Genomic DNA, 144179 nt, shown 5'->3' on the forward strand with positions numbered 1-144179 from the left:
GACAGAGTGGTTTCCTATTGCTTACGCATCACGCACAAATGACAGCAGCAGAAAAAGAGACGTTAGGCGTAGTTTTCGGCTGCGAGAAGTTTCATGAGTATGTGTATGGCAGGGAAGTGATGGTGGAGACTGACCACAAACCTCTGATCGCAATATCAACCAAGGCCCTGGGTGATGCACCACCACGCATCCAACGTCTTCTGTTGCGTTTGCAGAAGTACCATTTGACGTTTGAGTTTACTCCAGGTAAACTTTTGATAGTGGCTGATGCTCTTAGCAGAGCCAGCCTGCAACACACCGGTAAAAGTAGCATGGAAAATGATGTACAAATTCATGTGGATTGTGTTGTGGGCCAGATACCTGTGTCCAAACAGAAGTGGGTGGAGTTTGCAGACGCAACAGCAAGCGAAAGCGTATTGCAAGAAGTGATTTGTAAAATCAACTCACCGGAAGACAAGACGCTACCAAGCCCGTATCAGCATTTCAGGGATAAGCTTTCTATCATTGATGGAGTCCTTCTGAAAGGAAGTAGGATAGTAGTCCCTAGTACGATGAGACAACAAATGACAGAACTTGTACACGAAGGTCATATGGGCATCGAAAAATGCAAACGACGTGCCCGAGACGTAATGTATTGGCCCTATATGAATAGAGATGTAGAAACACGTGTACAACGCTGTGAGATTTGTCAGCAACACCGATACAAACAGCAAAAAGAGCCGCTGTTACCTCACTTTAAACCATGCAAGCCTTGGAGGAAAGTGGGAGCTGATTTGTTCCAACTGAATGGGAGAGATTATATAGTTGTCATGGATTACTACTCCAACTATCCAGAGTTTGCGTTGATGACAGACACCTCCGCAAAGCATGTGATCTCGCATTTGAAAACAATTTTTGCGAGACATGGAATCCCGGTCACTTTAGTCAGTGACAACGGACCTCAATTCAGTGGACTGACATTCAAAGAGTTCGCAAAGCAGTATGGATTTGAGCACATAACATCAAGTCCATATTACCCACAGTCAAATGGGTTAGCCGAAAAGGCGGTGCAGATTGTGAAACGTCTGCTGAAGAAAGCAGCTGGAGCTGGGGAGGATCCTCACCTTGCTCTCCTGAACTACAGGTCAACACCTTTAGAAGATGGGAAATCTCCAGCAGAACTACTGATGGGTAGGAAGCTGAGGACAAAGTTACCCTCAGCTGAACATTTGCTACAAAGCAAATACCAATCTGTGCCAAGGAAATGCAGCTCTGAGGTCACCTACAACAAAAGTGCAAAACCTTTGCGCCCACTGGAATGTAAAGATTTGGTGCGAGTGAGATGTGACGGTAAATGGGGACCAAAAGCAAAAGTTCTGAAAGAGATCACGCCTAGATCTTACGAAGTGTTCACAGAGTATGGTAATACTCTTCGCAGAAATAGGAGGGATTTGCTGAAAATTCCAAAAACAGAATTCAATGTGGATGATGGGAGCAATTCTTTGGCTTCAAAAGAAAATTGCAATGAGAGAGATGTTGGACAGAAGAGTTCCCCGAAGAAAAGCTTTGCAGATAGTATGCTATCGTCATCTCTGAATGCAGAAAAACCAGAGAGGCCAAGGAGAATAATTGTTAAGCCCAAAAGACTTATTGAAGAGTGTTGAGCATTGATATGTGACATTGTTAAATAGTTAAAATGTTGTGATAAAAAAAAAAAAAACACAACAGGAAGTTTTCTGAAATAAGTTTTGTTTATTTTATTATTTGACTGTTACATTGGAATATCTAAAAAAAAAAAAAGGAAGATGTACTGATGAGTGCCACTAGGGGGCACTAATGCGATGAGTAGTGCAAGTACACTGGTTCGGGAAAAGAGAATAAAAAGAACGCACATGTGCTCTTTTAGACACGCACTTGCGAACTTCCCTAAGCACTTCCCCTCGGGGGAATCCCTGCCGCCATTTTGAAGTGCGTTCCACTTGTGAAGTGGACGAGGGAAGTTTATATAGACAGTCCCTTGTTCCCTCGATTTTGACCGAGGGAGCGAGTCTACTTCAAAAGTACACTTCAGGCACCTATATGTCCCACAATGCAGTATGATTGTGACGTCCCCACAGATCTCATCTAATCATCACCACAACAAACAACTCTATGATATATTAATTATATATTTTTTTTAATTTAAAACAACCCAAACACACCTATAAACATTTGTATGCTGCATTACACAAATTCTTAAAGGAAAAAAAAATGCAAATAATAAATCAACTCCATAGCTGATTCCAAGTGATCAAGGGCTTAGGACGTTCCACTTCAGCCCACCGCAGTTTCCGCCAGTAGTGGGCACTCGTGCAACGTAAGCAATGATGTACATCCGAGTGAACGAGACGGAGGGAAGTTAGCGAGTGAAGGGCATGACAATTTTGGACTGGAACGCAGCCCTGGGGCCTCATTTATAAAACTGTGCGTAGGAACCTTACTAAAAGTGTACGTGCGCCCGAAAGCCAAAAATGGCGTACGCAAAAAAATATTCAGACTTATAAAACCGTGCGTACGCCAGAACCTGCGCAGAATTCACTTTATAAATCCCAGTCAGCGGAAGATTGTGCGTACATGCGTCTCCACCCGAAATAACCATATATGGAGCTTACAACGCCTAGTTTTACTATGCAGATCCTCATCTACATATCATTTGCATATGATTATTCATCCACGTGATAACTTAAACGTTATCACGTGGATGAATAATCATATGCAAATGATATAAATGGTACAAGAAACATTACATTAATACAAATCAAGTAGTTGTCTATCCTTGCCTTGTTTTTGAATAGCCTACATAAATCAAATAGTGTAAAATACATTTCAGAGAAAGTTTTTCTCAATCTTTTCCACTTGCCGAATTGTATTTTTAATTGATTTATATTTTTAATGGAAACAGATAGGCCTTGGGCATTATTTGCTCGAAACTATTTTCTCAGACAATCTGGTATTATCATGATAAGCAATTATCTCTGTGGTTAAAACATTAAAGCACGCCACAGGAAAAGTGTTCAAAAACAATCGCATCCACAACAAATATTTCTAATGATTGAATTTAAATTTTTTTTGTAACTTCAGTAATGATTTCATGTTTAAGTGTTTAACTCCATTAATTTGAATGGCATATTTAATATAAATGTTTATATCAGAAGTATTTTATTTATTTAAACTGTTATTTGCGTCAGTTTCACTAAACGGCTCAACACGCTCGCTGCCGCGGACATTTAAGAAGGAATGGATATTTGCTTCAAGTGACAGGCTTGGTGATTGAAATTGTATTTGTATAATCTTTCTGTATATGTTTAATTTTCTTTAGATTTTCTGTATAAAAGTGACCAAAAATACATTTAACTCCAGCTCACCATCGGTGTCGCCAAAGTGCTCCATCTCCAAAACGTTCGTACGCATGGGTCAGAGTTTGCGTGCAGGTGTGCAAATTTTCCCGTCAAGTTTTTCTTTATAAATCCCACCTTTTGCGCAGGAACTGGCGTACGCATGTTTTCAGCCCCGTTTTGTGCGTACGCAAGCTTTATAAATGAGGCCCCAGGTCACAAAAGACAAGTCAAATGGAAACTCTAGGGCTTAGATCAGTTCTAAGAAGTGAAATATGATTATATCGTGAGCGTCCTCGCTGTGCTGCTGGCGTTCAGCTGTCCATTCGTCATGTCTGAAGTTCTAAAAACTTTTGATAAATGTAGCGAGTTTTTCTTTAGAGGACAGCCTCCGGTGATTCCTGGCATCCTGAATCCACGCTCTGAGAATGATCGTTACAAAAAAATCTATCAAAAATATACTTCCAAAGAAAAAGAAAATGTAGGTTCAAGATATATGTTTGCAACTCTCTATGATACAACAAATATAATTTTCAACCATGAATGTATTTTTCAATTGAATTTTTAACCTGTCCTTTAAGACATCTGTTTTACAACTTATGACAGTATGTGAAATGTTTTTCATAAGATTTTCTGATATCTAAAATGAATAGGCCTATGTCACACTGGATTGGTCTCAATGATCTGGACACTGAAGGACACTGGGTTTGGGTGAACAACCGAACTCTCACTGAAACTGGAGTACAGTAAGAAATCTGCATGTGTAATCATGTCTAGGAATGTTAATCAATGTACCAATATACAGCTGTTTTCTAAAAATATTATTGCAAGTGCATTATTGCTTGTTTGTCTCTTAAAGGTTCTGGTTCAGCAGGAATCCAAAACAACCTACAGTAATAATTGGAGACAATATGATCCGTCTGGAGAGAATTGCGCTGCTCTGGGAAATGTGAAAGGCAACTTAGACTCTTGGTTCGATGCTTCTTTTAAAACACAGAAAATGTTTATCTGTGAAAAGGAATATTAATTTACCTCCATCAGTGGTACTGGATATTATTAAATAGGTCTATCATGTATATTCACAGAAAAATTATTGTCAGCAAATTTCAGACATTTCAGTGTGATTTTGTCCAAAAAGATTGTTCATGAAACTGCAGGTGGAAGCCTTGCAGTTCTGAAATGTTTTTCTTGTGTGTGCTATCTGTAAATAACCTACAAATAAGAGTAGATATGGGCAAGATCTCTTGTGTATGTATCTAAAATAAAATAAAAAAAAGAACAAAAACATTTGGTGAAGTTTAAAGGGTTAGTTCACTTGCAGCGAATTGTTCATTTGCAGCACGTTTGAGCTTCAGCAAGAACCAATGAGGTTCATTCTCGTGTGTTAACCCAGGGAACAAGACTAAATAACCTTATGTCATTTTTCTTATGTAGATAAGTAAATGCATCTTGATTTAAGAATATATTTAGATAATTTGACTGGAATATATTTAGATAATTTGCAGGTTCATTCATTCATTGCGCATAGCCTATTTTCATCATGCAGACACCATCAAAGTGACAAAATGGCATGTCCTTGTGCAGGATACTGTAGATGAGGAAGCTGCTTTCATTCTTAGGGAGTTACATTTACGTCAGGAGAGGTTTTTTTGTTGTTGTTTGTTGCCATATCCACATGCATATTTATTTGAGCTGTACCATTTTTAAATGGTAGTTTTCTATATAACTTCAGGGATGCAGAGCACATTAGTAAGGCCGCTGTATGCAGAGAGGCAACCACCACCACAGCGGTCAAATAAACACAAATTATTCACAATTTATTTGGCCATCTTTATTTCCTACAGATACAAAACCAACAGTTAATATTTTCCCTGTTAGAATTCAATATTGTTCCAATACTTGATACTGTGGAGATCTCCTCTCCATCCCCCCATTTTGCGAGCCTCTGCCTTCTTGCTGTTGGCTGAGAAGTCAAATGTTAATTTCATTACCCTAATTAAGAAATGTAACCGGTTGCATTAGAGAACATTTAATTATGTGAAAAGATCATTTGACTATGTGGAAAAAGCTGCTGCACATTGAAATAGACATTGAATTATATTTATTTAATATGTCAAATGTTTGTAAAGTCATGTAGCTTACAGCCATGAACATTATGGGCCATTCATACACACGGCACAATGCGGCGCCAGGCTTTAAAGGGCCCCTATTATGGATTTTTGAAAATGACCTTTCATGTAGTGTGTAACATAGCTCTAAGTGAATGGGCATATCTAAGTGAATCGTATATAAAGTTATTGTCTTTCAAAAGTAGGAGTCGACTCTGAGTCAATGCAATTAATTGTTTTTCAAACGAGTCATAAGCCGTTTCGTTGTGACTTCAAGACGAAACATTAGCATACTGCCTGCCCACTTATTGCACGCGCAGACACCAGGGAAAACTTAAACCTCAAACCTGCAGCTGATTCCTGTGAACACTGGATAGCATCTAGTGATGGGAAGTTCGGATCTTGTTCGATCTCGTTCATCAAAATGAACAAATCTTTTTTCGAGTCATTTCGTTCTAAGTTTGTGCTTAGGGTGTCTGACAACCTTTGGACGACATATGTACACGTCACTGCCCCGAAGCGTGAAAATCAGCCTTTTAAAACAAACCCTTTCATTTTTAATTTGCATGCATCAAGTTTAAAATGTAGTGCTTCTCCATTGGAATGCACTGAAAGAGAGCTCTAATGCTGAGCACATTTAGAGGCACTAGACAGGTGTCTCTTTCTATACGTTTTCCTCACTTCTCAACTTTTCAACTGTTTTAATAAAACTGTGTTTTGCACATCCATACTTGCGTTTATTCAGTTTTAATGCCCTGGATTTTATGAATTCCCCTGTTGTTTTACAATGGCGATATGACAAAATAACAATAAAATAAACATGGTCTTAGTGCATCCGGAAAGTATTCACAGTGCTTCACTTTTTCCAATTTTGTTATGTTACAGCCTTATACAAAAATGGATTAAATTAATTATTTTCCTTAAAATTCTACAAACCATACCCCATAATGACAACGTGAAAGAAGTTTGTTTAAAATCTTTGCAAATTTATAAAAAAAAAATCAAAAAAAAAAAAAAATCACATGCACATGAGTATTCACAGCCTTCCTTTTGAGTATATGATGCTACAAGCTTGGCAGACCTATTTTTGGGCAGTTTCTCCCATTCTTCTTTGCAGAACCTCTCAAGCTCCATCAGGTTGGATAGGGAGCATCGGTGCAAAGTCATTTTCAGATCTCTCCAGAGATGCACAATTGGGTTCAATTCTAGGCTCTGGCTGGTCCACTCAATGCTGCATTCATCTGTCCCTCGATCCTGACTAGTCTCCCAGTTCCATCCGCTGAAAAACATCCCCACAGCATGATCCTGCCACCACCATGCTTCACTGTAGGGATGGTATTGGCCAGGTGGTGAGCGGTGCCTTGTTTCCTCCAGACATGATGCATGATGTATGGCAAATTCAGGCCAAAGAGTTCAATCTTTGTTTCATCAGTCCAGAGAATTGTGTTACTCATGGACTGAGAGTCCTTCAGGTGCCTTTTGGCAAACTCCAGATGGCCTGTCATGTGCCTTTTACTGAGGAGTGGCTTCCGTCTGGCCACTCTACCACACAGGCCTGATTGGTGGAGTGCTGCAGAGATGGCTGTTCTTCTGGAAGGTTCTCCTCTCTCCACAGAGAAACACTGGAGCTCTGTCAGAGTGATCATTGGGTTCTTAGTGCAATTGTATAACATGATAGTATGTCCCAAAGCTTGTGTACTCTTTTGCTACACACTCAAAAGTATCTACTTTTTCTTCACAAAAAGAGTACATACTTTTAGGGCATATAAATAGATGAATTGAGATGCAGCAATGGCTGACATGCACTTCTTCTTCTTCTTCTTTGGATTTTTACGGCAGCTGGCATCCTTTGAGTTGCATTACTACCACCTTTCAGTTTTATTTATCCTTTGTTTTCATTCATACTAAATCCGCCTATCTAATCCAGTCATCCTCAAAAAAACAAATATCCATTTCCTACCCTCCGCACTCTCTCCATATTCCAATAAACTTTTTACTGTATTATCTACCCATCCTATTTTTTTTAACTGTGTTATCATTTCTTGTCTTTCCTGAGTAAATTTCCTGCATGTTGTAAGAATATGTTCTACAGTTTCAGCTTCCTGACATGTTGCTGACATGCACTGTTAACTGTGGGACCTTATATATACAGGTGTGTGGCTTTCCAAATCATGTCCAATCAACTGAATTTACCACAGGTGGACTCCAATTAAGTTGTAGAAACATCTCAAGTATGATCAGTGGAAACAGGAGGCACCTGAGCTCAATTTTGTGTGTCATGGCAAAGGCTGTGAATACTTATGTACATGTGATTTTTTTCCCCCCGTTTTTTTTTTTTTAATAAATTTGCAGAGATTTCAAACAAACTTCTTTCACATTGTCATTATGGGGTATTGTTTGTAGAATTCTGAGGAAAATAATGAATTTAATCCATTTTGGAATAAGGTTTTAAGCCACATCAGAAACACCATGTATTTGCATGATTCATGTCGAAGTAATTAATATCAAACAACACAATTAGCCTTTTGCAATGCCATATTTAGATTAATAACTTTTTACAGTCATTACTTCCTGTTTATTATAACTTAGGTTGATGCCAACTTGGTTCTTCCTTCCTGAAAATAACACACAGGGCTCAGAGTTTGCTGTCGTGTTGGGTTAGTAAAATGGAAATGATTTATGATGATGTAAATTCTGCAAACAACAAAAGTTCTCGTTGCATGGGTAAGAATGCATTTATGATTTTTCTGAGCATCAGCTATTTTTTTCATTCTGTTCGTTCCTAACTGTTGAATAATTCGAATAATATGATTCCTTCAGGCCTGTTAAATCGATGCCACAAATATTGTAATTAATGGAAAAAAAAAAAAAAGAAAAAAAAAGAAGAAATATATATATATACAGTATATATATATATATATATATATATATATATATATATATATATATATATATATTTGCTGACGTGTATCAATTTTAAAGTTCCGTGTTCTTTCTCCACTATGATATACCAAAAGAGAGAAGCATGTAATGCTGAGAACACATTAAAAGAGACATGAGATGGGTGTCTTTTTCTAAACGTTTGCATGTATAATTTTGTATAATCAACAGCTGTTGTTTTCATTCAGTTCACTTTTAAATAATTTATAATTAGAATGATATAGTTCCTGAGTACGGGGTTGTTCAACGGATGCCACATTGTAAAATAATGTATTTTGATTTAATGTAACTAAATATAGATGTTAAGAAGTGTCCCCAGCAAGTTGAACATTCAAAAGGCATTGCAGTTTTTTTTTTTTTTTTTTTTTTTTTTTAAATTGCTTGCACACAATTTCTGAAACTATGGCTCCATTTCTTGAAATTCTACACACAAAACCACAAAACATGCACACAACATGAAAAACATCAGACATCTCTTGCAAAAGCAAACACATAATTCAAAACTATTTTAACTCTTTCAAAAATTGTGTTTACAAATGATTAGCCACATACACACCAGACTACACACAGATGTGAAAACTGTAAAATACTACTATCTTGTGTCTTTTGCTTGCTGCACAGTGTGCAGTGGAGTCACCAGAGTTTCTCCCACGTACATGAATGTGCACAAATACACTGTATATACAGAACTGATTAATTTTACACAGTTATGAACTGAACTGAATCAAAACTGAACTGCCTTGAGCTGAATAATGACACTTTTGGCTTGTGAGAACTGCTTTACAGCAGAATTTGTTTTGAATGTGTTACTATTGTGAAGCTGCTGTAAAGCAATATATCTTTATTTCTCAAAACACTAAGGTTTGATTTCTAAGTGAACAATTTCTATAATTTATTTATATAATTAATTTATACAATTTATATAGTAAATGAGTGTGACATGTGTTTCCCAAATGAAACAAAAGAGCTGTTAGTTTTGAATGATGTGTATAATGTAGAGAACTGTGTTTAAAGTTTTGCAAAAAGTTTGTTTTTCAATTACAAACTGAGTTTAAAGCGTATAATGTGCTTGTAGTTTTGCAGACTTGGACTGAAGATTTGGTACATGAGTGAATGTTTTCACTGAGTGAACCTCAAGTTTCACTTTTACTGTCTAAGTAATTTGGGGAAAAAAACTGTGATTGAGATCACTGAGTCTGAGGTTTTTATACTGTAACTTCCTGCAAATTTCTATTTGTGTTTGGTTCCTATATCACACACTGCTTTCTCATTCTCAGTATAAAACACCTGTGTTTTTAGTTGCAGATATTTGTTTTACATATTCATGCTCTATTGGCATAATGCAGTTCAACAAGGTTGTTTACACGACGCTCTCTCATCTAGTATTATGTCGTTTTGGTGTTTAAATCTTTGTAATTACTTCAAAAATTCATACAGAGCTCCACATGATCCTGTCAGTGCTGATCAGAATGATTTGCCCCCTTGGTAAATATGATCAAAGATGGCTGTAAAAAATAAATCTGCATTGTTAATCTTTTTGATATTAAAAAAATTATATCTAGTTTTGCAGACTTGGACTGAAGATTCGGTACATGAGTGAATGGTTTCACTGAGTGAGCCTCAAGTTCCACTTTTAGTGTCTAAGCAATTTGGAAAAAAAAAAACTGTATATGTTAAAATGATCTGTGAATGTTTTCAAGCCAAACTATTCTGCCAATTAAATACAATAATCAACGTTGTACAATTGAATCACACTGGAATTCAGTCATCACATTTGATTTCTAATCACAGGGAATCAAGTTACTTCCTCAAAGCGGACTAAAGTTCTTCTGATCGTCCTCGGTGTCTCTCTTGTTTTGGCTCTTGGAGGTCTGTGTGTTCTGGGGTTCATGTGTGAGTATAATTCTTGCTCTATTTGAGCTTTTGCTCTGATGAAAACAGCCACATTTAAGGCAGTTATACACTTATACAAGAGTTATGGTATTGATTTCCTGTGGGTTGCAATTGTTAACACTTGACAGATATAAAGCTGCTAAAAAATCACCCAGAGGCACCAGTGTGTTCTGCCTCAAACTCTTGAGAGAGAGCTCTTAGACAAGTACCAGAAAGTTAAAAACTGCCTCTCTTCTTGCACTGGTGAGTGGGTTAACCTACTTTCAAGCTGTTTCTATGGCAAGCCGTTTTAACATTTAATCATTTAAACCGACTAGTCACTATTTTCTTGCTACTAGTACTTATTTTTTAGATACTAGTACTTATTCGGTACTAGGTACTAGTGCCTATTCTTTAGATACTAGTGCTTATCCTTTAGTTACTAGTACCTTTTTAAAAATACTAGTACTTATTCATTAGATTCTAGTTCTTATTTATTAGATACTAGTACTTATTCCAATAGTGACTAATAACTATTCTTTTGTTACTAGTAACAATATATATATATATTTTTTGCCATTGACTTCTATGGGGATCTGTCATTCAGATATCAACTATTTAGTTCTGACTAGTATGTATTCCAATTGTGACTAGTACATATATATTAGATACTAGTAGTTATTAATTAGGTACTAGAACTTATTTTTTAGATACTAGTACCTATTACTAGATACTAGTATGTATTCAATAAATACTAGTACTAAGTCATTAGATACTAGTACCTATTAAATATATACTAGTACTTATTCTTTAGATACTAGTACTTATTCATCCCAACCAACACAAAGTTGTACATACAGTGGTCTACGTACAAAACAACAGAAGAATTTACTGTATACAGTTACAGTAAAAACGTCTCAGGTTACGACTGTAACCTATGTTCCCTGAGAACAGGGAACGAGACACTACGTCAGAATGACGCTATGGGGGACGCCTCAGGCGTGACAGGTGTCTGAAATAAATATCAACTCACGTCAATCATGTTGACCGGCGACAGCCCGTGAATCATCAGCTTGATTGATTAACGCGCGACCTGGATGTATAAAAGGGGAGCCTTGCACACATGACAACATCCTATCGTCTGAAGGGACTGTTGCAGGCAGGCCCCGAGGCATGGCAGGAAGACGTAGTGTCTCGTTCCCTGTTCTCAGGGAACATAGGTTACAGTCGTAACCTGAGACGTTCCCTTTCGAAAGGGAACTCTACACTACGTCAGAATGACGCTATGGGGAACGATATACCAACGCCACCATGCTGAGGGGAGTGCATGCCCAAAGGCAGTGACAACTGTCCGAACCAGTAATTCAGAAACACTGGAACCACTCACCCTTAGGTCACATCGGGCTGTCAGTGACAGCACTCCCTACCGGTCATAGCCCAAGCTAATGAACCAAGAAACCGCCAGAACATAGTTAATGGGGGGTATATCTGGGCCAGCTCAAAGGCTTAGGACATCAGCTTCCAATAGAAGGGGTCCCTTCTAGGGAGTGTGGCTAGGGGACCCAAGGGACTCCCAGCCAGTCACTATTCAGGGGAGCGTGCCACCTGAAATGCCACCAGGCAGGCCTGACCTGGTGTCACTACATAAGACACTACAGTCTGGCCACTTCCCGTCTGTCCGAAGACAGAGCCTCTGGACACTTGCCTTAGGAAGGCATCCAACCCGAGGGACTGCGAAGCAGGCAGTGAACCACTCAGCCCGGATCTCAGAGACGGGACATCCTGGAGAGTATAACTCAGCATAGTGCTTTACAACCCTTGCCAGCGAGGGGAGTTTCTCTACTCGATCCATGGATCTACCCAGTGTTTGTGTTTCAAAACACTGAGGAGGCCTGTGAGGGCCTAAAGGGAGCTTACCTCCAGGAAGGCCTGGTAGGACCTCTAACCTGGCGACCACAACGTGGGGAAGCTTGTATTCAACCACAATATGTGGGAGCTCAAATCAGGAAGGCCGGTGAGGCCTCTAACCTGGCGACCACACCATGGGGGACCTTACAAAATATGGAAGCTCAAAATACAGGAAGGCCTAGTGAGGCCTGTGACCTGCCAACCACAGCATGTGGGAGCTCAAATACAACCACAGCATGTGGGAGCTCAAATACAACCACAGTATGTGGGAACCCATATTCAGGAAGGCCTGGTGAGGCCTCTGACCTGCTAACAACACTATGTGGGAGCTCAATTATAACCAAGCATGTGGGAACTCCTATCAGGAAGGCCGGTGAGGCCTCTAACCTGGCGACCACAGCATGTGGGAGCTCAAATCAGGAAGGCCGGAGAGACCTATAACCTGGGGACCACAACATGTGGGAACTCCTAACAGGAAGGCCGGAGAGGCCTATTCACAACCTGTGGGAGCTCACATTCAGAAAGGGAAAAAAGCGCACACCCTTACCATAAAAAATGAAATAGAAAGTACATGAAAGAAAGTGCATGTACTTAGCCATTCTGAACCCAAGAAGGCCTGATAAGGCCTCTAACCTGACAACCACAGCATGTGGGAGCTCATACTCGGGAAGGCCGGTGAGGCCTGTAACACGGTGACCACAATGTGTGGGAGCTCATCAGAATGTGAAAGTTAGCTAGAGAAAGGCGTCCGTCGTAATAAAGTGACGACAGGACGCATCTAGAGTGGGACCCGAGGTGAAAACCAGGGTCTGAGCCACATAGGAAGGGACAGAAGCGATACGCGCATGACCCTTACCATAAAAAATGGAATTTAGAAAGATCAAGACGTAAGTCGTGCGACTTACCATAAGCATGAGTTAAAGAAGGTACAGAGCGTATGTACCGAAAAGGAATGAAGTAAAGGTTTGTACGTACTTCATCACTCCAATATACAGTAATAGTGGGAGCCCACATTCAGGAAGGCCGGTGAGGCCTGTAACCTGACATGTGAAGGCTCACCTGTGACCAAGGAACCACCGTGAGTGGGAACCCAAAAACAGGAAGGCCAGCTAAGGCCTGCAACCTGATAGTCACAATACGTGGGAGTTCTCATTCAGGAAGGCCTGGTTTTAAAGCCTGCCACCTGACATGTAAAGAACTCATAACCAGGAAGGCCGAGGAGGCCTAAAGCCTGGTGACCACTAATTGTGGAAGGTTAAAACTCAGGAAGGCCGGTGAGGCCTGTGACCTGACGACCACAGCACGTGGGAGCTCATAGGACGGCCTGGAGAGGCCTCAAACCTAATAACCACAGTATGTGGGAGCTCATATTCAAGAAGGCCTGGTGAGGCCTATAACTTGATAACCACAGGATGTGGGAGCTCATATTCAACCACAGTATGTGAGAGCTATACTCAGGAAGGCCTAGTGAGGCCTATGACCTGACAACCACAGTATGTGGGAGCTCATATTCAAGAAGGCCTGGTGAGGCCTATAACTTGATAACCACAGAATATGGGAACTCATATTCAACCACAGTATGTGAAAGCAATACTCAGGAAGGCCTAGAGAGGCCTATGACCTGATAACCACAGCATGTGGGAGCTCATATTCAAGAAGGCCTGGTGAGGCCTATAACTTGATAACCACAGCATGTGGGAGCTCACATACAACCACAGTATGTGAGAGCTATACTCAGGAAGGCCTAGTGAGGCCTATGACCTGATAACCACAGTATGTGGGAGCTCATATTCAAGAAGGCCTGGTGAGGCCTATAACTTGATAACCACAGTATGTGGGAGCTCATCCAACCACAGTATGTGGGAGCTCATAACCAGGAAGGCCGGATGAGGCCTGTAACCTGATGACCACAGTATGTGGGAGCTCACATTCAGGAAGGCCGGTGAGGCCTGTAACCTGACATGTGGAAGCTCATAACCAGGAAGGCCTGGTGAGGCCTATAACCTGGCGACTACAGTATGTGGGAGCTCATATTCAACCACAGTATGTGGGAGCTCATACTCAGGAAGGCCTAGTGAGGCCTATGACCTGATAACCACAGTATGTGGGAGCTCATATTCAAGAAGGCCTGGTGAGGCCTATAACTTGATAACCACAGAATGTGGGAGCTCAAATTCAACCACAGTATGTGAGAGCTATACTCAGGAAGGCCTAGTGAGGCCTATGACCTGATAACCACAGTATGTGGGAGCTCATATTCAAGAAGGCCTGGTGAGGCCTATAACTTGATAACCACAGAATGTGGGAGCTCAAATTCAACCACAGTATGTGAGAGCTATACTCAGGAAGGCCTAGTGAGGCCTATGACCTGATAACCACAGTATGTGGGAGCTCATATTCAAGAAGGCCTGGTGAAGCCTATAACTTGATAACCACAGTATGTGGGAGCTCACATACAACCACAGTATGTGAGAGCTATACTCAGGAAGGCCTAGTGAGGCCTATGACCCGATAACCACAGTATGTGGGAGCTCATATTCAAGAAGGCCTGGTGAGGCCTATAACTTGATACCCACAGTAAGTGGGAGCTCATATTCAACCAAAATATGTGGAAGCTCTCATTCAGGAAGGCCTGGTGAGGCCTCTGACCTGATAACCACAGAATGTGGCAGCTCATATACAGGAAGGCCTGGTGAGGCCTCTGACCTGATAACCACAGAATGTGGGAGCTCATATTCAACCACAATATGTGGGAGCTCATAACCAGGAAGGCCGGATGAGGCCTGTAACCTGATGACCACAGTATGTGGGAGCTCACATTCAGGAAGGCCGGTGAGGCCTGTAACCTGACATGTGGAAGCTCATAACCAGGAAGGCCTGGTGAGGCCTCTGACCTGCAAACCACAGTATGTGGGAGCTAATATTCAACCACAGTATGTGGGAGCTCATATTCAAGAAGGCCTAGTGCGGCCTATAACTTGATCACCACAGAATGTGGGAACACATATTAAACCACAGTGTGTGGGAGCTCATATTCAGGAAGGCCTAGTGAGGCCTCTGACCTGCTAACCACAATATATGGGAGTTCAACCACAATATATGGAAGCTAAAATACAGGATTTTCTCAAATACAATCCCCTTTTTTTTTTTTTTTTTAGAAGAGGACTGTCTGGTCAAGGAGGCCTGCAAAGGCCTACTACCTGCCATACAGCACCTCCAAAAAACCTAGATTTTTTACCTTTTTTACCAAAAACATGCCCCCAAACTCTATACAGGATACTGGGTCTGTAAGAGAAACAGAAATATGTTATTTGCGCACAAAAAACATTATACAAAGAAGACCAGACAGTACACCTGCGGCGTGTAAAGACACGTCAGGAACTCTCTCTTTTCCAAAAGAGTACCTGGGTTAACCACTTACATGCCTGAAAGAGGCGCTCCTACTAACTAAGCTGAAGGGGGGCCATCAGACATGATATTCATCATAGACCCAGCCCCAGGCCTGATGTAAGAGACGCCTGGGGAACATCAGAAGAAGGCATCCGGGGAGATCATCCCTAGCGCCGCTGAGTGCGCTTTTGCTGGATGACCTCCCTCAGATCCTTCTTCCTGCGGGAACTGCGTCTCCTCTGTGACCTACTCCGGACAGGAGGAGGCGCACGAGAAGAGACGCTGGCCCTCTGGGCCTGTCTATGGCCCTCAGACCCAGACTGGCCAGGCCTGCCCGCCTGTTTGGGCGCGGACTCGGATCTCAGCGGTATGCAGCTCTTAAATGCAGCTGAGCGCGCCCTCGCCTCCCTGAACCTTTCGACCACCGTCTGAACGGAGGGGCCAAAAAGTTCAGCGGACGAAACCGGCGAATCGAGAAGAAAGGTCTTCTCTTCCTCCCCGATGTCGGCCAGGTTAAGCCACAGATGTCTCTCCGTGGCCACCATAGCCGCCATTGACCGGCCAATGGCGGCAGCAGATTGTTTAGTAGCCCGGAGAGCCAGATCCGTGGTACGGCGCAGCTCAATAACCGCCTCAGGGGACAGTCCTGCCCCCTGGTCGAGATCCCGCAGCAGGTCGGCCTGGTACGCCTGTAACACAGTGAGTGTGTGCAGAGCAGCACCGGCCTGACCCGCTGCAGTGTATGCTCTGCCATTCAAGCGCGAAGTTGTTTTAAGTGGCTTGGATGGCAGGGTAGGAGCTCTTAGTGTCGATGCCTGCCCAGAGACGAGATAGTTAGCCAACGTCTCGTCAACGGGCGGCATCGACACATACCCATGCTCTGCCGCTCCATCCACAGCAAGGCAAGGCAAGGCAAGTTTATTTATATAGCACATTTCATACACAATGGTAATTCAAAGTGCTTTACATACTATTAAAAATAATCAGAAGAAATAAGAATATACAAAACAGTTTAAAATAAAGAAACGAGAAAGAACTAAAAATAATTAAAACAGTTTAGAATAAAGAACAGTTTAAAATAAAGAAACAAGAAAGAACTAAAAATAATTAAAACAGTTTAGAATAAAAACTAAAATAAGACACAGGATAAACAGTCGGACAAACAGTGACACAGTGCTCATTCATTAAATGCAAAGTTAAACAGATGTGTTTTGAGTCTGGATTTGAATGTGACTATTGTAGGAGCACATCTGATCTCCTCTGGAAGCTGGTTCCAGCTGCGGCTGGCATAATAGCTAAAAGCGGACTCGCCATGCTTAGAGTGAACTCTTGGAACTTCTAGCTGATGTGATCGTAATGATCTGAGTAATCTGTTGGGTTTGTATTCCGTGAGCATATCTGCAATGTATTGAGGTCCTAGGCCATTAAATGATTTATATACTAGTAATAATACTTTAAAATCAATCCTATAAGTAACTGGCAGCCAGTGTAATGACCTGAGTACTGGTGTGATATGATCATATTTTCTGGTTCTGCTAAGAATCCTGGCGACAGCGTTCTGTATGAGCTGCAAATGTCTTATGGTCTTTTTGGGAAGGCCAGTGAGGAGTCCATTACAATAATCCACCCTGCTGGTGATGAAAGCATGCACTAGTTTTTCTAAGTCTTGACTGGAAACAAAGCATCTAATTCTTGCAATATTTTTCAGATGATAGTATGCTGATTTAGTTATTGCTTTGACATGACTATTGAAACTAAGGTCTGACTCCAAAGACACACCAAGATTCTTGACCTGATTTTTAGTTGTTTGACCCCTAGAGTGAAGGTATGCGTTCACCTTGAGAACTTCATCTTTGTTTCCAAACACAATGATTTCAGTTTTGTCTTTGTTTAACTGTAGAAAGTTTTGGCACATCCAGCTGTTGACTTCATCAATGCATTGAAGCAGGGAGTCAATGGGGCTGTAATCGTTAGGCGATAGGGCTAAGTAGATCTGTGTGTCGTCTGCATAGCTGTGGTAAGAGATTTGGTTCTTTCTCATTATTTGGCTCATTGGGAGCATGTACAGGTGACACACACGATCTGTGCGCTGTACAGCAGCGAAACTACCCCGCTGATATGGATGGATACGAGCAGAGTACGGGTTCTTCCATGCCTTCTTGATCTCAGCATGGAGATCTGGAAGGAATGGAAGGCTCACCTGAGCTGGTGGCCTATGGCTGGAAAGAAACCGATCGTCGAGACGACCACGAGCGGTTTCTTCCCTGACGCGCCTCCACAGCAGCTGCAAACTGTCGGTGGCGCGCCCCATAACATCCACCAACTCCGCATACACAGGGCAGGATGGTTGAGATGGCTCAGTATCTGCCAGACTGACCACATCAATCATTTCCTGCCCGTCCGGAAGAGCAGCAGCTGCAGACGCATTTGGTGATAGTAATAACACGTCATCATCTACCTGCAGCTCATTCTCGTCGGTGGACGAGCTGTCTGAGAGGTGAACCTCCCTCTCAAGACGCTCGGCCAGCTCCTTCTGAGACCCCCATGATGAGAGTCGCCGCTGAGCCTCAGCCCGAGCGGGACCCGCACCACGCGGCTCAGAAGCTGAACCCTCTTCCCTCGAGAAAAGGGTCAGACGAGAGCGGAGAGTCTTCAAAGAAAAACTCTCACAGTTCGCACAAGAAGCTCTCTCGAGAGCCTCTCGTGCATGCTCTTCACCCAAACAAACAACGCACAGATCGTGTGTGTCACCCGGCGTCAAGAACCTTGGGCACGGGTCTGCACACTTACGGAAGCTCTGCTTCTTCTCTGCGCGTTTCATCATAATACTCTGTAAGCGATAATCTTACCAGACAAAAACAGTCCCTGAAGACGAAAAAGATGTTGTCATGTGTGCAAGGCTCCCCTTTTATACATCCAGGTCGCGCGTTAATCAATCAAGCTGATGATTCACGGGCTGTCGCCGGTCAACATGATTGACGTGAGTTGATATTTACTTCAGACACCTGTCACGCCTGAGGCGTCCCCCATAGCGTCATTCTGACGTAGTGTAAAGTTCCCTTTCGAAAGGGAACAAAAAATCCAGTGTTGGCATCCATTGCTCCATTGAAGAGCTCACCTGTTGCCCTTTTATGCTAAAGCTCTGATTGCTAATTGTAAAACTGCGTGACTGGTGTTTGCCCTTGTGATGAGTCAGTGTGCACATTTGAATGGCAGTGTGTTCCTGTGAGGAAATAACAGGAGGAAGCAAGATGCAAGTAAAACTCAGTTTATTAATAAAGGTCAGATGTAAAGACACAGGTCGGGGACAAACACTCAGGTGGCAAATGAAGCAGGGACGAGATGGCGATCTGGTGGTGGTGCGGTGGTGGCGTGCTCAAGTGAAACCCAGGAACTGTGGAACATCCAGACAACACAAAGAACTGACGAAATCCAGACGACACGAAGAACTTAGCAGATGAGGCACGAGAACAGGACACACACACCGAGGAACAACCACAACGATCTGACAACATGAGAGGGAAATTACTGGCCATATAAAGGGAACTGGAATTAATGACAGCTGGTGACACTAATCAACACAACGAGTAAACACACCCACACAATTACACTCACGCAGACACGTCAGCATGAGACAGCCGATTCATGAACCGTGACAGTTCCTTGTGAAAACAAGATATTTTCTGCATGAAAATTGTGCCAAAAGCAGATAATTGTTTGTAGTGTTTTGAAAAAAGTGTGTTTTAGAAGTGCAATTTGAGTGTAAAGCAGGAATTGTGCTTGTAGTTTAGCAGAATTGGTTCAGGGGGTTGGTGAATGAGTTACATATTGTGGTCATTGTGTCTCAAGTAGAAAATGTGTGTAAACAATCGAGAAAAACTGTAAAAAGTATAGTAATCACAACTTACAGTAAGGTAAATAAATTATATACTGTATGCACTGCAAGTATAGTATACTGAATATTGTATATAGGCCTGTTGAATGTCTTTATATTCAGCACTTGCATACAGTGAAAATACAGTGACACAATTGCAAAAGCCAAAAAGGTTAAAACACTCTAAATGAGTGCATGTTACAGTAAAGTACACTCAGAAGAGTTGTGCAACTGCAAAATCAAGGTCAATGAGAGATTCATTCTGCTTCAGCATCATGTCTTCATGTTGGGTCCGGCCTGAGGACTTTGTCACATCACAAGCAATGTCATCTCTGCAGGAAAAGAGAAAAACCCTAAAGCAGATCCAGGCTTCCAACCCATTCCAAGTTACAGTATTTCACAATTGCTAAAACACTAAACCCCATTCTCTGAACCCAATGGTCAGTGTCCTAAACCCATTTGTCGAATCAGTCACTCTGTAGGCAAAACTTTAAACAAGTTCAGGTAGTTAAGACACTGTTTGCAAATCTCATCCACTCTTTTTGCAAAACTCTAAACAGATTCTCACTCACTAAAACACATTTTGCACTGTGTTGCAAAATGGTAAATACATGTGGCAAAAGTTAAACACAACTACAACACTGCTGTCATCGTTTACACACAACAACTCAAAATTGTTCACACTTGTTTCTAATGATGTGATCAAATCAGTTATCTAGAAAATAAGTCAGTTCAGAGTACACAGGGGGCCCAGGTACGTTGAATGTTGATTCCAACAATGGATGGAAACAATGTGAGAGGCAGAGGAGGAAGAGTTTGTGTAAGAGGTGGTGGACGAGGAGGAAGAGTACAAGGACAACGAAGAGCAAGACCAAGTATAGTAATTTCAGATCAAATTCGGGCAACTGTGATAGACCATGTTCTTGTTCATGGAATGACAATGAGGGAAGCATGACAAATAGTACAACCCAATTTGAGCAGATTCTCTGTCGCCACCATAATCAGGACATTCAGAGAAGAGAAAAGGGTAAATGTATTGTTTTTCTAATTTGTGCGACTGAAAGTTTACTGTATACATTTGATACAGTACATCAGTTTGTCAGGGGACTGGGGAAAAAAGAAAAAAAGATTTACAATACATTTTACATGTGATGTCCATTACTATTGTTACTGTATGTATACATTTGTAAGAGCATTTTCCCTTTTGTAGAATTGCAAGACTACCAAATGAGGGTGGAAGGACTCCTTTGTTCTCATTAGCAAGAGGCTCTCATTGACTTTGATTTTGCAATTGCACAATATTTTGTGTAATACACTTTTCATTTAGAGTTGTCTTTGTTCATTGGGCTTACTTTATTTCTATACTACAAATACAGACATTCAATACTGTATTACTTGCAGTACTTACAGTATGCAATATATTTGCTGTACTGAGTTGTGAATTATTTACTTTTATTTATGGCAAAATTATTTTTTATATGCAATGAATATTTTTTTTCTCTGTAACTACATGCCCTGGATGCTGTGTTCTCAATTTTTTGATGTAGTGTCTAATGAATGCTGATGAGTGTTTATATATTGACTGGTTGTGTTTATGTTTTGAAAGCATTGCTTGATTTTGAGAACAGATCAAATGGTTTTGAGGCACGTGTTTGATTTTGCCAGAAGAGTCAGGGGTTTTGTGAATGTACAGTATAAAGACTGGGTTTTGTGTTTAAAGTTTTGAAGGTTTCAAGAAATGTGTCTTAGCAATTGTGAAATACTGTAAGCTCTTGTCTTGAAATGACAAAAAAAAAAAAAAAAAAAAAAAAAAAATGCCACATTATTATTTTTATTTTTTTACATTCGCGAAGACAAGTTTCTTATAGGTCACTTTTTCAACTCTTCACACAGTGCACACGACATCAGTCTATGTGAGCTAAACTAAAGATTGTTTATCGTTATTTACTGTATACATCTTTCAAATTAGCCTTCACACACACACACACACACACACACACACACACATATATATATATGTGTGTGTGTGTGTGCGTGTGTGTGTGTGTGTGTGTGTGTATAATTTTTTATTTTTTACAGTTTTTCTGAATTGCTAAAACACTAAATCCCATTCTCTGAACCAAATTCTCAAAAGTCTAAACCAATTTGTCGAATAAATCACTCATTCTGTAAAACATTAAACAAGTTCAGGTAGTTAAGACACCATTTGGAAATCTCATCCCATTTCTTTTTTAAAGACTGCATGTTAAAATTCAGGAATAGTTGCTGACAGAAATTCTGTGTTGATTCAAGGGTTCAGATTTCAGAAATAATGTCTCATAAAAAATTATCATCAAAACCCCAGGAAGCAAGAAAGAGAGAGGGAAGTATACAGTGCCATGTGACCTCATGATGGCGAATGACCGCCGAGAACAGAGAGGTTAAAAGTCAGGCAAGTGAACCAGCAACTGAGGAGAGGTTATGATACAAACATTATGTGATAAATGCAGAGGAGTCAAACAACTCATTAAGCAGATGAAAAATATGGCGTGTCAGTGTATAAGATTAGAAGAAATTGACAGGCAAGTGTGTCAGTATGTAGTCAGAGCAGTCATCCAGCTAAAGGCACTGGATATCACCAAAGAGCTGAACATACCAGCAGTGAAGCCCATCATTTCTTATTTTGGCTAGGTACTGACAAACTTGCCTGTCAATATCCTTGCTTAAGTATGATGTGGTGTAATGGATTAGCATTATGCTGCAGAAAAGTCTTGCCCAGCACCTGCCCTCTGTCTTCAGGGAGAAACTGCTGTTTTTTTAGGGAAAAAAATTCATACCCTCTGGATTAAATAGGTAATGCGGATCACCAATTGTTTTGTCATGCCAACATCTGTCACTGTACACACACACACACACACAAAAGGTGAGGAATCAGTTATTGTGAGATTTACTGGAAATGAGAACTACAGGTTATTTTTATGGTATGCCATAAATACCATCGTCTTATTCGGAACAATATTATAATAATCATCCAATCATAGACTTAAGCATTTGCCAATTTAAATCCAAACAGTGTGTGTGTGTGTGTGTGTGTGTGTGTGTGTGTGTGTGTGTGTGTAGCATCACTGCTACTGCTTTTAATCTTCAAGTTAAGTCATGTGCATTTTTGTGCATGTCTTTAATCAGATATCAGTGTTTCAGTGAAACTGTCTGCCCAACAAACGAATGGCACAAGTGAGTAAAATACAACAGTACAGCAACATTAACTGTGCACAAAGATACATGAATATGAGAGTGACTTTGTCTGTTTTCTTTTCTCCACCATTCTCTTCATAACGGTTTCTGTACCAGCCATGGCGAGAGAGCTTGAGGAACTTACAGCCAACTACACCAGTAAGTTAAGTTACGTTCAGATTCATACATATCAAAATATATCACAGTTCTTTTTGTTCTGTAAATAGAAGTCAGTCATTTGAACATTTCTCCAACCATTTGTTTTCTTCCTTTTTCATATTTTCACTGTCTCTGTACCAGTCATCATGGCTCACAAACAACTACACCAGACTGCATTTCTCTTTCACACCCATGACACAGGCTTAGACAAAGTGTTCTGCACACTGAACCAAACTTTTAACTTCAAGAGTATTGTGTTCTGAAGAATGGCTCATTTTCATCCTGATTGTGTTTGTTTTTGGCCTTTTCATGCAGATTACAGAGAAAAGTTTGATGCGCTCCACAACCAGCATGAGGAAACACTTAGAAAGCTGAACAGATTAAATCGTATGTCTTCAGATTTGAGCCTTGTGCAAAGTTAAAAGACATTCATTACACACATACTGTACTATAAATAAGCACAATTACTAAAAATGAGTGAAATACTGAATAACTGAATTGTCTCTCTTTCTCAAAAGCCAGCACAGGTTGTGCACTTTGTGCTGTAAACTGGATTTATTCTGGGGGAAAGTGCTACTACTTCTCTACGGTCAAGATGAACTGGACACAGAGTCGAGATCACTGTGTGAGTCGAGGAGGACATCTAGTGATCATAAACAGCCAAGCAGAGCAGGTGTGTTCTGCACTTCAACACTTCATTTACAGTATATTAATCCCTTTTTCTTCTGTAACATGATGTATTTCTGAGTTAAACAAAAAAGGTAGGCAATTTTTCCAGTTACTTGGAAATTAGAAACATCCCATAACAATTTGTCAGTGTGACTACATTTGCTGTACACAATGCCAAGTACAGTATAATATAGATTTGGCTACTACAGAATAGTAGAGAAAGAAAAAATAATATTTTTTTCCTCAAGTTGATGATCATGGTTAAATTTAGTCTCTGATGGTCTAAGAAGCTTGGGTGAAAGTGAGCATCTTGTTCAAAAGACTTGTTCTTAGCTTGTTCACCGAGCAAACATTTCAAAAGCCTTAAATTTGATGCATGATATCTAAAAAAGGAAAGTAGTTTCAGTAGTGGAGCATGTTATTCATGTTATTTTTAAAGATTACAAAAAAAAAAATCTTTATTAATTTAGAATAACATGGCCCAATTAATCATTCTCAACAAACCCAATGAATAGTCAATTTTGTTTTCCCACTGACATTAAATATTAGGCTACACATATCTCTGCTCTAAACCTTATGTGCATTATAATATATCACAAGACAAAAACGTGTTTTTCTCCATCAGGATTTTCTTTCCTCTAAAGTTAAAGTGACGCACTGGATTGGTCTTAATGATTTGGACACTGAGGGACACTGGGTCTGGGTGAACAACCAGCCACTAAATGATTCAGCAGAGTAAGAGCTTCATTAATCTTGACAATACAACCTCTGCATTACAACTACCAATACATCAAGATAATTCGCAGGTTGCTGCCAAACAGAAACAATTTGTTTTTTTTCGTCCTGCAGATTCTGGATGAAACGAGAGGATGGAGTCAGTGAGCCTGATAACTGGACTGAAGGCCATCCTGCCGGTGAAGACTGTGCTAGTCTGGGACATCCAGGGGGAGATACGGAAATCTGGATGGATGCTTTCTGTTTCCAAGAGAAAAGATTTGTGTGTGAAGCTGCTGCAGCGGTTTAATTCATCCCTCCTGAATAGTTCACCCAAAAGTTATCATTCTGTCATTTACTCAAACCAACTGTTGTGAATACATGTATGTAATGGCAGCCCTGCCTGGATACAAAGTACACACACTGCGTACCCTGACATCACCAGCATTTCAATATGTATTGTGTAACATCGTTTCTAAATCATGTGTGTCAGTAATCATTTATGCCAATTAAAAACAGGGGCTGACTTTTCTTTTGCCATGGATGTTTGTTATGACAGTATGTCATTTACAGTAGTCATTTGATAGCAGTGCGCTGGAAGAGGTAGATTTGGCGTTTATTGGTCAGCCGTTCAAATAGAACTAAAGCTGAATGAACAGTTCACAGTTCACACATTACTTTTTTTTCTTTTAAAAACTCGAGATAGTAAAATATAGTGGAAGGAAAAACGTACAGGGTATGGAGACGCATTTATAAAAGTTGAACTTTTTTGATACGCCATTTAAAAAAATGTGCGTCTGAAAAACATGGTGGTAATGGTCAAAGACAAGAGTCAAGCACAGGGTGTCAAACTCGAGTTTAGTTTCAACACTTCTACAAAACACATAACTGTAGTTCTGTCAGGACCACTATCATCAAATTTGATTGACAATTAGCATACAGTTTGGATTTGTGGTATGGTTCTGTTCTGGGCGAGAACTCCCTGTGCATCCATACAGCCTAGCATGGATAAGAGCAGGGAGAGCAGCAATAACCCCCCTAAGGGTAAACAGAACAGAACCAACATGAATGTATTGCAGATGTCACTAATTCAAGATTTTAAAGTACAACATCATTTGAGAATTCATTCTGATTCAAGGGGAATCAGAATGCCAAATCCTGACTGACGAGAGGTGGAGCTGGGGATGGAAGAGGGTAATCAGCTCCTGAGAAACGCGATAGCTGCTGATAATACTGAAGGAGCTTATATATGTATACGGTGATAGGCGTTGTATTAAAATGTAGATCAGCTGAGAGTCAGCTCATGCAAGCTCGACTAACGTGACCTGCCAGAACTAACATTTACTCTATATTATACCAACTTGTTCCCAACCAGGATTTTTTTTTTTTTTTTTAGGTTAGAATTATGGCCAGTGACAAACTTGACCCAAATATTCATGCTACCTCTGTGGTTTTCCAAACAGTGAGGTAAAATAAAATTATCTATTTAAATGGCAGTGATATTTAAAATGAGGAATGAGGATTCTGCACATAAAAGTTTAGGAGATTTCCCTTTCCATATGTAAAGTGCTTGAATACAAAAGGGCTATATAAATGTAACACATTTGTATTATTGTTATTATATTAGTCTAGTCAAAATTATTTGCTTATTTGAAAATCAAGTGTAGCATCAGTTCCCTTTTGTGGTCACTACGAGTTACGTCGTGATGACGAATGGGTTTTCACTTAGAAAGCCTCTCACCTTCGAGTAGTACAAAACGAGCCAATGGCCCTGAACGGTGGTTTAAAGTCAACATTTACCCCTTTTCCACCAAAAAAGAACTGGTCCGGAACTGGTGCTGGTTCAAAGTTGGTTCAACTTGCAAAACTTCTCAGAACCCGTTTGTTTTTCCACTGACTAGAGAGCCCAGCGAACGACGTCGTTACGTCACTGTGTACGTTGCCATAGGCTACGTCTTAGCTTACCTAGAAACGCTTGCGCCAACTTCAAGCATAACAATTACAATGGCGGACTACATCGTCTTTCTGCAAATGTTTCTCCTGGCATTGCGATCCTATATTGGGGTCAGAAGAAGACGTTTAGGCCACGTTTGTGCTGCTGGTCTGGATTACTATAGACGGAGGTTACGTTCAAGAAGTAGTTCGACAATAACCCCGCCCCCAGCCCCCGCCGTAAGCATGACGTGGTAAAAGAACGGTTCTAGTCCAGCAAAGAGTTGGTGCCGCTTTGGAACCAATTTTCCTGGCCGAGAACCGGTTCTTTGGCTGTCGAAACACAAAGAACTGGTTCGCAAGTAGGCACCGGCTCCGAACCGGCACCGGCACTGCCTTGGTGGAAAAGGGGTATTTGTGACAACACTGTAACAACCTTCACCACACAACGTAGTTATAGCAACCTTTTGGTCATGTTGTTAAAACGCTGTTGGAAGGTTGAGTACGTTGTGCAAACGTTCTGTGTTTGCTGGGAGAACGCTTCTCCAGAGAGGAAATGGATCTGCTCGTGCGTGAGGTTAAAGTGCCCCTATTGTGCTATTTTAAAGTTTCCTAATGTTGTTTTGGAGTCTCCTACAACAGGTTTACATGCATCAAAGGTCAAAAAACTTTTTAATTTCCTCATAATATACATTTGCACATCGCCACATTTTCAACGATTCTCAATCGACTCGTCAGATGAATCAATCTCTCTAAATCCCGCCTTTACGCGAGCTACTCTGCTCTGATTGGCTGGACAGCTTAGTCTGTTGTGATTGGTTTACCGCGTACAGCGCGCGCGTCGAAAACAAGACCGCCCATTGCCATACGTCAGCTGTCCTGAGGCTTCTTACACCGTAAACTAAAGACAGTAGGTGTGTTCGACATCGGCTGCGGCTGGATAACCGATCGGCGAGAGTAGCCGCGTGCAGGCGGGGAGGAGCTGCAAACGGAGACGTGAAGTCGGACACTATCTGGTTCCCGTAGTGACCGCTCACGTGGTGTTTGCATACTTTACCACAGCTGAAGTGAAACAAATGCAATATTTGCCAAATAATACACAGATGTTTCAGAGACATTTTCATTCAATACTTTATGTACTGCTTCATACAGCGTCTGTTTGAACAAGAATAAAGTTCAACATAAGCTACTATCAATGAAGTGGAGTCTACGTTTTTAATCAGTTTTAATTTGATAAGCATGACACAATATACCATCGCAACTACATGAAAAGAGTGTTTACTGTTATAAAAACTGATTTGTGAGCTTTAGAGGAACTAAAGGTGTTCGAATAAACACGAAACACATGTGATCGTTGTCATGCGGTGAATCCGGCCAATCGTGGAACAGCTGTGTCGTCATCAGCCCTCGTGCAGCCGCTCTTGAGAAGCTGCGCTGGCTGAGTTCTCCGGCTACTCTCGAATTGCTCTTGCGGTACTTTGATGGCATACGTCACAGTCACGTGGCGTCGGTGCTGTATCAAGTCGGACAAAATTTCTAACCGGCATGCACTGCTTTAAGTCAGCCGCCGATCGGTCTGCGCAGAGCTGCATGAAGTCGAACAAGCCTAGTAATGAACAATGACGTCGATTTTATCATATCAATCCGAGCGCGAGTCCGATGATGAAACACTGGAAGAACTAGTTATTCAACCCAAACCTCCATCGCAAGGACGACTCGAGCAGGACGTTTCTCAGTGATACACTACTCAGTTTGATGTACATTATGAGATGTTGCAACTGTCATTCCTCACCATCAGCATTAACAAGTGCATGTCCATCAACAAACCAATTATTTTACTTGTACTAATTTATTTGTAGAGTATTTTTGTTATATATTGTGGTGAACACGTGGAAACTGTATCAGTAACAGTGCATGTATGCAATGTATACATTAGCCGAGCTCTAGCGTGAATGACTGATGTAACATAAACGTTGGTAAAACAAATCTTGCTCCATGCTTAATCTTTCCTCAAAGTAGTGAGAACGACAGACGATCTGCATTAATAGACACAGTTATAGGTAATAGTGGCCCACAAACTGATTAGCAGAAGTATTTCAGTAAGACAGTGATAACGTGAGTTAGCCAGTAAGCAGGAGACCTACACAATATAAAACTCAAAACTAAGTATTTTGAACACCATCTTTAAAGAGCAAGCGGTTTGCTAATCCTACATTGAACTCTGAGATTTGAGAAGCAGTCGTCAGTGAAATAAAGGGAACACAGCAAAAGTTTAGGATTATACTGCTGTGATATCATGGTAAAGATGAATTTTAACCACTGATTCTTCACATGCTCGTCCTTGGGCAGTGAACAAAACAAAAACTGGCTTTACCTTCACATTGTAGAGCACAGTGTCTTCTCGACATGATGCTATTAGTGATGAGTCGTTCATGAACGGTCCATTGCGTTTGTCATGTGACAAATGAACGAAAGACTCGGAAGGTAAGGTAATTATTTATGTTCCCTGTAAATTATTTTTTGACTACATTATAATGATTTCTTAATTCAGAAAATGATCAAGATTGCGTAGGTGGGTGTGTTCGGGGAATTTGCCAGTTAAAAGTATAACATTTAAAGCCCCTTGTGACTCAAAAAAAGACTCAAAAAACAAAATGACTCAAAAAAAGATTTGTTCATTTTGATGAACGAGATCGAACAAGAGAGACAGTAAAATTATCCGAACTTCCCATCATACTATTCAGTATCCACAGGAATCAGCTGCAGGTTTGAGGTTAAAGTTTTCCCTGGTGTCTGCGCGCGCAATAAGTGGACGGGCAATATGCTAATGTTTTATCTTGACGTCACAACGAAACGGCTTATGACTCGTTTGAAAAACAATTAATTTCATTGACTCAGAGTCGACTCCTACTTTTGAAAGACAATAACTTTATATACGATTTACTTAGATATAACCATTCACTTAGAGCTATGTTACACACTACATGAAAGGTCATTTTCAAAAATCCATAATAGGGGCCCTTTAAAGCCTGGCGCCGCATTGTGCCGTGTGTATGAATGGCCCATAATGTTCATGGCTGTAAGCTACATGACTTTACAAACATTTGACATATTAAATAAATATAATTCAATGTCTATTTCAATGTGCAGCAGCTTTTTCCACATAGTCAAATGATCTTTTCACATAATTAAATGTTCTCTAATGCAACCGGTTACATTTCTTAATTAGGGTAATGAAATTAACATTTGACTTCTCGCAAAATGGGGGGATGGAGAGGAGATCTCCACAATATCAAGTATTGGAAGAATATTAAAATCTAACAGGAAAAAGATTAACTGTTGGTTTTGTATCTGTAGGAAATAAAGATGACCAAATAAATTGTGAATAATTTGTGTTTATTTGACAGCTGTGGTGGTGGTTACTTACAGCATAGGCTATATCTCTACCCTTCCATCTGATGGCATCCTTCCATTCCATACAGTAATCTGTTTCATTTTCGGCAGTTAATTGTGATGATGGGAATGTGCATGTCATCAATGCATCCACCAAATTGGAAATTCTAAAGGAAATTCTAAATATTAGGTTACTTTCAGAGGTCACAGCAAGATGTTATTAACCTTATCAGATTAGCTTCATTTTAACTGATTTCTAACCACTGACCTGCAATCGTGTGAAAACCCCTCTTTGATGACTCTCACGGTTTGTACCCAGGAAACAACACAAAACTTCTCAGAAAGAGCGAGAGAGCGAGGCACACTTAACTTGCCTCTCTGCATACAGCGGCCTTACTAATGTGCTCTGCATCCCTGATGTTATATAGAAAACTACCATTTAAAAATGGTACAGCTCAAATAAATATGCATGTGGATATGGCAACAAACAACAACAAAAAAACCTCTCAAGACGTAAATGTAACTCCCTAAGAATGAAAGCAGCTTCCTCATCTACAGTATCCTGTACTGTATAAAAGGACATGCCATTTTGTCACTTTGACGGTATCTGCATGATGAAAACAGGCTATGCGCAATGAATGAATGAACCTGCACAGCAAAAAAAGCATTTTTGTCTTGTTTCCAGTCAAATTATCTGAAATATATTCTTAAATCAAGATGCATTTACTTATCTACATAAGAAAAATGACATAAGGTTATTTAGTCTTGTTCCCTGGGTTAACACACGAGAATGAACCTCACTGGTTCTTGCTGAAGCTCAAACGTGCTGCAAATGAACAATTCGCTGCAAGTAAACTAACACTTTAAACTTCATCAAATGTTTTTGTTCTGTTTTTAGTAAAATGGAAATGATTTATGATGATGTAAATTCTGCAAACAACAAAAGTTCTCCTTACATGGGTAAGAATGCATTTACAGTATGATTTTTCTGAGCATCAGCTATTGTTTTCATTCTGTTCGTACCTAACTGATGAATAATTAGAATTATATGATTCCTTCAGGCCTGTTAAATCGATGACTCAAATATTGTAATTAATGTAAATAAATACATACAAATACTTTAATCTATATATAATTTGCTGACGTGTATCAATTTTAAAGTTCTGTGTTCTTTCTCCACTATAATATACCAAAAGAGAGAAGCATGTAATGCTGAGAACACATTAAAAGAGACATGAGATGGGTGTCTTTTTCTAAACGTTTGCATGTATAATTTTGTATAATCAACAGCTATTGTTTTCAGTTCACTTTGGAATAATTTATAATTAATAGTTCCTGAGTACGGGGTTGTTCAACGGATGCCACATTGTAAAATAATGTATTTTGATTTAACGTAACTAAATATAGATGTTACAGTTTTTTTCTGATGGCTTAAGCACATTTTTCATAACTATTGGCTATTTTTGCAAAACTCTACACACAAATAAGAAAACCTTTCAACAAATCAGCAAAACATTGTAGTTCTCTTGCAAAAGCTAATAAACCTTGCTTAACTCTTCAAACCTTCGTAAAAATGGTATTTTCGTATCAAACAGTTAACACAAGCCATCACATTAATAAGCACACAATGCGCCAACTACACACTGATGGTATGAATAAAAAACACATCTGGCTTTTGCTTTCTCTGTGCACAAGGTAGGCTATGTCAGTTTGAGGTCATACTTTTGTCATAGTTCTGTAAACATACAGGGATCCAAACTTCAAGTATTGGTGTTTATTTACACACATCAAAACAAACACAAGTGTTTTTTTCCAAGTCAAAACACAAAATAGTAATTCACTGAAAAAAATAAAATAAATAAAATAAAAAAATCAGTCTACATCGTGTCGTCTCTCTGGGTCTGGCCACAAAAATTTCGTCTACATCACATGCAATGTTTTCTAGTCCAAGGCACAGGGGAAAATATCTTCTGGAATGCCGTATCCAGGCCTGACATGATGCCTGGTCAATATTCCCACATGCCTCCTCCATTGCCTGTAAAAGGGCTATGCGTTGATGGGGATGACGGTCATAGACCTTCCAGCTCCAGGCAGAGAATAACTCTTCAATTGGATTCAAGAATGGAGAGTATGGGGGAGGTTGAGTACAGTGAAGAGTAGATGATCTGTAAACCAGTTGCGGACCAAAGCAGCCCTATGGAAACTAACATTGTCCCATATGATGACGTATCTGGTCTGCTCTGGTCTCTGAACATTAGTGAGCATGTCATGTAAGGTGTCCAGGAATGTAATAATGTGTGCAGTGTTATATGGGCCTAGGGTTGCATGATGGTGAACAACACCATTTTGACTTATAGCTGCACACATAGTTATGTTACAGTTTTTTACAATCGCTATGACAGTTTTTTCAATACATTTAACAAGTTTCCTAAACTCTTAACGCACCAACACACCTAAAACACACAATTGGCAAAACGGTTAATTTCATGCTCAAAATCACACATTGTAAATTAAACTCCAAAACTAATTTTCAAAATACAATACAGTTTTTTACAATCGCTATGACAGATTTTTCAATACATTTAACAAGTTTCCTAAACTCTTAACACACCAACACACCTAAAACACACAATTGGCAAAACGGTTAATTTCATGCTCAAAATCACACATTATAAACTAAACTGCAAAACTAATTTTCAATATACAATAATACACTAACACAATACACCATGTCTACCAAAACATTAACACATGTTCTCTTCCACCAGGAACATTTAGTCAATCATAGCACAATGTCATAAAAAACACTAACATCAGATGGAATTACAGAAACTGCATTATTTTATATGTGTCAGGTCTGCCCTTATACAACAGACATATTATTCTATAGATATATTATATTATATCTATTACAGTATATCTACAGATATTGTATTGATCATAGATTTATGTTTTGCACTGCAGTTTCTTTTGAAGTCTCTCTACATTTTTGTTTTGTTTGTAATGTAAATGCATTTTGTTGTTGTTTTTTTGCAGCAGAAATTCAATACAACAAAATAAATTACCCTTCTTAGCTTTATAGAATGTATGGTTTATGAAAAAAAGATGACAGAGACAGAATTGCTGCAGTAACGGCTTTATTTGCAACAGGACATTTCTGCAAGATAACAAAAATATGCAATATAGCTTTTACAGTATTACTGTATGTGAAAATACAAAATATACAAACAGAAAAGGCCATCTTCTAATCTGCCCAGTCTTCTGCATTTGTCCACATGTTCTCATCCACATCACACCTGATATCTTCCCTGGCAAGGCATCTTGGGAAGAATCTTTTACAGTAACATGCCTTATCCACCCCTGGCAATGTTCAGCTGTGATGTCTTGGTATGCAGCATCTTTTGCATACAGGAGGGACATTTGGTCCTGTGGACTATGGTCAAAAACCTTTCATCTCCAGGCTGAGAAGACTCCTCAATGGGGTTGAGGAAAGGGAAGTAAGGGGCAAGGGAAATGGACATCATCCTCTGATGGGCGTCAAACCAGGCTGTGACTATAGACAGGAATGGTGGAATGCCACATTGTCCCATATTTGCATAACTTCAATCAGCTGTTTCTCACTAGCAATGGAATAATGTGAAAATACAAAATATACGAACAGAAAAAGCACCAGAAGAATGAAAAAAAGAGTCATCTTCTAATTATTTGCATAATTCAATCAGCTGTTTCTCAGTAAGAATATAATAAAATACAGGGGATATATTTGTGTTTCAGTTCACAATATAAGCAGCTGTTCACCTTGACTTTAGCCTGTAAGGTTAGGTTTAGAACATGGTGTTATCTGTTCTGACATACAGTGTTAAAGCATTGGTAAATTTGGCAGTAAAAATCCATTGTTTTGGTCTTGTTTGAGCTTGTGTGTAAAAGAAGTTCAAGCATTTTAAATTTGTGTTAATTGTATGCATTTTGTGTTAAAGCAACAAGAAATGTGTTAATAGTATAGCTTACACAGGCGGATGTAGTGCTAACTGTGTTAAGAGTTTTGGAAAATTGTTAAAAGTATTGAAAAATCTGTCATAGCAATCGTAAAAAACTGTAATACACTAACACAATACACTATGTCTACCAAAACACTGCAAACATGTCTCAAAATCAAATAATTATTCAAAACACTAACACATGTTCTCTTCCAACAGGAACATTTAGTCAATCATAACACAATGACAAAAAAAACACTAACATCAGATGGAATTACAAAAACTGCATTATTTTATATGTGTCAGGTCTGCCCTTATACAGACAGTATATTGTATTGATCATAGACTGCAGTTTCTTTTTTTTTTTTTTTTTTTTGAAGTCTCTCTACATTTTTGTTTTGTTTGTAATGTAAATGCATGCATTTTGTTGTTGTTGGTTTTTTTGCAGCAGAAATTCAATACAACAAAATAAATGCCCCTTCTTAGAGTAGCTTTATAGAATGTATGGTTTATGAAAAAAGAAGACAGAGACAGAATTGCTGCAGTAACGGCGCTATTTGCAACAGGAGATTTCTGCAAGATAACAAAAATATGCAATATAGCTGCCATTTACAGTATTACTGTATGTGAAAATACAAAATATACAAACAGAAAAGGCCATCTTCTAATCTGCCCGGTCTTCTGCATTTGTCCATGTTCTCATCCACATCACACATGATATCTTCCCTGGCAAGGCATCTTGGGAAGAATCTTTTGGCTTGCCTTATCCTGGCAGTGTTCAGCTGTGATGTCTTGGTATAGGCTACAGCATCTTTTGCATACAGGAGGGACATTTGGTCCTGTGGACTATGGTCAAAAACCTTCCATCTCCAGGCTGAGAAAACTCCTCAATGGGGTTGAGGAAAGGGAAGTAAGGGGCAAGGAAAATGGACATCATCCTCTGATGTGCGTCAAACCAGGCTGTGACTGCACGGGAATGGTGGAATGCCACATTGTCCCATATTTGCATAACTTCAATCAGCTGTTTCTCACTAGCAATGGAATAATGTGAAAATACAAAATATACGAACAGAAAAAGCACCAGAAGAATGAAAAAAAGAGTCATCTTCTAATTATTTGCATAATTCAATGAGCTGTTTCTCAGTAAGAATATAATAAAATACAGGGGATATATTTGTGTTTCAGTTCACAATATGAACAGCTGTTTACCTTGACTTCAGCCTGTAAGGTTAGGTTTAGAACATAGTGTTATGTGTTCTGACATACAGTGTTAAAGCATTGGTAAATTTGGCAGTAAAAATCCATTGTTTTGGTCTTGTTTGAGCTTGTGTGTAAAAGAAGTTCAAGCATTTTAAATTTGTGTTAACTGTATGCATTTTGTGTTAAAGCAACAAGAAATGTGTTAATAGTATAGCTTACACAGATGGATGTAGTGCTAACTGTGTTAAGAGTTTGGGAAAATTGTTAAATGTATTGAAAAATCTGTCATAGCAATCGTAAAAAACTGTAAAGCATTGGTAAATCTGGCAGTAAAAATCCATTGGTTTGGTCTTGTTTGAGCTTGTGTGTAAAAGAAGTTCAAGCATTTTAAATTTGTGTTAATTGTATGCATTTTGTGTTAAAGCAACAAGAAATGTGTTAATAGTATAGCTTACACAGACGGATGTAGAGCTAACTGTGTTAAGAGTTTTGGGAAATTGTTAAATGTATTGAAAAATCTGTCATAGCAATCGTAAAAAACTGTAAAACTGCCATTTCCCTACACATCTCTGTCCATTACGTTTCATCCTTTTTAAATTCTGTATAAAATGGGTAACTTATGTTTAGGTTTGGGAGTAGGGTTAAGGGATCTTACATTTATCTATAAAATAGTAAAAGGGAAATTATACAGATATTTTTGTGATATGAAAGATTCTTAAATAGTTAAAGTTTTGTATCTGTAAAATCGTAATAATGTTACGTTTATGTCAGGCTCCTCTGTTATTTGACCAATTGCACTGTTCAACGTCAACACCGATCACGTGCCAAGGAGGAAAAGCAGGTGCACTTAGCAGGTATTAACCTTCGTATTTACAATGAGACCAGGCTGCTTGTTCAGTGTGGAGTCACAGGAGTTTCTCCCACGTACATGAATGTGCACAAATACACTGTATATACAGTACTGATTAATTTTACACAGTTATGAACTGAACTGAATCAATACTGAACTGCCTTGAGCTGAATAATGACACTTTTGGCTTGTGACACTGCTTTACAGCAGAATTTGTTTTGAATGTGTTACTATTGTGAAGCTGCTGTGAAACAACATTTCGTTCTTTCTCAAAACACTAAGTTTTGATTTCTCAGTGATCAATTTATATAATTTATTTATATAATTAATTTATACAATTTATATAGTAAATGAGTGTGACATGGCAGTGTTTCCCAAATGAAACAAAAGAGCTGTTAGTTTTGAGAACTGTGTTTAGAGTTTAGTTTGTTTTACAATTGCAAACTGAGTTTAAAGCGTATAATGTGCTTGTAGTTTTGCAGACTTGGACTGAAGATTCGGTACATGAGTGAATGTTTTCACTGAGTGAGCCTCAAGTTCCACTTTTACTGTCTAAGCAATTTGGGGAAAAAACTGTGATTGAGATCACTGAGTCTGAGGTTTTTATAACTTCCTGCAAATTTCTATTTGTGTTTGGTTCCTATCACACACTGCTTTCTCATTCTCAGTATAAAACACCTGTTCAGAGATCAGAGACCATTCCTCCATACAGAATCTCTCCAGATCCTGCAGATTCCCATCTGACCATAGAACCCGTACCGTTTGAAGTTCCAGCAGTGTCAGTTACTTTTCAGACGTTCTACGGTCAGATGAAACGAAACAAAACAAAAAAGAGCTTTTTGGCAGCAAACACTTAAAATGGGTTTGGTTCATACAGGGATAAAAAAGTGCCCATGTGTAAAATTAAATACTCTGCTGTATCTTTAATGCTGTGGGCCTCATTTTCTGCCGAGGTCATGGACATCTTTTTCAGATACATGGCATCATGGATTCAATCAAATCAATTGCAAACTGAGTTTAAAGCGTATAATGTGCTTGTAGTTTTGCAGACTTGGACTGAAGATTCAGTACACGAGTGAATGGTTTCACTGAGTGAGCCTCAAGTTCCACTTTTAGTGTCTAAGCAATTTGAAAAAAAAAAAAAAAAAACCTGTATATGTTAAAATGATCTGTGAATGTTTTCAAGCCAAACTATTCTGCCAATTAAATTAAAGGGGGGGTGAAATGCTATTTCATGCATACTGAGTTTTTTACACTGGTAAAGAGTTGGATTCCCATGCTAAACATGGACAAAGTTTCAAAAACTAAGTTGTACGTTTGAAGCCTTCCGGTTTGTCACAAGTTTCGGAAAGTTTTTTTCGAGTATGGCTCTGTCTTACGTAAGATAGGGCGGAATTTCCTTATATGGGTTCTAAGGGCACTTCTCCGGTAAGATCGCGGCCGCGCGCGCACTCGTAGACCAGAGCAAGAGAGTGAAAGCAGTTCGCCATCAAAGCGTCCTGCCCGGCTTTTGGGAAGTCAATGTCACCAAAGAAGTGTGTTTTTGGTTGCCAGGGCAAGACAACCCTGCACAGATTCACAAAGAACCCAGCGTTAAGGAACCCGTGGATGGAGTTTGTTTTTTCAGAGCATAAACGGAGTTGTGTAAGACTGTTGTTCCCTGCATTTCGACGATGATTGTTTTCAAAGCCCAGATCGACGGATTTGCAGATCGTCTAATGCTTAAGGATCGAGCAGTCACAATGATAAAGGTTCACGGTCGTGCGTTGGAACCGGACGGTGAGTAAAACTGTTTGTTGAACAAATGTCTCTGTGTGTTGTCACTAGCTTGGCGCGTTAGCACAGCTAAGCTTCGCCCACACGGCCCGCCCCCAGCCGCTCGGTTTTTTCCGGAAAGACTCGGTACAGCCTATCTTTCTGTTAAAAATTTAATAAAACAAAAGACTTTTTGGAGATATGAAGGATGCAATATTACTCTATAGGTACTCAAGATTAACAGGAGATTGAGTGAAAATTAGCATTTCACCCCCCCTTTAAATAATCAACGTTGTACTATTGAATCATGCTGGAATTCAGTCATGACATTTGATTTCTAATCACAGGGAATCAAGTTACTTCCTCAAAGCGGACTAAAGTTCTTCTGATCGTCCTCGGTGTCTCTCTTGTTTTGGCTCTTGGAGGTCTGAGTGTTCTGGGGTTCATGTGTGAGTATAATTCTTGCTCTATTTGATCTTTGCTCTGATGATAACAGCCACATTTAAGGCAGTTATACACTTATACAAGAGTTATGGTTCAGATTATGGATTGATTTCCTGTGGGTTGCAATTGTTAACACTTGATAGATATAAAACTGCTAAAAAATTACCCAGAGGCACCAGCGGGCTTTTATAGACTAAAACAACCTCTGATTTGTTTATTAGTGTCTTCTGCATCATCAGACTCTGAGAGAGAGCTCTTAGACAAGTACCAGAGAGTTAAAAACTGCCTCTCTTCTTGCACTGGTGAGTGGGTTAACCTACTTTCAAGCTGCTTCACTCTTTCTCTACATGGGGTTGCTGCTTTCTTTGGTCAGTGGTCTGGGTTCTGTATTTATTTACTGTACTGTTAAAGGCAGAGATTGCTTCATTTAAACATGATTTTCAGAATTCACTGCTTCAGAATTCCTAACTCCATCTTGTAAGCCCTGCGAGGAGGGTTGGACACTAGAGATGCGCGGATGGGCTATTATTTCATCCACAACCGCATCACAAAACTCATCATCCGTCCGCCATCTATTCGCACCAACGTTTTTAACCAATTTTCAAAACCGCACCCGTCCGCCATCCGCTGATTGGTGTATACATATAGCCTATTTTTCATTTGATTGGTTCAACCGCCCGCCACCGGCCCGAATTTAATTAAAATATACATTTTCGTCACGTCATCCGCCCGATCCGCGGTTTATCCGCGGAGTCCGCGGCTGTGACCGCCAACCGCGCGTCTCAATTGGACACCACGTCGTGGAAAGTGTTATTTCTTCTCCTCTGTAAAGCAGACGTGGTTTGAGAGTCGTGATTCATGTGTAGCATCAGAAGCTCATCTGGTCACCATAAACAACACAGAAGTTCAGGTGAGTTAGAAATAATACATATAATAGAAGATTAAACAACCTTGATCCTGTTTGAACAACTGCAATAAGACAAAAGCAAATGTTCTCCACTAGGATTTTCTGGTGTCTAAAATTAACGAGACGCACTGGATTGGTCTTAATGATCTGGAGGTTGAGGGACACTGGGTTTGGATGAACAACCAAACGCTCAGGGAAACACAGTTGAAGTAAGCACTTTCTTTGACTTCAATCGACTGTTCAGTGATGTACAGTGAGATCCAGAAGTCTAGATCACACTGCAATTTTAGTTTTCATTTTTCCAATTAATCCTCAAAATAAAATACAAAAATTACATAACTTATAACATAAAAATGAAGAAATATGTCAGATTTTTAGGTCACTATTCAACTCCTTTGTTCAGACAGTCAGATGAAGCTCTTTGGAACATCTGAAATCCTGCTGGAGAACTTGATCATCTGGTTTAGTTAATGTACAGTAGCTCCAGTTCTGCTGTTATTAAAGCTAAAGAGACACGAACCAAAATACTTTCTCACATTCATGTTAGTATTTCACTCAAATTGCTAAGCTCATAATATCATTTGTAATTAAAATTTTGTATCAAATTAGAAAAATAAAAGCATTTTCACTAGTGGTGTCAGAATTTTGGACCCCACTTTGTTGCATTAGCTTGTGTTTCAATGTGATTCGTTTAACTTATACTTAAAGCTGCAGTCCGTAACTTTTTTGTGTTAAAAATTATCCAAAATAATAATAAAAAAAAAACATAACCAGCCAGTGTTCAAAACTATCTGCTTGCCTTAGCTTGATTCAAATCGGTTAGCTTTTAATGTTTTTAATTCCAGTGGTACTGGTGGATTTCCGCGGGAAATTCGAGCATGTCTTTGCGTCATTACGTCACATCTCTACACATAAAGAAGGAAAGAAGGAGTCCCGGCTAGTAGGCTATATTGCGTGTGAGGATGTTCGAGGTATAGATTTATAGCCTTTTCTCACAGCACTTGAAATAATTAAACTTATAGCGGATCCAGAATGTTTCAAACGACAATCACCAGTGACAACTGGAGATTCACCAGTTGTAAAACCCAAAAGACTTCGGACTTCGGAGTGGCTAGAGAAACAAGTAATAAAAACTCAGTGAGTGTTTTAGCGCAATTTTCTGACGTCATGGGATCACAACACTAAGAGATAGTAAATCTTTTTATGTTTTTTTTTTTTTTTTTTTTTGTGTGCGTTCCCGAGATTAGACCTTCCTTAACATAATGCCGAAAACCCGAAGTCTCTAGGTGGTCTGGTTGAGGAGGAGATAGAAGTGCAAGATTGGTGCGCACAGACAGAACAGAAATCATGAGTTAACAATCGAAATTTTGTCCGTAGGAAAATTGCGCTAAAAAAGAGACTGCAACCGGGCCCTTGCGAAAACCAGGATAAACATCGGCAGGGCTTTTGAAAGATGGCGTGAACTCCGTGTTTTAAAGGGGTTCAAAACGGACGCAGAGACGGCTTTTTTTTTTGCTAGACAGGTAAGAAATTTCAATAGTTTAATTACGTAACAGTAGCGCACTTGTTTGCTTAATTTACACAGTTACGGAGTTTCCTTTGTTGTGCCTTTCTCGTTTTGCTATTATGGTAAATATGAATTATTTTGTGCTAGCTATGAGGGAGCAATTCACCTCTACTCCAAGAAAATCAAACCCACCTCCTCCGTTGTCAAGTATTGGATCTGAATCAGATTGGTAGTGAAAATTTTCCTGAAGTAAGATGTTTATATTATGTTATATTATAACACGTTTATGCATAACAAGGATTCCGTTCATACACCGTTTATTTCATAGCACTATGATTGTTATTTGTTTGTACAAAATAACTGCTCTTCTATGATTTGCATGGTTTGACATGATATAAGCGATCGTTAGATTTAATTTTACTGCAATGCTTTTTTTCCCCTTAGTTGATCAGAACAAAAGTGGATGTTACTTACTTGTTCAGACGTCATTTTCCGTTGAAAATTCTAATATTGGTCATACTTCCAAAAAGTATATTCTGTGATTCTGAATGCCCGTATCCACACCAGCGTGGTGATTGACAGCCGCACACTCACCTCAAAACATTGGATTCATCCGCGCTGTTTCATGCCGATGTACAACCCAAGTAAAGTTGATAATTCCGCAAATAACTGCAATTGCAGATTTCGAACAGAGATGGCGACAAAGAGGAAAAACTACGGACTGCAGCTTTAATATCTGTGAAAAAAGAACTTTGAAAACTGAGAAAACTGAATATGTACATCTGATTGAAAATATACTACTTCCGTTTCCTGCTTCTGAAGGTTCTGGTTCAAAAAGGAATCTGGGGAATATGAACCTGATAACTGGAGTGGAGATGATGCTTCTGGAGAAGACTGTGCTTGTCTGGGATATGAGAATATGTACATGTATTTAAACTACTGGTTTGATGCTTCTTGTGAATACAAGAAAAAGAGAAGACATTTTCATCCACCTTCACTGATGACAACTAAAAGATGCATATCATTACAGCTTTTCTCAATAGCTCAGACACATTTCTCAAAACTATTAACACAATCTCAGTGGTCTAAGCCACAAACTCTTATGACAAAATCAAGCTCTCTAGTCAAAATGATTAAATCCTCAAAGCCACAAAGAACACAGATGAGCTGAAAATGGACCATCTTCACTGCCTTCCTCTCTCGCCTCCACCTTTTTGTACTTCTCTTCCTCTAATTTGAGCACTTTCTGTTTGGATCCAAATCCAAAAAACTCATCTGTGTTTTTTATTTTTAAAATGTCTGGGCTCAGGTTTGTAGTGGTTTGCAGGAATAGTGTTTATAGTTTTGTGAAACTCTTTATTTTGAAAAATTGTATCATGGTTTACGATCTTTGGCTAATAAAACATATTTTAGTGTCCAAGCAATTGCGGAAAACTATTGCTATAATAATAACTAATGCTATTTTCATAGTTTAACAGCACCAGACTATAGAGTCTATTAAATGTTTAGACTCATTGTATTCAATGTTATATTCCAATAAATGACTTATTAACTAACAAGAACATTTAAGATCATGATACATAAACTCATTAGGTCCGTTGTCACATGGTCATTCTTCCTGTTCTCCACAAGAGGGCACTATTACAACACCAATACAACTTACAAACTGCAGGAAACTTTTGTGAATCAAGAATACCAGAAATTTGATTTATGTATGTCAGAGTAATTATATACGGTTATTCTAATGGCCATGAGTTTAATGCATTACTAAGCCTGTCTGACCTTAGCAGCCAGAAATGGATATTATTAATAAATATATAATTTATATAATAAATATATAATAATAATAGAGATGATCATGGATGGGTTTAATCGTTTAAAAAATAATCGTTTATACCAGCCCTAATGTACAGGAATTGAGGCAGTAGCCAATGACAGCACTAGGAGTAAAAGCTGCAGGATTATGTACGAGTATACAAATATGTAAGAGTATTGTACGAATTTGACAACTTGTTAAATCTTGTGATTTATTAAGACTCTGAGACTGATCGTACTGATTGGGCTATGGGTTTTGTAAGAAAAGGTTTTAAGAAACAACAAATGCTTGATAAAATGTTTGATTAAGGGTTAAAACCAACACATACCATTGCGAATATTTGCCTTTGCAGTTTTCCGTCTCCTCCGTTTACTTCTCCTCAAACAATAATGAGCTGACTGAGTCCGAAAGGCCTTTTTGGTCTTTTCAGCTGAAAAAAGAGAAAAGAAAATATCATTATGTATAATATATAGGGTTATTTAAAGGAAAAAGTACTGATTTACCTTATAAATATTGGATTTTACATTATTAGGCATTAAAAGTATGGTCAGTGTTGTGGTTAATATGCATTTACAACAAATATCACTTTAAAACAACCAATACTGAGGTAAAAGCATGTGGCAAACAAGAGAATCTGTCCCACAACATGGGTTACTTTCACTTTCATTTTAGCTTGTTTATGGGTGGAGTGTGTAAATTAACGACGGAAGGGAGTTGTATTTAAAGGGAGCGTGTCGTACCTGAATCAGAAGCGTCATCCGTTTGTTTGCACATGAGGGTTGCCCGTATGAGTGAGGATTTATGGTGGAAAGACGGCTGCGTGTCAATCAGCTGTTTCATGTGTATGATGTCTGGTGCGTGACTGAAGCATTGCACTTCCAGACCAACTGTCATGAGCTGTCCTGAAGACAAAGCAAAAAACGCTTATCCACCTATCTTGGTGTCTGGTGACCCGCGATACTCATTGGTGCTTTCAATACCTGCAAACGTGGTCAGTACCTCTGCGCCGCCATTACACACACTGCAACACACGCACGCACCCACTCGCATAGCTTTCATATTCGCACATTCTGTGTGCTTAGTATTTTGTTTATAATTGTTGTTGCCGTTAAAATTATTGTTACTGTTGATTTAATGTTGGTGATTTACCACAAGATTTATGAGATGTTTATCCAATGTTTTCTTTGTTCTCTCTTTTCTTTTTTTATGGACATTTTTTGTGAATGAATGTGGACACGAATCTGCGAACGTGGATTAGCGTGACGCGGTCGGTTCCTGGCACGGGGCTCGGATCTCAAAGGCCAGAGACCGCTGAGAACTTCATTTCTTATTTTGTTTTATTTATTTTTTTGTCCATTTCGTTTTCTGTGTGATTATGATTTTGAACATATGGAAGAATAAATATTCCTTGTGAAATGACCTTTTTCCTGGGGTTATTATTATAAGTTGTTGTGTAACAGGTGGTTATTTTCCTGCTATCCTGGGTTAAGTTAATTTTTGACAGGTTTAATCCTGTCTGGCGCCCGAAGGTTTTTTTCTTTAAAATATTTATTTAAGTTAGGGCGGCCACCACCGTTACAGAGTGGCGCCCGAACAGGGACGGGCTTGAAACCTGGTTGAACACTTGAGAAAGAAAGAAAAAAAAAAAAAAAAAACTGAAACATTGTGATTTGTAAACTTTATTTTTTGATGGAAAGTTAGTGAAACAGTGAAATTATCTGAATTAATCTTGTAAATAGTTTATGCTTGTGAATTTTTTCTTTTGTATAAACTGTGAACGCTAATTGAACAATTAGAGCGTTATCTTTAAGGTGTCACAGTAATTGATAATTGTTTGAATAATTGAAATAAGTGAAGGTGACTTACTTTGAATACTTATTGTTTTTGATTTACTTAGTGTTTTGAGATAATACTGATTGAACAGTTGTTAAACGTTGTATTTTGTTGTTTAGTAGAAATATTTCAGGGACAAACAAACTGACACACATCTCATTTACTGATATTTATTGTTTTTCACACTCAACATTCTTACACTCAATCACAGCAATCATGGCGCATACCCCTCCTTCCCAAACTACTTTTGTGGAAATTGAGCCTCCACCAGACATCTCAACTCCAGTATGGCCGCCTGCACTGCGACCATGGATGCCTCTGGTACCACCTCCATGTGCTCCTGTGTTCTACCATACCCCCACTCCACTCAGCCCTGTTCATCCTGGAACCCGTGTGCACATGTCCACTCCTGCTCTGGCTGGGAGCACTCCAGTGCAAACTCTCACCTGGGCACCACAAGTGGATAACATGCAACTTTGCACCTCTTCTGAAGGTGGAACTCCTTCGTCAGTGGCACAACATGACCTGCCCAACATTCTACCAACTCCTGGAAGGGAAATACAAGAAGTCACTGCCCGGGTACAAGGGAACTGGGATACCTTGTTTGACTTAATGGCAAGACAAGAAAGAAGAGTGGATGAACTTACCCAGGAAGTGAAAGATACCTCTTCTCATCACCAGAGCCAGATTGCTGATCTTGCTGCAAAAGTGGAGGATAACAAAAATCAAGTATTAACCCTGTTTACTACCACTAAGCAACAAGAGGAAACTGAAGCAGATAACCTGACTAAAGCGATGAAGTTAATGATCACGGAAGAACTCCAGAAGGTGGAATCTACCTTGGTGTCCGAACTACGATTCATGGTTGATCAAGCAGAGGTTCAGCAGGACATCAAAGCTGTTCAAAACACTTTCCAAACAAGCCATAATAAGATAACTTCACAACTCCAACAATGTGTTACCCAAACTGACCAATGTCTCACCGGTTTCAAAGAGTTGAAAAGTGAAGTGGAGAAAGGATTTCAAAGTGTCAAAAAAAGTGCAGATCAACAAAAGTTAAGTGTATTGACACCATCAGATCCCAGCACTAGCAGTACTTCATCCCAGCCATCTCCTTCTGTTCCAGTGACTCCTTCAACTTCTTCAACCCCTCCTTTAACATCTGTGATTAAAAGTGACCATATAAAATTAAATTTCCCCACATTTGGAAGGCCTTCAGATGATACAGACCCCCTATTGTACTTAACCAAATGTCAGGATTTTTTGGCTATACATCCCCTGACAGATGCAGACATCCTGGCTACCTTCCGTACTGTCTTGTACGGAACAGCACGTGACTGGTGGGAAGTCAGACGGTCCACCATAACCACTTGGAATGAGTTTGAGACTGCATTTCTATCTGCTTTCCTTTCTGAGGATTATGAGGACGAACTGGCTGAACGTGTCCGTACTAGGATCCAAAGAGAAACAGAATCTATAAGAGACTTTGCGTTTTCTTACAGAGCTCTCTGTAAAAGATGGAAGGCAGATCTTACAGAGGGTGATATTGTGAAGATGATACTTAAGAATATTAAGCCGTACCTTGCCAGCCAATTGCGTAGCCGAGTAAATACTGTGGAAGAGCTGGTAAAATTAGGACATCAACTGGAAAAAGATTATGAGCAACAGCTTCGTTATGATTGTGGTCGAATGGGCCCTAAGCATCAAGCCACATCACAAAGACCCTCCTCAAACCAACCTACTGAGAAAATCCCAGTTCAGTGTTGGAGATGTAGAGGCCAGCATCCACCAGGAAAATGTCCACACTATACCTCTCCCCAGTCACCTCAGACATCTGGTCCACAGTATTCCACCAGCGGCAAACAACCTTATCACCCCAAGTCAGGTGGTCACCCATCCAACAACTCTGTTGCTGCAACAAGAATTCATAAGTCACAATCAGCAACCAAGAAAACCTCCTCCTCATCTACAAGCTCTAATGAACGTGTAGCGATACCTCAACAACTAGTTGTTCCCCTATGTATCGATGCCTGGTCAGGTAAGGCCATTGTGGACACTGGTGCAAGCTACACACTCATCAATGAAAATCTCATGAGGCAGCTTACATCCCCGGACCAGCTGCAACCGTGGTGCCGTGGTCCTCTTTATCTGGCGAATGGAAAAGCAGAGATTCCATTAGGATGGCTGAATACCACCATTAATTTACATGACCAAGCATTTACCTTACCTACTGCTGTACTTTCATCCCAAGCTCTAGCCTATGCTGTAGTCTTGGGGTTGGACTTTATTTTCTTCAGTGGGCTGCAACTCAATGTCATTGATCAAAAATACTCCTTCAAGCTGGATCCTTCAAAAGAGTACCCCTTTCAACCAGGAAATCCAAGTGTGCCAAATGTAAGTCCCCAAAAAGAGAGGTGTCAATTTAAGGAAGCCACACAAAACCTTTCCTTATTAACTTCTGTGCCCCCTCCATCATCACCATTGCAAATTCAACACCCGGACGGTATTGATGAAAAGACATTGATAAAAAATGCTGTGGACGCTGCTCATTTACCCTTTGATGAAAAGCTACAGTTACTCCAAATCCTGAACGAAAGCCCTCAGGTGTGTACTCTCCGTACTGGACGTACTGAGGTTCTCCAACACAGCATCTATGCCACCAGCCAAGTCCCCATTAAACAACGGCCATACCGTTTGTCTCCCCTCAAGCAACTTGCCCTGGAGGAGCAACTTGATGAGATGTTGAGGCAAGGAATAGTTGAACCATCCCACTCTGGTTGGGCATCACCGGTGGTCTTAGTACCCAAAAAAGACGGCAAATTTAGATTCTGTGTGGATTATAGAAAAGTAAATTCTGTAACAGAAAGTGACGCTTACCCTCTTCCCAATATAACAGAAATTCTGGAATCACTCTCTGGGGCAGCCATTTTTTCTACGATTGATTTAAACAGTGGATATTGGCAGGTGACCATGGACCCCAACAGCAAAACCAAGACAGCCTTCATCACTCCTGCAGGTCTCTATCAATTTAATGTTATGCCGTTTGGTCTCAAAAATGCTCCCGCAACTTTTCAGAGGCTCATGGAGACAGTTCTGGGAGAACTAAGGAGAAAAATATGCTTTGTGTACATCGATGACATCATTGTGTACTCGTCTTCAATAACTCAGCATTTCCACGACCTCCAGACTGTCCTCCATAGACTAGAAACTGCTGGTCTCACCATAAACTTGAGGAAAAGTAAATTCTGTCTTCAAGAACTCACCTTCCTAGGACATGTTGTAAGCGTCAAGGGCATTTCAGCAGACCCATGTAAGACTGAAGCCATTCATGCCTATCCTGTGCCTACGAACTTGAAGGAAGTTCAGCGGTTCCTCGGGTTAGCAGGGTGGTATCACCGTTTCGTCCCGAATTTTTCCAAGATTACTGAACCCCTCAACGCACTGAAAAAGAAGGGACATAGTTTTCAATGGTCAATTCAGTGTCAGCAAGCTTTTGACCAGCTTAAGTCTCACCTCACCTCACCTCCCATTCTGGGCCATCCCGATCTTCAGCGGCCATTCATCGTTTACACCGATGCCAGTGACATCGGCCTGGGTGCCATATTAGCACAACGTAGGGACGTAGGCAGAGAGGAGGTTATAGCCTATGCAAGCCGAACCTTAACTGGGGCCGAACTCAATTATACTGCAACGGAGAAAGAATGTCTTGCAGTGATCTGGGCCCTGGAAAAGTGGCAACATTACTTGGAGCACAAGCTTTTTACAGTTGTTACCGACCATGCTGCGCTGCAATGGGTCATGAACTCCACGAAAACCACCAGCCGCCTCATTCGTTGGGTTCTGCGATTGCAGAAATTCGATTTTGTTATTGAGTACCGAAAAGGGAAGCTAAATGTAGCTCCGGATGCTCTATCCAGATCTTCGGTTACCCCAGGATGCAACTTGTACACCAGCGGAAAAGATCCAGCACTGCCTGTATCAGATGTTGTCCTGTGGGAAGAACAGCACAAAGACCCCGAAGTTACAAAATTATTGCAAGCAGTTGCAGATAATTGTGCCAGTCTGATTGACCAGTACGAAATAATTGAGGACAAATTGTATCACAAAACATACCTGACAAATAACCAACTGCATTACAGAATCTACATTCCCAGCAGTCTCAGATCCACCCTTCTCCAGTACTATCACTCCACTCCCATCTGTGGCCATGGAGGAATCTACAAGACCTATAAGCGACTTCAGGAAGTAGCATTTTGGCCAGGAATGTGGTCAGCGGTGAAACAGCATGTGAGGATCTGTGTAAAATGTCAAACTCTGAAAAGTGATAACCGGAAGCCTGCTGGAAAACTACAGCAAATCACAACAAGCCGCCCAAACCAAATGCTGGGAGTCGACCTCATGGGTCCGTTGCCACGTAGCCCAAATCAAAATGAATACCTGCTGGTCTTTGTTGATTATTATTCTCGATGGGTTGAGTTGTTCCCCATTCGGAGTGCCACAGCAAAGAATGTTGCCTCCATCTTCAGAAAAGACATTCTGACACGGTGGGGCGTACCAGACTTCATTCTCTCAGACAGAGGGGCTCAGTTTGTTTCATCTGTTTTCAGAGAGTTGTGTGAGACCTGGAATGTTACTCCCAAATTAACTACAGCCTATCACCCACAAACCAACATGACAGAAAGAGTTAATCGAAATCTCAAGAGCATGATGGCGGCCTATGTGGACGACAACCATCAGAGGTGGGACCAGTTCTTACCAGAATTCAGATTCGCCCTTAATTCAGCCGTTCAAGAGACCACTGGATTAACCCCAGCAGAACTCCAGCTGGGTAGAAAACTCCAAAGTCCAATGGACAAAATACTCTCTGGGCCTAATCTAACCCCAGACGCCGCCTCGTATGATGTAGTGCATCATCTTCATCATCTGCAAACTCAAGCCAAAGAAAACAGCAAGAAAGCCAAAATGAGACAACTGAGGAACTATAACAAGAATAGGAGAGATGTAACATTCAAAAGCAAGGATCGAGTATGGTTGCGTAACTTTCCACAGTCTAATGCACAGCGTAAATTTAGCGCAAAACTAGCACAAAAATGGAAAGGTCCTTACCGCATTATTAAGCAGCTGGGTCCGTTGAACTATCAAATAGCCCTTGAAGACACTGGAGAAGACGTACGTACAGCTCACGTTTGTAACATAAAAATGTGTTATCCAACGGCTGAGGAATTGGAGATACAAGAAAAGAAAAAACTCCTGGATATATTTCAAGAATCCTCTGATGACGAAGATTTTCTAGGTTTTTAATCTGCGTTTTCTCTCTTCTAAACAACCACAGGTTGTTTTTTTTTTAAGGAGGGGAGAGTGTGGCAAACAAGAGAATCTGTCCCACAACATGGGTTACTTTCACTTTCATTTTAGCTTGTTTATGGGTGGAGTGTGTAAATTAACGACGGAAGGGAGTTGTATTTAAAGGGAGCGTGTCGTACCTGAATCAGAAGCGTCATCCGTTTGTTTGCACATGAGGGTTGCCCGTATGAGTGAGGATTTATGGTGGAAAGACGGCTGCGTGTCAATCAGCTGTTTCATGTGTATGATGTCTGGTGCGTGACTGAAGCATTGCACTTCCAGACCAACTGTCATGAGCTGTCCTGAAGACAAAGCAAAAAACGCTTATCCACCTATCTTGGTGTCTGGTGACCCGCGATACTCATTGGTGCTTTCAATACCTGCAAACGTGGTCAGTACCTCTGCGCCGCCATTACACACACTGCAACACACGCACGCACCCACTCGCATAGCTTTCATATTCGCACATTCTGTGTGCTTAGTATTTTGTTTATAATTGTTGTTGCCGTTAAAATTATTGTTACTGTTGATTTAATGTTGGTGATTTACCACAAGATTTATGAGATGTTTATCCAATGTTTTCTTTGTTCTCTCTTTTCTTTTTTTATGGACATTTTTTGTGAATGAATGTGGACACGAATCTGCGAACGTGGATTAGCGTGACGCGGTCGGTTCCTGGCACGGGGCTCGGATCTCAAAGGCCAGAGACCGCTGAGAACTTCATTTCTTATTTTGTTTTATTTATTTTTTTGTCCATTTCGTTTTCTGTGTGATTATGATTTTGAACATATGGAAGAATAAATATTCCTTGTGAAATGACCTTTTTCCTGGGGTTATTATTATAAGTTGTTGTGTAACAGGTGGTTATTTTCCTGCTATCCTGGGTTAAGTTAATTTTTGACAGGTTTAATCCTGTCTGGCGCCCGAAGGTTTTTTTCTTTAAAATATTTATTTAAGTTAGGGCGGCCACCACCGTTACAAGCATGCTAAGTTTTGTGGTTACTATCCTTTTACTACACATATCACAGTAAAACTAAGGTTACTGTGGTAAAATCATGGTATGTGTTGTGGTTACTGTGCATTTACAACAAATATCACATTAAAATTACCAATAATTTGGTAAAAACATGGTAAGTTTTGTGATTACTGTCCTTTACTACACCCATCTCAGCAAAACTATGGTTACTAAGGTTTAAAGCATGTTAAGTTTTGTGGTTACTGTCCTTTTACCACACCTCGTACAGTAAAACTATGGTTACTTTGGAAAAAGCATGGTAGCCTAAGTGTTGTGGTTACTGTGCATTTATAATAAGTATCACATTAAAACTAAAGGTGTGGTAAAAGCATGGTAAGTGTTGTTTTTACTGTGCTTCTACTACCACTTTGGAACTAATTTTACTACTTTAAACCTGATATGAATATGATTAATTGATTTGAAGGTCTAGGCCTATATAGCACGTCACGTGACAGACAATCACCCTGTTTTGATTTAGAAAGTAATGGAACGCAAATCCTCCGTGGAGATGACAGATATAATGCAGTGACTGAACATGAGCTAATCTGATTAATATCGACAAACAGAACATACATTATATCAAACATTATTACTAGGACAGCGTATTTACCATAGACTGTAAAAAAAAATTACACTACTTACGCGAACTGATGCCAAATATCGCGATGTGCTCGGAATGAGACTTCTTCAGCGCGATTTCCTACTGATAAAATTCACGTCTGTTTTTGACGCCACAAGTTTCCTATTGAAAGCAACGGAGTTCCAAATTAAGCATAGAGTGACGCCGATGGGCGCCTTTGGCGTCGGCACTGTGACGCCGGGGGCGCTTGACCATGCTTCAGTTTTTGACGCCTTGGGAGTGAGAATGGGTTGCAACCAGGTTGTCATTACACACATAATGTAGGCCTACTATAAATAAGCACAATTACTAAAAATGAGTGAAATAATGAATAACTGATTAGCTATACAGCACATATACTGTATACTGTAAGCCTATGTAGCTCTCTTTCTCAAAAGCCAGCACAGGTTGTGCACTTTGTGCTGAAAACTGGATTTATTCTGGGGGAAAGTGCTACTACTTCTCTACGGTCAAGATGAACTGGACACAGAGTCGAGATCACTGTGTGAGTCGAGGAGGACATCTAGTGATCATAAACAGCCAAGCAGAGCAGGTGTGTTCTGCACTTCAACACTTCATTTACAGTATATTAATCCCTTTTTCTTCTGTAACATGATGTATTTCTGACTTAAACAAAAAAGGTAGGCAACTTTTCCAGTTACTTGGAAATTAGAAACATCCCATAACAATTTGTCAGTGTGACTACATTTGCTGTACACAATGCCAAGTACAGTATAAAATAGATAGGCTACTACAGAATAGTAAAGAAAGAAAGAACAACATTTTTTCTCATGGTTTAATATTAAATCTCTGATGGTCTCAGAAGATTGGGCGAAAGTTAGCATCTTGTTCAAAAGACTGGTGAAGAAACGTAATCGGTTACTAAACGTAACCTCTGTTCTCTCTAGAAGAGGGAACGAGTATTGCGTAAGTAGCTTACGCTGCGGGAAAGTCTTCTTTCTCGAGATACTGAAGCCAAAAATTATCCTTAATTTTTAATAATCTTGTCAACGCAGTGCGGCAGCATGCAGACCTAGGGCAGGCTGACTAGCGTGCCCATTGGCTGCCCTGCGGCAACTGCAGCAGCCTATCGCTGAGCCCTTGGCGTGACGTCATGTCCAATGAGCGCGCTTGGTGCGCTTCATGCGTCACAGCCCGCCAAAAGGGGTGTGGCTTATCGTATATAAGCGAGGCTCAGAGGCTGCTTCACTGGTTTCTGTCGCCGAAGCGAGTGAGCTCGTGGCGCGAGCACGGCGGGTTACTCAATACTCGTTCCCTCTTCTAGAGAGAACAGAGGTTACGTTTAGTAACCGATTACGTTCTCTCACGAGAGGTTCTCTCGTATTGCGTAAGTAGCTTACGTTGCGGGAACACCCTTGTCAACGCGGTGCGCGCCCAGCATCCACTGAATGAGTCCCAGGGAGAGCCCGGGGAACGTGATAGCAGGAAGCCGGGCGGCCAATAGAAGGCTAGCGCAGTACACAAGCACATACTAGGGAGCACAGAGCGGCACAGCCGGTCCGAACTGACAATTCCCTGCATAGTGCAGCTCAACCAGTAGAGCTAAATCAACCAACGTAGCCCGCGCACTGATAGTGGGCCGGTCTACGCGAGACTTAGGCTGATAAAACTTTCGCCTGCAAGACGGGAACTTCCAGGTTGTAAAATCTAACAAATGTAGAGGGGGAGGCCCAGCCTGCCGCTGTACAAATGTCATGAATGGAAATCCCGCTGGACCACGCCCACGACGAGGCCATGCCTCTGGTGGAGTGAGCTCGAATGCCCAGTGGGCACTGCAGGTCTTTAGACGCATAAGCAGCTGCGATAGCGTCCACTATCCATCTGGACAGGCTGTGTTTCGAGGAGGCGAGACCCTAGGTGCGCCCTCCAAACGAAACAAAAAGCTGCTCCGAGCGTCTGAAAGTGTGTTATGTAGTTTCTCAGCGCCCTGACCGGGCAGAGGAGATTACTATCGGCCTCGCTGCCGGAAGTTGGCAGGGCTGAGAGAAATGACCTGCGCTCTGAAGGGAGTGCCCAATATTTTGGGAACGTAACCATGCCTCGGTTTGAGAATAACTTTAGAGTCGTTAGGTCCGAACTCGAGGCACGCAGCGTTAATAGATAACGCGTGAAGGTCTCCCACACGTTTAACTGAAGACAGAGCTATCAGAAAAACAGTTTTGAGCGTGAGGTATTTCATATCTACAGTTTCCAAGGGTTCAAAGGGATGCGTTTTCAGGGCCTCCAAGACCAGTGAAAGATCCCACATAGGAACCGAGGGGGGTCGCGGGGGGTTCATCCTCCTGACTCCTGCGAGTGACGAACACGTTCCTTCCTAATGCGCGGCCCAGCTCTGAGTCAATGAAAGCTGAGATGGCCGCAACATAAACTTTGAGCGTGGAGGGGGACCTGCCCGCGTCCAGCAGCTCTTGAAGGAAACACAATACGTGCGATACCCCACATGCCTGTGGATTGAGCCCCTTGGCAGTGCACCATTTGCTAAACACAGACCATTTAGACGTGTAGAGCCGCCTCGTAGAGAGTGCTGAGCCCACACGAGGAGGCGTTCCGCCAGGGTGCAGAGCGTCTTTGATCTGACACCGCCCTGGCGATTCGCATAGGCCACTACCGATGTATTGTCTGTGTATTGATATACTCAACCGTCGAAGGCGAATCTCAGAATGGCCTGTGACGGGGAGTTATCTGGATTTGAAAGTACGCATCCTTCAGATCGAGAGAGATAAACCAGTCTCCTGGGCGAATCTGCGCGAGGATTTGTCTGGTTGTGATCATTTGGAACGGCCGTCTCATGAGGGCTTTGTTCAAATGTCTCAGATCTAAAATAGGTCTTAGCGCTTCGTCCTTCTTGGGTACGAGGAAGTAACGGCTGTAAAAGCCCGACTCGCTCAGAGAAGGATGAACCTGTTCTATAGCCCCTTTGCGCAGCAGCTTCGCTATTTCTGCTTGAAGCAGGCGCGCTGCTTCTAAACTCACTTTCGTCTCCGTCTGCGCTAGAAAGCGTGGGGGGCGACGAGCAAATTGAAGCGAATAGCCATGTTTTATGGTATTCAGCACCCATTCTGACGCGCCCTGAATAGCTTCCCATGCTTTTGCACGTATAGCTAGGGGTCGAATGGTCTCTGGGTTCAGATCGCCGCGCTGCGCGGGATGGGGAACCTGTATCAGAGAGGATGGAGCGGCACACGTGCCGCCGGTGCTCGAATACGGGGGCTGGTAAACAGTGCTGACTGGCTGTACAGCATATGATGGCTCGATCCCTATGGATGGAGCGCGTTTTGCTGCTGAACACCCCTGGCGCGAGAGCGGTGTGGAGGTTATCGTGTCTGAAAGTGAGTGCGCATGCTCGTGAGCGGGCGCAGAGTTTACACTTATAACACGGCCAGTGTTTGGGAGCTTTTGAAGGTCTGTAACCCGAGGTAACTGAGTGGCAGAGCGAGCAGCGGGTAGGTGTGAGCACAGAGTTGTGGGCACATTTACTACACTTAGTACTCGAGCGGCGTGTGTCCGCTTTATGAGAGTGCGCCCTGAGCGCGTTACCATGGGGACCGTGTTTGTGTGTAGTGGTGAGCACATGGGAGTGGGCACATTTTCTACACTTATGACACCTTCGGCCAGAGCCAGAATGTTTGTGAGCTTTAGAGGATCTGCAACCCGGGGTAACTGTGTGACAGAGCGGGCAGTGGGTAGGTGTGGGCACAGAATTGTGGGCACATTCTCTACGCTTAGCACTCGAGCGGCGCATGCCCGCTTTATGAGAGTGCGCTCTGTGAGCGTTACCGGGGAGACCGTGTTTGTGTGTAGCAGTGAGCACGTGGGAGTGGGCACATTTTCTACACTTATAACACCATCGGCGTTATAGGAAACTGATAGAGCGAAATGCTTTGGTGGCTCATATGTTTAGACGCTCATAAATACTCAAGCACCATCCTGTGAGCGGGAGGGTGCGAGATGCGGGTTCGCTTTCTGTATGTAAGAAAGCTGGCCGCGAGCCCGGAGAAGCCAGCAGAAAAAATTATTTATCTGCCGCCAGAGCCGGATTTGAACACGGGTCTCTGGCGCAGAAGCCTAATGTTCTGCTACTGAGCCACAGGGGCACACATAAGCTTCCAGTTAGCGCGAGCATATGACAGAGCGTCGTGTTTCGTTTCGCCGTTTGTTTGCAGGCGCGCGTGTATAAAAACAGGCTCGTTTACTGCAGTATTAGTATTTCCAGCCGCCTGAACTTAGAGGGGACTGAGAAATATGCGAGGATTGGAGGTAGTCCGGCCTAGGCGGGACGAAAACACTCACTCTTCCTCTTTTCGCCGGTGCTCGTAACGTCCGCTCTGATATCCCTTGAGAACGGCGCAGTTGCGCGGCTCGAACAAAGGGAGAGAGAGCGGGAAGATGTCATCATGTGCTGTGACATCGTTTGTTTGCAGGCGTGCATGTATTAAAACAGATCACATGGCGGTCCCTGTCGCTGAGCGGGGCTCTGGACGAGCCACAGGAATTGTGAGGCATTTTGCAACAAACGCCTCGCGCTCTTTTAGATGCAGTGTGTCGCGGTAGGCGAACACACAAACACACACACAACACAGAGCAGAAAAGGATATAATTCGCCGGATAGCGGAGCAGGCAGGGAAGGCTGAAGGCGGCGAAGACGGCCGGCTTCCTCAGGCTGATATCCTCGGCGTGCTGGTCGCTTGTTTCAACGGCGGCGGCTTCCTCAGAGTCCAGCGATGCGGAGAGCGTCGCTGAAGAGACAGAAATCAGTGAAGCAGCCTCTGAGCCTCGTTTATATACGCTAAGCCACACCCCTTTTGGTGGGTTGTGACGCATGAAGCGCGCCAAGCGCGCTCATTGGACGTGACGTCACGCCAAGGGCTCAGCGATAGGCTGCTGCAGTTGCCGCAGGGCAGCCAATGGGCACGCTAGTCAGTCAAAAAAAACATTATTCCATTAAAAAACAACATTATTCATTTAGAGTAACATGCCCCGAGTTTTAATTTCACACTGACATTGAATATTAGGCTACACATTTCTCTGCTCCAAACCTTATGTGCATTATAATATATCACAAGACAAAAACATTTTTCATCAGGATTTTCTTACCTCTAAAGTTAAAGTGACGCACTGGATTAGTCTTAATGATTTGGACACTGAGGGATACTGGGTTTGGGTGAACAACTAGCCACTAAATGATTCAGCAGAGTAAAGCACTACATTAATCTTGACAATACAACCTCTGCATTAAAACTAACAATAATTATTCAATAATTAGCAAGTTGCTGCCAAACAGAAGCAATTTGTTTTTTTCGTCCTGCAGATTTTGGCGAGAGAATAAATGAATGAATGAATAAATGAATGAATGAGGAATTTATATAGCGCTTTTCATATGTACTACTGGACACCCAAAGCGCTTTACAATCATGTCGGGGTCCTGTCAAGGTTCATGAATTCACTGACACTTTCTTTCCCTTTGTTGTTGTGTGTGTGCATATGGGCATGGTCAGAGTGATCAGCGGCGCCAGCTGCATCTTATCAGAGGCGCCTATTTATACTCACAGTTTTCGTCTTGTGTTTGTCAGTTGTGGATGTTTCTCGGTGTTGTCTTGTCTCCAGCCTGTCTCCGAGTTCCCCGTGTTTGCACCCTGGATTATGTGGACCAGTTCTGGTCTTTCTGCCTTCTTCCAATGAGGATTATCTTCTAGTTCCTGAGTCGGTTTCGGAGATCATGTTGGACATTCTTCATTCTTAGCATAGCTCGGATGGATCAACAGGAGGAGAACCTGGCCGTTACTGGACGAGCAGTGCAAGCCTTGGTAGCGCAGGTGTCCAAGCTCACCCAAACAGCTTCAACAAAGCGGGTCCCACTGTGCCACCCCCACCACCTGTTTCCCCACTCTTCCAGCATCCAGCCATCAACCGGAGCCACGCCTACCCACTCCTGAATCTTATTCTGGTGAGCCAGGTTTTTGCAGTGCATTTTTGACCAAATGCTCAATGTTTTTTTTCTCTCCAGCCACAAACATTCAGTACTGAGCAGTAAAGGTGGCTTTTGTGCTGACATTGTTGTCGGGGCGTGTGGCTCTGTGGGGAACAGCGGTGTGGGAGAACCAGCATCTGTGCTGTTCCTCGTTCCAGGCACTATCTGAGGAGATGAAGAGTTTTTGATCGGGCGGTCGCGGGACGAGAGGCGGCTCGGCAACTTGCGGATCTCCGCCAAAGTAACTGATCTCTCTCCGATTACTCAATTGAATTTCGCACTCTAACTGCTGAGTGCCACTGGAACGAGGAAGCACAGTGGGACATGTTCCTGCATGGGTTGGCTGACTGCAGGGTTGGGGAGTAACGGAATACATGTAACGGCGTTATGTAATCAGGATACAAAAATCCAGTAACTGTAATCCGTTACAGTTACGTCAAAAAAACGTAGTAATCAGATTATAGTTACATTTTGAAAAAAGGGGGAATACTTTCAGGATTACAATGGTTTAATTTAAAACTAAATAAATAAGTATTTTGGCATAATAACACTATATTAAGCGCTGCTTGATTATACAGTAGTTCCTGGTTCTGTTGCCAGTAATGACTCACGTGTGCCACGCGCTGGTGCATGTGCAAATAACAGCTTTCTACAATCTCCTCAGACGCAGATTGAATCACTGCTGCTAGTAGAAACGATGCTGGCTGCGGGTAAAATCGCTTTTAATTCATGGAAATTCCGCTGCTATTTTGTAGAAATTAGGAGAGTAGCTTTTTTAGTACCCAAAATGTCCTTTCTTAATCTTTTCTCACGTAACGGGATGTTCGCTGTCTAGGTAACGTAGGGGAACTCCCACTGCCAACGCAAGTTCAGTCAGGCAAATTAAGAAAGATCACGGCTTTAGTCAACATGTAGGCCTATTTTAAAATAAACTAATATGTAGATTGTGTAAAAATTTTAAATGTTGTGTTTTTATTTTTTTGTTAAAAATAAGTTAAAAATAAAACAAAATAATCTGTAATACCATACATTAGCCACTAGATGTCTGTATAGCCCTTTACATAAATATATATTCAGGCCTGTGTGTATATTTTGCAAATATTGTACACTGGACCAAATTCTTAATAAATAAACGTTTTTTTTTTTTTTTTTTTTTTTTTATTTAATAATATTTCTTCTTGCTTGACTTTATTTATATACGTGACCTGAAGTAATCCAAAAGTAATCAGTTACATTACTTTCATATTAAAGTACTTGGATTACGTTACTGAATACTTTTTTTATGAAGTAATTTGTAACTGTAATGGAATACATTTTTAAAGTAACCCTCCCAAGCCTGGCTGACTGTATCCAGAGGGAAATATACACCCTGGATCTTCCCAGAAGCCTTGATGGACTGATTGAGATGGCTCTTCGGGTAGATTCTCATCTACGTCGTCTGGAGCAGCGGACTCGTACGACCTTGCTCCCCGGGAGTTTCGAATGTCCTCAAGCGAGTGGCAGTGATACGGTTAGCCCCGTCTTAGATCACAAACCCATGCAGGTGGGTAGAGCTCGGCTTTCCCGGGAGGAGAGAGAGAGACGGAGATCTAAGGGACTGTGCCTCTACTGTGGGGGAGCTGGCCACTTCCTTAACACCTGTCTCGTAAAAGACCGGGCCCGGCAGTAAGGATGGGGCTACTGTCGGGCGGGATCTCCACAGATAAGACCTCATCTTCTACTCTCCTGAATTCACAGAGTTTACAGAAATCTTGTTCCTGAGTATTGTGATGGGTATATATATCCGGGGTAAGACTGCTATGGGCAACCCTGTCCCACCATTGCCAAGCCTTACTGGACTCGGGGGCTGAAGGTAATTTTATGGACTTAACCTTGGCTCGCAAACTACAGATACCCATCACAATACTCAGGAACAAGATTTCTGTGAATGCACTAAATGGTCAAGAACTCCCCACTATAACCTTCACTACCGGCCTTTTGACACTCATCACATCAGGCAATCAAACTGAGCAGCTCTCGTTTCTTCTTCTGGACTCTTCTCTGGTTCCCATAGTCCTCGGTCATCCCTGGCTCGTGCAGCACAGTCCTAGGGTTGACTGGAGCCACAATTCTGTGTCGTCTTGGAGCACTCAATGTTATGCGTCTTGTTTAGTGTCTGCTTGTTCGTCTGTGTCTGGTTCTGTTTTGCAGGAGGAGTCGGTGAATTTGTCAAATGTGCCCGCAGAGTACCTCGACCTGAAGGAAGTGTTCAGTAAGTCACAGGCTGCTTCTCTTTCTCCACATCGTCCCTATGACTGCTATATATTTATTGCCAGGTACGTCTCCACCTAAGGGCAAATTATATTCTCTTTCTGCTCCTGAGAGGGAGGCCATGGAGAAGTATATTTCTGATTCTTTAGCAACCGGGCTCATCCATTCCTCTTCTCCAACGGGGGCGGGGTTCTTTTTTGTGGGGAAGAAGGATGGCTCTCTGCAACTGTGTATTGACTACCGAAGGCTAAACAACATCACGGTAAAGAATACTTATCCTTTGCCGTTGATGTCTTCAGCCTTCGACCGGTTGCAGGGAGCATCAGTCTTCACAAAATTGGATTTACGTAACGCTTATCATTTGGTCCGTATAAGGGAGGGGGATGAGTGTAAAACCACTTTCAATACCCCCAGGGGCCATTTTGAATACTCGGTCATGCCTTTCAGACTGTCCAAATCCCCTGCGTTTTTTCAGGCACTCGTCAATGACGTGCTGAGAGATATGGTTGACCAGTTCTCATATGTCTACCTGGATGAGATATTGATATTTTATTTTTTGGTGTTTTATTCACAATTTCAGACACCTAGCCACTCCTCTGACCGACTTGACCTCCTCCAGAACAACGTTCAGGTGGTCTGGTACAGCCAAAGCTGCATTTTCCAAATTCAAAAGCTGCTTTGTTTTGGCTCCCATTTTGATATCCCCTGATCCATCACGTCAGTTTGTGGTGGAGGTCGACGCGTCAGAGGTGGGGGTAGGTGCGATTCTTTCCCAGTGCTCTTTCACGGACTACAAGATGCATCCTTACGCGTTTTTGTCCCATCATCTATCAGCCGCCGAATGTAACTATGACATTGGTAACAGAGAGTTGTTGGTGGTCAAGTTAGTGTTGGAGGAGTGGCGTCATTGGTTAGAAAGGGTCGGGGGTACCCTTTGTCGTTTGGACCGATCACAAGTATATCAGGTCCGCCAAAAGACAAAAGCTCGCCCTGGTTCCCCCACCGCCGCGACTCATAGACAGGGAACCAACGTATTCGGTCAATCGTATTCTGGACTCAAGACGGAGGGGACGCGGATTTCAGTACCTGGTGGACTGGGAAGGTTACGGTCCAGAGGAGAGAAGTCGGGTTCCTGTTAGGGACATTCTGGATCATTCCCTTATTGATGATTACAATCAACGGGTAAGTTCCTCTAGGAGCTCCAGGAGGCGCTCCTAGGGGGAGGAGTACTGTCACAGTTCATGAATTCACTGACTCTTTCTCGCCCTGTGTTGTTGTGTGTGTGCGTATGGGCATGGTCGGGCGCCAGCTGCATCTTATCAGCGGCGCCTATTTATACTCACATTTTTTTTCCCGGTTTTTCTTGTCTCCAGCCTGTCTCTGAGTTCCCCGTGTTTGCACCCTGGATTATGTGTACCAGTTCCGGTCGTTCTGCCTTCTTCCATGGAGGATTATCTTCTAGTTCCTGTGTTGGTTTCGGAGATCATGTTGGACATTCTTCATTCTTTCTACCACACGGAGGACCGGGTTGTTCTTCGGTGTCCTTGCGCTGCCAAAAGTGATTGTTCCCGCGCACTTGCACCACCTGACCACTCATGACTATTCTGCCGACTTGTTTATCAATAAACATCCTTTTTACTTGCTATTGAAATCGCTGTTTTACTGAATGAGAGTCAGAGAGACTGATAACTGGACTAAAGGCCATTTTCTCATGGCCCTCGCCACAACTATATTTATATAATGATTGCAAAAAAATGTTTTTGGAATTCAAAACTACCTCTGCAAGGTAGTCAAATTAGTATTTTAGGGTTCATGGTCTGCTGCAGCACAATCTGCTGAAAATTTGAGATTTTATGCTTAAAATAAGGGCTAGTAAAGCAATAGAAGTTTATGATGTTTTAAGACAGAGTCTGTACAGTATATTTAGATTGTGATACTTCTGCCACCATCCTCATTCTTCTTTCTTGAGAACTCAAATACATATTATATTCCTGATTTTACCTTATTTTAGAGACTATGTCATATTCAAACATGAGATATTAGTTGCATCTGTTATTAAGAGTCATAACATCGGTATTTCCTGTCTGTATGAATGTGAATTACATTTTATCTAACTTCCTTATCCTCAACAAACTCAAGCAGCACTCAAGTCTCAGCGGATACGTCTTCTGTCAGGCTCATGAAATGGATTCAGTCTTTGAAAATACTGATTTCCTACTTTCAACAGTTTCTTCAGATGAAAACTGCTCTCAACACAAAGGTAAGGCCGGGATGTTATCAGAATGCATTCATTTCTATTTTAAAGATTTAGCACTGTAGGAATGGTGTATAAGGTTGTCATTTGTAAACTCTTAAAAATAAATGTTATTTATATTGATGTTCCATTAAGAACCTTTAACATTCATGGAATCATTCCATTCCACAAAAAGGTTCTTTATATTGGAAAATAATTTTTCTGATTATTAAAATGTTCATCACACTAAGAGAAAAATAATGTTCTTTTAAAATCTGTACACAAAGGTTCTTTGGGGAACCAAAAATGGTTCTATAAGTAGACTATAAGTGTTTATCTTTTCTTAAGATGCTGTGCAGTAATAGAACAGTAATATATATTTTTTTCTCATCTATCATGATGGCAAGGGGTCACCGGTGTTGTTGTCACAAGATCTTAGTTAAGGTTTAAATCAAATATCCAGTTGCTCTTGTTTTCTCTAGCAGCGGTTTTATGTTTTATTTCAAACATCCAGTTTGAAACTCTTAAGATCTTATGATGTGAATTCTATTCTTCAAGCTAAATTTTCAGTACATATATTTTATATATTTTGAGTAACAATGATCACAATTAAAACACACTGGCAAACATTCAGACGAGAGCCAACTGCAACTTTACAACCGAGCTCTCAGGACAACAGGACAAAATTCATAAAATGTCTGGTTCGGGCAACTTGTCACACATGTTGAAAATGCATTTTGCATAATATATATTGCAGAAATGTTATAAATGTAAGTTCAGGAATAGTTACTGGCAGAAATGTTGTGCTGATTCAAGGGTTCAGATTTGAGAAATAACATCTCATCAAACTTTTGACCCCAGGTAACTCCACTGAAGAGCAAGAACGAGAGAGGGAAGTTCATCTCCCTAAGTGGACTAAAGTTCTTCTGATTGTCTTTATTGTTTTTGCTCTTGGAAGTCTCTGTATTCTAGGGATTCTGTGTGAGTAGTGCCATTTAATTAATAGCACATTTTCCTGTAATTAATTGTGATTAATTACCATTAAAGTTTTTAATATATTTTTATATTATAATATTTTTACATTGAATGTCCAAAATAATGTAGAAAAAAACATAAAGATGGTATATTTTATATAACGTCACATCATTTATTTCCATCAAGAGATGAATCCAGAGTCCAGCACTCTGTAAAGTCTCCTCCAGCACATCCCAAAGACATTCAATGAATTTAAGGTCTGGACTCAGAGGAGCCGATTCTTGTGAAAATGATTCTTCATACTCCTCAAAACCATTCTTTCACAATTTGAGCCTGATGAATCTTGACATTGTCATGCTGGGAAATGGCCATGATTTGTCTTCCATGGTTGTTTAAGAAATGAAATGCTACACACTCCATCAATTAGGGTTAGAAGAACTATTTCCAAACATATAATATGCTAGAAACATACCCGTATTGTTCCGAATATAAGAGTGTTTTTGCTTGGAAATAGGTTACATCTGAAAAAATGGGGTCTTATATTCAGGGTCTAGATTCTTACGTCAATAATACACCTGCAACAATAAGCCAAATACGTATAAAACAAGTGTTTCTCCCAGGACTGAAGCGACCCGCTCTGGACTGCATGTTAAAATTCACGAATAGTTACTGACAGAAATTCTGTGCTGAGTCAAGGGTTCAGATTTCAGAAATAATGTCTCATCAAATTTCTGACCCCAAGAAACTCCACTGAAGAGCAAGAAACAGAGAGGGAAGTTTACAGTGCCATGTGACCTCATGATGGTGAATGACCGCCCAGAACAGAGAGGTTAAAAGTCAGGCAAGTGAACCAGCAACTGAGGAGAGGTTATGATACAAACATTAAGCTCATGGTGATAAATGCAGAGGAGTCAAACAACTCATTAAGCAGATGAAAAATACGGCGTGTCAGAGTATAAGATTAGAAGATGGCGAGCCCCAAAAATGCTAACAGTCAAAGAAAAGCTTACCGCGGTCCTAAAAGCATCATCTTTGAATAAATAGACAGGAAAGTGTGTCAGTACGTAGCCAGAGCAGTCATCCAGCTAAAGGCACTGGATATCCATATATGGATATATGGAGAAACTGCTGTTTTTTTAAGGGAAAAAATTCATACCCCCTGGATTAGATAGGTAATGCGGATCACCAATTGTTTTGTCATGCCAACATCTGTCACTGTACACACACACACACACACACACACACACACAAAGGTGAGGAATCAGTTATTATGAGATCTACTGGAAATGAGAACTACAGGTTATTTGGTAACACTTTATAATAACTGCACGCTATTAATCATTAGTTATGCATTAGTAAACAGTTAATTTGTCATTTATAAAGCATTAATAGACATTAATAAGCAGTTTATAAATACAGCTATAAATGCTTTGTTCTTGATTTATAAGCATATCTATATTGTGTTTAATAATTGTATTTTCATACTTTATTAAAGATCAATTTATCATTTCTAAATGAAGTATTACATTATTTACAAACCGGTCATTTAGGAGTTGTCAGTGGTTCATAAGTTCACTTAGAAAGTATAAGTAAATGATTAATAAACTGTTTAAATACATATTATTATTCAGACATATAGTACTAGTTACTTAGTGTGTTAATAAATGCTTTATTAACATGTATTTCTACTGTAATTCATGGTTAATTCAGGTAGTTATAAAGCATTTAGTAGTGGTCAGTTCAATATTTTTTGTGAGCTCTTCTAAAGTGGGGACTATTTATGCATTGTAAAGCATTTACAAAGGAGATTTAAAGGCTGTTCAATATTTCTATGTTCTGTATCGCTGTGTTGTGTTTGTTTCCTTTTTCTGTTTAGAAGATCAGTGAGTCTTTAAATCTCCTTTGTAAATGCTTTACAAAGCATAAATAGTCCTCACTTTAGATGAGCTCACAAAATAGTTAATTGGCCACTACTAAACGCTTTAAAACTCCCTGAATCTACTACATTTACTTACACTTTCTAAGTGATCTTATTAATCAATGACAACACCTAGTTTGTAAATAATGGTAAATAATGGAACTGGTTTGTAAATAATGCTATACTTCATTTAGAAATGATAAATTGATCATTAATAAAGTATGAAAATGCAATTATTAAACACAATATAGATATGCTTATAAATCAAGAATAAAGCATTCATAGCTGTATTTATAAACTGCTTATTAATGTCTATTAATGCTTTATAAATGATGAATTAACTGTTTAGTAATGCTTAACTAATGATTAATAGCATGCAGTTATTATAAAGTGTTATGGTATGCCATAAATACCATCGTCTTATATTCAGAACAATATAGTAATAATCACTGGAATAATGATCCAGTCATAGACTTAAGCATTTGCCTATTTAAATCCAAACGGTGTGTGTGTGTGTGTGTGTGTGTGTGTGTGTGTGTGTGTGTGTGTGTGTTGTGTGGTATCACTGCTACTGCTTTTAATCTTCAAGTCAAATCATGTGCATTTTTGTGCATGTCTTCAATCAGATATCAGTGATTCAATGAAACTGTCTGCCCAACAAACGAATGGCACAAGTGAGTAAAATATATTTAATCCAGTACAGCAACATTAACTGTGCACAAAGATACATGAATATGAGAGTGACTTTGTCTGTTTTCTTTTCTCCACCATTCTCTTCATAACGGTTTCTGTACCAGCCATGGGAAGAGAGCTTGAGGAACTTACAGCCAACTACACCAGTAAGTTAAGTTCAGATACATATCAAAATGTATCATAGTTCTTTTTGTTCTATATGTAACCGGATGATCAGGAAAAAGAAACGCACACGGCAACAGATTAATTAGTTTGTATAGGGGTTTTATCTGACTGCTGTTTATTTCCTCAAAAGAAGTTACAGCGGTCGGCGGAAACACAGCTGAGCAAAAATAAATGAATAAAAGTCATTAAAATAGGAAGTCAGAGAACTCATTTTTACTCAAGAACTCATTATTACTCAAAGAGTTACACAGTGTAATGACACTGTAGACTTACAGAAATAATAATAATAATAATAATAATAGTAATGTGATGTTTCACCGGTTCCAATGTAACAAAAAAAAAAAAAAAAAAAAACATGAACACTGGTTGAACACCAGTACGAGACAAACACTCCCAAATAATTTACTTTGGAGTGAACACGACCAAAAATATCGCCTACTTGATCAGGCTGTATAGACAAAGTCCAAAAGAACACTTAAAGGGGGGGTGAAATGCTATTTCATGCATACTGAGTTTTTTACACTGTTAAAGAGTTGGATTCCCATGCTAAACATGGACAAAGTTTAAAAAATTAAATTGTACGTTTGAAGGAGTATTTCTGTTCCAAAAATGCTCCTTCCGGTTTGTCACAAGTTTCGGAAAGTTTTTTTCGAGTATGGGCATGTGTGACGTCAGATGTAGCGGAATTTCCTTATACGGGTCCTAAGGGCACTTCTCCCGGAAGGACGCGGGCGCGCGCGCAACCGTAGACCAGAGCAAGAGAGCGAAAGCAGTACCTCATCCAAGCGCTCTGCTCGGCTTTAGGGGAAGTCAGTGTCACCAAAGAAGTGGGTTTTTGGTTGCCAGGGCAAGACAACCCTGCACAGATTCCTAAAGAACCCGGCGTTAAGGAACCAGTGGATGGAGTTTGTTTTTCCAGAGCATCAACGGAGGTTGTGCAAGACTGTTTGTTCCCTGCATTTCGACGATGATTGTTTTATAAACAATGCCCAGATCGACGGATTTGCAGATCGTCTAATGCTTAAGGATCGAGCAGTCACAATGATAAAGGTTCGCGGTCGTGCGTTGGAACCGGGCGGTGAGTAAAACTGTTGAACAAATGTCTCTGTGTGTTGTTAGCTCGGCGCGTTAGCACAGCTTTAGCTCCGCCCACACGGCCCGCCTTCAGCCGCTCGTTTTTTTCCGGAAAGACTCGGAACAGCCTATCTTTCTTTTATAAATATAATAAAACTAAAGACTTTTTGGAGATATGAAGGATGCAATACTACTATATAGGTACTCAAGATTAACAGGAGATTGAGTGAAAATGAGCATTTCACCCCCCCTTTAAATAAATCTTTTTCACTTCACCAAAATCCTGAATCCTTATACAAAAATGAAATGAGGTAATGACACAGTAAAGAATACGGTAGTGACTGGAAATTTCCACTATCACCTGACGCGAGGTTCACGTGGATCACACACGATCCGATCTCATCCAGAAAGACAGCATCACTTCATAATAAATCTTCCTGATGCCAACGACATTGCACTCGGCTGCTACATCAGATTATCACGAAATGGCTGCTCTGTTCACGCACATGCAAACAGGAAATCTCGCGAGCAGAGATCGGTGATCTCTTAAAGGGGCCATACCCTGTTTTAACATGCATTAAAAACATGCTGTATTTATACCTCTGGCCACATATAAATACAAGTCAGTCATTTGAACATTTCTCCAACCATTTGTTTTCTTCCTTTTTCATAACTGTTTCTGTACCAGCCATGGGAAGAGAGCTTGAGGAACTTACAGCCAACTACACCAGTAAGTTAAGTAACGTTCAGATTCATACATATCAAAATATATCACAGTTCTTTTTGTTCTATAAATACAAGTCAGTCATTTGAACATTTCTCCAACCATTTGTTTTCTTCCTTTTTCATATTTTCACTGTTTCTGTACCAGTCATGGCTAACAGACAACACCAGACTGCATTTCTCTTTCACACCCATGACACAGGCTTAAACAAAGTGTTCTGCACATTGAACCAAACTTTGATTAACTTCAAGAGTATTGTGTTCTGAAGAATGGATCGTTTTCATCCTGATTGTGTTTGTTTTTGGCCTTGTCATGCAGATTACAGAGAACAGTTTGATGCGCTCCACAACCAGCATGAGGAGACACTTAGAAAGCTGAACAGATTAAATTGTATGTCTTAGGATTTGAGCCTTGTGCAAAGTTAAAAGACATTCATTACACACATACTGTACTATAAATAAACACAATTACTAAAAATGAGTGAAATAATGAATAACTGAATTGTCTCTCTTTCTCAAAAGCCAGCACAGGTTGTGCACTTTGTGCCGTAAACTGGATTTATTCTGGGGGAAAGTGCTACTACTTCTCAACGGTCAAGATGAACTGGACACAGAGTCGAGATCACTGTGTGAGTCGAGGAGGACATCTAGTGATCATAAACAGCCAAGCAGAGCAGGTGTGTTCTTGTCAGGAATCAATCAGGCTCATTCACATCCACAACACAAAGATCACACTCACCCGAATACTAATCACCTGCACCTGTCATCAATCCCAGCAATCACTGAACACTACAAAGGAACACACCTCACCTCCAGTCCCTGTCGAACCTTGAACAAGGAAAGACCCACTAACCTGCTCTCTGTGCATTCCAGACTTATGTTCCTGAACAGTTCCAGTCTGTTTCCACAGCGATACTTACCTACTTCCTCGTCTTGAAATCCCGCGTTCTCCTTGGTGTGTTCCTCGGATTGTGTTTCGTGCCATAGTCAAGCCTGCCGCTATCTGCAAGAGAAAAGACGATCATTCATGTTATTCTCACAGTACCTGTTAATGCATCTACATTTATCTGCTGTCCAACGAGAGCTTCAATAAATGTTATACTGAATCCTTCTTGGTATCCGAGTATACATCCTGACAGAAGGTTCGACCACAACCGCTATGGATTCAGCACAACCTGATCCAGGGATCAATCCAGCGGGAATTTCTCCACTCGAGTCTGCCGAGCGCGGAGCGGCAGCGATCCCCACTTCCGCATCTGTCGCTTTTTCCCCGCTGTGCATTTCCAGTCCGATGGTGAAACCAGCGCCCTTCTCTGGTCGGGAAGAAGATTGCAATGGATTTCTTCTTCAATGCTCACTTGCTCTAGAGGTACAACCTTACCATTTTTCTACTGAACGTTCAAAGATCTCCTTCATCATTTCACTTCTATCTGGCCAAGCACTTCAATGGGCAGAAACCATGTGGAATCAGACAGGACCGGTTACTGATTCTCTTCAGAATTTCATAGCACACTTCAAAGAAGTTTTTGGTTGTCCAATAGGTGATTCATCAATTTGTGAACAGTTATATCACCTTCAACAAGGCCGAATGTCTATTACAGAATATGCGTTGAAGTTTAGAACCCTTGCCGCTGCGAGTGGGTGGAACGAGAGAGCACTCATCACTACTTACCGTCAAGGTTTGAACCCAGCCCTCAGATTACAACTCGCAATTTATGATGACGTCATGGGCCTTGAAAAGTTTATTCAACAATCTATCCGAGTCTACTGTCGAGTTCAAAATTGTTCTGCTGATCATCACCAATCATCATATGCTTTCTCATCCAGACCTACTGAGAACCCAGATCCCCGTGGATTTGAGCCTGGGGTTGAGCCTATGCAAATTGACCATACCCATCTCTCTTCATCAGAAAGAACCAGACGCATGACCAATAATCTCTGTCTGTATTGTGGAGACAACACCCATTACATCGGTGTCTGTCCTGTTCGTCCACCTCGTCTCTTGGTGAGTTCGATGGCAATCAGTCCCCTCAGTGTTGCTCCACTATCCACCACAGTATCATTGATTTCTGCTGATGTTATCATTTCCGTTACAGCCCTCATCGACTCAGGATCAGCGGGCAATTTCATTTCGGGTGACCTCTGCCGGAAACTTCAACTCCCGAAGACTCTCTCCCCAACCCCGTTCACAGCCAAGACAGTGTTGAATCCTGGGTATGTGAAACACAGAATCAAACCAATCACGTTAAGAGTAGGCTGTTTGCACGAAGAATCGTTCACTCCTTTGGTGTTAGAAAATTCCACTTCTGCGATCATTCTTGGCAGACCTTGGCTCATCCAGCATAATCCCGAGGTTTCATGGATTAACGGAGATATTCTGGGCTGGGGTTCTACCTGTTTCTCTACTTGCTTCCCAAAACTTCCAAGACCTGTCCCTCCTTCGCCAAAGACCATCTCCATTGCAGTGACCTCTATCGAGAGCCCTCGAGAAAAACAGTCCACAGAAATTCCCCCCTGTTATGCTTCCTTTGCAGACGTGTTCAATCCTGAGAAAGCCTCTCATCTTCCTCCACACAGACCTTGGGATTGCGCGATTGACTTGGAACCTGGAAAATCGGTGCCCCGCGGTCACATCTATTCGCTCTCCATTCCAGAACAACAAGCCATGGAAGAATATATACAAGAAGCTTTAAATCAGGGGTACATCCGTCCATTAACTTCTCCAGCAGCATCTAGTTTCTTCTTCGTGGCAAAGAAAGACGGGGGTCTAAGACCTTGCATTGATTACCGAGCTCTTAACAAGATCACCACAAAGTTTCGGTACCCACTTCCTCTGGTACCCACATCACTCGGACAACTACGAGGTGCTAGTATCTTCACCAAACTAGACCTCAGGAGTGCGTATAATCTCATTCGGATACGAGAGGGGGATGAGTGGAAAATGGCATTCATCACCCCCTCAGGTCACTATGAGTACCTCGTTATGCCTTATGGACTGGTCAACGCCCCTTCTGTGTTTCAAGATTTCATGAACGAGGTACTCCGTGATTTCCTCAACAAATTTGTGATTGTGTATATAGATGACATTCTAATATTCTCCCAAGACGAATCTGCACATCGACGACATGTCTCCAGAGTTCTCCAACGATTACGAGATCATTCTCTCTTCCTGAAAGCAGAGAAGTGCATTTTCCATCAAGAATCAGTTACCTTCCTCGGGTATATCATGAGTAAGCAAGGTGTACAGATGGACGATGGAAAGGTTGCCGCAGTCACTTCATGGCCCACTCCACAAACAGTAAAAGAACTCCAACGATTCCTTGGCTTCGCAAATTTCTATCGCAGATTTATTAACAACTACACACCTCCCATACCTACCATCGAAGAAGATCCCATCTATTCCGTCCATGAAATCCTGGACTCCTGACGTCGGGGTGGTTGGTTAGAATACCTTGTCGATTGGGAAGGTTATGGGCCAGAAGAAAGATCTTGGGTTCCTCGAGACGATATCCTAGACCCGGCTCTTCTCACTGAATTCCACCAACAGCATCCACATCGACCAGCTCCACGACCTCGAGGCAGACCACCACGACGTCGGGGTCCTCGGTCCGCTGGCGCGGACCCTGGAGAGGGGGGTAATGTCAGGAATCAATCAGGCTCATTCACATCCACAACACAAAGATCACAATCACCCAAATACTAATCACCTGCACCTGTCATCAATCCCAGCAATCACTGAACACTACAAAGGAACACACCTCACCTCCAGTCCCTGTCGAACCTTGAACAAGGAAAGACCCACTAACCTGCTCTCTGTGCATTCCAGACTTATGTTCCTGAACAGTTCCAGTCTGTTTCCACAGTGATACTTACCTACTTCCTCGTCTTGAAATCCCGCGTTCTCCTCGGTGTGTTCCTCGGATTGTGTTTCGTGCCATAGTCAAGCCTGCCGCTATCTGCAAGAGAAAAGACGATCATTCATGTTATTCTCACAGTACCTGTTAATGCATCTACATTTATCTGCTGTCCAACGAGAGCTTCAATAAATGTTATACTGAATCCTTCTTGGTATCCGAGTATACATCCTGACAGTTCTGCACTCCAACACTTCATTTACAGTATATTAATCCCTTTTTCTTCTGTAACATGATGTATTTCTGAGTTAAACAAAAAAGGTAGGCAATTTTTCCCCTTTTTTACTTGGAAATTAAAAACATCACATAACAATTTGTCAGTGTGACTACATTTGCTTTACACAATGCCAAGTACAGTATAATATAGATTTGGCTACTACAGAATAGTAGAGAAAGAAATAACAATATTTTTTTCCTCAAGCTGATGATCATGGTTAAATTTAGTCTCTGATGGTCTAAGAAGATTGGATGAAAGTTAGCATCTTGTTTAAAAGACTAGTTCTTGGCTTGTTCACCGAGCAAACATTTCAAATTTGATGCATGATATCTAAAAAAAGAAAGTAGTGTTATTTTTAAAGATTACAAAAAAAAAAACAAAAAAAAAAACACTTGATTTAGAATAACATGCCCCGATTGATCATTCTCAACAAACCCAATGAACAGTCAATTTTGTTTTCCCACTGACATTAAATATTAGGCTACACATTTCTCTGCTCCAACGTTATGTGCATTATAATATATCACAAGACAAAAACATGTTTTTCTCCATCAGGATTTTCTGACCTCTAAAGTTAAAGTGACGCACTGGATTGGTCTTAATGATTTGGACACTGAGGGACACTGGGTCTGGGTGAACAACCAGCCACTAAAGGATTCAGCAGAGTAAGAGCTTCATTAATCTTGACAATACAACCTCTGCATTAAAACTAACAATACTTCAATAATTAGCAGGTTGATGCTAAACAGAAGCAATTAGTTTTTTTCGTCCCACAGATTCTGGATGAAACGAGAGGATGGAGTCAGTGAGCCTGATAACTGGACTGAAGGCCATCCTGCCGGTGAAGACTGTGCTAGTCTGGGACATAAAATGGGAGAGACGGATTTCTGGACGGATGCTTTCTGTTTCCAAGAGAAAAGATTTGTGTGTGAAGCTGCTGCCGCGGTTTAATAAATCCCTCCCGAATAGTTCACCCAAAAGTTATTATTCTGTCATTTAATCAAACAACTGTTGTGAATCAAAAGACATTACACACATGCGGGGTCAAACATGATGAACGTGATTTCACCAAGTACCACATGTTCCTGGATCAACATCTTTGTTTATTCTGGATCAACTTTCCAATCAACCAATCAGATTTGAGGAACAAGTTTACAGTTTATGTCAAGTTTGGGCTTAAAACCAGGGTGAGGTGCTTCAACATCAGTGTCATTCACCTATCATTTCCCTCTGATTTTAGGGAAAAGTTTTGGTAGGGTTAGGTTTAGGGGTAGGGATAGGGTTAGGATAGGACTAAATTTTGGGGCAGGAATGTTATTCAGACCTGCAAACTCCTCAGAGTAAAAAAGGTGACAGTGTCGCCGGGGGGGGGGGGGGGGACTCATTTCTGAGCGCTTTATTAAACAGAAATTTGCTGTTGGTGTATTAGCCTAAAACAACACACTCGCCAGATTGTTTATCTAAATAGCCCTATGTTGTTAGAAATTACTGTTTACCAGGTATGCGGCGCATCCCATGCAACAAGAGATTAATATGGTTGCCAAATTGCTTTATGTTACACTTACTCTCGCATCAGCTGTTGTGTAAACAGTAGGGGTGTACGATACACTTGTGTCACGGTTCGGTTTGGTACATTTTTGATACAGCAAAAAGAAAGAAATACCAGAGAAATTTCCTTGATTTAATGGGGGCATTTTTTTTATTAAAACTGACATAATAAAGTATGATTTTTTTTTACTTTGAGCAATTCTGGAGCTACACTGCAAAAAATGCTTTTCTTACTTAGTATTTTTGTTTTGTTTCCAGTCCAAATATCAAAAAATTCTTAAATCAAGAAGCATTTACTAGAGAAGTAAAATGACATAAGAAATTCTGTTTTGTTTTAAGATAAAAAGAAAGTAATTTAAGTAATTTTTGCTTAAAACAAGCAAAATTATCTGCCAATGGGGTAAGCAAAAATTACTTAAATTACTTTCTTTTTATCTTAAAACAAAACAGAATTTCTTATGTCATTTTACTTCTCTAGTAAATGCGTCTTGATTTAAGAATTTTTTGATATTTGGACTGGAAACAAAACAAAGATATTAAGTAAGAAAAGCATTTTTTGCAGTGTAGGCTATAATTGACTCTTCTAGGAGCATATAAAACAAAACAGCTCCTTGGAAAAAATATTGTAGTAGTTATAAACAGGTTTATTCATGGCACAATGTTTCTTCCTGGTTTCCCCGTCAGCGCTGTTTGATCCATTAATAACGGAGAAATGTGAATGTTTCTCACTAGATCTTTCTCATTTATCGCAGCGATGTTATTACTTCTGTGGCGAATTCAAATGCTTTCTTTACTGGATCTCTTATTAGCGCTGTGTACTGGTTACGCTGCACTGGTTCAAACTGATAAACGGTCCGTCAACCACACAATAAAGAGCAGTTTCGTTCCGCTTGCTTTACGTTTGCCATTTGATGTTGGGCAATGTTGTGGTTGCGCCGGCGTCTCTACATTATGAGCGCGCTTGCCACGCGCAACCCGCCTACATTTGAAATTTCAAAATACCCCCCTCCCCCCCCCCCCAAAACAAAAACTCTCCGGTTCTACGCGATTCACGTAAATGACCCAATTGACCAAGAAAACGGCGATTGTCGCCGAAAAGCGACAAGTTTGCAGGTATGGTTATTCCAGGATCAACAAAATATGTTGATCCAGGAACATGTCTTACTTGGCAAAATCACGGTGACCGGTCAAACATCTACTATAATATGATACATTTTTGCTATTAATATAACATTTGCAAAATAAAATAAAAAGTCAGAATGCACAACTATAAATGCTGTCAAATGAGAATATTGTTCTGATAATAGTGCAGTTCCAGCATCTACCACAAAAATAAACAAACATTCTAATGTAAACACTTACGTATGTTTGCCTATTTATATGTATTCACTCATCAGGATTTTCATCAGGAGTTTTACAAATATGAACCATTTATTCTACTTTATTTTAAGCTCATCCTTTCAAAATGAGCACAATACACTATCTATTGTCTTTCAAAGTTTATTTATTACATTGGACACATTTCTCTGGGTTTACACTCACATTTTGCGAGTGTTTGGCGCCCTCGAGTGTTTATTCATGGAACAGCATTACCAGGTTAAGGTGTTTCTAAAGTGTAGCCTGCTTTTGAAAGGATGTCAATGAAGAAAGACACATTTAGCCTTTTACCAGCAGAAGCTAACTGACCTCATGCTAACCAAACACTTTTGATGTTGAATTAATTTATTCCTGTGATCAAAGCTGAATTTTCAGCATCATTACTCCAGTCTTCAGTGTCACATGATCCTTCAGAAATCATTCTTTGCTGTTTTGCTGCTCAACTATTATAAATTATTGGTGCTCAGTTATTAATAATGATTCTTATTATTATCTTTATACTTTCAGGCTTCTTTGACGAACATAAGGTTTAATAAACTGCGTTTATTTGAAATAGAAATCTTTAACATTATAAATGTCTTTACTGTCATTTTTGATCAATTTAATGTATCCTTGCTGAATGAGATTATTAATTTATTTTTCTTACTTTCTTTTTTTTATCTTTTGAATGGTAATGTTTCAACGGTTTCCACAAAAATAAAAAGCAACACTGATAATAAAAATACATTTTTTCTTGACACTGAAGTAATGAGTAATGATGCTGAAAATTCAGCTTTGCATCACAGAAATAAATAAAATTTTCCAACATATTTAAACAGTTATTTTATAATTGTAATAACATTTCACAATATTATTGTTTTTACTGTATGTTTGATAAAATAAATGCACCATGGTGAGCAGAAGAGACTTCTTTCGAAAACACTAAATCATTTACATAACTTAATTATTCCAAACTTTTGACTGGTAGTATGTATTGTATAAGTTGTATATTGTCAAATTTATTATGCTATTGTAGAGACCACCCATTGGCCCAAAGACGGAATCCAACAGCCTGGCGCGAAGGGATAATGCGTGTATGTCTTTTCAGTGCTCCAGTGAAGTTCACTTAATTTATTGGAATTTAGTTTCAATATTTCTTTAGCTCTACACTTAATCTGACTCCATTTTCAAATTATAATCAAATTTAGATTGTGATTCTTATTAGAAAATAGTCAAAAATATTGATTATGAATTAATTTAGATCTTTGATTATTTTGAGCATCCCATACTTTAAATTATTAATTCATTAAAGGACCCGATGCCGCACAGAGTCACACGCCCCGTGGATTTCATGGACACAGCCTCGCCAGACTGATCTTGGTCAGTGGATGCAGGGTTTGCTAATAGCTCTTAAGTCGGTTGCCTACTGCTCACTCATACAAAAAAAGTGTAGTTTATTTTAGCCACTTCCGTACAACTTGCAAAATCAGTGATAGACAGAAATCAAAAGGTCTTCAGATGACGTGTCTACTGCTCCGTTCATATATGCGCCTTTAGTTTGACCTATCCTGGACACAGATCTGCGGTAGCTCACGATATCTACTAAAATAATGATTTCAGAAAACTTCAGAATAAATCAAGATGTAACATTTATTTGTCAGGTAAAAATGTATCATGTCAATTAAAGTAAAGTAAATGGTTAAAAGCCAATTCAGAAATAATAAATACATGACATCAATTACTCAAAGATGACTCTAAAAGTAAGCAATGCATTCCTGACAGAGACATGCAGTGTTGTGTGAGTGTTTTCCAATGGGAAAACACTGAAACAGCACTGTGTGGGGGTTGTTCCTGGTTACAGGTTCCCACCGACTGCTCTGTCACCTACCCTTAAAGGGATACTTCAGGGTTTAGCATTAAGCTTTGTATCAGTAGAAAACCCGTAGTGTTTTTGAATTACCGTGCTTTCTACCCTCATATCCCCCTGAGACGAGAGATTTATGTAATTTTTGTCTGGAAAAAATCCTCCGATGATGCAAAAATCGTCATTTTGCGTCATCGGAGGATTTTTTGGCCAGAGGCGAGAGACTACAGCCAGTAGTAGGGGCTGTTCTGCATGTTTTCAACCCGCCCATAGAGGGTGGGATCTCACTCACAGAATGTACACATAGTGTCAGCAATCTTTCTTTGGAAGCTAAGCTAGCAGGCTCTCGTTCTGTGGACAAAGCTGAGTAGTAGGGGTTACCATCCTCTTTTTCCCGGACATGTCCGGCCGTTGAGATCGTCCAAAATGTCCGGGATTCAGCTTTTGCTTTCTGCAGTCAGCATTCATTGTTTACATGCACACCTTTTGTTTCAATCTAACTGAATTCATTCCGATTGGTGAATCTGAATGTAGTGTTTACATCAACGCTAAACAAGTGATCGGTTGATGTGCGTTTTAACATTGCTAAGAAAATTCCCGCTCCTCTGTCGCTCATCAGTAATCACGTCACCGGCCTCGCGCCGTTCTCCCTCGCCCCTCAGTCTCGTCCTGCTCTCCACAGTAAACATAATGAATGGCGAGTGTAGAACGCAAAAGCCGGATCCCGGACATTTTGGGCGATCTCGAAATCCCGGGCAGTCTCGTCACGGAGTCTCACTAGTAGCCTAGTCTTGTTGTTTAACTGTAGGCATGGCTTGGGAGTCCTGCTGAGTGGCCTGATGAGCATTTCTGCCCGTGAAAGGTCATTCTCCAATGGTGATGCTCGGTTGAATGGCCTTTCACCGGCAGAAATGCTCATGAATAGGAAACTGCGGACAAAGCTTCCATCAGTGAAGCATCACAAGGTACAGAGTACACTGAATTCTGCGCATGAGAGGCAGGTGAGGCATTACAACAGAACAGCCAAACCGCTGAGTCCACTAGCTCAGGAAGAAGTAGTGCGGGTGAGATGTGATGGACAGTGGGGACCGCTGGCCAAAGTGGTAAAAGAGACTACACCCAGGTCATACGAAGTGTTGACAGAACATGGAAAGATAATGAGGCGGAACAGAAGACACCTGCTGAAAGTGCCTCAGAGAGACATAAGAATCAAGGAAAGTGACTCACATGACCTGGAAATCTCAAAGCAATGTGAACAATCAAAATTGTAAGGCAAGTTATCAGAGACTGATAAAGAGAAAGATGTTGAAACTTAGACAGAACGTCCAAAAAGACAAATTAAAAGACCACAAAGACTGAATGTGAAGATGTGTTCAGATAACAGTTAATTTTTTTTTGTAAAACCAGGGTAAGCAGAAGAAGAATTTTGTTGAAGTTTCACATTTAAGTGGAGACAACTAAATATTGTAAATGGTGGAATGTAAAGAGTTATTTGTATTATTTTGAAGGTGGATCAAATATTGTTTGTGTATAAAGTAAAAAAAAAGAAAGAAAAAAAAGAAGGGAAGATGTATTGATATGTGTTCCATGCTAACTGGGCCACTAGATGGCAGTATAAAGCAGCAGTTAGCCAAGTCCAACACTGTGTTATTGAACAGAATAAAAGCATTCTGATAACAGTACTCGGTGAGTGAGCCTCGTCAATACATGCCCGTTAAAATAAAATGCTGCGTGGAGTCAACCAATCAAAATGCAGCGTGAACTCAACCAATCAACATGTTTCAGCGCACAAGTCCCATCCCTGAAAGTTCCTGAACTTTGAAAAAGTACTACTTCGCCAGCAGGGACTTTCGGAGGGGAATTATTTACCCGCAACTTCATTTAGACCCTGGTTCCTGCGGTGTAAACACACCGAGTACCACCCCAAAGTTCCTACTTCCTGGGGAAAGTTCCTGCAGTGGAAACGTGGCTTTAGTTGTCAAAGTGTTTCTTTTGATTTGGCCCTGCAGTCACAGCTGTACTGGCACATGCATTGTATGTACAGCAATGGTGAAAGCCAATGAGGAAATCTGTTGGTGTTAACACCCAATGAACTGCAAGCACATGATCAAATCTCTGCTCGTTCTCATGTCAATACATTTGAATATGAAAAATGTTTTTTGGCTCAGAGCTGATGAAATGCACATTCGCTGTTTCTCTTTTTTCTTTGTTAGATTTCAAATGCCTTTTCATTTCATTTAGTCTCTTTAAAGACTATATGAAGGCAGAGTGGCCATTTTAGCTCATTTACATGATGTGATGGATTTCATTTTGTTACTATTTGGCTAAGCTCCCATGGAACAGGGAGAAAAAGTTTGTGTTTATTGAGTGGGTTTACCCATGGGCTTGGCGACCCTACAACTCTGAAGGTCCTACCTGAGAGGCAAGACTTGAACCACTGGATTGAGGTTCCTGAGATGCCGTTCGTCTTGAGGGTTGACAGGAGGATCTGGAGATTAACTGCAGCAGACAGATCCAGCTAGATGAGTAGGTCTACTGATGATTTGTAAGCTGCTCTTGCCAGTCTCAGAGCTTCAATAGCTGTCAGCAGGGTAGTCTCACCTGAGTGATATATTCATAACGGCAATCATTTTACAATAAGATCTCATGTGCAGTCCATAAAGTTTGTTCATTTCCATAAAGCTAACAGAACAGAACTGCCCTCCAGTCATTTATATTTTTCATAAGCTAATATGAGGGAGTAAATTTGTATTGGACTGGTCATGTGCACACAGACCTCAATGACTGAAGTTAAATGAACGATTTACATGTTTGTATAAATTAAACACTTTCCCTTGAACATAATGGATTCCTCTGTGACCTTAGGCAAAGACTATAGATATAGAAAGACGGTTCACTCCTATTACTTATGAATGGGAGAAACTGCAACGTGCAGTTTGGCAGAATAGTCCCGTCTTCTAAAGTCATTGTCACTTCAGCTGTTGTTACAAGCTCCGGTTCCCATAGAAACCTGACTGCACATTGGCTGGTCTAGCCTGAAAAGATACACTTTTTTATGCTGATTTGATATATATTATTTAATTGTGAGTTCGGCAAGCAGTTTTTGAGATTCCAGGATCCCCCCATTCAAAAGACAGGACTTGGTCTTGTATGGCCGAAATAGCTGCCTGGAGGCATTGCAAATATGGCATCCGAGTGAACAGACATTCCTTGAAAGGGACTTTGCCATATGTAACCCACAGTTCAGGTCAGTGTAACCGATAACTAATTTAAGTAGCTATGAATTAAAGCTGGCTATTATCAGAAGGTCTAGGTACGACTACGGAGCCTGAAATAGTAAAAGAGTTAGCAGAGAACAGACAACACAAATCAGGTAAATTTGAGAAATGTATTACACAAAATTGAAGACAGTTATTTACATTCCCTGCCTATCTAAGCCGGCTTCCTGAGTGCACAGTGCACAATAAAATCCCAAAATAAACAACTCAAACAAAATGGAAGAGTCCATGGAAGTCCTTGGTGTGTGTGTGTGTTTCTTGGAGTGTGTATGCTCTTTTCACTACCCGGGTAGGTTTACGTGTGTTCTTATCTGAGTTTCAAATGAAGGCACAGGATGATGATGGTTCCAAAGATGCCACGGCTGGCCACACCAGGCTCTTGGTTTGTTCACTTCTGTGGTTGGCTCGCCACTGACCACCAGGGTCAGATTCAGATGGTTTATTCCTTTCTAAAAAACCAATCTATACATACAGTACAGAATGCATTAGTTACTATGCCTCATTTCGGTTCAAATCTAATCAACTTTTCTCCATTCAAATGTCAAATCAAATATAACCAATTGTAAAGGATATAAATACTCTAATCATTATGTAAATGAATAGGTACACATCACACCACATAACATAAGTCAGTTCCAATGAACAACAATCAATCATGTACTTCCATCTCACAGTATAGATATAAAATCATGGGATTTCTGAAACCGGATATTTATGTTTTTTAACCTTTTAAATCTATTTAAGCATCTTAATAACATTGTAAACATCACATTTTAATATATTTATTCTTTTTAACAGTTAAGATGAACTTCTGCTCCTCATATACATATCAAATATGTATATTGGCAATTAAATTAACTAAATCGCCCTTATATGACATATGACAAACAAGAGGATAAACACTCCTCAATTAAATGACTTGTAAGTCAACAAAACAGGGTATAAAGTCACCTTTAGCCATGTGAATACCTTAAAAGATCTGCTACAGTGGTGACAAGTCTAGCTGAGCTAGCAGCAGAGCTAAAATCAAAACACATTCACATTTGAATTGCACGCGATTAGCACGCGGCTAGCGCGATTAACGATCTTTTACGAGCATCTCAAACAACATAAAAAAATCCGAATCTGTGTCTATATGGTATCAAACAGCAAGAATCAGGGTCACAACTCCGATTGGTTTTAGAAGAACAGTATTTTGCACCATAATAGAGCTAGCACAGTCAGCATAACACTTAGTATTATCATCCTTACCGGAGATTTCTCGAGGAGCTCGCAAAGACATGCGGCTTAATTCTCGCTCAACTTTCAACCTAATGGACACACAATATCTCAATATTTAATACTATTTGGAGATTTTTCTTTGAATTTGTTTCCTTCCGAGGATATTTTTCATACCAGTCCTTGTTGCTTTCTAGCAGCGTCTTCACCGGAGGAAAGGTGTATTGATTATTATTAAAAGATTCACTGGGGGTGTACGCGCCACCCTCTGGCGGAATAGAGGGTTGCACTCCAGTAACCTTGTGCGGGTTACACATAGGTCAGCCTCTGGACACATAATGAGCAAGAATTATGGTGGTTCTTAATCAAATAATTTCCAGCATCATTTTGGACCTGGTTATGCAGCTAAATGATCCTTAAAGTCATTAACAGTTGAGCTTGTCTAAATGTGAAGGTAGTATGAGAGAATAACAGAAACAGATTTCTGTTATCATCTCTGCCCCTGTTATTTCTTTGACCACTGTGTAACACAAAACAAAACAAATGCTTTTCAATCCTGCAAAATGATAGCCTATAGCCCTGGCAGCGTTATCTGACTGTTGAACATGACACGTTAATCACCTTCTGGTCAATGCTTTTGACATAACATCTCAATATTACATGTCACAGACTACAGACAAAGATAGAACATAAAAGCAAAGTGCATAAGAACAGCATCCCAAAACACCTCTCAGGTTATTCGCCACTGAATGTCCCATAAAATATGTCAGAGAAGATTCTTATGTTTCTCTAACATACCGACTGGATAGTGCATTATTCAGGATTTATTTATCTCATAAATCAATAACTACTGTACAACTTAATCCTTGGTGCTCATTTCAGCATGTTGACACTCATTTCCATGAAAATGTTTTCTTTCTTCTTTTTTTAACCTTTTTAATTAAAATGCTAAAATGACATGGGGGTGGGGTTTGAGGAGTGATGGGGGATGGTATACAAAACATAAATTTCAGTCATTTTGATCAACAAAATAAATGCACTGCCCATGTATAAAAGTGAAAATGCCAACTGCACAACAGTACAGATACAGAATGACAATGAAAGAGAAGTCAAAGTTGAATAAAAAGAACGCAAAATTAAGTCATCAGTAAATTTAATGACACATAAACTTTAATGGTGGCAGCTGGAAAAACATGGAGCAAACAGTTGGAGGGATCATGAATTCTCACTGTAGTGATGAAAAAAAACCTGGGAATATCTTGGCCTATGTGTTGACAGGAGCTGTGCCGAACACTAAAACACCACCAGATATATTGAATAACATAGTAAACATTCCCTCACACATGTGGACAGTGTTCTGCTGCTATAACAGTAAGAGCAACACATGGGTGTCTCAAGCTCACTGGGCTGAAAACATAGATGAGAGCAAAGAGGAAGACAAAAAGATCAGTGCAAAGACGCTGAAGGAATTACAGGACTTTCTGAAGAGCAAATCTAATAAAGAAAGCTCACTGTTTAATGGTGACTGTTTGGATCTTTTAAAAGCAGATGTAAGTCCACCTAGAGACACAGATGGTGATGATGAGCCAGACATCGAGGAACAATCATAGTGGTCCACCATTAGAAATTTACCAGCAGCATTTAGGGCCTGGTTACATGGCTATTATTGAGCTTTTCTAAATGTAGAGTTGTCATGAGATAACAAGTATAACAGATTTCTGTTATTAATTCTGACACTATGTTCTTTGACTACTACAAAACCATACAAATAAATGCTTTCAAATCATGCAAAATAAAACTTGTCTCTATGGGTTATTTATGTGTTGAACATGTCACTCAACCTTCTCAGTGATTTTGGCATAACTCAAGAAGTGAACCAAAGATACTAGAATGCTATATGAATACTGCCAATATTAGTTGTAAAACACACAGACCAGGTCACAAAAGACAAGTCAAATGGAAACTCTAGGGCTTAGGTCAGTTCTACCAGAAAGACTCGGGAGAATTATTTCAACAAATCGTACATTTATTGACAGCTCAGCAAGCTGATAATATACAAGTCATTTGGCGTAGGCCCCGTCCGTAGTGCATAATCCGAGGGTATCGGATCTGCAATTCCTGCCTGAAGACGAAGGCAGGGGCGCAGCCGACCCCCCCGGGAGGTATGGACAGGACCATCCTGGTGGTGGTGGGGAGGATGGGGGTAATCGTCGCTTCAGTATCTGTGAACTCAACATGTGTAAGTTCCGAGCTTTAATACAGTGAGCATAAGAATATGATTGGATAGAAGTGAAGGCAATAGGTGACATAGTAATTGAGTCTTCCCGGCAGAACTTATGCTAAAGCTTTCATTTCTAAGAAGTGAAATATGGTTATGTTGCAGGGCTTGTAGTGGAGCATAATGTGTGAGACACACACTCACACTTCAGTCTGTGGATTCACAGGTTTAGATGTGTGAACAAAAAAAAAATGATTAGTTGAATTTAATCTTTTTTTTTATGGTAAGTGGTTGCACACAATTGATTTTAGCTACATTTAAACAAATGCATTAAGTTGACAAGTTCAACATACTGCATTTGTTTAAATGTAGCTGAAATCAATTGTGTGCGACCACTTACCATACATTTTTTTATTAAATTCAATGAATCATTTTTTTCAGTGTATTAAAGATCATAATTTTTGCTCACCCACTGGATTTCTTAAAGGACTTTCTGGACGATATTCAAAAGAAAATTCGGACAAATAGTTCTAACGAGGGTATGTTTATTGAATATTATTGAATGTGAGTCAGATGTAAAATTTGGATTTATTTTTGATCATTTCAGTGTGACATAAGTTTCAGTTGGGTTGAATTGTGGTTATATGACACTGTACCTTGTTTAGGGGAATATTCAGTTTGTCTAAACAGTATAGGAAGTTCTAATATAATACTAAAAGCAAAATAGAATAATAACCCTAAACTCTAAATTAAAAAGACAGTGAACCGCAAAATCAAATAAAAGTCGTCTTTTAATCTATATGTAAACGGAGATAAAGTAGATAATATAGATTAAATTGTTTCAAGGATAAAAGGGAAATAAAATCTTAAGAGAATAAGACAAGGAAACCAAAGACAACACAGAGTACTCGTGTTTTTTTGTATACATTTTATTGTTTTTTTTATTATTTTATTTCCAAATCTGGTTAATGTTATTTATGTGACTGTTTAAGTCCAATACAATCTTTTTTTTTTTTTTTTTTTTAGTATTTTCCTTACCTGATTGTGTGATTTATTTACTGGCAGTATTAATTGTATTCTCCACTAATCTAGAAACTGGTTCATTGCTCCAACCTACTTTGAGGGCACTTGTTACACAATCACAGTTCGCTTTGTTCCACGTCAGGGGTTTAGGGGTGTGAAAAATGTAAAGTCAATGTCCCTAGATAACAGACCAGTGTGCATCTAATAAATTATTCATTTAAAAACGTTGTGCAAGTTTACTTTGCGTTGTGCAAGGGCGGCAGTGGCTCAGTGGTTCATGTAGGTTGTCTACAAACCGGAAGGTTGGTGGTTTAATCCCCGGTTGACCAAGTGTCGAGGTGTCCATGAGCAAGACACCTAACGCCAGCTGCTCCTGACGAGCTGGATGGCGGCTTGCATGGCTGACACTGCTGTCGGTGTATGAATGTGTGAGTGAATGGGTGAATGTGAGGCTATATGTAAAGCGCTTTGGTGGCCATAGGTCTGTGAAAGCGCTATATAAATGCAGTCCATTTACTGCAACAAAATGAGCCAAGAACTTCACATACTTTTGAAAATCCAGCGTTTAGTTGATCCTGGTAAGCGCACATTGTCAAAATTGTAAACACGAAGTTTACACGATGGTTTGTTTCCTGGCAGAGAAGAACTCAACACACACGTCTCACGGAAATCCTGTAGAATACAACCAATCAGAGGACGACTTCGAAAATCCTGAAGTGTTTCCAGTTAAGTGTGCAATATCAGACCTTCAGCCAATGGTCCGTGGGTGTGACGTCTGAGGCTGAGACTATTTGAAAGGCTGTCATTGAAAAAACAGGCGTTTAATCCCTTTAATGGTGTAGTTACGACATCTACCTATAGGGATTGACAGCTAACCAGCCAAGCCACACACATTTGCTTCATTGAAAAGATCTAAAATATTTTTGCTTGTCTTTAAGCTCTTGAAACTCTCTGGTCTCCACCAGTGTCAGAACATGTTTTCAATTGGCAAACGCTTGGTAAAGCAACTTACAAGAGATGATCATACTGCATAGTGATGGGGACGAGACCGCCTATGCCGAGTCCGAGTCAAGACCGAGTCTTTGAAGGGTCGAGTCCGAGTCGAGACCGAGTCCGTTGGTTAACATGGGAGGATTTGAACTTGAAACACGGAGTGTACTGACGCCTTTCCGTGGTTAAAACAACATTGCTTCTTATGTTTGTTCATGTTTATTTGAGGCTATAAATTAACTAGAAGGAAGAGATGATCGGTTCACGAGCAGCTTTAACTGATGCTCTACAGCGATCTGTCACTACACATTTAAGAGCCACAAAACGGTATTTATTGTTTAAATTTCTTTTAAAAAATGACCAAATTTGAAAGGCGAGACTTTGTTTAATATGTTTAATATCAAAAGTAACCGAAAAGTAACCTGGTCTGTCCTGTCTGTCAGCGTGTTGTCAGTCTCCTCTCTGCTCCGCGATGTATTTTTCACTGCGTGAGAACATGGTGTGGCGTGAGAACGGTGTAGCTTGTCGGACATAGCGACAGTAACTAAGGGGGGCGGGTCTTTGCGAACAGTCAATTAAAATTTTCTAATGGTATGTATTCTAGTGGACTATTGATGGGACGAGACCGCCTATGCCGAGTCCGAGTCAAGACCGAGTCTTTGAAGGGTCGAGTCCGAGTCAAGACCGAGTCTTTGTAAGAACAAGTCCGAGTCAAGTCCGAGAAAGCAGAAATCGGTCTCGAGACCGGACTCGAGTCCGAGACCGGACTCGAGTACTACATCACTAATACTGCATAACGTAATAGATAATTATTACAATTTATCTGAATTGCTAAAACACATTTCTTGAAACCATCACCCACTTTCTCAAAACCTTAAACAAAACAAATCTGAACATTCAGAACATCTGAACATTCAGAACATCTGAATCTTCTGGCAAAATCAAACAATTGCCTTAAAACTACTTTATCTGTGCTGGAGAACACAGAATCCAAAGCATGCAGTTACAAAAAAAGTATATTGTAACGAAGTAAACTGATTTTGCAATTACGTTAAAAAGTATAGTAATCACAACTTACAGTAGTAAGGTAAATAAATTGTATACTGTATGCACTGCAAGTATAGTGTTGTACTGAATATTGTATAGTAGGCCGGTGAATGTCTGTATATTCAGCACTTGCATACTGTGAAAATACAGTGACACAATTGCAAAAGCGAAAAAGGTTAAAAAAAAAACTCTAAATGAGTGCATGTTACAGTAAAGTACACAGTTGTGCAACTGCAAAATCAAGGTCAGTGAGAGACTCATTCTGCTTCAGCATCATGTCTTCATGTTGGGTCCGGCCTGAGGACTTTGTCACATCACAAGCAATGTCATCTCTGCAGACAAAGGGAAAAATCCTAATGCAGGCCTTGACAACATTCTCCACACCAGCTCTTCCTCGTCCTCTTCCTCTTTGTTCACTCTTATACACATACTCTTCCTCCTCTTCTTCTTATATTGTTTCCATCCATTGTTGGTATCAACATTCAGTGCAACATTTTGAGTCAGTTTTGGCACTCTGAACTGACTTGTATGTCCAGTTGGTTTGGTCACATCGTTAGAAATAAGTGTGAACAATTTTGAATTGTTGTGTGTAAATGATGACAAGAGTGTTGTAGTTGTGTTTAACTTTTGCCTGCCTGTGTTTAGTGTTTTGAAACACAAGTGCATCACAGTGTGAAAAGTAGTGAGTGAGAATGTGTTTAGAGTTTTAGCAAAGGAGTTCATGAGATCTGCAAAAGGTGTCTTAACTACCTGAACTTGATTAATGTTTTACTGAAAGAGTGATTTATTCGACAAATTGGTTCAGAGAATGGAGTTGTTTTAGCAATTCAGAAAACAATTAAAACTGCATGGCAAGAAGATTCCAGCATGCTGTAAAGACGCCTCGAGTGCTGAGAAGAGCACCCTAGTACAAGATACAATTGTGGATATTTATTGTCGTTTCGCATGTCAGAGCGTGTGAAAGAAACTTAACGCTGATATTATGTGTGATACCATGACTCTGTTACACGAGACTTGAGGTCACAGAATCAGACAGGGTTCCCACAGGTCCTTGAAATCCTTTTCTGAAAATCCTTTTCACTCATTTGTGAATCTGAAAAATAAAATTCAAGGCCCTGGAAAGTTTTGGAAAATAAACATACATAGATACAGGTCCTTGAAAGTGCTTTAATTTATTTTGTGCAAGACGTTTTCTGGAAAAAAAAATCATATTATTCCCTCCAGTAACATTCCCTAATGTTATTTCGCCAACACGTGGTGGCCTATGCATACTAGCTTGCTTGATTTACGTTAGTTACGTGCATTTACTTATTACGTTAAGTGTTTCCCGTGTGAGGTACTTAGTGTTGTACATTGCCATGACATTCACACGCACACGAAACTACTACGATGGTACCTCAACGTTTCACTGACACCTTGAAACATTGCAAAAATAGGCTGAAACCACTGAAACGTGATGCCTGGAAAATGCAAGGTTCGAGATATTTGGCTCACCAAAGAAGATTACAAAGAATGGATTGCCAGTAGGGTTGCCACCCATCCTGTAAAATAAGGAATCGTTTTTAAATTTAAAGGTACATTTAAATTTAAAGGTAGCCTACGTATTATTCAATATGGGACGCGAATTGTCCCGTATTTTACATAGTTTACACACATAGTTGAATAAACAAATAAGGATTTTGCAGTGTCGATAATAGTAATTATAATGATATAAATTTCACAAGAAGTAGTAGAGAAGTTTTGTGATGTCACTTTGCATTTGCAGGTGATTGCATGTTAGCGTCTTTGTTTCCATACCAATGGAGTCTAGAGAACATGCGATCTATTTCGACCTCACTCAGACCGTCACCACGGTCTTACCTTGAATGACGCCATTCTGCTAGCTCTCCTCGATGATCCTGAAAATTCACCTTTGCATCACAGAAATAAATGATAATTTAAAGTATAATAAATTGAAAACCAATTATTTTAAATTGTAATAATATATCACAATATTACATTTTTTTCTGTATTTTTGATCAAATAAATGCAGGCTTGATGAGCAGAAGAAACTTCTTTCAAAAACATTAAAAATAGTAATGTGTCCAAACTTATGGCCTGTACTGTATAGAATTTTGATTGTGTATACACACATTTACATTTCCTTTGACAAACTCCTGTGCGAAGAAGTAGAGTATTCATATTTTTGTGTGTTATCCGAGCTACAACTGTACGCAGCTGTCTTACAATCATGAGTCAACCTCTGTGCCATTATTGTCATGCTACCATGCATCCACAGGATGGACATCGGGAGTGTCCATCATGTCTGGGTATGGCCCATTTACTGGAGGACATTGAAAAACCATGCCCGGCCGCAGCTGAGTTCTCCCTACAAGAGAGGGTGCAAAGAGCTAGCCTTTTTGAACGGGCAGCTCATGATAGAGGTGCATCAGGATCAGTGGTTGATGCATGCTCCCTTAAATGGAGAAGGAAACTGTTGAAGTCCATGATGGACCTAGCTGTTCTGATGGAAGAAGGTCAAGGGCTTCAGACCCTCAAGCTGACACCCAGATGAAAATTCTGGCAACTTTACGGGATTTGGCTGGGAAAATGGATAATTTTAGGCCTCACGATAGGGGGTTAAGTGGACAACAACTTGCAGTTCCATCTGTTGTTTCTGAGGACTATATCCCTCCAAATCAGGGGGGAAGAGGTAACATTCCTGACACTATTTCTCTCCATGCTCATGACTCTCTTTTTGGTAGTAATGATCAGGATGTGAGTGAGAAAGATCAAGGAGATGAGTCCAGGTCTTCTGCTATTGATAGAGACAGTACACAACCTGACATTCTTAACAGAATTCTTAGCGCTGCAAGAATTTTAGGTCTGGAAACCCAGGCTGAGGCATCAACGGCACCAGTGGTGCAAGGAGTGTGGGCTGGGGTCTCCCAGTCTCAACCATCTGTTTCGATTCCTGTTACTGAGGACTATTCACAAATGCTAAGCAAAGCTTGGAATCACCCCAAAGCTGCACCCCAGTTCAATGCTGGTTGCAGACCAGTGTTGTTTTTGGCAGCCCTTTTAGTTTTAGTCTTAGTCTTTTGGACGAAAATGCCTTTTAGTTTTAGTCACATTTTAGTCACTTATAAACTTGATAGTTTTAGTCAAGTTTTAGTCGACGAAAACACAAAAAGGTTTTAGTCAAGTTTTAGTCGACGAAAACGCAAAAAGGTTTTAGTCAATTTTAGTAAAAAGAAAAAAAGGTAGTCTTTAACAAATTAATTTAGGTTAAAAAGTATTGGAAATGGGCTTAGGTTTGACAGGTTGCAGCAAGTGTTGCAATTCATAAAACAACAGTTAACCTTAAAACATTTGCATAATAAACTAGACTTTCTCATTGACGGAGATGCAGTGCTGCCAAGCTGTACTTCATTGTCGCATTGGGCAGAAACCTTTTATCCCCATATTTCAAGTTATATTTTTTCCATGAATTGATGCTCTTCTAAAATTTCAGCACACAGGCTATTTTCACCAGGAATCACAGTAATAAAGGAATGGTTTACAGTTTAAACAGCAAAAAACTTTGAGCTACTACAACATTACACACAGATAAAGTGGTAACAGTGGAATCACTGTTTTACTCCAAAAAAGCCAGGAATAAAAACATTCTTACTTTGGCAATTGTGGCTTTATTATATAATTAGTTAAATAATAATTTATGTTATAATTTATGTTATAATCTGAGTTATATAATAATTATATATTACTTTGTACCAATTAGCCTACTAAACTAATGCTCGGACACACTCTGTCTCTCTCGCGCGCAGACACACTCGGTCTCTCTCGCGTACACTCGGTCTCTCTCGTGCGCAGACACACTCGGTCTCTCTCGCGCACTGTCGCTCGCTCGCGCAGTTCGTTTCGCTTTTGTCCAGTCCAGCGCCTCATATCGAAGATGTGTGGCGAGTGACTAGCCGCAGGTGTGTTGTTGTTGTGTGGAACCTGGTGCGCGGCATGGTGGCAGCCGGGTGGTGGGCGTACCCAAAACAAGGACAGCATTGCTGATACTTTTTTAGCTCAAAACAGATTTCACGCAAAATAGGCAGAAATCACATAAATTGTGAATGTCAGACTTATAATAATTTTCGTTCCTTCTCGTCTCATCAACGAAAACTCGAAAACGTCTCGTCATGTTTTAGTCACCTTAGAGCCATTTTTAGCTAGTCATCGTCGCGTTATCGTCATAAAAAAAAGGTGCGTCAATGAAATAATTTAGTTATCGTCATCGTTGACGAAAACAACATTGTTGCAGACGTTTTGCTAATATACAATATGCTGCAGAAACAGGCATGGGAGGTATGCCAGCGGTGCAGCGTGAAATGGCATTTTTAACATCCTTGGGTCCAGACCGGGTGACTGATGACCCACACTGTCCCCGGAAAGAGTGTTAGAAGACCGATAACCTAGTGTGTCGAACCTACAACTCAGCCACACGTGCAGCCCGATCTGGTAATGCCTTAGCCATAATTCTGGCTTCTTTATGGAAACTTATAAATCCGGAGGATCGGGACATTATGGGTTCGATGCAGCCCTGATTACGCACGCCTAGCTTACTAGAGACATTGGGGCTTCTATGTCATCTGCAATCCTTTCTCGTAGACAGATTTGGTTGGCACAGACCTCCCTTCCTGATGCTATCAGGAAGGAACTGACCTACATGCCCGTCACACCAGGCCGTGTGTTTCATCCAGACTCTCAGACGACACTTGATAAAGCGGAGCAAGCGCGGCGTAGAAAAGAATCAGTGCAACGCACGTTTGGTCCCGCTAAGGCAACTAGCCCTCATCATCCCCATTTTAGTCGGCCAGGACCATGGGAGTTCAACAGAAGACAAAATACCCATTCTCAGAGATTTAATAGCAGCCAAAGTGCCAGACAAACACCACGGCATTCACAAATGGCTCGGTCTCGTACATCAGTTAGAGATGCACCACAAAAGAAGCGAAACCCAAGGGGCTCAGGCCACTATGGGGGAACTGCGTAGCAATCCTGGAAGAGCTACCGGAATCTGCTCCCAGCTATGCCTGGACAGCTGGGAGAGGAAAATCTCAGATCGTTGGGTACTCGTTACGATAAAAAGCGGATACAGAATCCAGTTCCGGCAACGACCTCCTTCGTTTTCAGGGATTCACTTAACTGTGGTCAAAGACTCAGTCCAGGCAAATACAACCCTACGAACAGCACACTGGGTTTTATTCGAACTATTTCCTTGTGCCCAAAAAAGATGGTGGTCTCAGACCCATCTTAGACCTAAGACATCTGAATGCATACATAAAAGTGTTGCCATTCAAGATGCTGACCACCGCCCAAATATTGGAGGTTATAGAGCCAAACGAGTGGTTTACAACACTAGACCTCAAAGATGCATACTTTCATGTGCCCATTCATCCAGATCACAGGAAATTCCTTCGCTTTGCTTTTCAAGGCCAAGCATATCAATTTGAGGTCCTTCCCTTTGGCCTTTCCCTCTCTCCCCGTGTATTTACCAGGGTGGTGTCAGCCGCTCTTTACCCTCTTCAGGCTGTGGGTATAAAGATCTCCCATACTTGGACGACTGGTTGATCTGTGCACCAAGCCGTCACCAGGTTTTAAGAGATACAGAGGCTGTTATCAACCATATACAAGAGCTTGGGTTCCGCATGAATCACGAAAAAAGCAATGTCGAACCATGGCAAGAAACCGTATTTGTTGGGTTAGTTTTGAACACCTTAACAATGACAGCATCTCTATCCCCACAGAGGGTAGCAAGGTTATCTGCCCTGGCACAATCTTTCCGCTTAGGCAAGCGGATGGAGTTGGCACAGTTCCAAAGATTACTGGGGATGATATCGGCAGCAATAAAGGTAGTGCCTCTGGGACTGCTCAAAGCACGACCACTGCAATGGTGGATCAACAAATTTCTACTCCACCCCAAATTACACATGCGAGTGAAGTTGAAGGTCACGCAGAAATGTGTTCAGGCTTTGTGTCCATGGATAAGAAGCAGCAGGTTGGATCAAGGTGTTCCTTTGGGGAATATACCAGCGAGGAGAATGGTGGTGACAACCGATGTTTCTCTGACAAGTTGGGGGGCTGTCTGGCAAGGAAGATCAGTCAGAGGCTCATGGATGTTCTCCTGGACCATGGAACACATCAATGTGCTGGAGCTGAGAGCAATCTATCTGTCTTTGAGACACTTGATTCTGTTCCTACAGGGCAAGCATGTCCTTGTAAGAACCGACAATATGTCGGCAGTTTATTACATCAATCACCAAGGAGGCACCAGGTCATTGCGCTGCCTCCAGGAAACCAGGTGACTTCTGTTTTGGGCCCACCCGAGACTTGCCTCTTTCAGGGCAGTCTACATACCTGGAGAAGTGAACCGGGCAGACGATCTCCTCTCCCGAACTGGACCTCTCCCGGGGGAATGACGATTACACCCGGAGGTGGTGCATCTGATTTGGACCTGGTTTGGAAGAGCCCACACCGACCTGTTTGCATCAGCCGAGACAACCCATTGCAAGATGTGGTTCTCTCTGAGCGGCCAAGGTGGGCCTTTGAGACTGGATGCACTGTCTCACGAGTGGCCGGGAGGTTTATTATACGCTTTTCCTCCCCTACCATTGATTCCTCATGTGCTCAAACGGGTGGATCTGGGACATTGCAGGATCTTACTGATCGGCCAAAGAGAAATTGGCTCCCGCTTCTCCTACGTCTGGTACAGGGCCATCCGTGGCCACTACCAATCAGAGCAGACCTTCTCTCTCAAGTGGAGGGACAGATCTGGCACCCGAACCCAGCCACTTTACAACTCTGGGTTTGGCCCCTACTGAGCCACTCTCTTGTCAGCTAGAGGAGGCAGTAAGGAAAACCATAAACAATGCTAAAGAGCCTTCCACTTGGGATAACTACTCAAACAAGTGGCATGTGTTCTCTAACTGGTGTCAGGACAAAAACTTATACCCCATGAATTGTGGTCTTGATTCTATTTTATGCTTTCTTCAATCACGTTTAGGCTCAGGAGGAAAAGTCAACACAATAAGAGTTTATGTGGCGGCTATTTCTCATTTCCACAGTATTGTGGAAGGTTTATCAGTTGGTAAACACATGTTGGTTACTCAATTTCTCAAAGGTGCACGTCGCCTCTATCCAGAAAAAAGGCTGAGATCACCATCCTGGGATCTTCCCATGGTTCTACAGTCATTGACTAGAGCCCCATTTGAACCATTGGCCCAAGCGGATCTTAAATCACTGACATGGAAAACAGTTTTCCTTCTTGCTATCTGTTCAGCAAAGAGAGTGGGTGAGTTACATTCTTTAACAGTAAGTGAAGACTGTCTGAGATGGAAAGCAAACTATTCAGGGGTCTCTCTTTGGCCGAACCCGGCTTTCCTGCCTAAAGTTCTTAATACTTGCACGATCAATCAAGTAATCGAACTTGCAGCGTTTCAACCTGATCCTGATCTCTCTTGTACAGAACTTGATCTTGCTACCTTATGTCCAGTTCGAGCACTTCGCACATACATTGAGCGGACACAGTCGTTACGACATTTACACACTCAGTTGTTTTTGTGTTTTGATAAGAAAAGTATCGGAAAACCAGCCTCGAAACAGCGCCTATCACATTGGATAGTAGACACTATTGCACACACATACTCCAGTCAGGCCTTACCAGTCCCAGGGAACCTGGTAGCTCATTCTACCAGGAGTCTGGCCACATCCTGGGCAGCACTGAAGGGGGTGGCACTAACGGACATATGTGCAGCGGAATCATGGAGCTCAGCTTGTACCTTTGCCCGGTATTACAGGGTCAATGTGGCGGACCCAGTTACACTTGGGTCCACAATTCTGCTCTCGGCCGCTAAGCAGGGATGTGAAGAAGGAGAGGCTTACATTCCCTTGTGACCTTGATGGCACTAGTCATCCAAGGTAAGACCGTGGTGACGGTTTGAGTGAGGTCGAAATAGATCGTAAGTTATGACTATAACTATTAAAGGGGGGGTGAATTGCTGTTTCATGCATACTGAGTTTTTTACACTGTTAAAGAGTTGGATTCCCATGCTAAACATGGACAAAGTTTCAAAAGTTAAGTTGTACGTTTGAAGGAGTATTTTTGTTCCAAAAATACTCCTTCCGGTTTGTCACAAGTTTCGGAAAGTTTTTTTCGAGTATGGCTCTGTCTTACGTAAGATAGAGCGGAATTTCCTTATATGGGTCCTAAGGGCACTTCTCCGCGGCCGCGCGCGCACTCGCAGACCAGAGAGAGAAGAGAGCGAAAGCAGTACGTTACCTCAAAGCGCTCTGCTCGGCTTTAGGGAAGTCAATGTCACCAAAGAAGTGGGTTTTTGGTTGGCAGGGCAAGACAACCCTGCACAGATTCCCAAAGAACCCAGCGTTAAGGGAATAGTGGATGGAGTTTGTTTTTTCGAAGCATCAACGGAGGTTGTGCACGACTCTTTGTTCCCTGCATTTCGACGATGATTGTTTTATAAACAAAGCCCAGATCGACTTATTTGCAGATCGTCTAATGCTTAAGGATCGAGCAGTCACGGTGAGTAAACTACTTCAAATGTCTCTCTGTGTTGTTGTTAGATCAGTTAGCACAGCTATAGCACACCGCCCACACGGCCCGCCCCCAGCCGCTCGTTTTTTTCCGGAAAGACTCGGTACAGCCAATCTTTAACTTATAAATATAATAAAACTAAAGACGTTTTGGAGATATGAAGGATGCAATACTACTCTATAGGTACTCAAGATTAACAGGAGATTGAGTGAAAATGAGCATTTCACCCCACCTTTAAGCAAATCAAAATAATAAAATTAACATTACGTGGCAATTATTGAACTGGCAAAAAAAAAAAAAAAAATAATTAAGCATGCCATAATTTAAAAAAAATATAAAAATGTACATTCGCAAAGACACATTTCCTATAGGTCACTTTTTCAATTCTTCACACAGTGCACACGAGCTATGTGAGCTAAACTAAAGATTATTTATCATTATTTATACTTATTTATCTTTCAAATTAGCCTTCATATATGTATATATATATATATATATATATATATATATATATATATATATATATATATATATATATATATATGTATGTATGTATGTATGTATGTATGTGTGTGTGTGTGTGTGTGTGGTATCACTGCTACTGCTTTTAATCTTCAATTCAAGTCATGTGCAATTTTGTCCATGTCTTCAATCAGATATCAGTGTTTCAATGAAACCGTCTGCTCAACAAACGAATGGTACAAGTGAGTAAAATATATTTAATGCACCAGTACAGCAACATTAACTGTGCATTAATATGGTGATTTTTTTTTTTTTTTTAAGGTGGCAAATCTACTGCAGCAAAATTTAAATGCCAACAATATGAGATGTTATGCTTAATGTTGTGGATGTACTTGTAAAGCAATAGTAGACAGCCTCATTCTTCTCTTTTGGAGAATACATACATATAATTTTACATCTTTTTATAGAGGCTGACATATTTAAACACTTAAACATGAGGCAGTCGTGGCCTAATGGTTAGAGTATCAGACTGGTAACCCGAAGGCTGCAGGTTTGAGTATCAATGCCGACAGGAAATGACCTTGAACAAGACACCTAACACTCAATCACTCCCTGAGCGCCACAGCAATGTGTGTGTGTGCTACTCACTTCCCCTGATGTGTGTGCACTATCTTAGATGGTGTTAAATGCGGAGGACAAATTCTGAGTATGGGTTGTCATGCTTGACCTTTAGGTGTTTTTTTTTTTTTTTTTATTCGAACCTATAAATTCATTATTTCCTGCCTGTATGTCTGTATAAGAGTAACATTTTATGTGACTTTCTTATTCTCAACAAACTCAAGCAGCACAAAAGACACAGTGGACAGGTCTTCTGTCAGGCTCATGAAATGGATTCAATCTATGAAAATACTAGTTTCATACTTTTATCAGTTGCTTCAGGTGAAACCTGCTCTCAATACAAAGGTAAGGCAGAGGATGTGTTATCAATATGTATTAAAATTTATATTTCTAGCACTGCAGTAACTTATGTTTTTCTTATGTTTTCTTACTTTTTTGTGTGTTCTTTCAACAATTACACAGCCATTTGACAGCCGCTTTTGCCCAGTGTGACATAGGCTACATTGCATTCAGACGCGTCATGCCTATTCAACCCAAGGAGGCATGTGCGCCTTCAGATTTTTGAGCCAAATGCAGCTTCCAAAAGACAAAAGATTATATATTTTACATTTGATAATTAATGATTTAAAGTGTACAATCACACAGGTGTGATTAGAACTCTCAGTGCGTCACATTATCAACTACTACGATAGTCTACATATTGTGTAACTATAAAGTTTACTCTAATCTAGGCTATTCTAAAATAGGTAGCCTACAAAATGAATAGTGCACTAATAGTGAATAGTCTTTGGTGAATTTATTAGTTTTTATGCTAAAATGTCACACATCTGTCTAGGCGGCTCGAGCAGAGCCATAGATTTTTCGTGTGTGGACTGCGGGTGGTTGGGGAATCCAGTCACATTTAGTTATGAATTACATGAATCAAACGTATGATAGCATATTTTAAATTCAAAACGGTGAAATATCATAAGTTGAGTAGCTTGTATCTCTGGATATTACTGTTGGTCATTCAACATTCCTCTCATAAAACAGAAGTCAAATATTAAATGTTTAGCTTCTTGTTAAATATATGTTTTATGTGTGTGTATATATATATACAGTGGTGGTCAGAATTAATGGCACCCCTGGTAAATATGATCAAAAATGGTTGTAAAAAAATAAACCTGCATTGTTTATCCTTTTGATCTTTCATTTAAAAAATTTGCAAAAATCTAATCATTCATTGAAGTAAAAGAATTGAAATTGGGGGGTAAATCACATTATGAAATAATCCACACAAGCTGAAGCTACATTTTCTGAAGCACGAGCTCAACTCGGGCGCCGCATGATTAACATAGCGCAACATAAAGGCCCTTTCACACCGGATGCGTAACGAAAAAGCGAAACGGAAAAGCGAATAGTTCGTGTGCGAATAGTTCGCTTCAAAAGCGAATTTGCGGCGTCTGTGACGTTCAGAGAGCTTCAACATTCCAAAACTTTCGCGCCGACAGCTGAGAAAACATGGACACTTCATCATCATCATCCAGTGAAGACGAGCTTTTCATTTTCTTTAAAAGACAGAAAAGATGGTTTTTGGGTGCACCCAATCTTAAAGAACAGAGAGTCTGAAGGGGAGTATGCTAAATGTGCACAGTTTTTTTTTTGCGTCTTCAACTAAACACTGTTCAACTAGATGTTTTATATATTTATTTCTACATTTGCCGTAGTATTGTCGATGGGTTCAATAACACATCCTGCAAAAGAGGGCCAGAACCTAGTGGTATTTGGGGGGCCTTGTCAAGGAAAAGTTTGGGAACCCTGATTTAGAGGACATGTTTTTGTTTTGTTTTTTTGCAATGTTGTTTGGAGCAGGTCTTAATTATTTTGCTATTGTGGTTTGAGCTGAGTTGAGTTTTAAATTAACTTACAGTTAGTCCTGCAAATGTGCCCAAGTCTAAATTGTGCATACCCAGGCAAACACATGTGCATATGCATACATACACATACAGATGAATACACACACACTCTCGACACCTGGTTTTGTTATTATGTGGATCACGTTTTTTGTTTGTTTGTTTTTGTTGCCAAATTGGTTTGGAACAGTTGTTGAATAAACAATTGAACTGAACAATTATGCTTGCCTATCTGTTTGACTTACAGTTTTATTGATCACTGAGATAGCATTGATTTGGAGTGAAGTTGGTTCAATATAAAAATGTAATTTTAAAAAATAGCTTAGATGTAGTGAACTACTTTTGCCATGTTCCTGTAGCTTAGCTTGCTACATTTTCCAGGGTGGTAGCTTCAGTGTAGTGAAGCTTAATTTAATGCAGAGTAACTGCTAGCTTAGCTCACTACATTTTCCAAGCTTTGGCACCCCTAGATTTTTTTGAGTAAAATATCTCTGAAGTATATTCTCATTAATATTTACCTTTATTTAGCACACCAGGGTGACTAGGAACATGACATTGTCCAGCATGACTTGTTTCACAGGAGTTTAAATATGAGGAAACACAAAGGCCAAATTCCCTTAATTATCCATCGCAATGAGTAAAACGTCTCAGGTTACGACTGTAACCTATGTTCCCTGAGAACAGGGAACGAGACACTACGTCAGAATGACGCTATGGGGAACGCCTCAGGCGTGACAGGTGTCTGAAATCAAATATCATCTCACAGCAATCATGCTGACCGGCGACAGCCCGTGAATCATTAGCGTGAATGATTAACGTGCAACCTGCAAGTATAAAAGGGCGCCTTGCAAACATGACAAACATCCTATCGTCTGAAGGGACTGTTGCAGGCAGGCCCCGAGGCATGGCAGGAAGACGTAGTGTCTCGTTCCCTGTTCTCAGGGAACATAGGTTACAGTCGTAACCTGAGACGTTCCCTTTCGAAAGGGAACTCTACACTACGTCAGAATGACGCTATGGGGAACGATATACCAACGCCACCATGCTAAGGGGAGTGCATGCCAAAAGGCAGTGACAACTGTCAGAACCGGTAATTCAAATGAACGCTAGTACCACTCACCCCCAGGTCACACTGAGCTGTCAGTGACAGCACTCCCTACGGTCATAGCCCAAGCTAAATGACACCACAGAAAACCTCCATAAACATAGTTTAGTGAAAGGTCTACCTGGGCCTGCTCAAGGGCCTAGGACCACAACTTCAACTTCTTAGAAGGGGTCCCTTCTAGGGAATGTGGCTAGGGAACCTGAGGGAACCCCAGCCAGTCACTATTCAGGGGAACGTGCCACCTGAAATGCCACCAGGCAGGCCTGACCTGGTGTCACCATATAAGACACTACAGTTTGGCCACTTCCTGTCTGTCCGAAGACAGAGCCTCTGGACACTTGCCTTTAGGAAGGCATCCAACCCGAGGGACTGCGAAGCAGGCAGTGAACCACTCGGACCGGATCTCTGAGACGGGATATCCTGGAGAGTATGACTCAGCATAGTGCTTTACAACCCTTGCCAGCGAGGGGAGTTTCTCTACTCGATCCACGGATCAACCCAGTGTTTGTGTTTCAAAACACTAAGGAGGCCTGTGAGGGCCTAAGGACTGATCTAACTGGGAGGCCCCATGAGAGGCCTACGACCGACTGACCAGACTCAGGAGAACACATACTCATACTGACCCTCAGTGAGGGGAGCATAGATCTACCTGGTAGGCAACCAGGCTGTAGCAGGATAAAGAGGTTCCAGAAGGGAACCCGTAGCAGAGAATAAAAACTTGAGTCGAGCCAGGGCGCAAGCTCACCTTCGGTAGCTGCCTGATAAGGTCTGCTAAACTGAAAGTAAGCGGCCACTAGCTTACAAAACCCAGCACCACTGTGAAACTACTCTCAGGGAGACCTGGAGAGGCCTTACTACCTGACAACCACAGTATGTGGGAGCTCACTTTCAGAGAGGCCTGGGGAGGCCTACTACCTGACAACCACAGTACGTGGGAGCTCACTTTCAGAGAGGCCTGGTGAAGCCTACTATCTGATAACCACAAAACGTGAGAGCTCACTTTCAGGGAGGCCTGAAGAGGCCTACTACCTTAAAGACCATGCTAAGTGGAAACGCACAGTAAGTGGGAGCTAACCCTCCAGGGAGGCCTGGTAAGGCCTACTACATGACAACCACAGTATGTGGGAGCTCGACTTCAGGGAGGCCTAGTGAGGCCTACTACCTGATAACCACAGTGCATGGGAGTTCACTTACAAAGAGGCCTAGAGAGGCCTGCTACATGACAACCACAAAACGTGGAGCTCAATTTAAGGGAGGCCTAGTGAGGCCTACTACCTGATAACCACAGTGCATGGGAGTTCACTTACAGAGAGGCCTGGAGAGGCCTACTACCTGACAACCACAGTATGTGGGAGCTCTCCTTCAGAGAGGCCTGGTGAAGCCTACTATCTGATAACCACAGAACGTGGAAGCTCACTTTCAGAGAGGCCTGGAGAGGCCTACTACCTGACAACCACAGTATGTGGGAGCTCACCTTCAGAGAGGCCTGATGGAGCCTACTATCTGATAACCACAGAACGTGGAAGCTCACTTTCAGAGAGGCCTGGAGAGGCCTACTACCTGACAACCACAGTATGTGGGAGCTCTCCTTCAGAGAGGCCTGGTGAAGCCTACTATCTGATAACCACAGAACTCAAGAAAAACCACATTAAGTGGAAACTCAAAGTATGATGGAACTCAACTCCAGGGAAGCCTGGTGAGGCCTACTACCAGAGAACCATGACATGAAGGAGCTTACTTTCAGGGAGGCCTGGAGAGGCCTACTACCTGAAAACCACAGCTGACAGTGGGCCAGACTGGCAGTCCAGTTGACTGTCTATGGGGCTTTGCCTTCAGGGAGGCCTTATGAGGCCTACTACCTGATAGTTCAACCTCAGGGCCACTTAGTACCACAGTATGAGGGATTCAGCCCTCAGGGAGGCCTAGTAAAGCCTACTACCTGATCCCCACAAAAAATGTGGGAGCCTGCAAGAGTTTGAGTGGCCAAAGACTCTCCAATAATCACAGATGGAGAATTGCAGAGATTAGTTGAGTCTTGGAGTCAGAAAGCCAAAAAAATAATATTTATCAAACAACCCCTACATCACCACATGTTGTTTGGGAGGGTTTCAAGAAAAATCCTCCTCGCTCCTCCAAAAATAAACTCCAGCATATTCAGTTGTCAGACACGACTGGATCTTCAAAAGGGACCGGATTCTGTGGTCAGATGAAAAAAAGATTTTTGTCAGCAAACCCACCAGATGTGTTTGGTGCAAACAGGGATGAAGAATCCCCCATGCCTACGGTTAAATATACTGCTGGATCATATGTTGTGGGCCTATTTTTTTGCTGGAGGTCCTGGACATCTTGTTCAGATACATGGTATTATGGATTCTAGCAAATACCAACAGATAAAAAATCAAAAACCTGTCTGCCTCTGTTAGAAATCTTATAATGGGCCGTGGTTGGATCTTCCATCAGGACAACAGTCCAAAACAAACATCAAAATCAACACAAAAATGGGTAACTGAGCACAAAATGAAGCTTCTGCCATGGCCGTCCCAGTCCCCTAAACTGAACCCCATAGAAGATGAGTGGGCTGAACTGAAGAGATGAAGCACCAACATGAACTTGTGAATCTGAAGGATCTGGAGAGATTCTGTATGGAGGAATGGTCTCTGATCTCAGGTCAGGTGTTCTCCAAACTCATCAGGCATTATAGGAGAAAACTCAGAGCTGTTATCTTGGCAAAAGGAGGTTGCAAAAAGTATTTAATAACAGGGTGCCAACAATTATGGCCAGCATGTTTTGGAGAAAAACATTTATTTTATAATGTGATTTACCCCCACTTTCAATTCTTTTACTTCAATGAAAGGTTTGATTTTTGCAAATTTTTTGAATGAAAGATCAAAAGGATAAACAATGCAGATTTATTTTTTTACAGCCATTTTTTATCATATTTACCAGGGGTGCCATTAATTCTGACCACCACTGTATATATATATGGTGACGGCGTCCCGTCGATGAAGCTACTACCTCAATCACACTTAAATGTTCTTTTGTTTTCTTTTGAGCGTAGAATCTTTAGTAGGCCTACTTCTATTCCTACCTCAATCACACTTTGATATTCTTTTGTTTTCTTTTGAGCGTATAATCTGTTTCTCAGCTGCGCAGCAAATACCTGACACGACTCCCAAGTTGCTCTTTGTAGAAATTAAGTTTTATTCACGGCCGGGAGATCACTGGTCACAACAACCAAGTGAATCTCCTGAATAGAAAGACACATGTTCATTTATATCATACAGTTGAGTAAAAATCAATGTCACTCAAGTCTTCTTCACTGTGATTTGTTCTGGTGATTGGTTTGTAATGATCTGAGCTAGTCATATGACTGTTAGTTCTACTGCGTTAAGCACTTTTTGGTGTAATATATGGCCTTTGACCTGAGCATCCTTAGTCTGCGTTTCTCTGTACATTTAATGTTGAAAATACCCATTACATAAAATGTTTCTATCACAATATATATATAAAACATAGAATATATGTTATATATAGGGATGTAATCACCATAGATATTGAGAGGGACAAGTCATGCATGGCCAAATTGTCCCTCATGGAAAGATGTAGGCCTACCTAATGCAGAAGCCGCCTCATTTTCCAATGACAGATTTAGATTTAGCATAAGCGGAAACTAAAGCTGAAAAGAGCAGAGAGTCCACTCACGTATACAGGATACTTGATTCAAGAGTCTTCTGACGAGATTATTTTAAAAATAATTTAGCCTTAACTTACTCATTCTACCCTCTAAAAAAATAGTATAAGACAAATAAAATGAGAAAATATGAATGCTATTTTTGGTTTAGCAATAATTTCCTTCATCTCATCAAATTTCCAATCACAGATAACTCCACTGAAGAGCAAGACAGTGAGAGGGAAGTTTGTCCTCCTAAATGGACTAAAATTCTTCTGATTGTTTTTGCTGTTTCTCTGGTTTTTGCCCTTGGAGGTCTCTGTATTCTGGGTATACTGTGTGAGTATAACTATATGATTTTCATAACTAATATGATACTATGCATTGATTTAAATGTGAAATTTTGAAGTAAAGACTGAAATAATATTTTCTTTTAAAATGTACTCCAATAATCTTTGCTTTATATACAACTTATAATAATAATAATAATAATAATAATAATAATATATATATATATATATATATATATATATACAGTATAATATTTTTTACAGTATAGATACACAGATACAAATATATTGTTCAGTGAACTCAAAAGTAAGTTGATTAAAAAATTAACTAATTAAACAATAATTAAAAAAATAAACAAACTTAATAACTTAACTGAATAAATTTAAAGTGATAGTTCACCCCAAACCCACCCCTCCCCTCCCCTCCCCCTCCCCCTCCCTCTCCCTTTTTTCTTAGCACTTAGAGGAAGATTTACTAACAGCTTGACCAGCACAAACTCTATTTTGCCATTAAAAAACTGTCAGGATTTACTAGACATGAAGTAAAAAAAAGTATTTGTTATAAAAATCTGTGGATTTTTGCAGCTGACCTTATTGCACATATATTTGTAACAACTGAAACATTTTTACTGAAAAACTCTTAATATAACACCTAATTGTTACATTTACTCTCCTGGTGTAGTTCCAATTATTCATGCAGTCCCTAAATAAATTATGTTAACTAAGCTATATTTTACAAATTTAAGTGGATTGCACATAATTGTGACAAAATGCCTTTTTTTCTTTTCTTTTCTTTTTTTTTTTTTTTTTTTATACAAATTATATCACTGCTACTGCTTATGTTTTATCTTTATTCAGTTTCCAGTCTGTCAGTGAAACTTTCTGCCCAGGAGACCAAGAGCACATGTGAGTAAAATGGTGGGTTGTTTGTTTGTTTGTTTGTTTGTTTAATTTTTTCATTTACTTAATTTATTAACTGTTTCTGTACCAGTCATGGCAAGAGAATTTCAGGAACTTACAGTTAACTACACCAGAGTTAGAGAACGTCTCAGCGCTAAAGACAGTAAGTTGTGTTAGTTTCAGCTTGAACCAGTTTAGATTAAATCCCTCAACTCATTTCAACACACTTTGAACTCATTTCTCCAACCACTTGTTTTCTCCTTTCTTCATAACCATCTTTGTACCAGACATGGTGAGAGAGCTTACAGACAACTACACCAGAGTTAGAGAACGTCTCAGCGCTAAAGACAGTAAGTTGTGTTAGTTTCAGTTGTATACCGTACACAGACCAAGAGGTGCTATTTCTAATTCTGAACCCGTTTTAATTTAACTTGTTTAATTACAGTTTTGTTTGTAGAGGAAATACAAGTTAGTCTCAACCAATTGTTCTGTTTCTGTACCAGCCATGGGAAGAGAGCTTGAGGAACTTACAGCTAACTACACCAGTAAGTTAAGTTCAGATTCATACATATCAAAATATATCACAGTTCTTTTTGTTCTGTAAATAGAAGTCAGTCATTTGAACACATTTCTCCAACCATTTGTTTTCTTCCTTTTTCATAACTGTCTCTGTACCAGTCATGGCTCACAGACAACTACGCCAGACTGCAATTCTCTTTCACACCCATGACACAGGCTTAGACAAAGTGTTCTGCACACTGAACCAAACTTTGATTAACTTCAAGAGTATTGTGTTCTGAAGAATGGCTCATTTCCATCCTGATTGTGTTTGTTTTTGGCCTTGTCATGCAGATTACAGAGAACAGTTTGATGTGCTCCACAACCAGCATGAGGAAACACTTAGAAAGCTGAACAGATTAAATCGTATGTCTTCAGATTTGAGCCTTGTGCAAAGTTAAAAGACATTCATTACACACATACTGTACTATAAATAAGCACAATTACTAAAAATGAGTGAAATAATTAATAACTGAATTGTCTCTCTTTCTCAAAAGCCAGCACAGGTTGTGCACTTTGTGCCGTAAACTGGATTTATTCTGGGGGAAAGTGCTACTACTTCTCTACGGTCAAGATGAACTGGACACAGAGTCGAGATCACTGTGTGAGTCGAGGAGGACATCTAGTGATCATAAACAGCCAAGCAGAGCAGGTGTGTTCTGCACTTCAACACTTCATTTACAGTATATTAATCCCTTTTTCTTCTGTAACATGATGTATTTCTGACTTAAACAAAAAAGGTAGGCAATTTTTCCAGTTACTTGGAAATTAGAAACATCACATAACAATTTGTCAGTGTGACTACATTTGCTTTACACAATGCCAAGTACAGTATAATATAGATTTGGCTACTACAGAAAAGTAGAGAAAGAAAGAACAATATTTTTTTCCTCAAGTTGATGATCATGGTTAAATTTAGTCTCTGATGGTCTAAGAAGATTGGGTGAAAGTTAGGATCTTGTTCAAAAGACTTGTTCTTGGCTTGTTCACCGAGCAAACATTTCAAAAGCCTTAAATTTGATGCATGATATCTAAAAAAAGAAAGTAGTTTCAGTAGTGGAGCATGTTATTCATGTTATTTTTAAAGATTAAAAAAAAACAACAACATGATTTAGAATAACATGCCCCGATTAATCATTCTCAATAAATCCAATGAATAGTCAATTGTGTTTTCCCACTGACATTAAATATTAGGCTACACGTTTCTCTGCTCCAAACCTTATGTGTATTATAATATATCACAAGACAAAAACATGTTTTTCTCCATCAGGATTTTCTGACCTCTAAAGTTAAAGTGACGCACTGGATTGGTCTTAATGATTTGGACACTGAGGGACACTGGGTCTGGGTGAACAACCAGCCACTAAATGATTCAGCAGAGTAAGAGCTTCATTAATCTTGACAATACAACCTCTGCATTAAAACTAACAATACTTCAATAATTAGCAGGTTGCTGCCAAACAGAAGCAATTAGTTTTTTTTTTGTCCTGCAGATTCTGGATGAAACGAGAGGATGGAGTCAGTGAGCCTGATAACTGGACTGAAGGCCATCCTGCCGGTGAAGACTGTGCTAGTCTGGGACATAAAATGGGAGAGACGGATTTCTGGACGGATGCTTTCTGTTTCCAAGAGAAAAGATTTGTGTGTGAAGCTGCTGCTGCGGTTTAATTCATCCCTCCTGAATAGTTCACCCAAAAGTTATTATTCTGTCATTTAATCAAACAACTGTTGTGAAACAAAAGACATTACACACATGCGGGGTCAAACATGATGAACGTGATTCACCAAGTACCACATGTTCCTGGATCAACATCTTTGTTTATCCTGGATCAACTTTCCAATCAACCAATCAGATTTGAGGAACATGTTTACAGTTTATGTCAAGTTTGGGCTTAAAACCAGGGTGAGGTGCTTCAACATCAGTGTCATTCACCTATCATTTCCCTCTGATTTTAGGGAAAAGTTTTGGTAGGGTTAGGTTTAGGGGTAGGGATAGGGTTAGGATAGGACTAAATTTTGGGGCAGGAATGTTATTCCAGGATCAACAAAATATGTTGATCCAGGAACATGTCTTACTTGGCAAAATCACGGTGAACGGTCAAACATCTACTATAATATGATACATTTTTGCTATTAATATAACATTTGCAAAATAAAATAAAAAGTCAGAATGCACAACTATAAATGCTGTCAAATGAGAATATTGTTCTGATAATAGTGCAGTTCCAGCATCTACCAGTAGGGGATCACTGGACATATAAACCCTATACACTTCCTCTTCATATAAGTGCAATATTCTCCTGTCCATATGTGACATATAGTGTTTTTTTTTTTTTTTTGGTGGCAAATCTACTGCAGTAAAATCTAAATGCCAACAATATGAGATTTTATGCTTAATGTTGTGGATGTACTTGTAAAGCAATAGTAGACAGCCTCATTCTTCTCTCTTGGAGAGAAAACATACACAATAGGCTATAATAAATCAAAACATCTCAAATAAATCAATAACAGTCTGGACAAAAATAAACAAACATTCTAATGTAAACACTTACGTATGTTTGCCTATTTATATTTATTCACTCATCAGGATTATTTTATCCAAAGTGTTTTACAAATATGAACCATTTATTCTACTTTATGTTTAGCTCATCCTTTCAAAATGAGCACAATACACTATCTATTGTCTTTCAAAGTTTATTTATTACATTGGACACATTTCTCTGTTTACACTCATTTTGCGAGTGTTTGGCGCCCTCGAGTGTTCATGGAACAGCATTACCAGGTTAAGGTGTTTCTAAAGTGTAGCCTGCTTTTGAAAGGATGTCAATGAAGAAAGACACATTTAGCATTTTACCAGCAGGAGCTAACTGACTTCATGCTAACCAAACACTTTTGATGTTGTATTAATTTATTCCTGTGATCAAAGCTGAATTTTCAGCATCATTACTCCAGTCTTCAGTGTCACATGATCCTTCAGAAATCATTCTTTGCTGTTTTGCTGCTCAACTATTATAAATTATTGGTGCTCAGTTATTAATAATGATTCTTATTATTATCTTTATACTTTCAGGCTTCTTTGACGAACATAAGGTTTAATAAACTGCGTTTATTTGAAATAGAAATCTTTAACATTATAAATGTCTTTACTGTCATTTTTGATCAATTTAATGTATCCTTGCTGAATGAGATTATTCATTTATTTTTGTTTCTTTCTTTTTTTTTTATCTTTTGAATGGTAGTGTTTCAATGGTTTCCACAAAAATAAAAAGCAACACTGATAATAAAAATACATTTTTCTTGACACTGAAGTAATGAGTAATGATGCTGAAAATTCAGCTTTGCATCACAGGAATAAATAAAATGTTCCAACATATTTAAACAGTTATTTTATAATTGTAATAACATTTCACAATATTATTGTTTTTACTGTATGTTTGATAAAATAAATGCACCATGGTGAGCAGAAGAGACTTCTTTCGAAAACACTAAATCATTTACTTAACTTAATTATTCCAAACTTTTGACTGGTAGTATGTATTGTATAAGTTGTATATTAATACATAAATAAAAATAATTGTCAAATTTATTATGATATTGTAGAGACCACCCATTGGCCCAAAGACGGAATCCAACAGCCTGGCGCGAAGGTATAATGCGTGTATGTCTTTTCAGCGTTCCAGTGAAGTTCACTTAATTTATTGGAATTTAGTTTAAATATTTCTTTAGCTCTACACTTAATCTGACTCCATTTTCAAATTATAATCAAATTTAGATTGTGATTCTTATTAGAAAATAGTCAAAAATATTGATTATGAATTAATTTAGATCTTTGATTATTTTGAGCATCCCATACTTTAAATTATTAATTCATTAAAGGACCCGATGCCGCACAAAGTCACACGCCCCGGGCTTACGTGGATTTCACGGACACAGCCTCGCCAGTCTGATCTTGGTCAGAGAGTGCAGGGTTTGCTAATGGCTCTTAAGTCGGTTGCCTACTGCTCACTCACACAAAAAAAGTGTAGTTTATTTTAGCCACTTCCGTACAACTTGCAAAATCAGTGATAGACAGAAATCAAAAGGTCTTCAGATGACGTGGCTACTGCTCCGTTCATATATGCGTCTTTAGTTTGACCTATCCTGGACACAGAGCTGCGGTAGCACCAGCTCATTATCTACTAAAATAATGATTTCAGAAAACTTCAGAATAAATCAAGATGTAACATTTATTTGTCAGATAAAAATGTATCATGTCAATTAAAGTAAAGTAAATGGTTAAAAGCCAATTCAGAAATAATAAATACATGACATCAATTACTCAAAGATGACTCTAAAAGTAAGCAATGCATTCCTGACAGAGACATGCAGTGTTGTGTGAGTGTTTTCCAATGGGAAAACACTGAAACAGCACTGTGTGGGGGTTGTTCCTGGTTATAGGTTCCCACCGACTGCTCTGTCACCTACCCTTAAAGGGATACTTCAGGATTTAGCATTAAGCTTTGTATCAGTAGAAAACCCGTAGTGTTTTTGAATTACCGTGCTTTCCTCCCTCATATCCCCCTGAGACGAGAGATTTATGTCATTTTTGTCTGGAAAAAATCCTCCTATGATGCAAAAATCGTCATTTTGCGTCATCGGAGGATTTTTTGGCCAGAGGCTAAAGACTACAGCCAGTAGAAGGAGCTGTTCCTCATGTTTTCAACCCGCCCATAGAGGGTGGGATCTCACTCACAGAATGTACACATAGTGTCAGCAATCTTTATTTGGAAGCTAAGCTAGAAGGCTCTTGTTCTGTGGAGAAAGCTAAGTAGTAGGGGTTACCATCCTCTTTTTCCCGGACATGTCCGGCCGTCGAGATCGTCCAAAATGTCCGGGATTCAGATTCTGCAGTCGGCATTCATTGTTTACATGCACACCTTTTGTTTCAATCTAACTGAATTCATTCCGAGTGGTGAATCTGAATGTAGTGTTTACATGAACGCTAAACAAGTGATCAGTTGATGTGCGTTTTAACATTGCTAAGAAAATTCCCGCTCCTCCGTCGCTCATCAGTAATCACGCCACCGGCCTCGCGCCGTTCTCCCGCGCCCCTCAGTCTTGTCCTGCTCTCCACAGTAAACATAATGAATGGTGAGTGTAGAACGCAAAAGCCGGATCCCGGACATTTTGGGCGATCTCGAAATCCCGGGCAGTCTCGTCATGGAGACTCACTAGTAGCCTAGTCTTGTTGTTTAACTGTAGGCGTGGCTTGGGAGTCCTGCTGAGTGGCCTGATGAGCATTTCTGCCCGTGAAAGGTCATTCTCCAATGGTGATGCTCGGTTGAATGGCCTTTCACCGGCAGAAATGCTCATGAATAGGAAACTGCGGACAAAGCTTCCATCAGTGAAGCATCACAAGGTACAGAGTACACTGAATTCTGCGCATGAGAGGCAGGTGAGGCATTACAACAGAACAGACAAAAACCGCTGAGTCCACTAGCTCAGGAAGAAGTAGTGCGGGTGAGATGTGATGGACAGTGGGGACCGCTGGCCTAAGTGGTAAAAGAGACTACACCCAGGTCATACGAAGTGTTGACAGAACATGGAAAGATAATGAGGCGGAACAGAAGACACCTACTGAAAGTGCCTCAGAGAGACATAAGAATCAAGGAAAGTGACTCACATGACCTGGAAATCTCAAAGCAATGTGAACAATCAAAATTGTAAGGCAAGTTATCAGAGACTGATAAAGAGAAAGACGTTGAAACTTAGACAGAACGTCCAAAAAGACAAATTAAAAGACCACAAAGACTGATAGAAGAAATGTGAAGATGTGTTCAGATAACAGTTACATTTTTTTTGTAAAACCAGGGTAAGCAGAAGAAGAATTTTGTTAAAGTTTCACATTTAAGTGGAGACAACTAAGAATTGTAAATGGTGGAATGTAAAGAGTTATTTGTATTATTTTGAAGGAGGATCAAATATTGTTTGTGTATGAAGTAAAAAAAAAAGAAAGAAAAAAAAAGAAGGGAAGATTGTTCCATGCTAACTGGGCCACTAGATGGCAGTATAAAGCGGCAGTTAGCCAAGTCCAACACTGTGTTATTGAACAGAATAAAAGCATTCTGATAACAGTACTCGGTGAGTGAGCCTCGTCAATACATGCCCGTTAAAATAAAATGCTGCGTGGAGTCAACCAATCAACATGTTCAGCGCACAAGTTCCATCCCTGAAAGTTCCTGAACTTTGAAAAAGTACTACTTCGCCAGTAGGGACTTTCGGAGGGGGAATTATTTACCCGCAACTTCATTTAGACCCTGGTTGCTGCAACGTGATCTCATGAGAATACGTGTGTATTTTTACGTAAAGTGTAGTTCTACCATACGTACATTTATTTACATTTTATACACACAGAAACGTATAATACTGACGTATTTACAGTACTAAAACTTATAATATTTACGTATTGACAGCAAAAAAAACTTAATTTATTTACGTATAAACAACTTTACCGACGTACAAATTAGTATGTATTCCTTAACTTATGCATATTAAAATCGTGGCATTAATGTTTTGACTCTATTGCATTCAATTGTCTTATCAATTAAATTTTCAGTCGCATTTATTTATACAGTTTAACGTTAACATTACTCATATAATAACGTTACTCATAAATAACATTTCGCTCTGTTCGTGCCTTCTGCTGCAAACTCGTTTCGGAGGATTAGCCTACATGGTGTTAAACAAGAATACACTTTAAAACCTTAAAAATACCTTCTTTAATCGTTTAACCATTTTGTAATATTTGGTTTAGGCTATTTACCGTGAGACACAAAAGGCGTTTTCTCCTAGACCCATAATACACTAAAACACAACATAAATTCACAAAAGACATCAATTTTATTAGCTTGATGTAATCCAAATCTTTAGAATCCATGCGTTTGCAAGAAACAGATCCAAATCCAGTGATCTTCATCTCCATTCTCAGCAGAGACCGTAAACATCAAATCCCGCGCTCGTAGTGAATTCAAATTCAAACATTGCGCCCGAAGCGTTACGACATGTTTTACGGCAGTGATATCAAACGCTCATTGGCTCTCGCATGCTTCGTCACAGATTGTGACATGCCGTGTTTAAGTTGGTGTGCTACATTTGAAATGGAGAAGCGCGCGCGCCTTCACAGAGCAACCAGCGAACCGAAACCGGATTAACATTTTCATGGATTAATAATTTAAATTCTGCTCTGTAACGTTACCTCATACAAAACTATTATATACTGCCAGAGAGGACTGCGACACATCATCATGTGAACGACTTTTGGTACCGGTTTTGACATTTTCTCAAAAATAAATTATTGTGATTATACGTGTCTGTCTGTTGTTTTTCTTTATAATTGTAACTAACGTTACATAGTTTTAAGAAATTGTTAGGTTTAGGGGTAGGATTAGTGGCTCAAACTATATTTTAATGCTATATTGTTAATAAAACTGCCATTTCCCTAAATAGGTCCATTACGTTTTAGCCTATCCTTTTAATTTTGTCTATAAAATGGGTATGTTTAGGTTTGGGAGTAGGGTTAAGAGATCACCTTACATTTATAATCTATAAAATGGTAAAAGGGAAATTATACAGATATCTTTATGATATGAAATATTCGTAAATAGTTTACGTTTTTTAGCTGAAAAAACGTAATAATGGTACGTTTAAACGTTGCAGATATGTCCATATTATACGTTTCAGCATAATAAAAACGTACAAATAAGTACGTTTTCTATCTTTGAAAATTACGTATTAATACCTACGTATTAACAATGAGACCAGGCTGATTTTTACAGTACTGTACCCTGCATCTCACAAACTTGTTCTTTGTCTCTGTGATACTGTAATTATTGTTCTTTGTTGTAGTGATCGACCGATATATCGGTCGGCCGATAAATCGGGCCGATATTTGCGGGTTTGACGTGTATCGGCATCGGCCGATACGCAGCTGCTGCGTTCGCCGATAGTTTTTTCCCCGGCATTAATTACAGACAGGCGTCTGCAGGCAGCTCTGTGTTGCTGGAGACGCTGCAGTTCACGTGCAGCCCATGCACTGCCCCTCCCACACTAGCAGAGTGCTAGAAGCCTCTTCTAGACAACGGTTAGTTTTAAAATTTCAAAGCATCTTTTTAACTGTTTGACTTAGCTGAAATACACTTTGAAAGTGGAAACACGTTGCTCTATGTGCGTGCAACTATAGCTAAGCAAGTTTGTGGGTCCAAATGGAAAACGCGAATGCCTCATCTATAAAACTGCTTGTCATTGTATTTAGGGAGCTGCATAGCTAAGTTTGAGGCTATCCATATGCATACGGCAGCTGTTACAAACACTGGTCATAGGATTAAATAATGCCGACGTTGTTCGGTGATTCCGTGATATTTGTGGGAGTTTTATTCAGCGACCACCTGGCTGAGGTTTGGACGTGTGCTCATAAAAGAAGCGACGCGGTTGCGACACGCATGCGATGCAGCGCGCTCGTTTGTCCAGGCGCTCCTGTGCCGTGTTGAGATGAAAACAACTTTTCAGAATGCCGCAAGAGCACGCAGGTCATGTGACAAAAAACAACTGACCTTTCCATGACAACATCGAAAGCTCGGCCGAACGGATCATAGCTGGACAGGGCGGGTTTTTATTTCGCATCTCCATAAATATTTGTAGTCATAAAGGGCTAGAAATAAATTAATCCTTACTTCCTCGTCATCATGGAGAGAGCAGTTCATGTTTGCATAGCAACAACAGACGCAAGCGCTTGTAGAAGCGGCGCGGCCGTGCTTTCCACACGTTTTAGACGCGATCCCTAATTCATAATAAACTTAGAATCTATTTGGTTTAAAATCGTTTTTGTTTTGTTTAAAATGGAGATCACGATTACATATCAGACAACTACACAGAATAACATGTTCCAGTCAAATTATTTTATTTATTAAGCTTAAATATTTATTTTCAGAATTTGAATTATGCTTAAATATTTATTTTCAGTATTTTCAGCACTGAACTTTTTTTCTGTTCTACCTCACATGTTTTTAATATTTGTCAAATATTGTTTTTTTTTTAAGTTCAATAAATGTTCCTTTCTTAATTGAGACTTGTAACAGTTGTTATCATTATATATTATATACGTGTCATTTTTAGGATGTAAACTGAGTGAGCAAAAGCAGTATCGGCTCCAAATATCGGCCCAAGAAAATCGGCAACCCATATCGGTCATCGGCTAAGGCTTGATGAAAAAAAATCGGTATCGGCATCGGCACTAAAAAATCCATATCGGTCGATGCCTACTTTGTTGATATAAACCTGCAACTAGTCAAAGTCTATTGAGCAGTCAGTACTGTAACCAAATGGAACACACACAATGTTCAGGGTCATACAATTTGTTCATTGTACAGTATACAGCCTACAATGCACTGTACTACAGTTTATAATACTGAAAGAGACAAAAATCAAAGGAGTAAACATGTGATCAATGTGCTTCTTGTCTTTGGGCATCATTTGAAACAGGTTAAATCAGTTTTGAGTGGTTGTGTTCAATCAATGACGTGTGTTCTCTATTTGTATTTGATTGTTGCCACTTGTGTTTACCAGTATGGATGGCATGTGCATTAGATGCAGAATGTGTTTTGAGAATGAGAATGTGTTTAGAGTTTTGCTGAAAAGTCTAAGTGAGATCTGCAAATTGTGTTTTACCATGTGAAATGGTTTAAGGTAACTAGTAAACTTTGATCAAAGTTGAGTTGATGTCAAATTTAACGTATGTAACATGGACGGAAAAACAATGTAAGTTCAAGCAGAAAGTGTACTTAATCTAATTCAGTTTAATAAAATTCTGGTTGAATCCCAGTTCATGTTTTACTTTGTTCCTAATTTGGTATAGTTATGAGTCATGCGTTGTGTATGGTTCACAAAACTGGTAATAGGACTTCCATGCAGGCAGGGTAGCCATCTAATATTATCTGTTCTATAAACCTAAAGGTGCATTTTTGAGTCTGGTATGTTCATAAACTGAAAGCCAGCAAAATACTAACAAATACCACAGGTATATTTTTCAAATTTATTTGCCAAATGTAGAAGACAAAGGAACTCCTACAAGTGTGCTAAGTTATAACGTGTGTAACGTGGACGGAAAAAATTAAACAATCCTGCAAGATTGCCTCTGTAACACAAAATAATACCATTTCATGAAAACTGGCAAAGAATAGAACAAGTTCATAACACATTAAAATAACCTGTCATCATACTATCAAATTTAAAGATCATACAGATTGTGTTAACGCACTATTAACATGTTAACTTCGTCAGCCTAAAGCTATATTCTTATGAACATTGGACAGGAAAAAAAAATCATCAAAAAAAAAAAAAAACAGAAAAATGTCATTGACGATGTTGACTTTCATGAACAGCTTATTGAGTCAAAAATACGCAGAAAACAACGTTGGAAGTTGGACAGACTGAAAATTTCCGTCTAATTTACGAACAAGATGTGCAGAATCTGTCAAAATGTATAAAACCACCATTCATGCATGCTCTTTCACGATGAACGACGCTTTCGGTCCGAAACCACTCGCAATCATCCGACTTGCACACTCTTTTATCCTTTCTCACCACAATGATCCTATTTAATGTTTACTTAACCAAAGTTTACCACGTTCGTATCATTTTAACGTTCGTAACATTTTGGACAGAATCCACAAACTTACCCACATTCGTCGAAATCCGTGAAATCCTTTAAACTCTTCCTCCCGCGCAGAGCGACCGTGACCTAGACAATCTTATTTCTGACATGAGAACCGTTGAGACATTAGGAGATGGAAATTCAGCGTCAGAATAAAATGTTCGAGCGTTATGATTTTTTGACAGAAAATCTCGGCCCCTGTTTTATCCCGATTTATTAACAATTTATCATGTAGCAACGCATATGAGAATTTAACCCACACAAGATGGTTTTATCGTTATGCTACTGATAGAATTACATGGAAAAATTATATCTCCGCTTCCTTTAGAATCGTATTTTAACATGCGTAACTGCTTGGACAGAAAGTGTAACGAACGTTAGTAAATGTTTCCATTGCATCGTGGTGGATTAAGGGAATTCAACTTTCAGTGTTAGTAGTAGTATTTTGTAGAAGACACACCAAAATAAATGTTATGCGCCAAAATTCAGGATTTTATTAAAGGAAATGAAAGAAATGACTTAGGAAAAACCAGATGCACTGAATGTCCTACCCTGACATCCGCAATTTCTGGGGACGGAAATAAAATAAAGTCTCATTACACGATAATGCCAAGGCTTAGTGGGATAAAAGTAACTTTATTATTTCTTACATCTATCTTTAACAAAATAGTGAACTAAAAATAAAAAAATTACAACAACTGGGTATTATTCAATCTATATTGTTCATTACACCCCTTGTGGACCGAAACTGTGGAATCGCCCTGCTGTGTTCATTATTTGGCATAGCAACCAGACGCTGATTGGTCGAAATCGCTTCAGCCACGGAATTTTCCTAACTGACAGCTGGAAGCAGGCTATCGTTACACGGCAGCAGCACGGTCCAGAGTTTATTTTATCAAACTTGATGAAGACGAAATTTAAAGGTAAGTTCTGATGATTTATGTATATATTTAGTTCACAAGTCGAAAATATACATGTTTAAGCCACTTAGCGTCAATTTAGCGAGTTAAATTAGCTTTGCACCAAATGCTTTTTAGCCATTTGACCTGTAACGTTAGGCCTATACACTTTTTTTTTAATCTTTTTAATGCAATTAATGACTAGTATTAAGTCATCGTGTGTACATTATATGGCGTTTGTTCTCCATTATCCACTATAACTGTTAAATGTTAACTTTGCTAATAGAGAATGGGCAACTACGTCATAGCGCAGTGCATTCTGAGTAGCGGCGGCCATCTTTTAGGACACGGCTGTTGTAACTCCAAGAGGCAGTTGGTGGCGGTAATTCTTAGTTTTCCAAAAGAGGTTGTCTAGAGTAGAAGAAAAAACGTAAACAAACACACATGGACCGTGCGAAGATCAAGCTCAAGGTTATCTACCGAGAGAAACTGAACAAGGAAGCAAAAGAGCGATACTTAGAGAAAATAAAGGCAATTAACGGGCTCGATCCGTACGAACACAAAGAGTGGTCGACTGATCTGAACAAGCTACCTCAGACAACATTTCCTGACGTGTTTTCTTACCTCGTTTGTGGTGTGAGCGCATACACATTTGAGCAGTTCCGAAATTATAAATCTCTTGAGGCCCATCACCAGTTTACTAATGGTTGGGTTCAGGACCTGGAGATTTACAAACTCAACGACCAGAAAATCGTCGTTCGCACAAAGGTAGGTAATCACCACGCACCAGACACACCTCTCTGTCACCATACTAAACGTAACAACAACACTGCAAGTTAAATTTTGTATCGTATATATTTTCTTTTTTTACTTAACAAACATTTTGGTTAAGTTGTTTACTTTTATTAAATGTAATTTCCAGGCGAAACGCTGTTGTTGTTGTCGTTGTTGTTGTTTTTGCACTGTTCTAGACTAGTTTCTGTACTAGGCTAAATCAGAATCAGGTTTATTATATAAACACAAAAAAAGAACTAGTAAAGAGATCAAAAATACATGTCTACAAAAAATACACTGGAGATTTTACTATGAATTTACAACTGTGTTTGACTTAATTTTTTTACTGGTGTGTAAATGTTAAGTGAAGGCTATTTTAATATATATATATATATATATATATATATATATATATATATATACATACATATAATTCATTTTATGCTTATCAGTGTTATTTATGTCTTAGGTTTTGCACTCTCAACGCCTCAATGAACCTCCACTCAAGCCATGGGTGATCCTCAATACCAGTGGGCAAGTGGAGTGTGCACACTGCACATGCATGGCTGGCATAGCGGAGTCTTGCACACATGTCGGGGCCCTCCTGTTTAAGATTGAAGTAGCAGTGCGGATACGGGGTACCAAGACAGTCACTGATGTTCCAGCCTACTGGATGATGCCAAGTAGTGTCGACAAGGTCCAAGCAGAGGTGGGCTACAAGATTGACTTCTCCTCTGGCGCAGCTAAGAAGAGGGCACTCGACAAGTGTATCAGTGGAGAGAGCACAATGCCAGGGATACGGACTCGTATTGGCTGCACAAGTCTGTGTGGACACACAACAACACTTTCAGACTTGTCACCTCTACTTGAAATTTTACATACTAAAAGTAAGGCTGTTTGCCTTTCTGGAATGGAGGGCTACTACCAAAATTATGCAGACCCTGTTAAGCCATGTGTAGTCCCAAAGTCCCTACAGCACCTTCGTGACCCGGGGAAGGATGGATCTGAACTGTCTGTCCTGCAGCAGCATTGTGAGGGCCTCACACACATGGCAGCGGTAACAGAGGCACAGGTGGTTGCGGTGGAAGCTCTGACAAGACAGCAGCATCGATCCCCTGCCTGGTACACATCAAGAGCAGGAAGAATAACAGCTTCCAACATCCATGCCGTTGTGTCCACCAGTGTTGCCAGACCAGCTTTGTCAACTGTGAGGAGGGTGTGCTGCCCCAGAAAAACAGCATCCACAGCTGCCATCAGATGGGGGATAGACCACGAGGAAGAAGCAAGGCAGACCTATGTCACACTGACAGCTTCCCAGCATGATAACCAGAAAGTGGAGCAATGTGGGTTTATCATAAATCCATCATTTCCGGAGGTTGGGGCATCACCTGATGGGCTCATTCACTGCACATGTTGTGGGAAAGGCTGTCTGGAAATCAAATGCACATATAAGCACCAAAACAACTCCATCCTGCAGGCCTGTACTGATGACAGCGACTTTTGTCTTCAGCTAACTGATGGGAAGTTAAACTTGAAGACGACGCACAAGTACTACAGTCAGGTGCAAACTCAGATTTTCGTCACCGAGTCAGGGTTTTGTGACTTTGTTGTGTGGACGCAGCGAGACTGTGCTGTGGTTCGGATCTTACCAGATGTGGAGTTCTGGACAACACTTCTGGCAAAGGCACAGGAGTTTTTCCTCAAGGTTTCTCTACCTGAGCTTGTGGCTTGCCACTACACCCGAGCAGCCTCCACAACTCTGCATCCTTCAACCGTGTTACAGCAAGCTCACACAAAAAGGGCAAGAACACAGACACTGCAGAATACAAACCAACTCTGGTGCGTTTGCAGAGGCCCTGAAGACCAGGACGACATGGTGGCTTGCGACAATGAAAACTGTGCAATAAAGTGGTTCCACCTCAGCTGTGTCGGACTCAGTCAGGCCCCTTCAGCTAGTGAGCCGTGGCTCTGTGCCTCATGCACACAGAACTGATTGAATACTGAACAAACACTTCGTTGTTCAATAGATTGTGAATAGTTTGTACATAGTGCCTTTTTTATTATGACATGTTTTCATTTCTTGAAGTTATATTTGTTATATACTGTTATATTTGCACTACATTGTTACTGTGCAGGTCCTGTTATAATCACTTATTTACTTACCATATTTACTTCAGCATTGCACTAAGCTCAAGTTGTTATTTATTTTACCTGTTATATTTGCACTACATTGTTACTGTGCAGGTCCTGTTATAAGTGCCTGTTATTTATTTTACCTGTTATATTTGCACTACATTGTTACCGTGCAGGTCATGTTATAAGTACTTGTTTACTTACCATATTTACTTCAGCATTGCACTAAGCTCAAGTTGTTATTTATTTTACCTGTTATATTTGCACTACATTGTTACTGTGCAGGTCATGTTATAAGTGCCTGTTATTTATTTTACCTGTTATATTTGCACTACATTGTTACCGTGCAGGTCATGTTATAAGTACTTGTTTACTTACCATATTTACTTCAGCATTGCACTAAGTTCATGTTATGTGACACAAATAAAAAGATTTAGAATTGACATAGTTTTCCATCATTTATTCCATCATTTATAATAATAATAATAATTATAATACATTTTATTTGTGGGCGCCTTTCTTAGCACTCAAGGACACCTTGAATTAAAACAGTTAAAATACATTTCAAGGAGGCAATACAATAAAAAAAAAAACAAGACACTGTAAAGAATAAGAAAAAATAAAATAGAGAAAAAAGAAGCAGTTAAACATGAAGCCGTTTGAAGGTGAAGTTATGTGGGGTAGGCTAAATAACTATTAACTTTAATAACACATGGTTAACTTTATTAACATATGCAGTTCATAAGGTTTATGGCATGTTTTATGGTTTCATGACAACACTAGGGCACATATTAGTCAAGGCACAGCACACAGTCACAATCTTGTCAAGGAAAATAATGTCCTCGTCTTCACATGGGAGCACCATGCTCACAGGTATTGTCTCATTTAGTATGGTGTACTTGTTGCGTACACATCCAATCACCCTCTCCACATGGACCCTGAGGTGAGCTATCTGCCTTGTCTCCTCAACATCTTTTGCATCCAACTGGCAGCGTCCTCTTGTGAATGCAGGGACTTTCACTTCTGCACACATAAATCCGACGCTGTCCCTGATGTCAAATCCCCGATCCGCCAACACCAAGTCTCCGGGTAATAATTTATTTAGAAGGCCACTGTTCTCAGTCACATGCTTGTCACTGACACGACCTCCCCATCCTTTGGAAATGAAAGAGATAGCTCCCTGTGGTGTAATGCCAATAAGATACTTGAGGGTGTGCCTGTGTTTGTAATGAGAAAATGTCTGTGCTCTAGCTTTCAGATTTGATGCTCTCTCAATGTTAATTTCAAAGCAGTCCACAATAACTGAAACACGACTGCCAAAAGCCTCAACAAACTGATGTGGCATACTACCTTGCAAGCAATGTCGCTCAGGCCAGTGCACCAAAGGGCTAAGGTGTGTAAACATTGTAGCTATGGTGTCTCTGAACGTGGTGGAAACAGTCTTTCGGTCTATGCAGAAGATGTGTGCAATGTGCTGGATTGGCAGATTCAGCCTCAGGCGCATCAGAGTTAAGACGAGCATCTGAAAAGGCGAAAGTTTTCGGACAGTCTGTGGCAGGCAAAGAAGAAGCTGCTGCAGCACGCCCATCAAAACAGCAAAACATGGAAGCCCAGTGTAGTACTTTACCTTCACATCATCATCTTTAAAGAAATGCTCATCCATCTTCTTTTGGGAGAGCTCTTTCTTCAGTATCCTGTTCTCCTTCAGCAAGCGGTTAATTTCAGCACGCCTGTGGCTACAAAAACTGCATTCCTGCTGTTCTCTGTTGTCATCCTCCTGTGACCTCTGTGCAGCTTCATCCTCCTGTGACCTCTGTGCAGCTTCATCCTCCTGTGACCTCTGTGCAGCTTCATCCTCCTGTGACCTCTGTGCAGCTTCATCCTCCTGTGACCTCTGTGCAGCTTCATCCTCCTGTGACCTCTGTGCAGCTTGCTGTCTCTTCGTCCTCCGGTTAAAACGCTGCGTGTGTGTTGTTTTGACTTCTGTGTGGCCAAGGTGTAATGACGGTACCCAGTCGGGATGACACTCCAGCATTTCATAGGCTGGTTTGCCTGAAAAAACAAAACAGAATTTCTTAGTCTGTGCTTGCAGTTGTCTGAATACCTGCTCATCCACATAACTCCACACTCAAGTGTAAAGTTGATCGGATGAACGGTTACAGATACATAATGTAACAGTTACATACGTTATAGAGATTCCTTCCTTTATAGCTTAATTTTATAGCTATGCAGCCAGCTAACTTAGTTTTGCAAAGTTATCTAGTTACTCTTTCGTAATTGAAGTTAATGTTACGGTTGTTGTGTTGTTACTAGTTTTAACTAACGTTGTTAACTAAATTTGCACAACTAACGTTAAGTTAGCTGGCTGCATAACTATAAAATTAAACTCAACTAAGCTAAACTAGTTATATTTACAGCCTTCATATACTGTCTATGGTTACAGCCCTACCTTGTACGGCTGTTGGGTTGCAACTAGTTTAACTAGCTAACTTTGCACAACCGAGTGCTGGCTGCATAACGTTAGCTACAAAAATAAGTTTTTATGGGCAGCTAGCGGTAACCACATAACAGTTGGTGTTGTAATGATAACTTACCTGTGTGAAAATGCCGTGAACACACGAACATGTGTCGGGAAATGTTGCTGAAGGTGATGTTTGTCCGTCTTACAGCCGCTACCCATGCCATACGACGCCTCTTTGTCAGCTCTGCGACTTGATTTCCATTGTTTTTCTTCCAAGCGGGAAAGCTGAAAAATCGTACTCCCTTTGTTGTACGTTTTCCACGCCGATCGTGAGAACGATTATGACAGTTTACAATGCAACATGCGTTCACCATTCTGTCGTTTTTCTAAACTGAACTAGCCTACTTCTAAAATATACCAATATACTACCGCAAATACAAATATTACTGCTACTCTACGCTTCAAGTTCTAACCTCCGTGTCCTAAAATCCCACAATGCCTTGCGTTACTGTGATGCGCTGACGTCACGATCCCGCGCTCTATAGGCAACAGAAAACTGATTGCCCAAGGTCGCTGCAGCCGTTACTGCATTTTTTAAATAGATGGAGAGCGGGAACTTCAGAGCACGAGCACAACAATCCATAGAGGCCGGAGCCAGACTCGAATTATAAGATAAAGAGAAGAGGAAATTCAAAGGTGGGTTTTATGTTTATGTTTAACCAAATAACGAATGTATAAAGCGTTACAGCTACTCAACATGACAATAACGAGTGTAAATTAGGTACGAATCGAGTCGGCGATATTAACCGTCTGCAAATATATTTTAAAGCAATTGAGTTTCTGTGTCGTGAGTACACATTTAAAAGTACTTAATAATAGTAAATAATAATTTAATAACCAGAGTTGCCATGCTGGTGTATTTTACATTAGTCCACAATACTGTATGCAGTTGAACAGCGTGACTGAACACCACCGAACAGTGCTAAAATAGTTGATCACTCGTTCTCTGTTTAAATTAATGCGATTACCTGATTCTGCCCTAAGTCATATAACGTTACAGGTCATTCATTTTAACAGATAACTTTGTTGAAACTTAGCAAATGTGTCTTTGATTTTAGATCATGAAGATGATGGGGTAAACTAAGTTACCAGTGCTGGTCTCACTGATCATCACACAATCTGAAAGTCTTCCTGCATCCTCCTCAGCTGTGAGGCAAGTATCATCAGTACAATGAGTTATTTGAGTTTTTTAACCTTATGGTATTCTTTTTTTCTGATGAGGTTGAATTTATATTCCTAATGACAGAGTAATGTCAATCTTGATAAAGCACAGTAACTGCACTTCAAATGAAATCTGAAAGATTTCTGTCTCTTAATTGAAAGTTAGTTCACATAAAACTCTGACATACAGCTACCAAATGTCAATTTGAAATGTAACATGCAAAATGTCAATGCAATGTGTAAAATGGCAATGTATTTCTGTATTTATATATTTACATTTTCTATACAATATGTGCAACATCTGGAGCAAATAAAATATTCAAAATCAATAATATAATAATTTGCATTACTACACTACCTTTTTTTGAAACATAAACAACAAAATTGAAAAAGATAATTTAAGTTATTTTTCCTAGCATTTATGCAGTGCACTTAAGGCACTTGATGCAGTGATTGACAGGGCGGGGCGGGGATGTGATCGCCTCGGAATCCTTTTTTTAAATCCACATTGAATTTTGCTACGTTCATTGTGGGTATTTATAAAAATGCAATCGTAAGTGTGTCAACTGTGAGTGTAAATGCAATTAAGAAAAATTAGCATTTAAATGATAATTTTGCTACAATTTTAGCTTGAACATGTTAAAGGGTTAATTCACCCAAAAAATGAAAATTCTTTCATCAATCATTCACCCTCATGTCATTCCAAACCTGTAAGACTTTCGTTCATCTTAGGAACACAAATGAAGATCTTAATGAAATCTGAGAGCTTTCTGACCCCCCCATAGACAGCTAAGCAACTACCACTTTAACGCTTTAAAAAGTTCATAACGTAAAAATAATCCATATGAATTGAGTGGTTTAGTGGGCAATTCCGCGCAAAACTGTCACATCCATAACACCAACACAATGCAATGGTATTTAGTTGGCGTTATGGATGTGACATTTTTGTGTGGAATTGCCCTAGTCTAAATTTTGTGAAGACATGATTGCTTCCTTTATGATGAACAGGTTGAATTTAGGCTTTTATTCACATATAAACATTCATAAATTCACATATCAGTTACAGTAAACAGAAGCTCAAGCATGTTCGCTTGACATGCGAGAACAAACGAGGTTCATTCTCGTGTGTTGCGCAGCATGCTTTATAAAGAGGTTGGTTCTCACGTTTCAAGCATGTTCGGTTAAGCTTCTGTTTATGTTCGCTGATCAATGTTTAAATGTGAAGAAAAGACAAAGCGATCATGTCTCTTCAGAAAATTTGAACTACGGTAAACTGCTCAATTCAAATGGATTGGTCTTACTATCTCTTAATGAACTTTTTGAAGCATCAAAGTTTTAGTTGCATAGACTGTCAATGGAGCGACAGAAAGCTCTCCGATTTCCGACAGAGTTTTCATTTTTTGGGTGAATTATAAACATCTCTAATCATTTTTGTAATACATTTTAATTTTAATTTTGCAACTTATAACATTTTTAAATATATATGTTTAAATTATACGTTAAAACAAGTGTAGGAAATGGCTAATTTAATTATATTATGGAATGTGAATTGCCACTTTGCCCCAAACATATCACATATGGTATGGAAAATGTAAATTTAAATAAGAAATACATTGCCATTTTATATATTACATTGCTATTTTGCATATTACATTTCAAAATGTCTTTTGCTACCTGTATGCTACCATAATAAAGAGATCGTAAAATAATTTTAATCGAACAGTTTAGTCCAAGCTTTTCTGTAGAGATCCAATCGTTTTATATGATGAACAGATTTAATTTAGTCTTTTATTCACATATAAATATTCATCAATTCACACATCAGTTTTGGTAAACGGAAGCTCAAGCGTGTTTGCTTGACATGCGAAAACTAATGAGGTTCATTCTCCTGTGTTGCGCAGCACGTTTGAGCTTCAGCAAGAACCAATGAGGTTTGTTCTCACTTGTCAAAGCAAGTGCGGTTGAGCTTCTCTTTGTTCAATGTTTAAATGTGAATAAAATCCTAAATTTAATCTGTTTATTATATAAAGCGGTAGTCTCTTCAGACATTTTTTACTAAACTTCTCAATTCAAATGGATTAGTTTAACATTTTACTTTTCTGGGTACTTTATATGAAGCTTTAAGTGAATCATTTAAAACTGCTTTTCTTTTCTTTTTGTGGAAAATGTAAAAATGCTGAATTTTTTTTGTGTGTGTGTGAAACTGATGTTTTCTTATTTGCATTTCAGTCATTCCAGAAAATGGACAGAGTGCATGCTGTGGTTGTTTTCAGGTGTTTCCAGGATTCCTTAAAGGTATAGTTCAGCTAAAAATAAAAAATCTGTCATTAATTACTCACCCAATTCACAGTTCCAAACCCGTAAGACCTTTGTTTATCTTCGGAACACAAATGAAGATATTTTTAATGAACTCCAAGAGCTTTCTGTTCCTCCATTGGTAGCCTACGCAACTAATACATTCAAGCCTCAGAAAGGTAGTGAAGACACCATTGAGGTAATCCATGTGACTCCAGTGGTTTAAGGGGATAGTTCGGCCAAAAATGATATTAAACCCATGATTTACTCACCCTCAAGCCGTTCGAGATGCATATGTCAATAATTTTTCAGATGAACACATTTTTAGTTATTTTAGAAAATGTCTTAGACCTTTCAGTGGTTATAATGTCAAGTTATGGGGTCCACATCCTTCAAGTCCCAAAAATGTGCATGCATCCTTCACGAAAGTAATCCATCCGGCTCCAGGGGGATAAACGAAGGCCTTCTGAGGGTAATCCGTGCGGTTTTGTCGTAAAAATATACATATTTAAAACTTTATAAATGAAAATAACTAGCTTCAAAAAATAATATCAAAATCCTCCGACATTTTCTTTTAAATACACGTTTTTTGGAGTTTTGTTTTACTCTGCTCTCTGGCTGCGCTGTCGCGTTCGTTCTACGTCACGACGCTTCCTACGCTACGTCCTACATCATACGCCAGCATCTGCCGTGAACGCGCGTCGATCGTTGCCAAAAACCAGTTATTTTCATTTATAAAGTTTTAAATATGTATATTTTTACGACAAAACCGCACGGATTACCCTCAGAAGGCCTTCGTTTATCCCCCTGGAGCCGGATGGATTACTTTCGTGAAGGATGCATGCACATTTTTGGGACTTGAAGGATGTGGACCCCATAACTTGACATTATAACCACTGAAAGATCTAAGACATTTTCTAAAATAACTGAAAATGTGTTCGTCTGAAAAATGATTGACATATGCATCTCGAACGGCTTGAGGGTGAGTAAATTATGGGTTTAATATCATTTTTGGCCGAACAATCCCTTTAACCTCAATTTTATGAAGCGATGCAAGAGCTTTGTTTTGCGCAAAAAAACAACAGCATAATTTACCTCTATATTTACAAAACAATATTATCTAAAGCACATTCACAGAACAACTTCCGGTCTTGAGTCAACACAATACGCATGCGTCGCAGTGCTCTCCCTACTGGATTGAAGGTCAGAATTTTCCTAGATAAAGTGGTAAATTGTGTGTTTTTTTGCAAAAACAAGCAAAGCACCAGCATCGCTTCATAAAATCGGTTAAACCACTGGAGTCGCATGGATTACTTCAATGATGTCTTTCCTATCGTTCTGGGCCTTGAATGTGTTAGTTGCATTGCTCCCAATGGAAGGGCAGAAAGCTCTCAGAATTTCATTAAAAATATCTTAATTTGTGTTCTGAAGATGAACAGGGGTCTTATAGGTGTGAAATGACATGAGGGTGAGTAGTTAACAAAATACCGTATATACCCGACTATAAGACGACCCTGAATATAAGACGACCCCCCATTTTCCAGACTTATTTTTGGGACAAAAAGAGATTTTTGTGGAAAAAATCTGGTTTTCAACAGAAAATAATTTTATTTGAAAATTGCTGTGATAATTCATTCTCTCTCTTCCAGCACGCGCGCGCGCACCTCTCTCTCTCTCTCTCTATCTCTCTCTCTCTCTCTCTCTCTCTCTCGCTCGCTCGCTCTGCGTCTCGCGTGCACACCTCTCGCTCGCTCTGCGTCTCGCGGAGCAGCGTTTTAATTCAGTTAACGGCTCGATTATCAGGATTTTTGTGCAGATTAACATCTTGGAAGGGAGAGCTGGTTTTGTCTTAATTGGTCGCGTTTCAGTCACTATTTCATATTAATTCCGTTGTTCTTTCTCCCTTTCCCCCCGTGATTTTGTCTATATCGCGAATATAAGACGACCCCCCATTTTTCAGCCTATTTTTAGGACAAAAACCTTGTCTTATATTCGGGTATATACGGTAATTTTCATTTTTGGGTGAACTAACCCTTTAAGCAGAATTGTCCAATGTGTTGAGGTTGGCTAAGCTAAAATTCATTATAAAAGCACATTAACATGGATGCCAAACGAGATGTTGCAGGATTTGTAGTTCACCCAAAAAATGTAACAGTCATGGGGCCCCATTGACTTCCATAGTATGAAAAAAATGGAAAATTGAAAAGAATTCTATGGAAGTTAATGGGGCCCATCACCTGTTTAATTTTCAATTGTGAAGAAAGAAACTCAAACAGATTTGGAACAACTTGAGGGCGAGTAAATTACAGAATTTTAAGTCTGATCCTTTAAGTCTAGAGGTAAAATTTGAGCTTGTCAATGGGAGTATTTAATCAGTTTACGTCTGTCTTTTCTAATTCTGATTCTTAATTTTGTTCAGGAAGAACCGGCTACATCTCAACCCACTGTGCAGATTTTGGGAACGTCTTGACTGGACGTGTCTTCAGTGAGAGGAGAATCTTCAGCAGTGTAAAAATGGAGGGATTTGAAATTGCCGAGCAGTTAGGGTGGAGGATGTACGGAGCCCCTGAGGGGACCTGTGAAAAAAAAAAAAAAAAAAATAGGACTTTCGCGTGCGCACGAGAAACTTTCGCGTGCGCACGAGAAACTATCGCGTGCGCACGAGAAACTTTCGCGTGGGCACGAGAAACTATCGCGTGCGCACGAGAAACTTTCGCGTGGGCACGAGAAACTTTCGGTTTGCATTATAGCGTCATTAATACAAATGTGGAAATATGGATGATGTATATATCATTTATGTTGTTGTTTGACATGTTTTGAAGTGTTTATTTTAGCAAAAATCTCAAGCAAGGTGCTATTAAAGACAAGACTTAGAGGCATATTTTAGTCACAATTCAAATAATTGTATTAACTTTGAATATACTTTGAATAAACTTTGTATTTGTATGTGTATTGATAAAAAATAAACAACAGGCTAATAATCTTCTGCTACTGAGATGAAGGAAACATTTTTTTAAAGAATTAAAGTTCACAAGATTGCTATTTATCTTGATCAAACTGTTCCGTCATCAGCTCTTCCTCAGTTCCGCACTGCAGAATAAAATAGTCATTCTCTGCTGCAGTTGTAGGGATTCTTAACGCATTTATTGCAACTGCATTTCATCTTTTTCTCATCAAACAACCAGATTAACGAATGCTTCGACACAACCCGTACCGAAGAGCCTAGACAGGTCTTTCTTCTGTATACTGTATACAGGGTGAATGACGACTGTTGGCCTACCATGGTCGCCCTCGTCAGTAAGTTTTAAATAATAATAATAATAATAATAATAATAATAATAAATTAAGATATAAATCAATATAATTCGTTGTAAATTAAATATTTTAAACAATAGCTACAAAAAGGTAATAATTGACTGTATAGTCCTAACGTTCATGCATGAACTGTCATTCAGACTTACTGTCTAACAACCAGAGAACAGGGAACATCAGAGATATTAAAATACATACTCTTCTGAGTTTTATAATGTAGGCCTTTTTTTTATTAAAATGTATCGGCCTATAATTTATATCTCAAGGATGCGAGCTTGTGCGTGGCGCACTCAGTCATGTTGAGAGGGAAACACGCATTATATTATTAGGCTAGTCTATTCAGAAATAGTGTAAAAGACCTGTAAATAAAATACAACATTAACATTATAAACACTATTAATAACATATAGGCTATGCGTATTTTACTTCCCCATAGCCAAATCCTTAAATGAATGGAATCAGAAAACAACAAGAAATGAAAAATAAGTAACCACTTATAATAATAATAATAATAAATACATAGTAGTCTATAAAAATAGCCCATTGTGTCCTTTATTACAAACAACTTTTAGCCTATTTTAAACGCCAAGCCTAAACGAATTTATTTGAATCGAAACTGAAACTATAGGCTACCGCAAAGTTGGGTTCGCGCATCTTTCGTTCGGTCCAAAGTTTAATACTGAACAGGAATTAATAATCATTTAGGCTAATAATGAACCGGCTGTGATGTCAAGTTAATGGCAGAAGTGAACCGATGTTGTTAATATCGCGATTCGCCGGCGCCATCACTTGAATTTGTTCCTTGAATTTCTTTCTTTTTCAAAGGCATGACATTTTGTAGTCATTTTGAATGTACACAAATAAAAATATACATTTTACTGTTTCGAATGAGTATGAAACGATAAAGTATTAAGTTATTTCCCCAACTGAGGAACATATTAGGAACAACTGTTCCCCAACTGAGGAACAAACTAAATGATTATTAATTCCTGTTCAGTATTAAACTTTGGACCGAACGAAAGATGCGCGAACCCAACTTTGCGGTATAGTTTCAGTTTCGATTCAAATAAATTCGTTTAGGCTTGGCGTTTAAAATAGGCTAAAAGTTGTTTGTAATAAAGGGCACAATGGGCTATTTTTATAGACTACTATGTATTTATTATTATTATTATTATTATTATTATTATAAGTGGTTACTTATTTTTCATTTCTCGTTGTTTTCTGATTCCATTCATTTAAGGATTTGGCTATGGGGAAGTAAAATACGCATAGCCTATATGTTATTAATAGTGTTTATAATGTTAATGTTGTATTTTATTTACAGGTCTTTTACACTATTTCTGAATAGACTAGCCTAATAATATAATGCGTGTTTCCCTCTCAACATGACTGAGTGCGCCACGCACAAGCTCGCATCCTTGAGATATAAATTATAGGCCGATACATTTTAATAAAAAAAGGCCTACATCATAAAACTCAGAAGAGTATGTATTTTAATATCTCTGATGTTCTCTGTTCTCTGGTTGTTAGACAGTAAGTCTGAATGACAGTTCATGCATGAACGTTAGGACTATACAGTCAATTACCTTTTTGTAGCTATTGTTTAAAATATTTAATATACAACGAATTATATTGATTTATATCTTAATTTATTATTATTATTATTATTATTATTATTTAAAACTTACTGACGAGGGCGACCATGGTAGGCCAACAGTCGTCATTCACCCTGTATACAGTATACAGAAGAAAGACCTGTCTAGGCTCTTCGGTACGGGTTGTGTCGAAGCATTCGTTAATCTGGTTGTTTGATGAGAAAAAGATGAAATGTAGTTGCAATAAATGCGTTAAGAATCCGTACAACTGCAGCAGAGGATGACTATTTTATTCTGCAGTGCGGAACTGAGGAAGAGCTGATGACGGAACAGTTTGATCAAGATAAATAGCAATCTTGTGAACTTTAATTCTTTAAAAAAATGTTTCCTTCATCTCAGTAGCAGAAGATTATTAGCCTGTTGTTTATTTTTTATCAATACACATACAAATACAAAGTTTATTCAAAGTATATTCAAAGTTAATACAATTATTTGAATAGTGACTAAAATATGCCTCTAAGTCTTGTCTTTAATAGCACCTTGCTTGAGATTTTTGTTAAAATAAACACTTCAAAACATGTCAAACAACAACATAAATGATATATACATCATCCATATTTCTACATTTGTATTAATGACGCTATAACGCAAACCTAAAGTTTCTCGTGCGCACGCGAAAGTTTCTCGTGCGCACGCGATAGTTTCTCGTGCGCACGCGAAAGTTTCTCGTGCGCACGCGAAAGTCCTATTTTTTTTTTTTTTTCACAGGTCCCCTCAGGGGCTCCGTAAGGATGATGTAAAAAAAAAAAAAAAAAAAAAAGTTAAATAAATGCAAGGGTATTGTGTGAAAAGTGGAAAAAAAAAAGTCTAGCTTTGTTGTAGATGAGAAAATATATTTTATGTACTGTAACATTTTTGTGTCATTGCATTTTTAATTCTTTCAAATCTTTTTAAAGGAGTGATATTCTGTTAATTGTTACGTCTTTATTGTATTGTGAAGTCTTTGATGTATTTACACAAAGAAATACTTTACTCTAAGTTGAAACAAAAGTATTCAAACGTTCATATGTATTTGATATGTATTTACAGAACTGATTAAACTGATGCCTTTTGGATTCATTTGTTGAATGTGCTTGTTATTTAATAGGAAAATAGCCTTTAATAGTTCTCGTAGGAACAAATTTGACACATTTAAGGTACAAAGGGGCTTGTCACTGGGGTGGTACCTTAAAGGATCAAATTTGTACTTTTGATATATGGTACCTACAAGTTTTAAAAAACAAAAGGTACATTTTGGTGGCCCATGGTACAAATCATGTCCTTCAAGGTACAAACTGGAATGGAACAAATTTGCTCCTCTATATTAAGGTACAGTTTTGTACCAGTAAAAGGTACTGCCCCAGTGACAAGGGTTTGTACCTTCTATGGTACAAAATTGTACCTTTTTTTCTGAGAGTGTAGGATTTCCTCTATTAGTTTTATCGTTCCTGTCACAATGTCTGGGTGATGTTCCCTGGGTAGCCACTAGAGGTCCTCTTCCCCCACAGGTGTCAGTCACTATTGGACAACAATCACCATCACCCTTGTCGGACTCATTATTCATTATCACACTCAGCTGTTCCCACTCACCTTGTTAGTGTCTGTCTATTTATACCCTGTCTGTTTAATCACTTGTTCTGGAATCCTTGTATTGTGTCACCCACATCTCAGAGTCTGTCTTGGTTTGTTTATTTGTTTGTTTCTTGTTTTGGACTGATTTACATTATGACCTTTTACCTGTTTGTGGATATGATTACGGATTACCCAAAATAAAGCTGCACTTCGAATTCACCCTTTCGTGTGCGCGTCGTGACAGAAGGATTCCAGCACAATGAAGAAATCCAGCAGCACAGGTATTCGTACCCCTCGTCATTTCACCTGGAACGAGAGGGAGAGAGTAGGGAATTTATTTTCCCTACGCCAGCAGGGCCGGAGAGAATTGAGTGTTAATTTATTTTTATTATTTTTTTTACTCTCTCCAGTGGGATGGGATATAATGCCACGGCAGTTAAAGACATTTTTAATAATTGCTTTGATTCTTGCCGGCCTGGGAAATGAGGGGACTGGAGATCTTGGACTTTGACAGGTTTGTCCAATACCTTCATTTCCGCAGCATGAGGGATATATCAGTTGGGCTTAGGTTACCAGACAAAATGGCAGACTCTACGCCGATGTCCCCAGACGAGGAGATCGTTATGCCACAGTCCCACCTCGTAAACTGAGGAGGAGGAACAGGAAGGCGTTCCTCGTTCCTCACTCCACGTCCGTGGTTCCCGAACAGTCCGCTGTCATCCCGGAGGCCGTCCCCAAACAGCCCGCTGTCATCCCGGAGGACACCAATTTCGGTGGTTCCAAGCCAGGTGGTCCAGGAGGATCTGACTTCGGTGGTCCCTGACCCAGTTGTCCCAGAGCTCTCCACCATCAGTCCTGCTATGGCCAAGAGGGTTATCTTCAATTTCTATGCATTGGCCGTTCTGCATGCATGGAGGAAGCACATGGGTTCTGCCGATCCAGAGACCATTCGCGTCACGTCTGCCGATCCAGAGACCGTTCGCGTCACGTCTGCCGATCCAGAGACCGTTCGCGTCACGTCTGCCGATCCAGAGCCAGTGTCTCCTGACGTGGCAATTTTTCATTAAACAATCATCTCTGCATAAAAGACAGTCTTGAATCAAATGATCATTAAAAAGTAATTTTTTTTTTTTTTCCTGCAAGGAAAGGCCCAGTTGACACGCACAGAGGTAGACAGTATAGTCTGTGGTTCAAGTGAGACAAGGAGTCAGAGTCGGCACAGTCTTCTTATAACTCTAGATTTTCAAGGTTTTCCGCCCATAGATAAGAAACTCACTCAGTGATCTCATTACATGCTGAACTTTAGGTTTAGCTCTGCTTGCAGCCTGCAAGCCCTAACTTAGATCCCCTTTGACCTTATGGGTCAAGGGTTCAATCCAAAACCACGTCTCCCCCGTTCTCCTTGCCCCACAGAAGCTCACATCAGTCACAAAGTCAGCAGCACACATAGAAATCAATCCTGTGTATGTAAGGAAAATCAAAAATTCCCATAACAATCCCCCCCTTTTTATCATTCATTGTTAATGGATTAATCAACACATAATACTTAATAATAATGTCAATAAAGTATACCAAGTTTAAGTCTTACGTCACACTTATACTTCTCATTTCTGATTTTCATATAATTGATCACACTCTTAAACTTTGTATGAAAAAAGATTAAAATGAAATACGCTTAGGCTGTTTTTTTGTAAGGATAGGCCCTTAACCCCCTGAGGTCGGCAATCACGCCGGCGTGATCTGCTCGTTTTTTTTTATATCAGTGCAAATTACTCTGTTGATTTTGATTTTACATACTTGTATTGTACATCATTCAAAACTGTTAAATGTCTTCTTTTATTTGTGTACACTCATAATAAAAACAAAATGTTGTGTTTTTCGTAAAACAAAGAAAATAAACATGATGCGCGTTCTGCCGTCTCGCTCAATGTGAAACTCATTCTGAAACGCGACAGAAAATGACCTGTAACTCAGCGAATGTTTGTCACACAGACTTGAAACGCATGTCTATACAACGCTTGGAATCTCTATTTTTAAAGTATGTAAATTATATAAAAAACAAATATTCTATTGTTAAGTAATCCATACGAAAGCAGCGGCATGTACAGTTTCTCAAACGCGTCCTCATTAACTATAATGTGACCACACCCACGCGCGCACGAGCGATTGACATGCAAATGATCCATGCGGAGAAACTCAGACCTGTAAACGCCCTCATCACCTCAAAACAAAGAAGCAGAGACTTCGTAACTTACTCTTCTCTGCTTTCATCGGGTTTGGACGACTGTAAGCTGTGCTGTGCTGTGCTGTTTACCTTGAATTTACCTCGGATTTACCTCAGAAGAACGCGATTTTAAGATGAGAAGATTTTTAAGGTAAGACATGTTAAACTGGTCGTGCCAGATTAAAATGTATGTTATGAAATGAGTTTGGAGTAAAAACATGAACTAAGCCTAATGTCATATATGTACATGTAGACAGAAACATGAAATGTGAAATGTGAACTAGAATGATAGGCAACCTTTCAGTGCTTGTATACATGTTCAACACGAGGATGTTTTTATATTCTAATAAAACACAGCATGGTAAAAGTAGGCTTATATATATATGTGTGTGTGTGTATTCTGTACATTTTAAAAAGCTATTTTAACCTGAAAAATCTAATTGTGCAGCATGTCTCTTGATATCAGCATGTTCACAGCTGTTTTGTTGTTGTTGTTTTTAGAGGAACAATATGCCACTGATAAGTCCTGCTGACTTCAACATTCACATAAGTCTCCATACATGAACATGCTAAAGTGAAAAATCAAACACCATGGAAATGAAAGGTATGTAGCCTACTATGTTTCAGGAATGGCACAAAGGTGTGTGACAGTTCAAGTCTCTGTCTTTAGTTCAGTGTGTTAAATAATGTGTTTTTTTTGTCATTATTGTAAATACATTAAAAACAATCTAAAAGCCATTCTTTTTTAAATCTCCTCATTCTTTGTGCAAGGTTGCTCAGAATGGCAGGGCCTGATAGCTCCTAATAGGGCCATTAGGGAGTGTCTTTTGTCTTTCTCAGGTGAGAAAAGCTTACATAATAATGAGATGTCCACGCCTCTTGCATAGAGCTTTCTCACACAAAACACGTCGTAAAATTTTTAAATCAATATATTGTCTTCTCTGAATGAGCAGTCAGGGTGATTTTCACATAGTTTTGAAGCAAATATTCTAGGCTACGTGATACAATTTTCAAAAGTCTTATGAAGAAATAATCAGTATGGGTTTCATGAGCTTATTTCAGTGACAATTTTTTTTTGTTTTTTCACAAACCACGCATAAATATTATTATCTCAAAACTACAAACTTTTATATACATGCTGCTGATATATTATTGTAGCAGAGTTTGTGCTGAATACAGTGTAATCAGACTTTAGCCATGAAAATGTCACAAGTAACAGAAATAAGCACAAATGTCAGAGCATGTCAGAACACCTCCAGGCCCAGAAAACAGCTCAGACCTCAGAGGGTTAATTTTATAGCAAGCAAGTAAAAGGTTTATTCTGAAACCGGGCTAGACGAATTAAGCACTGTAATTGCATCCCCGACACTATAGGTCGGACCCTCAGTCATCCCAGTATAAACAAGAAAAAGTTTAAGTTACATTTAGTAGGAAAAACAACATCAATTCAATAAAACCCAAAACCCCTGATTAATTAAACATGCCATAACACAAAATACAGAGTAAATATAAAGTAAATAGAAACAATCTTTCATTTTTAAACCCTGTCCTTGTACGCCATCTCGTGACACGGATGGCCACTGTTTTTAACCCTCTTTTCATATCATCGTTCTTTGGAAAATAAAACACACAAGGAAAAATCAAACAATAATGAAATAAGAGAAAGATAAAAAGAAAAAGAAAAACCCATGAAGGAAAACCCTCTCTTTTACCACATGTTACTGTAGCTTCCACTATCCGTATCATAGTCACATTTCCCTTCACCAGTTTCATCATCACAGACTACTGCTATCTTTGTCAGCTTGACCTCCGTTCCTGCACTCACCAGTCTCTGTACTGAGCTGGAAATACACTTGAAAATGCATGGCAGGCAAAACAGTAGTAACAACCCCATTGCTCCAATTGGCAATACTACTTGCAATATCCAATAAATCCAGCCTCCCCATCCTGTCAGGAACCAACCCAGCCAGCTACTACTTGCATACTCAGGTTCTCTTACGGCATTTCTCATGTGTTCAATTACATTTGTGATGTTGTCACTGTAGTCAGGGATGTTAAAACATCAAGATGTTCCCAGCATTTTACAAACCCCACCCTTCTCGGCAGTCAGTAAATCTAGGGCTAATCTGTTCTGCAAAACCGCATCTTTTATCTGATGCATTTCATCATTTATCATTGTCAAAGCATTTTCAGTACTATTAGCAATTGCTAACACGGTCCAAGCTAACCCATTTATTTTGTTAATTGCTACCGTCGTCCCAACCCCTAAGAACAATGACCACCCAATGTTTGCCCCTGGAGTCGTCCATGGATCTGACAACGTGTACCCTGAATAATGTCTCGGGAGGGCCCCTGGCAGAATATTAACACTTCTTTTCGGTCTACCCATCCTGGTCTTATTTGGTAAATACACAGATGTTCCCACATTCATTAAACCTGGATAACAACATCCAGACCACTTCTTAGGCAGTCTATGGAACGCTCGGTCCCCACAAACCCAAATAGCCGCAGGTGTTGTTTCGGTCGGTACCATGAACGGACATGTGAAATTGACTCCTTTACCGTTGATGATCGCTGTGCAATTGTCCACTGTTCCGTCCTTCACATCGATTCTGACCCTGCAGTCAGAGCTTCCTACATGGAACAGTCTCGGTTCATTCAGACACACACACACACATCACCCTTCACATGTGTCACTCTCAGAGGTGGGAGTGCTACACTAGAATGATTGTACTGCTGCACGTGGTCACAGTTTCCTGCCATCTCCTTCGTTGGTGCTCTGCCTTCCTCCAGATCAGCTACAGCTCTCAGCACATCGGTCATCTGTTGAGGAATCAGACATTTCGTGTCCTTGGCTGTTGCTACAGTCAGTGGGACAGCTTTAAAAGCGTGAGACATTTGCAAACAAAGCCAACAGTCCGTTGATATTCCCAGCTCCTCTTTCTGCAGCATTGCCAGTGCACAGACCTTGTTCCCTTGACATTTTGACATAGCTTTCTTAACCTCAGGATTCACTTGGTCTTTTCTCGTGTTCTCGCCTCCCGTCCATGCCATCTCGTCACCTGTAGCTGGTTCAAAGCTAGGCATCACAGGGGCAATCATCGTCCCTTTCAGCTCTGCTTCAGTTACCATAATGTCTATTGTCTCGTACCAATCAGTTCCTTGTTTGTCCAGGGCGCAGTAATATCGGCCCTGGTCAGAAAGCCTCGCTTCTTTCAGTTCAATCGTCATGCCATACCTGTTGTTTGCATACACTGAAAACCTTGAGTCGTGTCCTGGTTTGTAGTCGTAGTAGTATGCCAGGACTTCGTCCCATCTACACGATCCTCGGCAGAAATACGGAGTCGCGTACTCCGTGTTGACCCCTCTGCAGTTTGGGCAGTTCACTTGAAATGGGTTACAGACAAACTTTACTGTTGTACCTTCTTCGATCGTGACGATGCTTCCCTCCGTACCCTTCGTTGGTCTCACTGAGATCGCTCCGCTTCTCCTGATGCGCCGAAGGACAGTGTCGTTCGCCACGGCTGTCTCGTTTCCTCCTATGTGGTCCTCCATCAGCCGTGCTTTCGTCTCCTCCAGATGTAGCAATATTATCAAACAAATTGTCACTGATAACACAATCAATATACCTGTAGTCTTTACCAATCCACACATTCCTGGCAGCCTGAATGGGTGCCACGGTCTTTGGCGCTCCATTTCTCTAGTTACCTCGATGAGATGCGCTGCTGTATGACCAGAATGTATGAGGGAGGTTTGCCTTTGAAGCGCTAAGGAGCTTATCTTCCTTGTTGATTAATGGCTCCCAGCCAGATGCTGTTTGCGCAACCAAAGCTGTTTGTCTTTTCCAGTTTCCTCCTTGTAGACTGTATCTGGCTCCACTTGTCACTGCCGCTACAACACAGGGATCTATTGCTAGTAAATCTTCAATTTTTATTAGTTCATACCTTTTCACGATGATTAGTGTTACTGTTTTGGAATGCACTCTGGGTGCTACTCTGCAGACAGGCCTTGTTTTTCTTTCTGCTGCTTGCTCTTGTTCTTTCGCTGATAACAATGCTTGTTGTGTGACCTTGACGCTTATTGGCGTGGAGCTTCCTGCTGTTGTTGTTCCTCCTGGCCTTGCGATGTCGACGGGACCTTTCTGCAGTGATTGGCGTGTACCCACGTAGCTCTTTCTGCGACCTTCACGGCTGTGTGCGTTATCAGAAGCACTTGGAATGGCCCCAGCCACCTTTTCGCCTTCCAGCTTTTCCTCCTTAGATCACGAATCACCACGAAATCACCAGGCTGGATCTTATGCAGGAATGTCTCTGCCACCCCCCTTTGCGCTGCTTTCACCTGGACAGAAATATTAGACAACAGAGAAGACATTTCTTTGCAATAATTCAACATGTCATTCTCACACGCATCCGTTGATGGCAATCTCTGTTTACCCCCTTGCACTCCCATAAATGGGGGTCTTCCAAACAATATTTCAAATGGGCTCAAGTTTGGTTTGATTCTTTTCCTCATTCTCATGTACATCAGTACAATAGGGAGTGCTTTTAACCATGTGAGTCCAGTTTGCTCACAGCACTTTGCCAATTTGTTCTTGATTGTCTGATTCTGTCTCTCAACAGCACCCCCACTGGCAGCATGATAACTTGTGTGTGTTCTCAGATCAATGCCCAAGAACTGGCCCACTTGTTTTATTACCTCATTGACAAAATGGGTTCCATTATCAGAACTGATTTTTTTCTCTGTTAACAGCTTTTGCTACTGCTGCCGCGTCTTGTTTGGAGGTTGGAAATGCTTCAACCCATTTTGACTATAAATCAACGATTACTAGACAATATTTCTGCTTTCCACAAGGGGTTAATTCAATGAAATCCATCATTAAGTATTCAAAAGGCCCTGCTGGTGATGGTTGAGAGACCACAGGTGTTTTTACCCCCCTTGCAACATTATGTGTGGTGCAAGTGACACATCTGTTACAAAAATTTTCAGCAAATGCTGTGAAGCCCTTTGTGAACCATAAATCTTTCATTTGGGCCACCATCCCCCCCTTTAGACGCATGATCAAGACCATTAGTTAAACGCGCAAAGTGGCCAAAAAAGTGCTTAGGGAGACAGGCAAAACCACCAACGCTCATCCACACATTATCCTTTAGACTGCAGCCTGCCGCCTTCCATAGGTTCCTTTCTGCTGCTGTAGCAAAAGTCTGCATGCTCTGTATGCTCTGTAAAGAAGTGGAAATGTCATGGTTATTTGTGTCAGATATTAAAGTACATGTTGCTTCTTTTGTCTCTGTCGCCGTCGCGTCGCGGCCTTCGCTGCCGCGTCTGCTCTGGCGTTTCCTGCTGATACAGAAGTTTTATCATTAGTATGCGCTGCGCACTTACATATCGCAACCTTGTCTGGTAACAGAACGGCCTCCAAAAGGTCAGACACCAGAGACGCGTTCAATATCGGACGCCCGTCTGACTTCAAGAATTTTCTGTGTTTCCACAAAGCACCAAAGTCGTGTGTGACCCCAAAGGCATACCTCGAGTCTGTGTAAATTGTCACGCATTTGCCCATCATAATTTTACACGCTTCTGTTAAAGCAACCAATTCAGCTGCCTGTGCCGAATAATTTGATGGCAATTTGCCCGATTGTACGACTTCAAATTCTGTGGTTACTGCATAACCAACCTTATTTTGACCTGTTTGTGGATCTCGTGTCGCTGATCCATCCACAAAGAGGACATTTTCGCAGTTATCCAATGGCATGTCTGAGAGGTCTGGACGAGGTGTGCACACCTGTTCCAGAGCTGTCAGACAGCAATGATGTTCGTCGCCGTCTGTGGCAACGGGTAAAAGCGTTGCTGGGTTTAAAGTGGTACAACGTTTAACAGTTATGTTTGGCATGTCCAACAAGATTGTGTGATATCTTAACCATCTAGCCGTAGACAAATGAGAAGTTTTCTGTTCTTGCAGGATCATGGACACTTGGTGGGGAACAAATAATGTCAGGTCACTATACCCCACAAATTCCCTTGAAGCCATCACGGCTTGTTCAGCTGCAGCCACTGCCCTTAAGCAGTTTGGAAGGCCTGCGGCTACCGGATCAAGTTTCGTTGAAAAATACCCCACTGGTCTCAGTTTGTCTCCATGAGTCTGCAAAAGAACTGAAGTTGAAAACCCTTTTTTCTCATCTACCATCTGCACGAAAGCTCGGTCCTGGACCGGAAGGCCGAGGGCGGGAGCCAAAGCCAGTTGCATTTTCATGTTAGAAAATGCTTCTTCTGCTTCTTTTGTCCAAGTCAGCTTATCGCATGATTTCATCCCTTTCCCTGCAGTTAGGGCTCGTAAGGGCTGTTCAATTATCGCATAATTGGGAATAAATGTACGACAGTAAGCACACATTCCCAAAAATGATAACAACTGCTTCATTGTGACTGGCTTTGGCACCTCCTTTATGGCCTGCACTCTTTTCTCAGAGAGTGATTTACTGTTAGGGCTGAGCACGTGCCCCAGGAATGTCACTTCCTGCTTGACAAACTGCAACTTTGACAGGCTGACTTTGTGTCCCTCCCTCGCGAGATGCTTCAGGAGAGACAGAATCAGTAACACATGTTTCCTCATCGCATGCACAGATTAATAAATCATCCACATATTGCAATAAGGCCGTTCCAGCTGTCAGCTTCAGTGTCGAGGCTTCGCCGCAGCGCCTCGTTGTACACGGTGGGTGACTCACAATAGCCCTGACACAACCGAGTAAACGTGTACCCTTTTCCATTAAAATCAAAAGCAAACCAGAATTGACTTTTTTCATCCACTGGGACGCTAAAAAATGCATTAGCCAAATCTACCACAGTGAAATACTTTGCATTTTGTGGAATTTGTGACAAGATAGTATATGGGTTTGGAACTCGAACCGCTCTTGGGATGACAGCTGAATTTACGGCCTGGAGGTCCTGAACAAAACGCCACTGTGGCTCTGAACCTATGTCCCGTACCTTCTTTATGGGAAAAATTGGGGTGCGCACTGGAGAATCCTGACAGGGAATAATTATGCCTTCCTGTAATAAGGAATCAAACACTGGCCTAATCCCTTGCAGTGCCTCCTTTTTCAGAGGATATTGCGGTTGACATGGCCTGTAATCAGATTTTGCAGTAATCACAACTGATTCGCACCCCCTGATTAACCCCACATCATATTTATGCTTTGCCCACAATTCAGAAGGTATTTCTGCCAGAGCGCTGTGAATGTCTGTGACAGAAATAGCCCCTCCCTTCCTGTTCTCCAATGCACACTGTTCAATAGCTCTTACAGTTCTTTTTACACTGACCTCAAAGTCACATGATGCCATAAAAGCCCCCACAGCTTTGATAAAGTTTGATTATATACCAAATTTCAGTATTTTTCACGCCCAGATTGCCTGGAAGATTTGTTCCACCTGGTTCACCACTGATTGAAGAAGGAAGAGTTTCACCACTAAGGAGCTCCCAGGCAGTTTGTCAGCACACCTCCCACTCGATCTTCCCACGGGAACCAATGGGAAGATCGTAAATCAGCACCTGCTTACTGCCGGTCAGCTCCGAGTTTGGTCCTCAACTGGTAGCAAGACAACCAGGCGTCGAACATCTCTGTGCAGGACCGTGGTTTGGGTAGCTTCTTTCAAGACTTTGGCCGATGGCCGGTTTAGTGCGGGTTTTGTGACAGGAAGGCAGTAGCTTTGGACCACTTTGACGTTCACGTCTCGAACAATGCCCTTAGCATTTGGATTGACGCTCACCACCCGTCCTAGCTTGAATTGGCCCCTCATTGCATTTTGGTCGCACAACCAGACAATATCTCCGACAGCAACGTTGCGATGCGAAGTGTGCCATTTACTTCTCAGAAATAAGTTTGGGCCGGCAAGCTGGCTCCAAGACCTCCAGAACTTGTTGACCTGGGTCTCTTGTAAGGGTAGTTTGCAAAGTCAAATGTTCTGATCTCACTGTTTGGAGAGGCTCGGCCCAGGAGAAGTGTGTTGGGTGACACATACTGCACGCTTTCTTCATGGCTCTGCACCCTGGCGTCTATTGGGCATTCGTTGGCAAGGTTTGCAGCAAGTTGTAGTGTTGTCTGAAGCTCGCTGTAGCTGAGGCCAGTGTTGTTGCCCAGGCTCTGGAGTGCCTTCTTGAGAATGCGGACAGCGGCTTCAGCAGCCCCATTGCGGTGAGGTGAGTCAGCAGGGTGAATTGTCCACTCCCATTTGGTACCTTTTTGAGCCGACATCTCTTCTATTGAAGTTCTATTCTGAGCATCCAGGAACTGGTACAGCTCTCTTAGGACAGGTTTGGCGCCGACGAAGTTTGTCCCCGGGTCGGACCAGATCTTTCTTGGGTGCCCTCTAATTGCAGTAAAGCGTTGGTAAGCCATCAAGAAGCTCTCTGTCAACATTGTGTTGACCAGGTCTGCATGAATTGCCCTGCTGGCCATACAGCTGAAGACGACACCCCACACTTTCATTGAGACCCGTTTCTTGATGTCATCTTTGACAAGGTACGGTCCGAAGAGGTCGACTGTAGTGAACTCGAACGGAGCTGCAGGTGTGGCTCTTTCAGGAGGTAGGTCATCCATTACCTGTTTGCACATTCTTGCTCTTGATTTTTTGCAGAAAAGGCAGTTCTCCACTACTTTTTGGGCAATTTTCCTCCCTTGGATGACCCAGGCTTTCCTCCTCATTTTCAGCAGGGTTGCAGCCACACCTTCATGACCCTCATCGTGTGCCTCCGTTGCCAATAAAGTAGAGACCCATGCATTGAAAGGCAGAAGGGGAACTGCAGCGCCATCCTCCCTGAAGCCATGGATTCTTCCACCGCAGACTAGTAATCCAGATTCTGGCTCTCTGTACACAACCAAGCGGTCCGTAGTGGTAGCTGGGAACGTCACCCCCTCTTGAGCAGCAAGATAGATGTCTCTTATTGCCTCTTGACGTTCTGTGGCGGTGATAACTCCTTTTGTGGGAATCGCCTCCCACTTTGGGGTCTCGATGGACTTTGTTGCAGATGTAAACTTTTTGGCGGCTCTCCAGATGAAAGCAACAGTCTTGATTAGACACTTTAGGCTACTAAAGCGCCTCTCATCCACCAAGTTTAGGACAGCTGCACCAGCAGGAAGTCGTCCCACAAGACTTGGAAGACTTCTTTTCGCTTGGGCTCTGGTGAGTGCTGCCACGAATGACTTCTTTTGCATATTGTGAATACTTTATCGAGCTGTCACAGACACATCTTTTGACGACATAATTGGCTACTCGCTCTCTGGAAGATGTAGAAATTCTGGCCCTTGCTGCTACTCTGAATGGGCATCAAGTTCCTTTGGCCCAGCTCCTCGAGTGATAATGTCGGCTATGTTGAGTGGTCCAGGGATCCACCACCAGTCCTGTAGCCGTGTGCTCTCTTGGATCTCTCCAATTCTATTAGCGAAGAAAGTCTGAAATCCATAGCTTTCACGCTGGATAGCTCCAAGAACAGTCTGACTGTCTAACAAATGGTACCACCTTTTTATCTGGATCTGGGTATGCTGTTCAAAGTACTTTTTCAGGCGGCTTGCAAAGACTGCACCGCAAAGTTCTGCTTTGACCGCATCCCCCTTCTGGTCTAGAGGTGTCAGCTTTGCTTTTGACTCCACTAGTCAAATTGTTAATTGTTTGTTGCAGTTCCACCGCAGGTAGAGGACAGCACCATAGGAGCTTTCACTGCCATCTGAAAAAGTGACAGCGACTGGTTCAGTTGTTGCCTTTGGTGCAGTAAGTGCTCTTGGGAACCTTTCTTTGCTTAGCTGGACGTACTCCTCAAAAATTCCAATTGCATCTTTGCGGAGCTCATCCGACAGAGGAAGGTCCCATGTGTCCTTGACCATGCTGCACTTTGGTTTTGCCTCTTGGAATGCCCTTCGGACCAAGATAGCCCCTCTTTGCTTTGATGGCCTTGTCAGGCCAACTAGGTCGTACAAACCAGCAACTTGACTCAGCAGTTCACGTCTTGTCAGCGGGTCTGGTGTCTGTGCTCGTACTTCTAGCAGCAAGTCTTGCCCAAGTCTCATCTTTTTCTTCCGCCTGAAGAAGTTGACCCTCACCATGACATGCAACATGTCTTCATCTACAATGTAGCCGAGACCTTGTTGTCTTCCTCCTTAAGCTGGTTCGGCAGGACAACAATATTTGGTGATGCCTTTTCTCTTTCTCCTTTACCTTGGCCTGAGAAGACCCAAGGCTTCAGTGCAAACCCTCCTGCTTTTAGAATCAGCTCCACATTCTTTGTGATGACTTCAAATCTTTCACGGCAGTTGTGGGATGTCAAGATATCATCGACGTACAGTACCAGTCAAAAGTTTGGAAACATTACTATTTTTAATGTTTTTTTTTGTAAAGAAGTCTCTTATGCTCATCAAGCCTGAAGTTAAAAAAACAAAACAAACAAAAAAAAAAACAGTAATATTATGAAATATTATTACAATTTAAAATAATGGTTCTCTTTTTTAATATATTTTAAAATGTAATTTATTTTTGTGATGCAAAGCTGAATTTTCATCAGCAAGTACTCCAGTCTTTGGTGTCTTATGATCCTTCAGAAATCATTCTAATTTGATGATTTGATACTCAGTTATTATCAATGATGGACACAGTTGTGCTGTTTAATATATATATTTTTGGAATACTTTTTTCAGGATTCATTGATGAGTAAAACGTTAACAGCATTTATTTATAAAAACAGCATTTATTCAAAATAAAAACATTTCTAACAATATAAATCGTTACCATCACCTTTTATCAATTTAACGCATCCTTGTTGAATTAAAGTACTAATTTCTTTAAAAAAAAAAATAATTATTGTTCCCAAACTTTTGAACGGTAGTGTATATTGTTACAAAAGATTTCTATTCTAAATAAATACAGTTCTTTTTAACTTTTTATTCATCAAATAATCCTGAAAAAAGTATCTCAGGTTATAAAAAAAATATTAAGCAGCACAACTGTTTCCAACATTGATCATAAATCAGCATATTAGAATGATTTCTGAAGGATCATAAGACACCAAAGACTGGAGTACTTGCTGATGAAAATTCAGCTTTGCATCACAAAAATAAATTACATTTTAAAGTATATTAAAAAAGAGAACCATTTTTTAAAATTGTAATAATATTTCATAATATTACTGTTTTTTTTTTGTTTTGTTTTTTGTTTTTTAACTGCAGGCTTGATGAGCATAAGAGACTTCTTTCAAAAACATTAAAAATAGTAATGTTTCCAAACTTTTGACTGGTACTGTAGCTGTGCTCATGTAATACTTGGCATTCATCTGTGAGGTGGCTGAATTGAGGCAGGTTAGCCGTTTCCCTCATGGCAAGTTGTGCTATGCAACCTGCTGGCTTGTCCCCGATATTCACTCTGGTTA

At 40.2% G+C, this 144179-nt stretch overlaps 1 protein-coding gene across 7 annotated transcripts; it reads left to right on the forward strand.

The window, feature by feature from the left end:
- Positions 1–8077: 8077 nt before the first annotated feature.
- LOC307163579 (CD209 antigen-like protein C) lies at positions 8078–106069 on the forward strand. 7 transcript variants are annotated; one of them, XM_079879689.1, is made up of 11 exons: positions 8079–8185; positions 10193–10294; positions 22611–22658; positions 22776–22817; positions 64954–64995; positions 66777–66818; positions 103506–103547; positions 103855–103926; positions 104058–104212; positions 104831–104940; positions 105054–106069. In XM_079879689.1, the coding sequence occupies exons 1-11, from the start codon at positions 8128–8130 to the stop codon at positions 105226–105228; spliced, it is 888 nt and encodes a 295-aa protein (XP_079735815.1). In that variant the 5' UTR covers positions 8079–8127; the 3' UTR covers positions 105229–106069. The 7 variants fall into 7 exon arrangements, with proteins under 7 accessions (XP_079735821.1, XP_079735815.1, XP_079735820.1 ...); XM_079879690.1 differs by lacking the exons at positions 8079–8185; positions 10193–10294; positions 22611–22658; positions 22776–22817 and adding exons at positions 61200–61290; positions 62125–62244; positions 64783–64830; XM_079879692.1 differs by lacking the exons at positions 8079–8185; positions 10193–10294; positions 22611–22658; ... (4 more) ...; positions 104831–104940; positions 105054–106069 and adding exons at positions 61184–61290; positions 62125–62244; positions 64783–64830; ... (2 more) ...; positions 71498–71607; positions 71719–72255.
- The last annotated feature ends 38110 nt before the right edge of the window (positions 106070–144179 follow it).

Source organism: Squalius cephalus, assembly GCF_949319135.1.
Source record: "Squalius cephalus genome assembly, chromosome: 8".
Classification (NCBI taxonomy): Eukaryota; Metazoa; Chordata; class Actinopteri; order Cypriniformes; family Leuciscidae; genus Squalius; species Squalius cephalus.

Bases quoted from the DNA above. Each gene is read 5' to 3' on its own strand.
- LOC307163579 (XM_079879689.1), top strand. From the start codon at position 8,128: ATGGAAATGATTTATGATGATGTAAATTCTGCAAACAACAAAAGTTCT. The intron at 22,818-64,953 runs GTAAGTTAAGTT...TTTCTGTACCAG, and splicing joins ACTTACAGCCAACTACACCA to CCATGGGAAGAGAGCTTGAG. The intron at 64,996-66,776 runs GTAAGTTAAGTT...TTTCTGTACCAG, and splicing joins ACTTACAGCCAACTACACCA to CCATGGGAAGAGAGCTTGAG.